This window comes from Rana temporaria, chromosome 9 (genome assembly GCF_905171775.1).
Source record: "Rana temporaria chromosome 9, aRanTem1.1, whole genome shotgun sequence".
NCBI classification, from domain to species: domain Eukaryota; kingdom Metazoa; phylum Chordata; class Amphibia; order Anura; family Ranidae; genus Rana; species Rana temporaria.
The window spans coordinates 107,881,156-108,025,334 of record NC_053497.1 but is presented as its reverse complement, the minus strand read 5'-3'; the positions used below and the strand labels follow the sequence as shown (position 1 = coordinate 108,025,334).

General features: G+C 43.8%; 1 protein-coding gene across 2 annotated transcripts; it reads right to left on the bottom strand.

Annotated features, from left to right (window-relative positions):
• Window positions 1-29,771: 29,771 nt before the first annotated feature.
• On the bottom strand, window positions 29,772-133,628 carry OLFM1 (olfactomedin 1). 2 transcript variants are annotated; one of them, XM_040324094.1, is made up of 6 exons: window positions 132,946-133,628; window positions 84,770-84,919; window positions 81,969-82,124; window positions 65,719-65,938; window positions 42,908-43,014; window positions 29,772-31,612 (listed from the first exon to the last, which is right to left on the bottom strand). In XM_040324094.1, the coding sequence occupies exons 1-6, from the start codon at window positions 133,009-133,011 to the stop codon at window positions 30,938-30,940; spliced, it is 1,374 nt and encodes a 457-aa protein (XP_040180028.1). In that variant the 5' UTR covers window positions 133,012-133,628; the 3' UTR covers window positions 29,772-30,937. The 2 variants fall into 2 exon arrangements, with proteins under 2 accessions (XP_040180028.1, XP_040180027.1); XM_040324093.1 differs by lacking the exon at window positions 132,946-133,628 and adding an exon at window positions 86,956-87,526.
• Between the last annotated feature and the right edge of the window lie 10,551 nt (window positions 133,629-144,179).

The window sequence follows — 144,179 nt, the reverse complement described above, 5'->3', positions numbered from 1 at the left end:
TGAAGCATGCTTCAATTTTATGTGTCGTTTTTCAAAAGTGCACTTTTTACTTCACAGAAATTGACCGTGTGTAGCAAAAAACGTCGTTTTCTAAGACGTTTTTTCATCCACACATGCCCAGAAGCTACTTATGAAGCGAGCTTCAATGGAAAAACGTGGTGGAACGTAACCTCACTTTGCTAGAACATTGTGAGAAAAATGATGGTGTGTAGGCAACTTCGTCTTTGAAAATTGAAGTTTCAAAAACGTCATTTTTTACTTCACAGAAAGTGTCGTTTTTTTTCATCACTTAAAGTGATGGTGTGTACGGGGCATGACTCTGAGTACCTGTGGAAATTCAGTGTGCCTGTCTGTGCAGGGTGGGGGATCCCAATTTCCATATGGCTCCTTAGGAGGTGTGCTACAAATAAAACCAGATTTAAAATGTGTATTGTTTTAACTGCTCTACCAGACTATTTATGACAGCCATTTATGATGTGACTCCATAAAGAGGCTTTCCAGATTCTGTACTAAGTATTATTATTACTGCTAGACATTTTACAACCATTTGCTCCATAGTAAAAATGATATGCTTTCCAGTTAACTTGGGCTGGTTTGTGTCAATGATGCTGTAAACAGATTTTTTTGTCAGTTGGGTCTGTTTTTTTTTTTTTTTTTATTGTCACTTTCTCCATTACAGACTGTTATCATTGTCGACTTGCAATTTCTGGAGAAAAGAATGTGGCTCTGTGTGCAACATGACTTCCCCATTCTCTTCACTTGGGGTTCATCAAACCTCATTATCATCACACCCAGACCAGTCATATACTGTGGGGCAGATCCACAGTGAGAGTACGCCGGCGTATCTACTGATACGCCGGCGTACTTTCAAATTACCCGCGTTGTGTCTTTTGAATCCTCAAACCAAGATACGACAGCATCTGGGTTAGATCCGACAGGCGTACAGCTTCGTACGCCTTTGGATCGTAGATGCAATACTTCGGCGTCCGCTCGGTGGAGTTTGCATCGTTTTCCGCGTCCGGTATGCAAATGAGCTATTTCTGACGATCCACGAACCTACGCGCGGCCGTCGCTTTCTTTTACGTTGTCTCTAGTCGGCTTTTTCCGGCGTATAGTTAAAGCTGGTGTTTTGCGGCGTATAGTTAGATTTGCCATGTTAAGTATGGCCGTCGTTCCCGCGTTTAATTGAAATTATTATTATTTTTTTGCGTAAGTCGTCCGTGAATCGGGATGGACGTAATTCACGTCTATGTTAAAAAAAATGACGTCATAGCGACGTCATTTAGCGCAATGCACGGCAGGAAGTTTCAGGACGGCGCATGCGCAGTTCATTCGGCGCGGTGACGCGCTTCATTTAAATGAAACACGCCCCCTAATCACCAATTTGAATTCCGCTGCCAGAGATACACTACGCTGCCATAACTTACGGCGCAAATTCTTCCAGGATTCGATTTAAAGCCAGGTAAGGTACGGCGGCGTAGCGTATCTCGGATACGATGCGCTGGGGCAGATCTTTGTGGATCTGCCCCTGTATGTTTTGTTAGGTTACTGACAAAGTGTATCAGAGTTTGGCTTTATGGCTTTAAATCTTCTGGGGACCCCTGAAGTTCACAGACACAAACTACTGTAGGAAAATCTGGAAAAACTCACTATTGTGGGAAGAGCAGATGCACAAACTACAGTAGGGTAATCTCACATGTAGAAAAAAGCAGAGACAGAAGAAGAAGAAGAGACACAATCTACAGCGAGAAATCTCTCCAGTGTGAGAGGGGAAGGACTCAATCTACAGAGAGGAAATCTTACCATTGTAGAAGAGACATAAACTACTGCAAGGATATCTCCTTATTGTGGGAGGGGCTGAGACATAACACTCTGGGTAAACCTACAGTACTTTGATTGGGAATCCTTTTCTAATATTTATCAGTCCAGAGGAGTAGTAAAAGCTTACAGCCATACATTTGATGTCTCTGTAGGCTCTTCCTTTCTTATATCATGTCTAAAGGGAGTGTGCTCTTGCCTCGTTCATATTTATAAAGAAATCATGTAAATCCTCTGAAAACGCCTAACTGTGTGTGCATGTAATGTGCAGATTACACTGCACGTGCTATATCCATGTCCAGTCGGGCCTGCAATCCTATAGAGGAGCTTTTACTGGGGAGAGCTTTCTGCAGCTGCATTAATGACTTATTTATTATTTTCCAAAGCTGATGGAAACTATTGTATGTGTTGCACTGTCTACGGGGAACTAACTTATCCTATGGATTAGAAGCCGAGATTTTGCATTAAAGGCGACACTTACTGTGCAATATGAAAACATAATAACATTTCCAACACACAGTTTCCAAACCAGTATTGGTCTTGGGTTTCAGCAACATTCATGCATATTCTGTTCAAAATGGGTGATGCAATGCAGCAAATGTATTCCTTTCTCTCTAGAGGTGTTCATAACACTCATCAGCTACTACCTACCCTGGAGCAGTGCTAAAGAGATCCTGGACAACAGTTTCTAATGCACTTAAAAATGACAGTTTAATTTTTTCATCCAGACATTGCTGTAGTGCAGCAACCTGTCCCACGCCTTTCTGTCTGTAATCTGGTGTTCCTGGAATGGACCTTCTGGTGATGACGGAACACCCTTCTTTCTGCTTTTCACATGCAGATAGTCTAATACTGTATATTTAAAACAAGGGGAAAGGACAGGGAAGGGATGAGTGCAAGATGTCCACTAGTATGTATAGAGAATAATATTGATTCTCTAACCCGATCTAGTACCCAAATGGGTTGTGTTGCTGTAATCAAAAAACGTAATAACAAAATAAATAGAATGAATGTGGGGAAGGGGAATTTAGAAGAAAGGATGAGGGGATGGAGAAAAAGGAGGGAAATCAGCCAGTAAGGCTTAAAGGGATTACTATAGGCAACACTGTAATGATCAATGGAAAAAACAAAGATACATTTAAATAAATTTATTAGTATCAAAAATATGAAAGATGAGCATTAAATATTACAAGTTACATAATGGGTATTTAGGTTGCCATAAGGATATATTGAATGTGGCTACCTTAAAATTTACGAATAAACACTAAGAATTAGAAGACAAGACAGGGACAAACATTTAACAGAAAACGTGATCCGGACACGTGGTGTTCAGACCTATCATATATTGACACTCAAGTAAATATGAATTTTAATGCAATAAACAAGTTAGTGAAATGAGAGGAAAATGCAATGATTATCCACTCTGCAAGATCAAATGGAGTGTCAATAATAGATGGTGGGGCTGAACACTGGCTTGGTGGGGGATGGACGGTGGGAGGGTTAGGTGTGTTTAGGATGGATATGCATGTATCGTGCTTATCTTGTTGGTCGACTTTGCGCTTGATGATTTGTTAGTTCACAAAGAGTTCAGTATTCAGAAGTTTTGACAATAAAGAAATTAAATGGTAGTGGTTGGTAAAAAAATATAATAGTATAGAACAACTGGATATTGATCATTTGTCAATGTGACATTTGGCAGGGCACAAGTGGATTGCCTGGTATTGGTTAGTATATATAGACACACCAGTAGTTAGTTCAGAATCACGAACATGTATTTAAGCAGTTAAATTGATGTGCCAAACAAAGGAGAAACGGGATCATTCATACACAGGAGGAAATCCAACCTGTATTTGTGTACTAAACCGAACACCTGATTCAAGGATAGTTGCTGGAAAAAGTGTAGAGAAATGACATGACTGGCCGTCCCATTGAAGGGAGGCTAATACATTACCAGTCCGCTGCCTGTTAAGGTAATTGGATAAGTCCATCCATGAGATGCAGCTTTTTGTCAGGGCCACTCTGGTGCTCAACTACTTGCTGGCTGGTTAGTCACGATGTGTAGTTGTCACATCAGTGACATGCCGTATCAGGTTCAGTAAGGTGCATTCATCTGTGGATAAAGATCCGCTTGAGATCTCCTTTTGTGCCGTATGGCAGCTCCAGGCATCAGGCGCCACTTACGGATCGAGCAAGGCCATCCATCCGGAGCTAATGCTCGTGAGTTTCCGTCCTCCGTCCAGCCAAACGAACCTCCGGGGTCACGTGATCACGTTGTTTCAGGTGACGTCAACGCGTTTCGCCATGCGCACTGGCGTAGCTTCGTCTTGGACGTGTTAGGCGCTGGCAGCGGTGCTTTGATTTATGCATATCGCTTGTCGGCGCCCATCACCAATCGGGAAAAAGGAAAGTATGACTGTCCTGATTGCGGCCGCGATGGGCAGCTTGTGTTGCTCATCAGAGCCATTTAGTGCGTTTTCTTATATCTTTTCTGTAACTTGTTCCAGAAAGAAAAAAGATCGTCTTCAAAGTGAAGAGATATGTTTCCAGATTAGTCCATTTTAGCTATGTTTCTCATCTATGGATGATTGGAAAAAAGGACAATGGGATATGGGGAAGGGGTGAGGGAACATGCAATGGGATGGACAAAAGGGTTTGGGGGAAAGGGAAAGGGTGAGGGAAGACGCAACGGGGACGAAAAATAATAACAAAGTACAAGAAAAAAGAGGACATCCATACAATGAAAAAAGACATATATGGCCTAATGCAATGATGGTTTTTCATTTTTCAGGAAACCCAAGGTCTGCAATTAAGATAGTATATATAGAAATGCTTGTGGTTGGGTTTACATGAAGAAATGGATGTGAAGGTCAGGAGTAAAAAATAATAATAAATAGACAGATAAACTATATACAATTGGTATAGGAATGGGTGGATGAGTATGTTCAGATAGACATATTTTCCAGTAATTTCTGTAAAAGTCCATTTGCAGCGATTGTATGGAGTCACCATCGATTGGAGATGGTATTCCTTAATCAGGGGTCTAGGAAGACCTGCAAGTTGAGTTCTGTATTTAATCCTACGGGCACCAAGGATTTTAAATGGTATACCCACCATTTTTCTTTTTGTAATAGGACGCGATCAAAATCGCCTCGACGGTTTGGTAGTTTAAGGGCATATATGCCTTTGACCGTCAGGCCATCTGAGCACCTATTGTGGCACTGCGCAAAGTGCCTTGCGAGGGGTTTTTCGGGCTCCTTCACCTTTTCGTTTATTTCCCTTAGGTGTTCGCCCAGACGTACGCGCAGGGATCGTTTAGTTTTTCCCACATAAATTTTGGGACATGGGCAAGTAATGAGATAGATGACACGCGCTGTCGAGCAGTTAATTAAGCTCCTAATTTCATACGATCCTTTACCATGGGCATCAGTGAAAGTTGATGTTCTGTCCACATATGGACAGACCTGGCATCGGTTGCAGGGAAACATACCAAGTGACCTTGGATAATTAGATAACCATGTGGTTTCAGGTTCTTTCGTAAATTCTGACCGAATTAGTATGTCCCCGATACTTTTGGCCCGACGGGCAACTAGTTTTGGAGACTCACCGACAAAGTCTGTCAGGACGGGAGCATTTCGTAAGATCCCCCAATGTTTTTCGAGGATCCTACGGACGTCGAGGATCCTACGGACGTTGTCCCATTGGGACCCATACGTGGTTATGATTCTAATGGGCTCTACCGTCTCATGAGAGACTTTGTCGATGGTTCTCTTTTTGGTAAGGAGGTCCAGGCGGTCACGTATTGCCGCCCTTTTTCGAGCTTTCTTAATTTGTCCATGGGAATATCCACGTTCACGAAAGCGTGAATATAATTCTTGACTTTCGCGCCTGTAGTCCTCTGGATTTGAGCAGTTCCTTTTGATGCGGAGAAACTGACCCACCGGGATCCCATTTTTGAGCCAGTTAGGATGGTGTCATTTCACTAACTTGTTTATTGCATTAAAATTCATATTTACTTGAGTGTCAATATATGATAGGTCTGAACACCACGTGTCCGGATCACGTTTTCTGTTAAATGTTTGTCCCTGTCTTGTCTTCTAATTCTTAGTGTTTATTCGTAAATTTTAAGGTAGCCACATTCAATATATCCTTATGGCAACCTAAATACCCATTATGTAACTTGTAATATTTAATGCTCATCTTTCATATTTTTGATACTAATAAATTTATTTAAATGTATCTTTGTTTTTTCCATTGATCATTACAGTGTTGCCTATAGTAATCCCTTTAAGCCTTACTGGCTGATTTCCCTCCTTTTTCTCCATCCCCTCATCCTTTCTTCTAAATTCCCCTTCCCCGCATTCATTCTATTTATTTTGTTAATACTGTATATACCTGTACTGTAAAGTTCACAGCCTCCTGCATTGAAACTTGAAATAAGATTGGTAATGCAGAAAGTATGGAAAGTGAAATTTAAACTATGTGGTATTTAGTAGGTAAACTCCTGTAATCCTCCTACCAATCTTGTACAGGTACAGAGCTATGCATGCTTATTCTTCAGGGAATTATTAGAACTCAGAACAAAGTACACTGAGTGAAAATTCTGACTTTAGCATAGCTCCTGTGTTGGCTTATTGAACATTTTCTTTTGTTTACTTTTGGAAACAGGCATAAAAAATTATTAAAGTTGCCTGCAGACAATAAAGCCTGGTTCACACTAGTGTAACTTGAGTCGTACAGAATCGCATGACAAGGGAAATCTCATTCTTTTTATTGGTGTTTGTTCTAATCAATGCGCCTCAGAATGGTGAGATTTTGGAAAAGGTTCCTGCATTATTTTGAGGCAATTTGCAGTGCGACTTTGCCCCCATAGGATATGCAGAGTTGCATCAAATAACCAATAACACATCGACAGTTGGAAAACTGTACCTGTTTGTATCTATCATAAGCTACTGTTAACAGTATTATATCTTACTTCTCATGTTACATGTTTTTCTCTTCCTACAGTTTATCCTTGGTCCACCTTTACCTTTTCCTTTTTCTCGTTCAATTGGATTGATCCATTCAGCCAAAAATCCGTGAATAAAGGTAAGAATCATTACTTTAATCATCTACCATGACACCCGTAAACATTCTTTCCCTGAATGTATAGGGAATTAATGTACCGCAAAAACGTACTTAAGCATTCCGTTTCTTTCAAGCACAAAAAGTTCATATAGTTTGCTTAACCACTTAAGGACCCCCTAACGCCAATATACATCGGCAGAAGGGCACGGCTGGACACAGGCACGTACCTGTACGTTGCCTTTTAAGAGTCCAGCTGCGGGGTCACGCTCGCAACCCGGTCTGAAGCTCCGTGACCATGCCCGCAGGACCCGCAAACCCGATCGCCGCCAGTGTCCCGCGTTTGGTCACAGAAGCTGAAGAACGGGGAGAGGTGTGTGTAAACACACCTTCCCCGTTCTTCTGTGTGGCAGTGACACTGATCGTCTGTTCCTTGATATAGGGAACGAAGATCAGTGACATCACACCTACAGCCACGCCCCCTACAGTAAGAATCACTCCCTTAGGGCACACTTAACTCCTTAGCGCCCCCTAGTGGTTAACCTCTTCACTGCCATTGCCATTTTCACAGTAATCAGTGCATTTGTATAGCACTTTTTGCTGTGAAAATTACAATGGTCCCAAAAATGTGTCCCCCATAATGTCGCAGTCACGAAAAAAATCGCTGATCGCCGCCATTACTAGTAAAAAAAAAATATGAATAAAAATGCCATAAAACTATCCCCTATTTTGTAAACGCTATAAATTTTGCGCAAACCAATCCATAAATGCTTATTGTGATTTTTTTTACCAAATATAGGTAGAAGAATACGTATCGGCCTAAACTGAGAAAAACATTTTTTTTATATTTTTTGGGGGGATATTTATTATAGCAAAAAGTTAAAAATATTAAATTTTTTTCAAAACTGTCGCTCTTTTTTTGTTTATAGCGCAAAAAATTAAAACCGCAGAGGTGATCAAATACCACCAAAAGAAAGCTCTATTTGTGGGAAAAAAAAGAAGGCCAATTTTGTTTGGGAGCCACGTCGCACAACCGCGCAATTGTCAGTTAAAGCAACGCAGTGCCGAATCGCAAAAAGGGGCAAGGTCCTTAACCTGCATATTGGTCCGGGTCTTAAGTGGTTAAAGGAAACTCACTTTACAGTAGACTCCACACCCAAATATATGAGCTCCTCTTAACCACAAATTTACACGGCCTCAGCTACCACTAAGAAACATGGAACCCTTATAGCTTTTCACCATTCTTTTCCATTTATCCTCAAATCAGAAATCAAAGATCCCGAAGGGAGATATATTATACCCGGTACTCACGAGACATATTATGGATAAAGCAGTTACAGTTGTATCCTATTACGCCCCAAACAAACAGCCGACATCCTTTCTATCTCACCTTCTACAAATAGTATCCACGCACAAGATGGGTACACTTGTTGTGTGTGGAGACTCAAACCAGGTCCTCCTCCCATTTCTAGATAAATCACCATACTCTCCACCAAGAAGCTTAACCAAGCAATCTTTTTCACAACTTCTCTTGAGATATAACTTAGTCGACTCTTGGAGAGAACATAACCCAGCAAACAGTAAATACTGTATACTCACTACTCGCACCCTCATAAAACCTTCTCTCGAATCGACCACATACTCCTAACTGTTGGTATGTTACCAGAGATTCTCTCATAAAACATTATACCAATGCCTTGATCAGACCATAACGCAGTATATACTACCATAGCATCTACTATACCTCAAACACACGACCCATCATGGTACCTCCCTGATATTTTGCTAAAAAAAACATCTCATCGCCTCATATTTGACAAAGCCTTAAAAGAATATCTGTTACACAATACCTCCCCTGAAATTTCTACACTGACTCTCTGGGAAGCACAGTACTACGTGGAATATTTCAAAGCCAATCTGCAATGTTTAAACGTGAGCGAAAAATTATTGAACGCAAACTGGACTTAGAATATAACACGGATAAAAAGATAGATAAAAGATAATCCTTCTTCGACCACAAAAACTAGATTAGAAAAGGCCCATTTAGAATATGATCTCTTTCTCACAGAAAATGCAGATAAATCCCTGCAACGTTCTAGACACGCCTTCTTTATGAAATCTAACAAACTGGACACTGTTAGCCGGATTCACAAAGACTTACGCCGACTTATCTAATGATACGCCGCGTAAGTAAATGGATGTGCCGTCGTATCTATGCGTTTGATTCTGCAAAGGAGATACGCCTGAATTTCGGCTCCATCCGACCGGCGTAAGTCTCCTACGTCGTCGTATCTTGGACGCATATTTACGCTGGGCGCAAGGGGCGCAAGGGGCGTCGAATATGCAAATGACCAAGATACGCCGATTCACACATGAGTATACGCCGTTTACGTAAGGCGTACGTCCGGCGTAAAGATAAACCACCAAATAGGAGGCGCAGCCAATGCAAAGGTATGGACGACGGAACAGATTTTACATCGTTGCCATTGAGCCGTCGTATCTTAGGGCGTAAATTCTACGTGATTCTGATCATGCGCGCGCATGCGCCGTTCGTACGGCCATTCATTTACATGGGGTCACGATTCATTTTAATACAACACGCCCACTACCTGCCTACTTTGAATTAGGCGGGCTTACGCCGGGCCCATTTACGCTACGCCGCCGTAACTTAGGGAGCAAGTGCTTTGTGAATACTGGCCTTGCCTCTCTATGTTACGTTGGCGTAGCGCATATGAGCTGCGCTACGCCCGCTCAAATATACGCCGCTCTACCTGAATCCGGCTATATGTTGGCACATGCTCTCAATTCTAGGCATAAACAATCTAATCCAATCTGACTCCAATTGTCGAAGAATAATTATACCTGCAATCAGGTTAAAATAGTCCACAAATTTAGATCTCATTTAGCTTCCCTATATTCGGAAACAAAATAATTTAATCCTTCTGAAGCTGATGCCTTTTACTGTCAATTAAAGCTTCCTGAACTAACTCAGACCCCAAATTCTCTTCTTGAAGAACCCATTTCAATGGAAGAGGTAGTGAAAACAATTAAAGAACTAAAGCAAAACAAAAGACCAGGCCCCAATGGTTTTTCAGGCATATACTACCATACATTTGTAGAGATCCTTTCTCCACTCCTAACCAAAGCTTTCAATACAGTATTAGAAGGATACTCATTTAGACAAGAATTGATAATGGTAATTATCTGCATGATCACAAAACCAAATTCCAATAACACATTCTTCTCGTATTTCCGCCCCATTTCACTTTTAACCACTTAGCGCCCGCTCTATAGCCAAATGACAGCTACCGCGCAGACCCTAAATGCCGGAAGGACGTCAATAGTCCTCCCCTTCGCGCGCTCCCCGCACGCCCTGCTGTAATCACTAAGACTCGGGTGATCACAGATCCGGTTCCGGCCCCTTACCACGTAATCAGCTGTCAGCCAATGACTGCTGATCACGTGATGTAGACAAAAGCCGTTAATCTTTTTGTCAGCGTGAAGAGAAAAAAGAGACGATCACCGGCTTATGTGAAAAGGACATCGGTCCCGAAAGAGGAAGAGAAAGGAGGCACATCTGCCTCCTCTGTTCCGCCAGTACCCCCTGCCAGTACCCCCTGCTAGTGCCACCTGCAAGTGCCCACAGTCCCCACCAGTGCCTCCTATCAATGCCCACCAGTGGTGCCAATCAGTGCCTCATCAGTGCCACCTAGCAGTGCTGCCTATCAGTGCCCATTACTGCCACCCATCACTGCCACCCATCAGTGCCCATCACTGCCAGCTATCAGTGCCACCTATCAATGCCACCTTTTAGTGCCACTTCTCAGTGCCTACCAGTGCCACCTATAAATGCCCTTCAGTGCCACCTCTCAGTGTCACCTCTCAGTGCCCACCAGTGCCGCCTATCAGTGCCCACCAGTGTCACCTATCAGTGCCCACAAGTGCTGCCTGTCAGTGCAGTCCATCAGTGCAGCCCATTGGTGCATATCAGTGCAGCCCATTGGTGCCTATCAGTGCAGCCCATCAGTGCAGCCTCATCAGCGTACATCAATGAAGGAGAAAAATTACAAATTGCAAAAATTGTATAACAAAATATATAAAAAAAATATATATTTTTTAAATCTATTTTTTTTTTTTTTTAACAAAAAATAAAAACCACAGAGGTGATCAAATACCACCAAAAGAAAGCTCTATTTGTGGGGAAAAAAATCATTTGGGTACAGTGTTGTATGACTGTGCAATTGTCATTCAAGTGCGTCAGCGCTGAAAGCTGAAAATTGGTCTGGGAAGGGGGGAGCGTTTAAGTGCCCAGTAAGCAAGTGGTTAAACCTTGACATAAAAATTCTAGTGAAAATTTTGGCATCCCACCTCAACAAAATCATAGGTAACCTTATCCATCGTGACCAAGTAGGCTTTATGCCTACTCGCCGAGCTGGTGACAATGGCCCAGATTCAGGTAGCTTTGCCCATTTTTTAAATTTTTTTAAATTTCCTGCGCTACGCTTGATTCACGGAGCAGTAGCTCCGTAAATTGTGTGTGCGCTCCGAAAAACTGCCCGGCGTAAGGGCACGTAATTTAAATGATCCCGTAGGGGGCGTGGATCATTTAAATTAGGCGCGTTCCCGTGCCGAGCATAGTGCGCATGCTCCGTCGGGAAACTTTCCCGACGTGCATTGCGGTAAATGACGTCGCAAGGACGTAATTTGCTTCAAAGTGAACGTGAATGGTGTCCAGCGCCATTCACGATTCACTTACGCAAACAACGTAATTTTTTAAAAACGCAACGCAGGAACGACGGGTATACGTAGCATTGGCTGCCCCTGCCTTGGCTGCCTTACGCAAAAACCGACGTACGCAAACGACGTAAACTGCGTACGCAGGGCTCGCGTAGGGTTGTGAATCGGCGTTAGTATGCAATTTGCATACTATACGCTGACCACTACGGGAACGCCCCCTAGCGGTCATCGTAAGAATGAAGCCTACGATATGACTGGCATAAGAGCCTTATGCTAGTCATATCTTAGGCTGCAGTCGGCGTAACAAGGTTCCTGAATCAGGAGCATTCGAAACGCCGGCGCAAGTAAGCAATTGCGCTGCGTAACTATGGTTACGCAGACGCAATTGCTTTTTGAATCTGGGCCAATGTGCTTCAAGCAGTACTCTTGGCTCACATTGCCAAACATCGCCGCATTCCCTCTTGTTTCCTTTCCCTTGATATCAGTTAAGCTTTTAAATTGGTTTCTTGGCCCTATTTGTATCACGCTCTCCAGAAATTGGGTTTTGGCCCAAACTTCATTAAATGGATAACAGCACTTTATGACATACCTCAAGCATATGTAAAATATGCAGGCTATAAATCTGACTCTTTTAAAATAGAAATAGGCACACGTCAGGGATGTCCACTTTACCCACTTTTATTTGCCCTTTTAATAGAACCCCTAGCACAATACATTCAATTAAATCCAACAATAACCGGGATAGAATTAGGAGGCTTCCATCACAAACTCTGCTTGTTTGTGGACGATATTTTACTATTTTTATCATCTCCCCAAGTCTCTGGTTCCAATCTATTACCTATCCTTAATAGGTTTGTCAATATATCTGGATTAACAATTAACCCCAAAAAATGTTTAGCACTGAACCCTATCCGACAGAGAAAAAGACATGGTAAAATCAGCACTTCCATTTACCTGGGTGCAAAAAAACAATCCCATATCTTGGTATTCATCTAACAGCTTCTATCTCACATCTCTTTTCAGCCAATTACCCATCTACTCTGAGAAAAGTGACTAATTTAATAAAACAATGGTCTCACCTTCCACTATCTTGGCTAGGTAGAATTAATACTATAAAAATGTAAATTTTACATAAATGACTGCCGATCCCGATCCCAGCATACTTTACTCAATTAATTCAGAAAAGGACAATGACATTTGTATGGGGATCTTCCAAACCTTGCATCCCTTACCAAACATTATGGCCCAGATTCTCAAAAGAGATACAACGGCGCATCTCCAGATACGCCGTCGTATCTCTGCCTAGCGCCGTCGTATCTATGTGACTGATTCTTAGAATCAGTTACGCATAGATATCCCTTAAATCCGACAGGCGTAAATCTCTTACGCCGTCGGATCTTAACTGCAATTTTTTTTTTGCCCGCTAGGTGGCGCTTCCGTCGATTTCCCCGTTGAGTATGCAAATTAGCTAGATACGCGAATTCCCGAACGTACGCGCGGCCGACGCAGTAAAGTTACGTCGTTTACGTTAGGCTTTTCCCGGCGTAAAGTTGCCCCTGGATCTATGAGGCGCAGTCAATGTTAAGTATGGCCGTCGTTCCCGCGTCGAAAATTTTAACATTTACGTTGTTTGCGTAAGTCGTCCGTGAATGGTGCTGGACGTAATTTACGTCCACATCAAAACCAATGACGTCCTTGAGACGTCATTTAGAGCAATGCACGCCGGCATATTTTAGGGACGGCGCATGCGCAGTTCGTTCGGCGCGGGGACGCGCTTCATTTAAATGAAACACGCCCCCTACCCGCCAAATTTGAATTCCGCCGGGTGTTTTACGCTAAGCCGCCGCAACTTTACAGGCAAGTGCTTTGTGAATAAAGCACTTTCCTGAAAAACGTGCGGCGGCGTAACATAAATCAGATACGTTACGCCCGCCAAATTTACGCCCATCTACGTGAATCTGCCCCTGTATCTTCCTAAGCCTTCTGGTGGCTTGGGTTTTCCCCACTTTGCGTTATATTACAAAGCTGACCATATCGCAAGCTTACCAAAATATCGTGCAACACAAGAAACCCCCTTGTGGGTATCAATAGAAGCGACTGAATGTGATCCCTTATCAGTGTCAAACCTTCTATGACTTCATCCTAAAGATCGCACTGGTCTACATAACCCTATTACTAAACACTTTATATCCCTTTGGGATAGGCTTAAAACCAAACCCCACTTACTATCCCCACACAATCCTTTCCTATCGTTCCTTAAAAATCCAGCTTTTTACCCAGCATGGGTCTCCCCCAAGTCATTCAAAGTCTGGGTCTCCCTAGATGTTTTGAGATTACATAAATTTGTTACATCCTCCAACATTATTCCTTTTCAAGATTTGCGAGAGACTTTTGGGTTACCCCCCTCGGAAATATTCCGGTACCTTCAAATTAAAAATTTCTTCTAACCTTATATAGACACACCACTTGATCAACTCACAAATTTTGACGCCACATGTTAAAAGGACCCACATGCCAAGAGACTAATCTCTTCTCTTTACCCTCAGTTATTAGTTACACCCAACTCGGACAAACCTTCCTTTACTCATAAATGGGAGGAGGACCTTGGGCAAAAAATAACCGCTACAGAATGGTCAGATATTCGGTTGGATACCAAAACATTCTCCCCTAACATTTTAGCGGTTGAAACCAATTATAAGGTCTTGACCCGGTGGCACCTTGTACCTTCCAGAGTTGCTAAATACTCTCCATTCTGCTCAGCCCTTTGCTTTCGCGGTTGTTCGGACTTGGGCACGCAAATGCACATCTGGTGGGCCTGTCCTCTAGCTCAAACCTTCTGGAAGGAAATATTTTTAATTGCCTATAGACTATTCAAAATGCCAATGCAACCAGACCCACGGCATTACTTAATCTTAAACCTGTATACTTGACGCATATACAGTTCAAGCTTTTTGTCCAGCTCCTTACAGCTGTTAAGAAAACTCTCACAAAAGCATGGAAATCTCCTTCTTTGGTGGTAGCTGAGTCAAAACATAGAATGAATAACTTTATGATCCACTCTAAAATGGCTGCCATATAACGTAATCAAATTCCAAAATTTGAAAATATGTGGCACCCATGGGTTTAATCTTTTGCACCATCATCCTTTGATGATTCAGTCCTCCTACCATGGTAGTTGATTATATATGATGGATTTCAAACCTTACTAAACCCCACAATGGCTCTCGGATCAATCCAGTAAATTTCTTCTCTCCTCATTTCTCCTCTTCTCCCTTTTCTTTCTTTATCCCCTTTCCTCCCTCTCCCATCCCCCTCATTGATTCTTGAAGCTCATTGGGCCAGATCCACAAAAACCTGACGTAACTTAAAAAATCCCATTTAAGTTACACTGCCTTAAAGTTTCTACCTAAGTGCCTGATCCACAAAGCACTTATCTAGAAATTTCAGGCTGTGTAACTAAAATTCCGCCGGCGCAAGGCGTTCCTATTCAAATGGGGCGAGTCCCATTTAAATGAGGCGCGCTCCCGCGCCGGCCGTACTGCGCATGCGCGAAGTTACGTTACGCCGAGTTTTGAGGATCGCGACGGCTTAAAAAAGTTGCGTCGGGAAAAAAAAAAAATGACAGCGGCATGCATTCCTGAGGGAGAACTCCATGCCAATTTTCAAAGAAAAAACCGGCATGGGTTCCCCCCCCAGGAGCATACCAGGCCCTTAGGTCTGGCATGGGTTGTAAGGAGACCCCCCACGCCGAAAAATTGACGTAGGGGGTCCCCCTACAATCCATACCAGACCCGTATCCAAAGCACGCTACCCGGCCGGCCAGGAAAGGAGTGGGGACGAGCGAGCGCCCCCCCCCCCTCCTGAGCCGTGCCAGGCCGCATGCCCTCAACATGGGGGGGTTGGGTGCTCTGGGGCAGGGGGGCGCACTGCGGGCCCCCCCACCCCAGAGCATCCTGTCCCCATGTTGATGAGGACAGGACCTCTTCCCGACAACCCTTGCCATTGGTTGTCGGGGTCTGCGGGCGGAGGCTTATCGGAATCTGGGAGTCCCCTTTAATAAGGGGGCCCCCAGATACCGGCCCCCCACCCTAAGTGAATGGATATGGGGTACATCGTACCCCTATCCATTCACCTGTAGGCAAAAAGTAAAAGTTAATAAACACACAACACAAGGCTTTTTAAAATATTTTATTATTCTGCTCCGGATGCCCCCTCTGTCTTCGTTATTAGCTCAATTACCAGGGGGGGCTTCTTCTTCCGCTCTCCGGGGGTCTTCTTCCACTCTCCGGGGGTCTTCTCCGCTCTCCGGGGGGGGGTTTCTTCTTCCGCTCTCCGGGGGGGCTTCTCCGGACTCCGGGGGGCTTCTTCCATCTTCTCCCCTCTTCCGCTCTTGACTCGGCGAACCCCGGTTCTTCTGCAGCTCTCCGGTGCCTTCTTCTTCAGCGCTGGCTGCCTGCTATGTTTGTGTGTTAGCTCGATTTCAAACAGGCAGCCAGCGCGGTCTTCTGTGACGTCAGGGTCTTGTCTTCTGGTCTTCCGATGTTGCCTCGTCGCCTGTTGTCGCTGTAATGATGGAAGCGCGCCTTGCATCCCATTTATATAGGCATCACCGTCCCATCATGCTCCGGCAGGTACCCACGTGGTGGGTGCCTACCCACGTGCACCCACCACGTGGGTACCTGCCGGAGCATGATGGGACGGTGATGCCTATATAAATGGGATGCAAGGCGCGCTTCCATCATTACAGCGACAACAGGCGACGAGGCAACATCGGAAGAAAGGAAGAGAAGACCCTGACGCCACAGAAGACCGCGCTGGCTGCCTGTTTGAAATTGAGCTAACACACAAACATAGCAGGCAGCCAGCGCTGAAGAAGAAGGCACCGGAGAGCTGCAGAAGAACCGGGGTTCGCCGAGTCAACAGCGGAAGAGGGGAGAAGATGGAAGAAGCCCCCCGGAGTCCGGAGAAGCCCCCCCCCGGAGAGCGGAGAAGACCCCCGGAGAGCGGAAGACCCCCGGAGAGCGGAAGACCCCCGGAGAGCGGAAGAAGAAGCCCCCCCTGCTAATTGAGCTAATAACGAAGACAGGGGGGGGCATCCGGAGCAGAATAATAAAATATTTTAAAAAGCCTTGTGTTGTGTGTTTATTAACTTTTACTTTTTGCCTACAGGTGAATGGATAGGGGTATGATGTACCCCATATCCATTCACTTAGGGTGGGGGGCCGGTATCTGGGGGCCCCCTTATTAAAGGGGACTCCCAGATTCCGATAAGCCTCCGCCCGCAGACCCCGACAACCAATGGCAAGGGTTGTCGGGAAGAGGTCCTGTCCTCATCAACATGGGGACAGGATGCTCTGGGGTGGGGGGGCCCGTAGTGCGCCCCCCTGCCCCAGAGCACCCAACCCCCCCATGTTGAGGGCATGCGGCCTGGCACGGCTCAGGAGGGGGGGGGGGCGCTCGCTCGTCCCCACTCCCTTCCTGACCGGCCGGGTAGCGTGCTTTGGATACGGGTCTGGTATGGATTGTAGGGGGACCCCCTACGTCGATTTTTCGGCGTAGGGGGGTCCCCTTACAACCCATACCAGACCTAAGGGCCTGGTATGCTCCTGGGGGGGAACCCATGCCGGTTTTGTTTTTACAAATTGCCGTGGAGTTCTCCCTCGGGAAAGCATACCAAATGCCGTCGCTGGAATGGGCTTTTACAAGGTGTGACTAGTTTACACTTTGTAGAACCAGCCCTAATTTTACACTTGCAAAATAACACTTACGGCGCAAAAAGGAAGCTGGAAAGCTTTGTGGATCGCCTTAAGTGCTAATTTGCATACTAGCAACGGCATTTCGACTCGAAATGCCCCCAGCGGCGGATGCGGTACTGCATCCTAAGATTCGGCAGTGTAATTCAATTACACATGCCTGATCTTCTGCCTAACTTTGGAAAAAGCCTTTTGAGGATCGTTTCCAAAGTTACACACAGACTGAACAGCAGTTAAGTCGGAGTATCTCTTTTGTGGATCTGGCCCATTGTTACTAATGTTGTATCTCATCCACGTTATATTGGAAACTAATATGGTAGGAATAGATGGATACATTTTAATAAAATGTATCAGTTCTAAAATCTCTATTCCGAATATCCTTACTTATGTATCATATTTCATTATATGTTTTATATTCTTACCTACTTCTGTAATTATTGAACTTCATTCCTTATGTTAACATGTATCCATTAACATGTATGTTATGCTTATTATATATGAACTTAATAAAAATCTTTTGACAAGGAAAACTGTACCTGAACCATTTTTCAGTATGCACCAGTACACATCGCATATACTTATGAAAAAAACTTGTTAAAAAGGATAGGATGCCAAAGTAACATGCATTTTGATGCATCATTTTACAGATGTGTGAACAGGGCCTTAAAGCTTAAAGTAGGGCTAAACCCTCATATTCATTGCAGTCAAGGAAATTGCCATCTTGGCCTCTATTGTCATCTGCAGTTGCCATGAAACTGCACAAGCGATCAGCTATGAAACTAGCCATTGGAGGGTCTGAAAGTTTAGTTGAGAGCTGACATAAGCACACTGGCAACTGCATCAGTTATCACCAGACCCTTGCATTGAATGTAACTGTTTTGGGAAACAGTTAAACCAGTGGGTGTAGCCTGAAGCTCCTGTTCAGGCATTTTCCCAGGTATATTACTGCTACATTACAGGCATGTACAATTGGAAAGAATGGAATTATGCAAAGTCTGGCTTAGTAAGGCGTAGGGAAATAAGCAGAAAAATGCTCAAATGTGAATGGGTTTCTTGGTTCATCTTTAAAGGGGTTGTAAACCCTTGCGTTTTTTCCGCTCAATGCATGCTATGCATTGAGGGAAAAAACCTCTTGTAGTGCACCAGAGCCCCCCTTTTACTTACCTGAGCCAGATCGTTCCTACTCCGGGGATGAGCACACCCACTCCAGCTGGTGTCTTAGGTCCTGATTGGATAGATTTATATCAGCGTAGCCATTGACTCCCACTTCTGAGTCCTGCTGTCTGTGTCAATGGACGCAGCAGCAAGACACCGGAGCACACCTCCATGGGTGCCCCAAGGGATAGTGCTTCTCCGATGGGGCATTCAAGACAAGGAGGAGCCAGGAGAACCACTGCGGAACCCCAAAAGAGGAGGATCAGGGCCACTCTGTGCAAAACCAACTGAGAGGAAGGAAGTATGACATGTTTATTTTTAAAGGAAGAATTACATATCCTTTAAAGACTATTTTGTCCTTATACAAAAACTGGCCTATTTTTTAAAAAATTATGTACATCTGCTTCTAGCCTCATATAACAATGTTGAATGTTTATTGTATCCTATCCCTTCTCTTACACAAACTCTTGATCTTGTAAATTGTTTACTTATCCTCTCTGTAATTTTAAATTGTATTCTTATTCTCTCTATAATTTTGGAAAAGACAACAAACAAACTGAAATATTTAAAATTATATAAAAATTAAAAAAACTACAAAGTTAAAAGATGTCACTAAATGGGATAAAATATTATAAAAACAGGAGTAGGAAACCTCCGAACAATAATTGGTGGCTTTAGACAAAGTCTAATCGATTGTCAAATTGGAGCTTATTGCCGGAAATAGGAGCGTCCTAATCGGTGCAGCGCCAACTTTGCATCACCGCATTGATTTCCAACAGTAGTTCCTGCACTACTTTTGGCAACTTCGGGGGGTGATTTCAATAGACATCTGTGCATTAACCTGAAGTCGGACTGAAATGCGGCTTTGAAATCGTGCGAGTACAGATGAACTCGATTTCAAAGCCGTGTTCAGTGTGAATGAGGGCTAAGGGTCAGAAAGGAATACATTTTCCCTTTTAAAGCAAAATTGCCCACAGCTGCTTTCCAAGTTTTTGTTTTTCCTACAACCAAAGTTGACTAAAGTTTAGGAATTTGCTGGACATTTGTCTTTTCAAGCTAATAAACTAAGTAAGCATCTTTCTATGGAAAAGGCAGCACAATTGTGGTTCAAGAATAGCATTGTTAGACGTTATATGAAGATCACCCTCACTGCAGTGCAATATAATCCCAGAGTGATTTGTAGGTATCAGGAGTAAGGAAATGTCACCTTTGGAAATGTTAATTGCAGACAAGGCGGTACTGCATAGTCTATCTTCAAAATCCATGTGACAGGTCCAGCATGAAGGTCCAGAAGATAATTAGTCAGGAACAATAATTCTCCCTCTGCTGGTATAACAAAGATGATCTGACACTCTGGTTCTTGGTGAAAGTACAGTACATTACCATTTCAACATTAGAAAGTTACTGCATAGGAAAGAAATGGACCCTCTTCTTTGATTTTGTTTGTATAAATACATTTAAAAAGCCTTGGCTTCAGACTGCAACCAATCTTTTTCTATGGATGAGTACAGTTTTTTAGAATGAGGTTTTGCAGGGAGGATGATGTCATTGTATATATAGTGTGATATAACAGTAGCCAGGTGCTTGGCTAAGAATGCAGAGTGAGAGAAACAGTGGCTGTAGCTGCTCTCTGAAAGTGCTGCCATGTGGTGCTGAACTGGTTAATAGCTATATCGTCAAGAGAAGGGAGCTGCTGAGCAGGAAGAGTTCAATAGACTGAGTCAGGCAGCACTGCACTGTGGGAACTGTAGTCCATAGGAAATTAACTCTACTGTAATCAAGAGCTTTTGAATTGCATTTCCCAGAGGGAGATTGTCAGGAGGAGGGGAAAGAGCTGTATTTTCTCAAGCTGTACAGTACACAGCCTCCTCTTGCCATGAGAGAGATCGGAGAGTTCACCATGCTATCCAGTTTGCACCATTAATGCTGCACACTGATCTGAAGAGGTGAGTACCGACAGTGTCACCTGGGTGCAGAGTAGAGAGTAGACTAATCGCTGTGTCTGACCGGATAGTGAGCTGCAGTATTGCTGGGACTGGTGAGCTGCAATATTGCTGGGACTGGTGAGCTTCAGCTAGAGCAATAGACTGAGCCTTTTAGAAACTGACTATACTGCCATTTAATTGACTAGATGACTATTCTCATATGCACCAATGGTACTAAATGATCTTGTGTATATTTCCTGTTGCTAATTCACAGCCGAGTTAAAGGTATCTACTTGTGTTCTTATAAGTGCTAAACTTTCTTCAACCAGGTGTGTCAAAAGGGGTGAGTTGTTCTTGGAGTCGAGGCACAGAACAGGGAACCCAAATTACCAAGGGGGGTAGCGCTCCACAACATTTCAATAACGTGTTTGTTTCCCTCAATAACGGTTAGAAAATCAGTACTAATGCAGTGATAAAAATGTCTGCTTTTAAATCTGATATTTATATGAAATGAAATCTGACTTGGGGCCCGATTAAACTTTCAGTTTAAGGGTCCATACAAAGCCCGTGTTTGGCCATAAATTGTGACATACTGTATTTATTGGCATATAACACTCACTTTTTTATCCTGAAAATAGAGGGTATACTGTGCCTGCGTGTTATACGCAGGGGGCTGTGTAAAGTTTTTTCCCCAGCACTTTCCTCTTAAAGTTAGGGTGCGTGTTATACACCTGTGCGTGTTACGCCGATAAATACGGTATATCTCTACCGGGAGGTCAACTGGTCCTCCGTACAAAGACTCAGGCCTCGTACACACGACTGAGAAACACATCGTTTTCCTCGTCGAGTTCCTTGTTAGGCTTGTCGAGGAACTCGACAAGCTTGCTTTTCGTACACACTGTCAAGCCAAAATCTCCTCGTTCTCAAACGCGGTGACATACAACACATACAAAGGCAGGGGAAGTTTGAATCCACTGGCTAAACTCTTGGGGCTGCTTTTGCTAATTTCATGTGTTTGCGTGTTAAATAAAAGTTTGGTAAGAGACGATTTGCACTTTTCAGTCTGTTACAGCTTTAAAAATGTGTTATCTCCATTACAAATGCTACTTTTACTCCCCTCTCATACTTTAATCTGAGCAAGCGCGGGTTTCTTAGCATACAGACGTTCGAGTTTCTCGTCGAAAACCAGCCCGACCAGAAAATCGACGAGCCAAATCAGACTCCCATCGAGGAAATAGAGAACTTGCTCTCTTTTTGGCTCGTCGAGGTTCTCGACAGTTTCCTCGGCAAAAAAATATCTCCCAGCAAGGTTCTTGCTGGTTTTTGACAAGAAACTTGGTCGTGTGTACGAGGTCTTATAGAAGTCAGTTGCTATATAGCTATATTTGTGTGTATATAGGCATACAACTTTGGACACAGATATCTTTAAGTTCTAATTCAACTAAATACATTTTAGGTGCATCAAAACAAAAGTCTTAGGCCTTGTGAACACTTGAGCATAAAATCACCTTTTTTACAGGCGTTTGACTTATTTTTCTGCCTCTAAACACGCCTTCATGTTAGCCTATACTAGCCTATGCACACATAGGTGTTAACTGGACTTTAGAGCATTCAAGAAAAGAACATTTTGGCTGAAAAAAATCCAAAATGCGCCTATTTTTTTGATGAGTTAAACTGGATGGACTTGTGTCTTTTTTCAACCTGACTAACTATGTAACTATGTAACTAAGCACTAGGCGTAATTAGCGATTCAACATTTATTGATTTGAAATTAGTAAATGGCATGACACTTCTAAACAGGTTTGCAAAAACGCAGCTTAGGAGTGTTTTTGAAGCTGCTTTTCTTCTGCCAGGAGAAAAGCACTTATAAAAGCCCCAGTGTGCATGAGGCTTATAGTTTGTTTTCTTTCTAAAGCAGCCACAGCCTGGGTAGAAAAATCTGTGTCCTGCTAGCATACTGATGAGTGGGACCCTTGCTTGCTATTGATGGATGAGTTGACGGTTCAGCCATCTCCTCTACACCAAGACTGCCATCACAGGTGGAGAACTTTGGGGATTTTGAATCTCAATGATGCCTCCTCTGGAACGCTCTCGTTTGAACGAACGAAAACCTGTAATTAGTGGGACTGTTCCTAACTATCTTATAAACTAATACTACAATTGTCCAGCATTAGGCTGTTTCATTTTTCTTTGTAAGGTTCCTGTTACCACCCTAATTAAGGATTCTTTGAGAGCTTGTACTTAGAGATTGTTGTCTCAAAACCATCTGAGGACAAATCCTTGTGATTTCAGTTGTGCTGCCGACCATATTCTCCGCCTGTTTTCCTCATCTTTCACTTTTTAGAATTACACGCCATAAGCTCCTGAAGAAACGTCCTTTCAATACGCTCAACATGTCGAGCTGAGCTGTACATGACACATACTGTAGCCTCCCATAAATTATATGTCTATATACCTACTTGTAGGAAGTGATCTTGGTGTCCTTTTATCCATTATATTGTACCTTTTCTGGTTTGTAGGTGCTGTGTTATTATTTTTTGTGTTCTCAGGTCGTTCTATGAATGGCCAATATGTTATATATGCTTTGATTTAGTTTGATTGTTCCTCTTTAAATACATTTACATATTTTTTTAATTTTGCGTTATGCCTATAAAGTCCATCATCTGCCAACTAATTTCTATACAGTTTACACCTAAGTTCAGACCAAACTTTGGCTGTTCGGGTGAATGTCTGCCTGTTTGGCCCCCTGTTCAGTGGAAGCCGAAAATCATATATAAAGTATACACTGTATATCTACCGCTTTTAAATATGACGGCTTCCTGATATCACTGGTTCCTAAGGAAATACTAAGGGGATTGTTTGTGTCCACCAGGTCCTTTTATTTATTTTTTTGGGGAGTTGTGGACAGCAGACATTGTACGGTAATTGATGATGCATTTACAACCAGCTCATGTAGGGGAGGGCTGTATCTGGGGGCCCCGTTATTATCAAAGCAGGCTTTTAGATTCCAACAAGCCACCCGCTCGCAGACCCCCACAACCACTGGCCAGAGTTTTGAGAAAGAGGCCCTTGTCCTCATCAACATGGGGGCAAGGTACTTTTCCAGTGGAGTCCCTCCTGGCAAGGTACCTCCCATGTTGAGGACAAGTGAACTGGTATGATTTGGGGGGCATGCATGTGTCTCACCTCTTCTTCGGACCAGCCAGGCTGCATGCTCAGTCTCAGGGTCTGGTGTGGATATTTAGGAGGATCTCACACTTTTGTATTGTTTTTATGTGCTTTCAGTGGCTGCAAGAGGAAAACTGAGGGGATCAGTTCCACTACATGCTGCCTTGCAGCCCCTACTATCCACCTCCTGCTGGGATCAGGCTTCTGTGTACTCCTCCACCCCCCACCCCGCAGCGCTGATGGCTTCCCCCCTCCCCCAGCTCCTTTGGAGGATGCCTTCAGGTTGGAGAGTGGAGAAGAGGCCCCTTCCTTGTCTTAATGAATAGAGTCAGTGATCCAGAGTTTGTGAATGAACATGAAGCCCTCTACAGAGCTATTCCCATCTATTCATTCTGTGCTGCTGAGGCTGCAGACAATAAGATTGAGGGCTTTTTCCCCAATCTCTTTTCTCCTTCACAAAGTAGAAACATCAGATATCTGTTTAGGCCCCTGATAGCTTACCAAATCCCCCCATCAGGGCTCCCAAAAAATTGAAAAAATAAAAAATAAATAAATAAAATAAAAATAATTAATTAATTAATAAAATAGTAAAAAATAATTTAAAAAATAAGATAAAGTACTGACACTGGTGGCATGACTACCAGTTCTAGGTATGTTTTTTGACCAGAACATTAGATAATAACTGGACAAGTGTAATGCATTCTTAATGATAGGAGAACTTCTTCAGTACCCAGATTGTGGCTTAATTATAGAAAAAGTAATTGTGGGCTGTCTTATTATTATGGGGTTATGGAAATGCTTTACTAAACAGCTGGCTCAAAACAATAATGGCAACAGCTGCATGATGAGTTTATACCAAGCTGCAATTTGATTCACACTGCATCTTCATCGTTGAGCATACACCTCAGGAACTTACTATGGTAGTTTCTAGCCCTTGTATTACCAGCACCTGAATAAACCTTCCCCATCAGTTTTTGTTTCACCTCCACTTCCCAGATTCTCATTCACCATCCCAGCTTTTGCTTAACCTTTCTCCTCCAGCTAATGCTTCACCTCCACCACCCAGCTCTGTCCAATTCCCGTGCTGCCTTCTCCTCTATTTTACATACAGGAAAAAGCTACCTTCAAGGGTGGTGAACTTCAAAAATGTAGACACGCATAGCACAGAACAGAAATGGCTGAAACAAAGCGAGCATGGTTTATTATTTAACCTCTGGAAATCAGAGTGAATAAACCTGAGGTTGTCGAGGTCTCCCCCTGAGATCCATTATTCTGGCTGCATTTCCAATCCGATGATTTTTTCCCCTCCTTCTCCTCTTCAGCCTGAAAGGGAAGATCTCCCATGGGATTCGTAGGCCTGAGCTATTAATAGCGAGCCATAGGAAGCCTATGGATAATATATCCACGCTGACATTTTGCCTGTAACCTTTTCATTGTCAGACACTGCTGATGCTTTTTGGAGGGCAAACCTCAAGAAAGTCACAACGTTAAATAGAGGTGTCTTTTCTACTTCCTCTTAGGCATCATTTTTCTTTCAAGGACAGCTGCAGTGAGGATATGTTTTTTTAACGCCCAACATTCTAAGATGAGAAAGAGGGATACATTTTTCAGAGCTAGCTGTCAGGGGCCTACCGTCATCCAGCATACTCGGCACACGCAGGTACTGGGTTTCAATGGTCTACACAAGTTTTTGTGTTTAATTATTGTATCTCCTAATTGCACCATGCTTTTTTGAAATACACAGAAGTGTTACTTCACTCGGGAGGCCAGGGGGTGGTAACAGCAGGCGGCAGTGCTATAGTTTCACTGTCCCCTCCTGACTACAGATCCTAACAGGGCTGTACATATTTCACTGACACAATGTTGTGCTGTGGCATTTTTAACTTTAGCTGCCACCTGTCAATATCATCCATTGTTTAGTTCAATGGGAGCACATGCACCTATGGGAGTACCTATGGGAGCACCTTGAGCCTAATGCTCGCTTGCGGTTGCAGTATGATTTTTTTTGCTACAGCAGATGTTCAGGAGACAAAAGGATGACCTGCCAACCACTGCTATACCACCCTCTGAAAAATTGTCCACTACAGAGGGTGGTAAGTACTGAAACAAATGTGAAAGAAGCCATATTCCACTTTTTGGTGAGGGGAATAAAAGCAACCTTTACAATTATGTTTGCTATCTTTGGGTTGACCAAAAGACTTGTGTTTAGGACTGGTTAACCACCTGCTCTTGATTCAATTAGCTACACACCCAGCCCATCTTTCTTTCTATATAACATATCCCAAAACTTGTGTCTGACTGATCACCACCCACCTGCTGTTCATTCAGTTAGCTCTAAGCCCAGCCGGGCCATCTTCCTCCCTATATATAAGCTCATTCCCTTAAGCATTGCCTGACCAATATCTAATTGTTTACCCCCCACCCCCTTCCCTGGTGGGTTTTCAGAGTCCTTGACTCTTGCTTTCCTGGAGCTTCCTTGTTACTCCTAGTTTCCTTGTACCAAACCCTGCTTGTTCCTAGTGGCAGTTTGCAGCATCTCCCAGTGTCTTTCAGCCTGTCCCTGTGGTTCAGTTTCCCTTGTGTGCCTTTGCTAGCTTTCCTGCACCACTGTGAACTCCTATCAGTTCCTGCCTACTATCAGTACTTGTGTCTGCAGTTTGCTTTAGTTTCTCCCTGTGTATTCCTAGTTTGTTTCCTGCTCAGTGTCCTATGCATTTCTACCTGATCCTAGTGATTCCTGTTGGTCTCATTGCATTATTCCCTGTTCCTGTTCTCCCTGTAAGCCCTGCACCCTAGTGCTGTAAGTGGCACTTACCAGCATTCCATACCGTGCCTGCCTGTAAGTCCAGCACCCCAGTGCTGTACAACAGTCCTATTTTTTGCTTTCCCAGATCCTCAGCTCTAGCGCTCTCCTGGTCAGATGTAGCTGTGTTTGTGGCTGCTATAGTGCAGTGCACCTATAATCCATTGCCTGTACCATACTTTGGCAATAACAATTTTTTACAGGGGGGAAAGAAGTAATATTCTTATATCAAGAATTTAAGGAAAATAAATTAATAAATATTTTGGGTAATTGTGTTACCAACTTTGCAGCTTTTTTTTTTTTTTTAGCAGAGTTTATTAGGAGGGGGGGGGGGGTCTCCCTCCTATGCATGTGTCCCTTTCCTGCTCGTCCTCACTGACCAATGAACCAATAGGTAAGCCACTGTTATAATGATGATGGCATTATCAGTGCGCCAAGTCATCATGAAGTAAATATACCTATTTGTAAAACACTATGGGGCAGATCCACAGACAGAGTACGCCGTCGTATCTACTGATACGCCGGCGTACTTTCAAATTACCCGCGTCGTAGCTTTAGTTTGAATCCTCAAACCAAGATATGACGGCATCTGGGTTAGATCCGACAGGTATACGTCCTCGTACGCCTTTCGGATCTAATATGTAATACTTCGGTGTCCGCTGGGTGGCATTCACGTAGTTTTCCTCGTCGGGTATGCAAATTGGCTATTTCCGACGATCCACGAACATATGCGCGGCCGTCGCATTCTCTTATGTCGTCTCTAGTCGGCTTTTTCCGGCGTATAGTTAAAGGTGTTTTTTTGCGGCGTATAGTTAGATTTGCCATGTTAAGTATGGATGTCGTTCCCGCGTCAAAATTTTAATTTTTTATTTTTTTTGCATAAGTCGTCCGTGAATCGGGATGGACGTAAGTCACATCTAAGTTTAAAAAATGACGTCCTTGCGTCGTCATTTAGCGCAATGCACGGTGGGAAATTTAGGGACGGCGCATGCGCAGTTCATTCGGTGCGGGGACACACTTCATTTAAATGAAACACGCCCCCTACTCGCTGATTTGAATTAGGCGCCCTTACGCCACGAGAGATAGACTACGCCGCCGTAACTTACGGCGCAAATTCTTTGAGGATTCGAAGTTTAAAAACGTAAGTTACAGCGGCGTAGCGTATCTCCCATACGCTGCGCCCGTGCAGATCTCTGTGGATCTGCCCCTATTTATAAGAAAAGCTTTTTACTTTTGTGGCAATACAGTGCACTTATAGGGCTGTGCCTAGTGTCATCAATATAAGATGCACTCACCTTTTAGCTGGATGAGTGAGGTAAACTGTACTTGGTCTTGCCAGCTCATTGGAGAAGCCAATTGCTGTATCTCAATGAAAACCTACTCAAATCTACAATTAAACCCAATGCGGGTGAAACATGTTAGAGGGGAGTGACTGATGGGCTGGGATCTGAGCTGAAGCCAGTCATTCACTTTACTTTGGAGTGGAACACAGTACGTGGCTGTTTCTGTGTGCAATATTTCTCAAATCTGGTGTTGCGCTTTCAATATAATTGTGCGGTGGAATTTGATGATGTAACATAGACAAAGCAAGATAATAACTGTTACATTGTATTTCCTAATCTGTGCTGTTTTTTTTCTCATTGGTTGTAAAGTGCCAAGGTATATGCTAGTGCTGGGAAAAATCAAATAGTTAATAAAACGTAGCACATTTTTGGGGATGTTGAGTGATCTCTAATTATCTTTTACATATCCATTTGCTGTGGACAAATAACGCTCAGTCATTGTTACTGCTGAATCACAACTTTATATTGTGCTTTAAGAGATTGCTTATCGTGTTATGTCTGTGTACACATGCTGCTGGGCTCTATTAGTATAATTAAGGTAAATAGTGGAAAAGTCATACAATAGGCAGGATTCATTTGACAAGCCTGGGGTTGAACTCTGACCACCATGCGGGTTGCCTAGGAAACGCCATAAGCTATGTTGATTATTATGCCATTCTTGGCTGCCTTATGACTGATGAGCGAGAACAGACTGCTGCAACATCTCCCCTTCCTGTGGAGCAGCGACAATGCCGTGTGTTCAGTTTTCCTTCATTAGCAAGTGGGATATATTTCATCTGCAGAGATCTTCCATGATTATCTTTCCTCTCTGCATTTTTATTGTCTATCGTCATCATAAACAAACCATGGCAGAGCTCAATGTTCTTTGAAATCTGCCTATTTGTCATTACCACTTTGATGAACAATGGTCCTCAAAACTGAACAAATGCCATGTCTAGAACGTCACAATTGCTCCAAATAAATAAAATATATTCGCAGTCACAGAGTTGCCATATTTAAGGTAACATGTATTTTTTTCCATCAGTAATAGAAATAGGTTCTCTCATTATTAGCTTATTTACATATTTTCACAAATTCTAGTCATGTTTGGACGAGTAAAATGTTTTCAGTAAAGAGGTGAACTCTGCAGATGGGTGTTGCTTTGGGCGCCAAAAGTTAATGTACCTACCAGATGGGAAGATGGGAGGCTGGCCTTAAATACAGTACTGCATTGCATTGATGTGTAGGTTTTTTTGCTCACAGCAGGAACCCAAAGACATTATTTGTTTTCTTGAATGTGCATTGCAGTGCGTGTGTGTGTTTTTAAATGTAATATCATAAATGTGTTTTCATAAAGTGCACACCAATGCAAGGCATGACCTTATTCAATGGATTTTGGCTTGTTGTTGCATTAAGCCAGCATTAAGTGATATAGCCCAATAATCGTAAATGTGAATGGGCCCCCCTCAATGGGTTTAGTGGAAAAACTTGAATCAAAATTGTTAAACTGGAATCTCTTTGGAATATGAGAGGTGGATAGAGGATAAAGCCCACCAGCAGTCATCCATTTGTAGTATTTAATACTCTGGCACTATCCACCAGTCTCTTTATTAATGAAGGTTGTTTGTTGGTATGGGGAGGTGTTTAATGACCTACATGTGTCGGAAGCTGCAGTATGGCTTTTGTCTTCCTTGTTGCAGGGACCTATAGTCATGCACACCAGCCAACTGCATTCAGAAAACACCCCTATATCAAATGCACATAGAAAGCCAATGACCGAGTATACCAGACTCTACCTATAGCTTAAATCTTTCTTTTGGTGGACTGATGATTTGAATTGTATAAAATTCTATTGACACTTTTACAGTCAGTATTATCCTGAGCTGGTGTTAGAATTATCCAATAAAACATAACTTACCCATTAAAAATATATTGGTGAATAGACAAGGCAAAACATTTTGAAAATGTTGTGCTTTACTGCTGTGACCTCTTCTCTGCTTTGGTATAATTTGAAAAACGAAACATAAAATATGAACATCCTAATATTTTCTTTTATTATTCTTTAGATAGCTGTGGAAAGTACAAATCGCTCTGTATGGTAGGTCTCTTTGTTTTCTGATGACTGAAATCATGATAATAAAAAATTATTTTCTAATATTTTCATACAATTACTCAGAGTGGGTACAAAGAATCTAGAAGCTTTTTCCACAGACATCTACCGATTTCTGCTTTCGATTAATACTAATTATTTAATGTCATAGATTAAATTCTGTGTATAAGACTGGTGCACATTTTTCACCCTACGTCAAGAGACGGCGCACCAGGTCTTTGTGTTCTATAGTTACTATGACGGGTAAACATCTTTCTCTAATCATATATCCATATGTATATATTATATGTAATAAATATTTTCCTTTTTTTTTTAAAGATTTTTACAGAAAAAAAATGAATTGCTCTTAATAAATCCAAACTACTTCAGATTGAACAACATTCATCGCGTGAAACAGACAAATACAATTGAATACTTCAGAGTACAACAGACATTATACATGATCATTTCTGATACATAAGTTTAAACAATATGGACAAACTACCATTATAGCCAGAATACAGACCTTCAATTTTTCTCGATTTAGGAGAGGTTTTTTTTTTGCTTGTTTTTTGTGTTTTTTGGTGTTTTTTTTAGTAATAGCAATACTTGTGGAGTCTCTGAACTGTAGAGATTTTTATTTTTACTCTAGAAAAAGTAATTATAAGGTTTCTCTCTTGAAAATACCCAATCTCACACTAATTCCAGAAAGTTCTTAAAATTCCATGGTCATCATTCTGGGCGTTCTCCGTCTCCAAATAGTAAAAGCTCTCCATCAAGAAAAATCCTGCAACTTTGATGTTGGGCGCTGTCCATTATAGCCAACAGTCACTGCCTTGTTATTACATGATTATAGCTTTATTTTTTAACAACAAAAGTATATTTTCTTGGATCTTAAGTGCAGCGCATTTTGATTCTGTTGTTATGTAAAATGTAAAGTTGTCTAGATCTGCAGGTGTTTTTGTATTATAATGATAATGAGGAAACATGGTAGCCATTAGACCCAGACAGACCTTACAGAAGGACAGCAAAGTTTTGTCAGCCGTTAATGTTCTCTGTTTTGTGCAGCCCTACTGTTTTGGTCAGTTCATGGCAGCTAAAGATAGCTACAATTCGTCAGAGCGGATGACATGGAACAGGGTAACATTGTAGAGGACTTGGTGGCCATTGTTCCAGGCATAAAGAGCCCGGTCCTTGGGATTGTAGTCCAACATGGAGATGTGTGAATACTTGTTTTGAAATGGGATGTCAATGTATTCGTAGTTGGAGGTGTTCGTCTGATAGGCGTAGTGCACTTTGGTGCCACCGGAATAACCGTTGGTGACATATAGAGTCCCACAGATCATGAAGGCTTCCCCGGCACTTCTTTTGGGGTATCCTGTATTCCAGGTTTTTAGGATCTGTAAAGTATTGGGGTCAAGTTTGCTGATGACTATGTTACCAGCATTTTGGTTGGTGGCATAAACCACCCACAGCCCATTCTCGTCTATCATGAGGTCAATGTCTGACTGGCCACCCCATGCATAGTGGTAGACATTTGTGTACCCAGCAGAGTCCAGGCTGCGTGTTTTCAGAATTGTCTCAGATTTTAAGTCAAAACGGATGATGATGTGACTTTGGAATTTGTTGAAATATATAGATCCGTTATATACAACCTGGCCTGTTCCTGACCAAGGATGAGGGAGACGGTGAGAGGTAAAGTTGTCACTGTTCATGAAGTCCTCCATTGACTTGTACTCTCGGACAAAGCGATTATTGTGATAGCCGTCCATATACCACACCTGCAAAACCAATACATAACATTAGCTCTGTAGGTCAACATTTTCATTTACTTACATCAGGGACACTAAAGACGTTGACATTTTGTAATGAAGGTAATAAAAAAAAATTCTCTGTGTCAATGTATTTTCTCCAACTCTTTTCAGATTTCATCCACCCCTGCAGTGATACCTAGGAGGAATGCACACTTCTCTCCATAAACATTAACATATGACATTTAAAACTGAAATGTCAGTGGCAGATTTCCCTGCTGTACCATTATCCTCAGCTCATTCCAGGGTGGCTGTGTGTTTACAGTGCCTGTTAACTCACCCGCAGTGGAATATCTATAGTTTGCTCACAATAAGGGGGTCAAGAATATCAAAACCTTAGGCTAATGTGGTAAAGCCATGTTTCGGACTAACTACCTCCTTCAAAAATAATTCATAATTTAAAGTATATATAACCCCATTGATAAACTATCATATATTAAACATGTTTTGTAATTTAATAAGTCATATCATTTCCTGTTATGGGGTGATATCATGCCATCCTTATTTTTCAATAGTCCTCCCATATAGTAACTCTGAAACATAGGTATCCCATAGAGACTCCTAGTGACATTTAAACACAAATTATGCAGGCATGGTCCACTGATGTCACCATCAGAAAACCTATCCGAGGACTGAATGCATGTAGACAGAAAGTAGCTACAAATAGGTTGCAGGAGAACCACTGAGATGCAACAAACATTAAAGGGAAACAAGTGCTTTAGTAAACTAAATGTTATGCAGCTAAGGTTTATATTTATAATAAGTTCAACCAATCAGACTTTACTTTGTACTAGCTTGTTGGCTCTGCGCTTAAGAATAAGAACTGGGCAAATATAGACTTGCAAGCTATTTCACGGGACTGGAAGTTCAAAGACTGGCAATTTGTATTTTATTTAACAATTAGGTAGAAATGTAAAAGCTTCCCCTTTAAAGCAGAGCTAGCAAGCGGTGTGGTGACTGTATATGTGTCGGGTGTTATAAAGGGTGTCCTTTTATGTCTTTGCTCTATTTTTTTAACAATCCTTGGATCTTGTTATCCTCTAAAACCTTAAAGGGGTTGTAAAGGTTAGTTTTTTATTTTCTAAATAGGTTCCTTTAGTGCATTGTTGGTTCACTTACCTTTTCCTTCAATTTCCCTTCTAAATGTTTTTTTTCTTTGTCTGAATTTCTCACTTCCTGTTCCTCCTCAGTATGCTTGCCCCCATCATAAAAGCCGTTCTGGCTGGGGGCTAGTCAGCGTGCTTGTCCCTCCCTTGGGTGTTCACAGCGTCTCCCCGCAAGGATGTAGTCCCAAGGGAGGGGGCGAGCACGCTGACTAACCCCCAGCCAGAACGGCTCGGATGATGGGCAAGTTTACTGAGGAGGAACAGGAAGTGAGAAATTCAGACAAAGAAAAAAAACAGTTAGAACGGGAATCGAAGAAAAAGGTAAGTGAACCAACAATGCACTAGCTTAAAGGAACCTATTTAGAAAATAAAAATCAAACCTTTACAACCCCTTTAAGTTGATGTGAAAGTATATTATATCCATTGTACGGAGTGGAGATTGCGGTTTTACCCACATTTAGGTATTATGTAGGATTATATGTAATTCTATTATTTGTATGACATGGTGTCTCCACAGATATACTGGATTTGACCAATTCCTGAAGAAGTGAACATTGCTTCAAGAAACACTTTGAGATATATTTCAACATGTATCTACTTGCTTATACCTTCAATGTTGTTTATATCTAAAATATGCATCAATGTTTATATATACTTTTTTTATATCATGACATATGTATTATTCATTGTGTCAACTTCTAACTTGAATATGGAATAAAAGTTGTACATTTTATGTAAAATGGTATTAACTTTTTTGCCGTAACCCTTAAAAGTTCCATGGGCACAGATTTCCTTTTGCTTTTTTGTTGTAACAGGGACTGAGTTCCACAAACATCTTTGCACTGTCGGCCTCTTTTGGTTTCTAACTTTACCCATAACAACTTGATAAAAAATAATGTTCTTGAGCAAGGAACATACATTCCGCATTATTAATTGTGCTACCAAATTTAGCGTGTACTGTAAACTGCCTCCAGCATTGCTCCTGTTTCTTCTTGCTGGAGGCTGTCACTTTGCTGAAGCCCTGAACAGTAATAAATCATAAAGTGGAACTAAACCCATCGATTTCACGAAAACTGTTTCATTCCTGGAATGCAGAGTGCGATTTCTAGCTGTCACATTTGCTTGTGTCCTCAACCAAACTGTCAAACTATCAAATGGCTGGTGTCATAACTGATCATCTGTGCAGCACCATGGCAGTTGCAGATTAAACAGAAGTAGCTTCCATGGCTGTAAAGGATATGGGGGTTTAGTTCTGCTTTACGGCTGTCAGCAGATAGACCTCTACAAATTTGGCCATGCCTAAAAATGAAGAGCAGCTGAGCAGGCGCAGAGTAAGGTAAAACTGTGTATTACTGGATTTTAAACAGTATAGACACTTATTTTTAATGTTTTACATAGCTACAACTGCAAAAAGGTCAGCATGAAGTGGTCTAGCAGGACTTAATTTTCTGACAAAAGTTCCACTTTACATTTTGAAATCTGCTCACTGAGAAAATGCTCAGGGCCAGACTCATTTCAGCTCAGGCACTGGCAGAAGATCAAGTAGGGCTTTTTATGAAAAAGGTGGAGCTTTCCTGCACACAATGTTGTTGCACATGTTGGGAATTTATTTATGCAGACCTGTAAAACTGCCAAAGGGTAAAAGGCTATTGAATATTTTTTGATAGTCATGTCAAAAAGATCTGGTAGCAATCTAGCAGTTTAAAGTGGACATTCATGAACATGAACATTGAACAGCCCTATAAGAAGTGTATTCTGATAAATGCATAGCATCATGTTTGACCTCTGTCCATCAATCAGCATTTGAATCTGCCAGCTTTTTATCAGTGTCACCTTGCAACTCAAATGGCTATTCAGCCCCTCATGTTATTTACATCTTTAGGCTGGGTTCACACCAGTGGCGTCGGAAGGAGAGACTGACCAGGGCTAAAACTAAGAATAAGCCCCCAAAAAGCAGCAGGTCTCATTTTGCCCATTCAGAATTATTAGCCCGGAGTCCCAAGGCCTGGGGTTGGCCAGGAACATGGGTCTACATACCTCAGCAGTGTAAACATCCATCCAGCACATCCATTGATTGGTGGGCAAGCCAGGGGCGTACGACCCCAATGACAATGAGAGTGAGTAGAGCTGTTTTAAATCAAAGCTCTGATGTCAGGGATGGGTGGGGCCAATATGCAGCGCTCGGCCCCCTTTTTCTAAAAAGCTTGTGCATAGAAAATGTGTATACATTTCTGGCCAGATAAGAAGGTGGCAGGGGACAGGACCAATTGTAACTACTGAATGTGCACCCACAGCGGTGTATAGTTCAGGTTTATTATAATTCAAAATAGCAAGAAATGCCAGCAACAGCTTCTTTGCTTCTTCTTACAAATCTTTATTTGGCACTAACAGCAGTGCTACATCTATAGTGCTAACATGTTTTGGCCAGAGCCTTCCTCATAACAAAATGCTATGAGGAAGGCTCCATAGACTTCCTCATAGTCTGGTATTTTTCCCACCTAGCAACACCCCTGGTTCACACTTAATTTGGATGCGACTCACAGCAGGGGTCCCACGCGTTCCTGTTCTCTATTTCAGGGATATATCAGGCTCAAAATTTTGCCTGTATTCGGACCTGAAATGGAGCCAAAGACACACAGGACCCCTGTGCAATCTGCTCCACAGTCGCCTGGAGATTTTTGAACCGGCTCCATTGAGAGTCGGTCACAGTCTCCTGTAATGCAAATTGGATGTGGGAAAATGCGATTCCGATTCGCATAAGTGTGAACCCAGCCCTAATATAACTGTCTGATTTTCAATTTGTGTGTACCCCGCTTTAATGGAAAAATAACACTTACTGGCAGGATCACCAGATGAAAAAAAAAACTGTGATAAAAAAGCCTAAGGAAAGCAAATGCAGTCATCAAATATATGAATTAGCTAGCTGCAATTTTAATAAATGTTCGGGTTTAATAGCTCTTTAACTCCAGAAAAAGATGGAAAGAAGAGTTCTTAGTGGTAGATAGGGATGAGCTCCGCGTTCGATTCGAACGTATGTTCGAATCGAACATCGGTCGTTCGATCGTTCGTCGAAAATCGTACAAAACGGGTCGTTCGCGCCAAATTCGAATGACACTAAACGTCCCATAATTCACTGGGGCGTTGAGCGCTGATGATTGGCCAAGCATGCTGTATGTCCCGCATGCTTGCCCAATCACAGCGCTCAAAAAACGAAGAGCCATAATTGGCCAAAGCCAGGGTGGCTTTGGCCAATTATGGCTCAGGGGGATTAGTACACGCCCCCCACTATAAAAGGCAGCCTGCACGGCTGCCTAGTGTAGTGTGTTGGCGGTTCTAGAGAAGATCAGTCAGTCAGACAGAGAGAGATAGAGAGATAGAGACACAGTGTCTTAACTAGATAGATAGATAGATAGAAAGATAGATAGAGTAGGAAGTGTAGTCAGTATAGTTAAAAGTACAGTTTGTAGAGAATATATTCACATCCTTAGGCATTGTCAATATATTTATAAACTGTACAGCTCAGCTAGTTTATCTATCAGGCAGGAGATTGTTCTACATGCAGCGCTCTAACGTGTTGTATTGCCTGCATTAGGGATTTACTTTAAATATAATTATTCTGTGTTATTTAACGTGTGCTAGTTAATTGCACACACAGACGCATTACCTGTTACTGCACGTGTGCAATTTATTTGCACAGAAGCGCAGTCGCTGTTAATGCAACTGGGCTATTGAATTGCACAGAAACGCAGTCGCTATTACTGCGTGCGTGCTGTTTAATAGCAACTAAAGGCAGTTGGTGTCACTGCGTGCGTGCTGTTAAATCGCATTTGACCGCAGTCGCTATTACTGCGTGCGTGCTGTTTAATAGCAACTAAAGGCAGTTGGTGTCACTGCGTGCGTGCTGTTAAATCGCATTTGACCGCAGTCGCTATTACTGCGTGCGTGCTGTTTAATAGCAACTAAAGGCAGTTGGTGTCACTGCGTGCGTGCTGTTAAATCGCATTTGACCGCAGTCGCTATTACTGCGTGCGTGCTGTTTAATAGCAACTAAAGGCAGTTGGTGTCACTGCGGCTATTTTGTTACTTTACACTTGAGCCAAGTCGCTCTTACTGTGTGGTTGCTGTTTAATACCATCTGAAAGCAGTTGGTGTGACAGCGACTATTTTGTTACTTTACACTTGAACCAAGTCGCTCTTACTGTGTGATTGCTGTTTAATACCATCTGAACGCAGTCGGTGTGACAGCGACTATTTTGTTACTTTACACTTGAGCCAAGTCGCTCTTACTGTGTGGTTGCTGTTTAATACCATCTGAACGCAGTCGGTGTGACAGCGACTATTTTGTTACTTTACACTTGAGCCAAGTCGCTCTTACTGTGTGGTTGCTGTTTAATACCATCTGAACGCAGTTGGTGTGACAGCGACTATTTTGTTACTTTACACTTGAACCAAGTCGCTCTTACTGTGTGATTGCTGTTTAATACCATCTGAACGCAGTCGGTGTGACAGCGACTATTTTGTTACTTTACACTTGAGCCAAGTCGCTCTTACTGTGTGGTTGCTGTTTAATACCATCTGAACGCAGTTGGTGTGAAAGCGACTATTTTGTTACTTTACACTTGAACCAAGTCGCTCTTACTGTGTGGTTGCTGTTTAATACCATCTGAACGCAGTTGGTGTGACAGCGACTATTTTGTTACATAACACCTGAACGCATAACTATGGCTGGAAGGACAAAGAGAGGCAGAGAGTCACGAGGGCAAGCAGGCTCTGCATCTAGAGGTAACGCTGGTGATGGATGTGGTGCATCCTCTTCAGCACGTGGCCGTGGCCGCTCGTCCTTCTTTTCGGGAGCTGGCCGTGTTGAGCCTCAACATGCTGAGAAATTAGTTGAGTGGATGACCAAGCCGTCCTCATCCTCCTCATCCTCTCTCACACAGACTGATTATAGTTTGTCTGGCAAAGCAGCTGCCAAGGCGTCCTCTACCCTCTGCACAATGGGATCACACAATCCTTCCCTAGTCCCACCGTGTCCTCCTGAGGAGTCCCCCGAACTGTTTCAACACAGTGTTGGGTACATGCTAGCTGAAGATGCACAGCGTTTTGAAGACTCCGATGACGGAACACTGATAGAGGAAGGCATTGATGTGAGCCCAGGGAGAGGGGGTGGCCGAGAGGGACAACAATCTGGGAGTGATGTTCCCCCAGCTGGAGCATACTGCCAGGTTGTCGCCAGTGATGATGAGGAGGGAGGGGATGATGAGGTCATTGACTCTACCTGGGTGCCTGGTAGGAGGGAGGAGGAAGAGGACGAGGCACAGGCACATCTTCAAAGAGGCAGGAAGCCCTCCAGGGGTCAGCTTAAGGGCAGTACACCAACTGCATTACGTGGCGCTGCTGTGTCTCAACGGTACAGCAAAAGTTCTTTGGTGTGGGCCTTTTTTGAAACCTGTCCATCAGATGCTACCTTTGCTGTTTGCAACATATGTCTCAAGCGTATCTCGCGTGGCCAAAACATCACCCGCTTGGGCACCACATGCTTGTCCAGACATATGTCGACCTGCCATGCAGCTCGTTGGCAGGCATACCAGAAAGACCCACACCAAAGACCAAAGCGGTCCTCCCCTTGCCCTTCTGTGACCTCAAACCCCACTAGACCCCTAGTCCTCTCTGCAGCCTGCACCGAAGGTGTAGAAATAGGTGTGTCACAACGTAGTAGTGGTAGTACATCCGGCCAATCTACTGATATTACCAGACAAATTTCCCTGCCCCAGCTGCTGCAGCGCCGAAAGAAGTACGCTCCCAGCCATCCACATGCCCAGCGGTTGAATGCTAGCTTAGCAAAATTGCTAGCACTTCAACTGCTACCTTTTCAGTTGGTAGATTCTGCCCCCTTCCGTGAGTTTGTGGAATGTGCAGTACCTCAGTGGCAAGTACCCAAACGCCACTTTTTTTCACGGAAGGCGATTCCGGCTCTCTACCGGCATGTGGAAGGCAATGTCCATACCTCGCTGGACAGGGCGGTCAGTGGTAAGGTGCATCTTACCGCTGACTCATGGTCCAGCAGGCATGGACAGGGACGTTACCTGTCTTTTACGGCCCATTGGGTGACTCTGCTGGCAGCTGGGAAGGACGCAGGTCAAGGCACAGTAGTTTTGGAGGTTGTTCCACCACCACGCCTCCAAAACACTACAACTGCTTGTGACACACCTCTCTCCTCCACCCCCTCCTCTTCTTCTTCCTCTGTGGCCTCTTCCTGTGGTGATGTTGGCTCAGAACCAGTCGTGCTCCGTAGGCGTACGACGGGCTACGCAGGAATGCAGGCCAAGAGATGCCATGCGGTCCTAGAGCTGGTGTGCTTGGGAGACAGGAGCCACACTGGGGAAGAGGTTCTTTCAGCTCTGCAGGGGCAGGCTCAGAGGTGGTTGACGCCACGCCAGCTGAAGCCTGGAATGGTGGTCAGCGATAATGGCACCAACCTCCTCTCTGCCCTGCGACGTGGAAAACTCACCCATGTGCCCTGTTTTGCGCATGTTCTCAATTTGGTGGTGCAGCAGTTCTTGGGCAGGTACCCTGGCTTACAGGATGTCCTGAGGCAGGCCAGGAAAGTCTGTGTGCATTTCCGGAGGTCATATAATGCCACTGCTCGGCTGACAGACCTCCAGAGGGAATACAACCTGCCCAAGTACCGCCTAATCTGTGACATGCCCACCAGATGGAACTCTACGTTGGCCATGCTGCAGCGGCTGCACACGCAGCAGAGGGCCATCAATGAGTACCTGTGCCAATATGGCAGCAGAACTGGCTCAGGGGAGCTTGGGTTTTTTTCACCACGCCAGTGGGCCTTGATCAGGGATGCATGCACTGTCCTGTCACCATTTGAGGAGGCCACGAGGATGGTGAGCAGTGACAGTGCATGCATCAGTGAGACTGTCCCGCTTATTCACATGTTGGAGCACACCCTACGTGGAATAATGGACAGGGCCCTTGAGGCAGAACAGAGGGAGGAAGAGGAGGACTTCCTTACCTCTCAAGGCCCCCTTTATCCAGACACTGTTCCTGCTTGCCCACCTGGAACACAGGAAGAGGAGGAGGAGGATGAGGAAGAGGAGGAGGAGGAGGATTGTATCAGCAGCATGGAGGTGGAGCCTAGCACTCAGCATCAACAGCAGCAGTCTTCAAGGGATCATTTACAGTCCCAAGGAACACGTGGACTTTTACGTGGCTGGGATGAGGTGGCTGAGGATCCTGTCGTCCTCAGTGACCCAGAGGACTGTGCCCCGAATGCCTCAGCAAACCTACGCTGCATGGCCTCCCTGATTCTGCAAAGCCTGCGTAAGGATCCTCGTGTACGTGCTATCAAGGAGAGGGATCATTACTGGCTGGCAACTCTCCTTGATCCACGTTACAAGAGTAAGGTAACGGATCTTATGTTGCCATCGCAGAGGGAGCAGAAGATGAAACTACTGCGGGAGGCCTTGCAGAAGGGTCTGTGCAATGCGTTCCCAGAACCGGGGGGATTACCAAAACCTGGCCCTGGACAACGTCTTGCTGAGGCTTCGGTGAGTCAGAGAAGGAGCGGTGGAGAAGGTGGCCGTCTGACCGATGCGTTCAGACAATTTTTTAGTCCGCAGCCCCAAGGTCTGACCGGTTCCAGCAACCATCGCCAGCGTCTGCTTTACATGGTCCGAGAATACCTAGCGGCAAGATCCGACTTGGACACCTTCCCCACGGAAAATCCTCTGGCTTACTGGGTCTTGAGGATGGATCACTGGCCAGAGCTTGCACAGTACGCAATTGAGCTACTGGCTTGCCCTGCATCCAGTGTTCTTTCAGAACGTACATTCAGTGCTGCTGGAGGCTTTGTGACCGATCACAGGGTACGCCTCTCCACCGACTCTGTTGATCGACTGACCTTCATCAAAATGAATCAGGCTTGGATCAACACCGGCTACCAAGCACCTGATGCTGATGTTACTGAATAAGAATTTTGTGTTGAAATATCAGATCCCTTTGAGACTGCTGTTGCTGAGTGACTGTCCTGTTGTGCTGCTGATGGAATATCCTTCTCCTCCTCACTTTTCATGCTGTTAGCTAGTAAGAAATTTAGTTTTTCTGTGCTCCGCCACCAGTGCCTAAGGCCTAATTTTTCTGCCCCTGTTTAACAGGGGCGCCTAATAACAATTTTTGATGCAATACTTTGCACATGGCCTAAGGCCTAATTTTTGTGCCCCTGTGTAACAGGGGCGTCTAATAACAATTTTTGATGCAATACTTTGCACGTGGCTCCTTGTTGCGCTCCAATTACAGATATTGGGAGGGGTTGCAGTGTTATGTTGCGCCTAATAACAATTTTGGATGCAATACTTTGCACGTGGCCTAAGGCCTAAGGCCTAATTTTTCTGCCCCTGTGTAACAGGGGTGTCTAATAACAATTTTTGATGCAATACTTTGCATGTGGCCTAAGGCCTAAGGCACAATTTTTGTGCCCCTGTGTAACAGGGGCGTCTAATAACAATTTTTGATGCAATACTTTGCACGTGGCATAAGGCACAATTTTTGTGCCCCTGTGTAACAGGGGCGCCTAATAACAATTTTTGATGCAATACTTTGCACGTGGCTCCTTGTTGCGCTCCAATTACAGATATTGGGAGGGGTTGCAGTGTTATGTTGCGCCTACGGACACATTTTTATGCCCCTGTGTAACAGGGGCACCTAATAACAATTTTTGATGCAATACTTTGCACGTGGCTCCTTGTTGCGCTCCAATTACAGATATTGGGAGGGGTTGCAGTGTTATGTTGCGCCTATGGACACATTTTTATGCCCCTGTGTAACAGGGGCACCTAATAACAATTTTTGATGCAATACTTTGCACGTGGCTCCTTGTTGCGCTCCAATTACAGATATTGGGAGATTAGCAGTGTTATGTTGCGCCTACGGACACATTTTTATGCCCCTGTGTAACAAGGGCGCCTAATAACAATTTTTGATGCAATACTTTGCACGTGGCTCCTTGTTGCGCTCCAATTACAGATATTGGGAGGGGTTGCAGTGTTATGTTGCGCCTACGGACACATTTTTATGCCCCTGTGTAACAAGGGCGCCTAATAACAATTTTTGATGCAATACTTTGCACGTGGCTCCTTGTTGCGCTCCAATTACAGATATTGGGAGGGGTTGCAGTGTTATGTTGCACCTACGGACACATTTTATGCCCCTGTGTAACAAGGGCGCCTAATAACAATTTTTGATGCAATACTTTGCACGTGGCTCTTTGTTGCGCTACAATTACAGATATTGGGAGGGGTTGCAGTGTTATGTTGCGCCTACGGACACATTTTTATGCCCCTGTGTAACAGGGGCACCTAATAACAATTTTTGATGCAATACTTTGCACGTGGCTCCTTGTTGCGCTCCAATTACAGATATTGGGAGGGGTTGCAGTGTTATGTTGCGCCTACGGACACATTTTTATGCCCCTGTGTAACAAGGGCGCCTAATAACAATTTTTGATGCAATACTTTGCACGTGGCTCTTTGTTGCGCTACAATTACAGTATGTTTGAGGGGTGCCCTTTTTTCTACAATTTTGCTTTCCCAAAAAGATAATGCCACCCCCCCACCACCCCTAAAATAATCGAGATATTGTTCCCACACAGCACGTGCGCAACCAGTATTAAATTACTTTGTTCTTATAATAATTTAATGTTGTGCAGGGACATTTCTAAACATGTGCCACTACTAGAGACACACAGCAGGTGTGATATTTGAAGGAATTTTTCATTTTTTTTTTTCACTTTAAACATCATTAAAATCGCTGCTCCGCAAAAACGTCAGTTTTTAAAATATTTTTTTCGATTGATACATGTTCCCTGGGGCAAGACCCGGGTTCTGAAAGACGTTTACCAACATTAAATTGAATATTGGTCTTTAAAATGATCGTTTTTGAATTCGAACGTTCGAGTCCCATAGACTTCAATGGGGTTCTAAATGTTCGCGCGAACCCGCGGTCTGTTCGAACGTTCTGATGCGAACCGAACCCGGGTATGTTCGGCTCATCCCTAGTGGTAGACATGTACTTTTCCTTATTGACAAATTGATAGTTCAGGTGTTTGGGAAGACTAGTGAGATTGAGTCAGGAAACATGCATTGCTTACCCTGTTATCTCCTTCTGGTGCCAGTGGGTCAGTCATCCACGAGCCAAACCTGGACCCAGATGTCTTCATTGTGACTGGTTCACTGATTCCGGTCAACTTACCACAGGCTGCAAAATACAAAGTTACAAATTAGTTCTGTCCTGGTGCCGTTATCACTGATGTACATAACATTTACAAATCTTAATTATTAAACTACATTTTCTGCATTTTTTGCATTGTTGTGTATTGCTCTTTTTCATAGTATATGGCCACTAATAAGTTTTCCTTTAAGTTTTGAGAGTGAAAGAGTGGAAGGGATAGAACCCCTACTGGATTTTATTGATATCCAGGACTCCTTTGGAGAAATTTCCCCTCACTTTTTGTTTACTAGAAAGTGAGGGTAAATCTCCAACGACAACAAGTGCCAAGAGACAAATTCAAAGGTTTAATGTATGTCTTTAAGTGTAGGTATAGCCATTTTTTGTTTTGGATAGTGTGGAGACATGTACAAACCCTGCATGCAAGATGGGGGGCAATTTCCATCTTAGATGTCACCAGAAAAGGTGTCCCCATTAGAGGATCTACATTCCCTGTGTTTTTCTGGTGACAACACAACATTTTCTAGGATTTCAATTTCCTTTAGGACTCAATGACAATCATCACCAGGATGAAAAAAAAAAAAAAACACTCCAGCGCTCAATCATAGTGCTGCATAAGATAATTAGGTACGCAATGCTTCTTCAGGTGCAGCCCTCCACAGATTGGGAAATCGCTAGTCACCTGTAAAATACACACACGGGAGGGCGCAACTCCTCGTGCATTACCACCACATAATTTATTGAATTCCAAACAACAAATGGATACTCACAAAATCAACAGGCTTGTAACTCATATGTTTCAGCCTTGGGCGGTGAGTCCCATCATGAAAACATCAAATTAAAAAACTAACAAGTTTCGGGAGTCAAGCCCCCTTCCTCGGAGCCCTGAAACACTTTTCAGTAGTAGTAGCTTATTTGTTTGTGAGTATCAATTTGTTATTTGGAATTCAATAAATTGTGTGGTGGTAATGCACGAGGCGTTGTGCCCTCTTGTGTGTGTTTTTTGGCAGTTAACAGAGAAACAGACAGCAATAAAAACTTGACAGAAGCTTTCCTTCCTACTCTATCCAAAATGTGAAATACAAAAAACGCTCTTTCTACACATACACTTCAAAACACAGGAAAATGCACCTGAAAAACATGACAGCCTGAAGACTGTTTAAAAAGTAGAAACATATAGAAGCAGGGGAAGAAGGTAGTCACCCTGATGTAGATGATGTTATGTTTATTTTGTTTTTGTTTGTTTTTTACAATAGATTTTTAGTAAAAGCTGCAACATTTATTTCCCTGTTTATGTCTTGAAAGATGTATTAATGGCTCATATCTTTGTAAGTACATCATCACTGAGATTTCATTAAGGCTCCAAAGTAGCATTAATTATTGAAAACCAGCAGTGATTGAGACGTGAGGAATAATCTCTACAGGGTGGGGTGGGGGATAGCATCTGGGAATAATCCACAATGCAAATCTTTGTTGGTCTCAGCAGCTGGATATAAAAAACGCAGGAGCAGAGCCAGAGAGGTGACCTGCATGATATTAAGTGTCACATCTGCGTCTTCCATTGGCGTCTCTCATCTCTTCTGTCACCAGATCTTTCTAGACTTAACTTAATTTTGTTGTACGTGAAGCTACTGCAGAGACAGACAGAACATTTTGAGGTTCTACAGATACCTGGAATATTGGGTTATGGGTAGGCCAGCAACTAATGAGGACAGACAGGATGCTGCAGATAAAGGTTGGCTGCATGTGGGAAGGAGCCATCCACAATTTGATTAGGATTTCTGCTGGCGTGGGGTTAATACTAGAGCGGTAAATCAGTAAATAAAAGTGACTCCATTGCCTATGGAGGACAGTTCTGGATTGAAGGCCAGACCCTCCCAAGAAGATTTTAGGTTTGTGTGGTCACTGCTGCCCGGCAGGGCATTACAAAGGCAGCTGCTGGCATCACCCTACTCTAATAAGACTGACACCTTTATTAAATAAGACACATAGAGCTAGATTCAGAGACATTTGCATATCTTTAGGCGGGCGTAGCGCATCTCATATGCGCTACGCCGACGTAACTTAGAGAGGCAAGTACTGTATTCACAAAGGACTTGCTCCCTAAGTTACGGCGGCGTAGTGTAAATGGGCCGGCATACGCCCACGTAATTCTAATTTGGAAGGAGGTGGGCGTGTTGTATTACAATGAGCCGTAACCCCATGCAAATCGTGGACGTATCCCAGTGCGCATGCTCAGAATCAAGTCGGATAGAATGCCTAAGATACGTCAAACACTGCCTACGACGTGAACGTAACTTACGCATAGTCCTATTCACGTACGACTTACGTAAACAACGTAAAATTCGACGGCTGTTCCGACGTCCATACCTTAACATTGGCTGCGCCTCATATAGCAGGGGTAACTTTACGCCGGTTGTACGCCTTACGTAAACAGCTAATATTGATGCGCCGGCCGCACGTACGTTTGTGAATCGGCGTATTTAGCTCATTTACATATTCTACGCGTAAATCTACGGAAGCACCCCTAGCGGCCAGCGTAAATATGCACCCTAGATACGACGGCGTACTAACACTTACGTCGGTCGGATAAGGCAGAAAATCAGGCGTATCTTGTTCCCTGAATACCACGCATAGATACGACAGTGCATCCTTTAACTTACGCGGCGTATCAATAGATACGCCGGCGTAAAATGTCTCTGAGTCTAACTCATAGTTTACAGGGGAAAGGCCATCACAGGAGAGAGAGATTACATGAAGTGTGATCCAACCCATTAGTGTCCACTCAAAAATATATTTTTTTGTGGGGTTTGGCTTGGGAACAAATCATAATAAACATATAATATAAATGTCTGAATGTTAGTTTTAAATGTACAAGTTTCTAAAAGATATATATTTGCTCATTTAAAGAACACACCAGCCCTCTTGTGGCAGTGCAATGTGTTTTTACAAAGCAATGCACTTCTTTTTCTTTTTAAACTAATTGTCACAAAATTACATTTCATCCAACTTTATGCTGCTGTGAGGTGAGGTGTAAAAATGCACCACAACACACATAAATGTGGTGGTATGGTATGACCCGGGCACATTATTTTCTATGTGCCCTTGAGAAAAGTGAGCCCAAAGAGCTAAAAGTCCTATCCACGGCCTGACCTAATGCTGGCAAATGGGAATGGGCTCAAGCATATTTGGGATCCCACCTGTCCAATCCCACCAGGATGCACTGCACACGCTTATCACAGGCAGTGAGACATTTGGTGTGCAGCGTTGGTTTCCTGGCGGGGTCGGGCAGGTGGGTTTCCAAACATACCCAAGCCCACCTCTACTGGCAAACATGCCATTAGTTTCTGTGTGTCAATAACAATATCAAATAAAGCCCCATTGATAGTAGGAGTTCCTTAACGGTCTTGTAGAATTATAAAAATGGCATGTGCAGTAGAGCCCCAACATTTTCAAGAGAACCTGAAAATATATAGCTATATAATAAAGCAACTGTCCTCCCCATCCTTTCTTCACTGACTCCAAACTAGTATGCAGCTCAGGAGTTCCAGTTTCAATCAGTCAGGGTCATTTTACAAATCCTGGAGCATGCACCTTAAAAAACAAGTTGGCAATGGCAGCTCCCATATTTATATTTGACCAGGTTCTCTTTATTGTCCTATCAGTTCTTCAGCAGGGTATTATTCCTTTACACTTGCTTCAACTTTAACACACATTAAATCGCCTACAGCTTCAACATGCTTTTTTGAAGCTTTAACCACTTGCCAACTGGCTCACGCCGATATACATTAGTATCAGGGGTCAAGTCCTGGGGAAAAAAGTGTGGGAACTCCCACCCAAGATTCACTCCCCCACCAAAAAAAAATAAAAAATGATACGCTCATATGCATAATTACTAAACCGCATGTTTTTTTTTTTTTTTTGATCCACTGTACCTTAGTAATCCTTTATGTTACTGGCCGCTTCCTGTATATGGATTCATCAGGTAGTGTGCGGGAATTCCGTCACTTCCTCGATGTCGCAGTGTTGCTTCTTTCTAAATCCCGCGATAACTCGTGGCAGACCTCTGCAATGTCTCCTGGGAACAATGACAAAAGCTCCCAGGAGACATTGCGGCATCGAGGAAGTGGCGGAATACCCGCACACTACTCGATGAATCCATATACAGGAAGCAGCCAGTAACATAAAGCATTACTAAGGTTCGCCTGCCCCTGACAGTGACTCGAGCTGGGCATCGCCGCTTAGTGAAGGATTGGCTCGGGCGGCTTGGCTGCTCTCAGCTGCTCTAGTCCTGCAAAGGGAACGGAGTTCCTGCTGTGAAAAAAGTGCAGGAACTCCGTTCCCACAGAATTTGAGCCCTGATTAGCATAGTGACACTGCTGCGCAAATCGCCGTACCCAATATGATGGCTCCTTTAAGAGCTGTAGCAGGCACCCGCTGCACAAAGGGGAACCTGATGCGCATGGCTGGCAGGCGCGATTGCCGTGGGCATGAGAGCCAGAGCGGGGATTTGTGTGTGTAAACACACAAATCCCTGTTCTGACAGAGAAGGAGAGACAGATCGTCTTGTCCTACTAAGTAGGAACAACGATCTGGCTCCTCCTCTGGTCAGTCCCATACCCTCACAGTTAGAAACACATGAGGGAGCACATTTAACCCCTTGATCGCCCCCTAATGTTAACCTCTTCCCTGCCAGTGACATTTGCACAGTAATCAGTGCATTTTTATAGCACTGATCGCTGTATAATTGTTGTACCAAAAAAGTGTCAAAGTCCTGATTAAAAATCGCTGATCGATGCCATTACTAGTAAAAAAAAAAAATAATAATAATAAAAACGCCGTTAATCTATTCCCTTTTTGTAGATGCTATAAATTTTGCGTAGACCAATCAATATATGCTTATTGCGATTTTTTTTACCAAGAATATTTTTTTTGGGGGGGATATTTATTATAGCAAAAAGTTAAAAATATTGTTTTTTTTTAAAAATGTACGTATTTTTTTGTTTATAGTGCAAAAAATAAAAAACACAGAGGGGATCAAATACCACCAAAAGAAAGCTCTATTTGTAGGGAAAAAAAGACGTCAATTTTATTTGGGTACAACTTCGCCCAACCGCGCAATTATCAGTTAAAACGACGCACTGCCGTATAGCAAAAAATGGCCCAGTCAGGAAGTGGGTAAATCCATCCAGGGCTGAATTGGTTAATGAAGCTTGGCAAATGCCCGGTATGTATGTTTTGGTTTTCTATTTATTTAAAAGGGGAAGGGATAATAATGTAATCAATTAAAAGTGAAACAAAGCTAACCCTGAATTAAAGCTCTTCTTCTGCTGCAGGTGCGGTAAGGCCTGATTCACACCTATGCATTTTTGCGCTTTTTGCATTTTGCAGATTTGCACTACAGAACGTGTTCCATAGGAAACCATGGTAAATGGACTGTAGTGCAAATCTGCAAAAAGCACTACAAATACATAGTTGTGAATCAGACCTTACCGCACCTGCAGCAGAAGAAGAGCTTTAATCACTTGAGACCCGCGATATAGACGAAAGACGTCCACAGCGCGGCTCTCAAGTGCCGGGTGGACGTCCTGCTATTTACATTCCCTGCGAGCGCCGCTGGGGGCGCGCAGCGGGGAAACACTGTGCCCGGCGCATCGATGGGAAGCTGATGCGCGTGCCTGGTGGCCGGGATGTCCGCCTGGTTTCCGTGATCGGCGGTGACAGCAGGGACGTGGAGCTCTGTGTGTAAACACAGAGCTCCACGTACTGTCAGGGAGAGAGGAGACCGATGCTGTGTCCCATGTACATAGGGACACAGCATCGGTCACCTCCATCAGTCAGTCCCCCTCCACACACAGTTAGAACACACCCAGGGAATACATTTAACCCCTTCCTCACCCCCTAGGGTTAACCCCTTCCCTGCCAGTCACATTTATACAGTAATTAGTGCATTTTTATAGCACTGATCGCTGTATAAATGTGAATGGTCCCAAAATTGTGTGAAAAGTGTCCGATATGTCCGCGGCAAAATCGCAGGCCTGACAAAAAAAAATTGCAGATCGTCGCCATTACTAGTAAAAAATAAAAAAAAAATCATAAATCTATCCCCTATTTTGTAGGCGCTATAACTTTTGCGCAAACCAATCAATATACGCTTATTGCGTATTTTAACAAAAATATGTAGAAGAATGCGTTTTGGCCTAAACCGAGGAACATTTTTATTTTTTTATTTTTTAAATTGGGATATTATTATAACAAAAAGTAAAAAATTTTGTTTTTTTTTTTCAAAATTTTCTGTCTTTTTTTGTATATAGCGCAAAAAAATAAAAACCGCAGAGGTGATCAAATACCACCAAAAGAAAGCTCTATTTGTGGGAAAAAAACGATAAAAATATAATTTGGGTACAGTGTTGTATGACCACGCAATTGTCATTCAAAATGCGTCAGCGCTGAAAGCTGAAACTTGGTCTGGGCAGCAAGGGGGTTTAAGTGCCCAGTAATGAAGTGGTTAAATCAGGGTTAGCTTTGCTTCACTTTTAATTGATTACATTATTATTCCTTCCCCTTTGAAAGAAATAGAAAACCAAAACATACATACAGGGCATTTGCCAAGCTTCATTAAGCACTTCAGCCCTGCATGGATTTACCCACTTCCTGACTAGGCCATTTTCACACCTATGCAGGTTGCAGCTTGCATATTCCAGGTGCATTTTGCATTTTTCAGTACACATTTTTGATCCATTGAAGCCTATGGAACCAAAAACCAGAAATCAATTCCTGGCCCTTTCCATAAAATGCACAGATGTGAACTACATCCATAGGAAACCATGTTAAAAGTACTGTAGTGTGTGTCTTCAAAACTGAAAACGCACTAAAAAATGCATAGGTGTGAACCAGGCCTGAAGGACTTGTATGGGGGCTTTGGAGAAGCGTTGAAGCAAGATAAAAGCCACAGAGGGTAACATTTTTGAAGTAAAGCAAACACAACAGTGTGAACAGGACTGTAAGGTAATCATTTTATTTAGCCCCCTTTCATTCTGGGGCGTTAGTGGTGCTTTTTCTGCTGTTATAGCGGCGCTTTTTGGCCGCTATCGAAGTGCTTTTAACTGGAAGCGGCCTGCAGAAAAAGAGTTAATAGCGCCCGTGTTGCGGAGCTGCCGAAGCACTTTGCAGGTGCTTCAGCAGGGCTGCCCATTCATTTTAATGGGCAGGGGCAGTGGAGGAGAAGTGTATACACCGCTCCCCCACACCCACCGTCCCAAAGATGCTGCTTGCATTTTTTTTTTCTGTCCTGCAAGCGCCCTGCCCCAGTGTGAAAGCACTGGGGCTTTCACACTGGGGTGGCTTAAGAGGATATTTTTTACTATTTTTAGCGATAAAATACCTGAAAAGCGTGTGAAAGGGGTCCTAGTGACAGCTGCTTTGTTTGGCATTTAGAGTGCTTTAAACACAAGTGTGTCAAACATGATGTCTTGAGGCAAGTGTAAACAAACCTTTACAGTAAAGCAAAGAAAAAGTATAGGCAAAATTTGTAGTTTTATTTTCTGCCCCTGTTTGTGTATTTCATATGTTTTGTGTGGCCATGTATGAAGACTACACTGCCTTCCAGACTCAAGCTGCAATTAGGCAGCTATCTGCATCTCCACATGTGGACATTACACAGGTTCTGGGCTGATGAGGCCAGGTGAGTCAGGGACTTCAGCTAATCATCTCACAGGTTCAGTCAGGGAGATGTGTGTGAGACCACAAACTGAGCCGTGTCCTTCACATGTACAGAATGTATGTGCCATATAGGCAAACAACTAGGGTGACACTTCCTTTGTGCCATACAGCTTCCGACCTGGATATCGCCACTGTGTCTCTAAAGGTAATTTATGAATTATCACATTTGTAAGCATTGTGTTTCCTTGCTGTTGTTTTGGTCCTACCTATGTATCAATATTTTTTCTCTGAGTTTGTATTGTTGTTACTCAGTAACTGGAGTTTCTCTGAGTTTTGCATTCTGTGGGTATGTTGTCACCTCATTGTGGGTTCTGTGCCTTCACTCTGGTGATTGGTGTGTAGCTCCCTCTTCAATATAGCATCCCATTCATTTCAATGGGCTTCCCTACCTGCAGAAACATGGGGAACCTATTTTTAAAATTACCTCACATGTGAAAATGTGGGTGTTTTGCTGTTATGTGGGGTGCCATTAAGAATTAATGGCACCCCCTCATGTCTCTTGCATAACAGGAATGTATGCAATTATGTGTCCATCCCGACCTGCCATAATGTGAGCATAGCCTAATTCCACAATTGTCCCTTGTTTAATCTAATATATAGCCCTCTGAAATCATTATTTCACTGCAAAAGGCATTATATTTCACCAAACCAGTGTTTCTCAGTCCTCAAGGCGCCCCAACAGGTCATGTTTTCAGGATTTTCCTCAGATGAAATGGCTGTGATAATTACTAAGGCTGGGTTCACACTACTACACTACTTTCATCCTACTTTGCTCGGTGTTCAATGTTTCCCTATGAGAGCGTCTTGTAGTGTCCTACATAAGTCGGTCTGACTTTGAAAATGCTCCCTGTACTACTTTTGATCCTACTTCAGGCCCATTGAATATCATTGAAGTCGGACCAAAGTAGTATCCTGTTCATGAAAGTAGGATGGATGTAGGACCAATGTAGGACCAATGTAGCAGAGCAAAGTAGGATGAAAGTAGTGTAGTAGTGTGAACCCAGCCTTCGGCAGTGAAACTGATCAAATCACCTGTGCAAAATAATGGAAATCCTGAAAACATGACCTGTTGGGGCGCCTTGAGGACTGGAGTTGAGAAACACTGCACTAAACTGTTACAATTGTTCCTATCACACTGTTGGATATTTGAGAACGCCAATAAAAAAAACGTTTTCTTTCCTTCTAGTTTTAACTAGAATAAAGAAGGGTGAGGATTTCTGCAGGTTTTTGTTTCTGTGTCCTGAGTTTGCCTCTCACAGGGGCAGATCCACAAAGCGAGTACGCCGGCGTATCTACTGATACGCCGGTTTACTTTCAAATTTCCCGCGTCGTATCTTTGTTTTGAATCCTCAAAACAAGATACAACGGCATCTGGGTTAGATCCGACAGGCGTACCTCTTCGTACGCCTTCGGATCTAAGATGCAATTTTTCGGCGTCCGCTGGGTGGCGTTCACGTCGTTTTCCGCGTTGAGTATGCAAATTAGCTATTTCCGACTATCCACGAACGTACGAGCGGCCGTTGCATTCTTTTACGTCGTCTCTAGTTGGCTTTTTCCGGCGTAAAGTTAAAGCTGCTGTTTCGTGGCGTATTTTTTTTCGTTTGCGTAAGTCGTCCGTGAATCGCGGGATGGACGTTATTTACGTCCAAGTCAAAACAATGACGTCCTTGCGACGTCATTTCGCGCAATGCACGGCGGGAAATTTAGGGACGGCGCATGCGCAGTTCGTTCGGCGCGGGGACGCGCTTCATTTAAATAAAACACGCCCCCTACCTGCCCAATTTGAAATCTGCGCCCTTACGCCGCGAGAGATACACTACGCCGCCGTAACTTATGGCGCAAATTCTTTGTGGATTCAAAGCTACAAAAAGTAAGTTACAGCGGCGTAGCGTATGTCACATACGCTGCGCCCATGCAATTCTTTCTGGATCTGCCCCACAGTCTGTTGTGTCACGGGCAGGAAGTGAGCTGAATCTCTCTTACATTGACACAGGCAGCAAAACTGTACTCTGTCAATGGGTCTGAGAAGATTTCAGATTTCCTGTAATATCCCTGCGCCATCACATAGGCAGCGGTGACCAATCAGAACCCGCATAGCCTGTCCTCTTAGTGGGGAAGAAGACGCTTGAATGCTGAGGAGATTTATACGCTGTGAAGCGGCTATAGCAGGGCTCAGAACGGGAGATCATCACGCTGCAAGTCAGTGGGACTAGGGGTGAGGAGGGGGTCCTGTGTAAGTTCACCTTACAAATTTTTCTGTAAAGGTGAGCTTACACTTTAAGGACTGCCCCACGCAGATATACTGCAGCAGGGTTGCCCCCCTGCGTGACATCACGTACAGATACGTGATTTTGTGCAGTGGGACTAGGGAGCATGCCGCCGGGGACCCCCTCCCGCAGTGATTGGACACAGCCGATCGCTCACAGGAGAGGCAGAACAGGGGTCTGCCTATGTAAACAGGGCAGACCGCCGTTCTGTGAGGGAGAAGACAGTGGGAAGAGACGGCGGGAAGGAAAAGACAACTGGAAGTGATGGCGGGAAGGAGAAGACGACTGGAAGTGATGGCGGGAAGGAGAAGATGACTGGAAGTGAGGACGGGAAGAAGAAGACGTCTGGAAGTGACAGCGGGAAGGGGAAGACGACTGGAAGTGACGGCGGGAAGGAGATGACATCTGGAAGAGACGGCGGGAAGGAGAAGACGACTGGAAGAGACGGCGGGAAGGAGAAGATGGCGGGAAGGAGAAGATGACGGGAAGAGACGGCTAGAGAAGACAGAACTGCTATTAAAGGAATTTTGGTGAGTGGGTAGGGGTACGGTGTACCCGATACCCATTCATGTGGGGGGAGGACAGGATATGGGGGCCCCCGCAGACCCCAGCAACCACTGGCTAGGTTTGTCAGAAAGTGAATTTAAAGGGCAGTGCGTTTAACCACTTCCATACAGGGCACTTATACACCTTCCCGCCCAGACCAATTTTTAGCTTTCAGTGCTGTTGCACTTTGAATGACAATTGCGCGGTCATGATGAGGTGGCATTGATGGGCACTAATATGAGGCACTGATGGGCGGCACGGATAGGCGGCACGGATAGGCGGCATGGATGGGCACTGATAGACGTGATTGGATACGGCTGATCACGTGGTAAAGAGTCTCCGTGAGAGACTCTTTACCTAAATCGGTGTTGCGGGGTGTCAGACTGACACCCTGCAACAACGATCGCCGCGATGCGCGCCGCCGGGGGCGCGCAGCGGCTCAATATCCTGAGGACGTCATATGACGTCTACTCAGGATATTGAAACCACTTTGCCGACGTCAATCTGTCATCGGGCGGCAAGTGGTTAAAGAGAAAAGAAACGTAAAACACAAAATGTATGAAATACGCTTGTTTAAAAATGCAAAATGTACTGAAAAAGTGCCTGAATAACGCATCAAGCGCAGCCGCATAGATGTGAACCTAGACTTAAAAAAAACATTCATCTCCAGTTTGTAAATGTTGAACAGGAATCCTAATGGGAGTGTTGGTTGGCCACTTTAACCACTTCCCGCGTGGTCAATAGTAAATTGACTTCCGGGAAGTGGTTGTGTTATCCTGACTGGACGTCTATTGACGTCCAGCAGGATAACATGCCAGCGCTTTCCCGTGGGGGCGCGCAGCGCTGTAATGCGGGTGTCAGTCTGACACCCTGCATCTCCAATCTCGGTAAAGAGCCTTTTTTTGGTCTTTTTTTAGTTGTTGCGCAAAAAAAAATAATCACAGAGGTAATCAAATACCACCAAAAGAAAGCTCTATTTGTGGGAACAAAATTAAAAAAAAATTTTTGGGTACAGTTTAGCACGACCGCGCAATTGTCATTTAAAGTGCGGCAGCACTGAAAGCTGAAACTTGGCTTGGGCAGGAAGGTGCATAAGTGTCTGGTATGGAAGTGGTTAAACAAGCTGCTAACAAGCTTTACAACCTTTTTGAAGCATGTTCAAAGTCTGATAGCAGCTTGTTTAAAAAGGAAATTCACATTCCCATTAGGATCTGTATTCAGCATTTACAAACTGGAGCTGAATAGTAAGAGGCGCTGTTCACACTGAAGCTCAAGGCTGCATTCACACCTGAGCAATTTGTCGCCTGAAGCACGACGCTCAAATACGCTAGAGAATACATTATACCCTATGGAGATGGCTCAAACAAGTTCCGGACTATTTTTTGTCGCGCGTATCGGGCAGTTTGGGCGTATTTGAGCGTTTCCACTTCCCAAAGAAAGTAATGGAAATGCTCGATTCAAGCGACTTGCGCGACAACGAGCGTTTGCTATGGGGGTTCTCTTCGCTTTAATCAATAGAACTTTTCACCCAGGCAGAAGATTAAAAAAATCTACCAACATAGCAACAAGTGATGAAAAGATGATAATTTTTCCTATTGGCTAAAATAAAAAACGTCGAAGTACAAAAAAGTCGCACGACGCTGTATGCAAACGCGCAAATTAGCATGAATACGCCCGACCCTCAGGTGTGAATGCAGCCTCAGTGAAATAGGCCTTATTCACACAGAGCTTCTATTATGTACTTTTTTATTTTATTTTTAATAAAATGCTAACAAGATTATACAATTCCTGTAAAAGTATGTCCGTTCAGGACTGATTGTTGGGCATTGCAATGGATTTCCAGTTTTGCTGACATTATCATGTGGTGTTGGCTGAATGAAATGTCATTATAAATAATTCATAGTTCTCTGTGCTTTGTGCCAACCGGAGGGATCTAATCTCTGCCCGCCAGGGTGCCATATTACTATTCTGCAATGCTGCTTGAAAGGCAGCCTCACCATGGTGTGCCCATCCACCCACCTCAAGCTTACATCCATGTGTGTGTGTGTGCACACATGTAATCTATACATTATGTCAATATTTACACATGGACCAATCTGTCCAGCAAAAATGGGTTGGAAAAAACTTCAACACTACCAGGGAGATCAACAGCAAGATTTGATGCTCCGGCTTAATGCCGCTGACATTAATCAATGTATTCGGACAGTGCCAGGCCCCACTGTCGGGATACAATGTCCTTGTGGGGTTTGTGGTAGAGAGAAATACTTTTTTTTTTTTTTTTTAAACCCCCTGGTGTCTGAATGGAAAAATACTGCTCTACTGCCAGCTCTAAAAACCCGGCCCAGTACTTTTGGTCTATGGATGACAACATTGCCTTTTTATGCTCAGGATTCAGGCAGCATTGTCACCCTTAAGGCTGGATTCACACCTTTGCGTTTTTTCTTTTAAATCAATGAAAACAAATCAGAACAAATATTCTGTTAGGACTTACAATGCTGCATGTAAAACCATCAGGATGCATATCAACATAAGTTAAACTGTTATGATGTGCATTGACATTCAGTACAAATTGCATAACAAAGGATGTTAAATGCTTCTTAAAGCGGATGTCCGCTCAAAAAAAATATTAAAAGCCAGCAGCTACAAATACTGCAGCTGCTGACTTTTAATATTAGGACACTTACCTGTCCTGGAGTCCAGCAGCGTCCGCAGCAGAGGACGAGCGATCGCTCGTCACCCTGCTGCTCCCCCCTCCATCCACGGTGAGGGAACCAGGAAGTGAAGTGATCCGGCTTCACTGCCCGGTTCCCTACGGCGCATGCGCGAATCGTGTTGCGCCCGTTGATTGGCTCCCGCTGTGTGCTGGGCGCCGAGTGTTTCCAGCACACAACGGGGGACGGACGGGATGTCAGAAAAAACCCGTCTTTTGCCCGTGACGTGTGGCCGGAAGTGGGTGCAAATACCTGTCTGCACCCCCCTCCCCCATGAAAGGTGTCAAATGTGACACCGGAGGGTACCGATCAGCGCAACTTCACTTTAGGGTGGAGATCCGCTTTAAGGCTGGTTTCACATCTATGCGAATTGGATGTGGCTGTCTCTGCATCCAATTCGCATGACAGGAGAATGTGACCGGCTCTCTATGGAGCCGGTACACATCTTTTATTTCCTCTGCGGAGCGGCCTGCACAGAAACGGTGTGTCTTTGGCTCAGTTTCAGGGTGGAATTCAGGCAAAAATTTGCCCCTGAATCATCCCTGAAACAGAGAACAGGGACACTAAAAACAATAAGAAAAACTGTCAGCGCAAAAGACTAGTGCATAACAAATGTAAATGGATATGGACAGAGGATAGATCTAAAAAACAGTCACAGTTCTTTAGTCCATATTCTAATATGTGGTAATAACCAGTCCTTTAAAGGAGAAGAGGAGAGGGATAGGAGGATGGTAGGCGGCAGCTGTCCTCAGAGAAAGTCGGCTCTGTAAGGGGAAGACAGGGGAACAAAACAGGAAGCGCCACCTAAGCCCAGAGGGCTTTCACACTGGAGTGGTGCGCTAGCAGGATGGTAAAAAAAAGTCCTGCTAGCAGCATCTTTGGAGCAGCGAAGGAGCGGTCTGTTTACCGCTCCTGCCCATTGAAATCAATGGGAAGCGCGGCCATACCACTGGCAAAGCGCCTCTGCAGGGGCACTTTGCGGGTGGTTTTAACCTGTTTTCGGCCGGTAGTGGGGGTTAAAAGCACCTTGCTAGTGGCCGAATACCCCTGCAAATACGACGGTTAAGTGACGCTAAAAATAGCGGCGCTTTACCGACACCCCCAGTGTGAAAGGGCCTAAGTGTTGCCGCTGGATTTGTTTACTATAATGACAAGTCACTGCCCGCACAGCCAGTGAATACCTGCGGTAATCGCTGCTGGACACACAAGTGAAGCCGTTGGCAACCTGTGGCTATAGTGAACCTGCAGCCACACTAACACAGCAGGATTCTTTGGCTTCTGCTACTACAGTTCGCACTGGCCTACCTTGCTGCTGTGAATGTAGCCTTATACTAGGCTTTATCTGCCTCCATGATGATGGGACACAACATATAGCCTCACCTGTCTCATTACCAATTTCCTGAAATTTTTCAGCTGGCAGATGACCCACCAAAAATAACCAGACTTAAATCAAACGGGTTTGAAAGAAGAGGCCCCTGATTTTTCTCTATGGCCTTGTGGCTTTTTCCTGTGTTGTGTCTGCTCGGCGATACGCTTCCAGCATCTGCTAATTTACTCTCCTTAGTCGGCTGCGCCAGTGAATTATCTCTCCTCTCATAATTCATCATCGCAGAACAAGATGCTTTATTTAGCACACAATGAGGACGGCACATTTATTTTTCCTTTTTGCCCATGTTGCTGTACCCTGAGATAGGAAGAAACCTGCTCATTTGCTTCTGTCCCCTAATACAATTCCGATAACGTGCTCTGAAACTGATTAAATCCTTCAGCATGGAAGGTAAATTATTCACTGGCTGAGCAGAATTTCAATGAATCGTAACAGAAGGAGAGGTATTTTCCAAACATGAGAGGAACGGCTCGGCCGCCTTGTTCTGTTACAAAGCGTTGTGAGATGGCTTAATCAGAGATGTGATTCATACTTTATAAAAGGGATAAACGCCTCAGATGGTCCACTGGGCACACAAAGCCTGAGCACTTTGGTCCTGAAGAATAGTAGCTACTCCAGTGTCATCTTAAGAGCATTATAGGCCCCAGGGCAATACAGTGCACTGGGGCCCTGTCTACACAATCACGCACGAGAATTTACTGACAAAAATCATAAAATTTACTGGCAGAACCACATTTTTTACTGCCACTGCAAAAAAAGTACCTAAAATTACAGTTTTCAGTGCCGAACAATGCAAATGTCAGTATTTAAACGATAAACATATAACTGGTGCTATTAGCAATGTGTTTAAGTTAAACAAAAGTAAAAAAAAATTGTCTTCATTGACATGAAGGTCAGGTTACTATAACCCAGCCAGCACAGAGTTTCCTCTTACATCAGAGTCTGCAGGATTCCCCCTTACAGTGAAAGGGAACTCTTATGTAAAGGGGAATGCTGCAGATCATGATCTAGGGGGGGAACTCTGATGTGGAGGGGGGCTCTGGTGACCAGAGACCACCTTATATCAGAGTCCACTGCTTTTTCTTTCCCACTTACATCAGGGTCCGCAGACTGAGTTCCCCCTTGCATTGTAAGGGGGAATCCTGCAGACTCTGATGTAAAGGGGAACTCTGATGTGGGGGGCACTCTGGTGACAAGAGACCACCTTCCGTAGAGTAAATGCACTAAGGTAAGGGGGGTCACTAATATAGGAGGGGGAACCTTTATATCAGTGCCCCCTTACATTTTTGCATTCACTCCCCCCTTATATCAGCAACCCCCCCGCACTCTTGGAGGACCGGATCTTCTCTGTGATTTCCGCAAACTGGGCATGGTCAGTTCTAACCCGTCACTCTCCACAATTTTTTACTGGGGTTGCTGGGCAGCCGGTGGGGCCCCCCAGGCAAGCGGGGCCCCCGGGCAACTGCCCAGCGTGCCCAATGGAAAAGATGGCCCTGAGCTACTCCTATATGGAAAGGTTTGCATTGCTTGTGATAACCTAGTTTATATTTTTCCTTCACTAGCAATACGACCATCCAAAGCCAATTGGCTGCAGGAATTATGCTGACTTTTTCTCAAATTTCTCAAATGGTGTGAGAAGCCTCAGTTGGAAGCTGCTGTTTTTTGAGTAGAATTGAAAGCTTTTCTGAATTTAAATTGCTATCCATATTTTTAACACCCATTATTTTGTGCTCCCTGGATAGGTTTACTTTAAGGCTACTATCACACTGGGGCGGGGGTGCGTTAGTGGTAAAGCTCCAATAGTTTTAGCAGCACTTTTCCGCCGCTAGCAGTGTGCTTTTATCCCCGGCTAGTGGCCGAAGAAAGGGTTAAAAGCGCCCGTGTTGCAGGCAGTGCTGCTGAAGCGTTTTGCAGGCACTTCGGCAGAGCTGCCCATTAATTTCAATGTGAAGGGTGTTTTGAGATCAGTGTATACTCCGCTCCCAAACATGCTGCTTACAGGACTTTTTTTCCTGTCCCCAAGCGCACTCAGGCTTTTACACTGGGGAGGGGTGAGAGGCGATTTTCAGGCCCGATCTAAAACGCCTGAAAAACGCCTCGGTGTGAAAGGGATCTTAAGGCTAAGTCCAACTTTTTATTAAAAATAAAAGCATATATATATATATATATATATATATATATATATATATATATACACACACACACAGAAAGGGAAAAAAAGTGCATTTATTATTATTTTACAAATCGTCCTGCAAAGCATTGCTACTACGATCAGTGAATTGCGGGTGCAATGCCAGGCTCCTGCAGATTCTTCCTTTAGCTCTATGTCCATACTGAGGTAGTTACAGAGCTAGAGGAAGTGTCAATGAACTAATAGTGCGGTTTTCACCACACTTATGTTTAATTGAAAGCTAAATGTCTGTCTGCTGTAGTGGCAGATGGGACTTACAATTTATTAATTGACAGGTATCTAATTTCAAAAGGTGACAGCAGCTGCAGGGGAAAAGATCTTCTGGCTCATCCAGTGATCTCAGGGGTCCTTCCATTTCTCTGTTCAGTGCTGTCATACTCCTGGGACCAGACTAGCTTGATGATGCACCCCAGGGGATGTGTGTGTGTGTCTATGATATCCTGGGTTTAGAGGAGAGAAAAGTGTGTGTGTGTGTGTGTTTTTTTTATATATATTTTTGGAGTTCTGCTTTTGGGTGTCCATTAGAGTAGTATTTTCCTCTTGGGGAAGAACGTATAGTTTGTGAATTTAATTTTTAATGTAGCTGTAACATCAAGGCCTTCTTTGCTAATGATGTCTTTCTAGAGGCTCACCTGGTCAGCCACACAGCTTTGCCTTCCCTGGAGAACTGGAATGGAAAATCTTACCTTCCTGATTTTAGAACACTCCACACCACAGCCTGCACTTTGCGAATGGGTAGCATAATGCAGGTAGCCATGTAGGGCAGCCTTGTGGAGTATAGGGAAGAGGCCAAGTGATACTTGCTTGTTATTGGTAATGGGCCCCATACTGCAGCCTAAGAGGAAGCATGTACAGCATAGGAGATGAAAGGGCAAAATTAAACCTTTCCCAAAATTGTGACTGGTGATATTTGTCTGATACTCTGATCAGATCCTAACATACCTGATTCCCTATGGCTTTGGTTACCAATTGATTTTTAGTCCTTTCTCTGGCTGACCATGCTGTGACTGGAGAGGGAAGGAGGAAACGTCAAAATGGGCACTATAGGTCCATACACATGATCAGACTTTTTGACAACAAATGTCTGACGGACATGTTTTAGCAGACAATCCAACCGTGTGTACGCTCCATCAGACAAACTTTTTTGCTTTTTCATCGTACAAATGTTCACTGTGAGAACAGACAAACTTTCCAGCAACAAATATCCTACGTCGGCTAATCCGATCGTGTGTACACAAGTCCATTGGACTAAAGTCCAAAGTACAAAACACGCATGCTCAGAACCAATGCTAAAGATCAGACAACAATAGCAGAAGTTGAGGAAAGGGTGGTGGTGGTAAAGAGCAGAAAAACCATGTAGTACGTCTATTACGTCACTATGTTCCTGTTTGTTGGCTGAAAAAGTCCTGCTGTGTGTATGCATACCAAGTTCACGGCCAACGCCCATTGGGAGAAAAATCCACGTAAAAGTCAGTTGGAAGTCTGAGCGCGTGTATGAGGCTTAACCCTGTTTCCTTCTCTTCCAGCAATGTACTGTTGCTGTCTCTGCATTGATGTTACTGCTGTTATTCAACTAAATTCAGGAGATGAAGAACATCCCAGGAGATATGATACAATTGTTGGAAAACTAGAAGAGAACCCTGAAATATCAGGTGTCTTCTGGAGTTTCCCAGGTGTTTTGACAGCTCTGCTCAGGGTGGAATGAGATCACTCTCCATGGAGAGCTTACAAATGGAGCTGGCATTGCTGCTGCTCTAACAGGGAGCATTTATAATAAAAACAACACAATCCCTGAGAGGAGGTTGCAATATTATAGATTCAGATTTTCACAAGTGCCCATTATGGTTCTCTTGAATGTTTTTAAGTGCTCGGCGTAACCAAGCTGAATTCTGACTGTGTACCTAAATATAACACACAAAATAGCTGGCATCCCCTCTTGGTACAGAGAATTTTATGCCTTCTAGGCAATGTCCTTAGAGGACAACTGCAGCTACATTTACTCTGTAAAGCCCCAAAATCTTGCATTCTCTGCTCCTGTAATGTATAATGTCTGCTGAATTGGTGCCTATTTCTCCTTTTTCCCATTCCTAACTTGGCAAACAGAGACATTTTCAGTAAAGGTGACCTGCATGAATGGTCGCAATGGTGTCAGTAAGAATTGCCACTAAATCATTTTTATATGCCATTTTTGGACAACATTGCAAAACCACAGTCTTGTACAAAGGTCACACACCGTTTTTAAACAGAGCTCATTGTTGTCCATCTTGGCACCACAGATTTAACCTTTTGCCTCCAGCACATCACATGTGTAGTGGCAAAAAAAGTGGGCTTCAACACTCACGATGCACATGTGCGTCACTGGACGGCCAATGTTTCTGTGCTGAGATTGCACTCACAGCATGCTCCCAGCACAGAGATCAAGCTGTGAAAGACAGTTCTAGGTCCTCGCTAGTTATAGGTAGTTGCCAGGACTGGCTCTCATTCATGTAACCACTGTGACAGCCAATCACAGTGGTTACGTGATCACTGTGAGGCATTGAGAATTTTTTAATGGTATGCAGAGTGGGTTAAAGGATTCTTGTTACCTGTACATTGCAAAATTGCCATTTTATAGACAATGATACCTTTTTTTTTGGTTGAAGCCTAAGTGTAGCCAAAGTCACAAACATAAAAAGCAGCACAAGGAACATAACTCATGATATGACTGCACTTTAAGAATGAGCTGACATCTCTAATTACACATCCAAAATAGTTTGTCTCTTTCCATCCTGCTTTAAAGTGCACCTGCCATTAGAATTATGCAGGCTATCATTTCTAACCTTTCCATTCCGTTCTATGGCTGTTCTACTGAATCTTGACTTCAATGCTCTAACCCAGGGGTCCTCAAACTACGGCCCGCGGAGGACTTTTAACTGGCCCACCCGAGTCGACCCTGACAGGCAACGCTGGTTACACGGCAGGTTGTAACACAGCGATCACGCTGTGTCACGGAGATCACAGTGTTAACAGTTTGGGCGCGCTGTGATAAATATCCCGCCCTCCTCCTCCTAGACTAGCTTGTGTGAAAGAGCCAGTGTTCTGTCTATCACACAAGCTGGTCTAAGAGGAGGAGGGCGGGACATTTATCACAGCGCGCCAGAACTGTTACCAACACTGTGAGCTTTGTGACACAGCGGGACCGTGACACAGCGGGACTGTGACAGCAGTTTGGCACAATAAGGAGAAAGGCTGTGAGGGGCTTACGATGGTGGGGGGGGGGGCTTGCGATGGTGAGGGGGGCTGATGATGATGTAATGATGATGGTGGGGGGCTGATGATGGTATGGGGGCTGATGATGATGATGTAATGATGATGGTGGGGGGGGCTGATGATGAAATGATGATGGTGGGGTTGCTGATGATGGTGGGGGGGGGGGGGCTTGCAATGAGGGGCAGATGATGTAATGATGAAGGGGGGGGGGGGCTTGCAATGAGGGGCTTGCGATGGTGAGGGGGGTTGCAATGAGGGGCTGATGATGGTGAGGGGGGGTTGCAATAAGGGGATGATGATGATTGGGGGGACTTGCAATGATCTTGATCAGCTTGCAATTAATGATTCCTCCCACTAATAGCAGTGATGGGGCAGAATTCTTTCCATTAACATCAACAATGGGGCACTATTCCTCCACTGACACTAAAGATGGGGCACTATTTTATCCCGCTGGACACCAGGCCTTTTTCCAATCCTTTTGGCCACTGTCCGGCCCCCCTAAAGTCTGAAGGACAGTAAACTGTCCATTTGTTTAAAAGGTTTAAAGCCAGGGCTGGATTCCAGACAAGGCCCCGGTCTTGGGGCGGCAAAGGGAGTAAATCCGGGCCTGTTTATAGACCCCTGGTCTAAAGCATAGCAAAGTAAATGGAAAAGGGTGCCACACTACAAGCTCTAGGCTGTAAAGAGACACCCATTTTATTAGCTACACAGACATTTTTCACCTTAATTCCATTAAGGCTCCATGTACACGGGACACTTTTACAACTGCTCCTAAATGATTAAACTTGACAGATAGTGACCCACGTTTAAAACGTCTGTTTTGCCATGTTTAGAAGCGTTTGATTACATTTTTTTAAATGGGCAAAAACGAAAAACGCCTATAAACGAAACGCTGCTAAACGCGGGTTACCAAGTTTAGTCGCGTTTGGCGTCTGAAACTTGGAAATCTTCTGCGTCTGAACCCATTTTTTTTTGCTGTTAAATGTAACTGCCTAAAAAACGGTAAAAAACTAGACTGTGTACATGGTCATGTAAGATAACATTGAATGAGTTCAGGGGCAGTTAAAAAAAGCATCCACCTGCCTCTGAACATACGTTTAGCAGCATCCCGTGTACATGGGGTCTAAAGTGACCGTCATAATCTTTTTTAAATGTTGGCAACTATGGAACATTGTGCGAGAGGCTTCACCTGCTCTCTAGGGCATCATACATTGAGACCTGTGCTAAATTTGTTGGCAAGTCTATTAGCCTGCATGATCTCCTCCATCTTGGTGGACATGTTATAAACATTGCACTTTTATTTTCCATGATTGGAGTGGTGAAGGTTAGGTGTACCTCACTGTTATTTTTTTAAAGGATAAAGTAAACATATAGCATTAAAAAAAAATGTTACAGTATGTTGCTCTTTGTAACTGATGACTCAATGCCTGGGGCTAAGCAATGCCTTATATAATGTGTATAAAAACCTACAGTGAAAACATGAAGGATGTAAGCAGCATAAGTAGGCATTTCTGAATTCCTGTTACTTGGCAGAAAATGCATGTAATGTATGTACAAGTTTCCAGAATAAGCCACATCAAAAGGAATCTTGATGTTCCTTGTTTGTTAGGATACTGTGTCAGAGACCAGATCCTGCTTATTTAGAATATGGCCTCTTATTTGCAATATGGCTTCAAGTAAACACAATAGGGGGGGGGGGGGTTATTTACTAAAAGCAAATCCACTTTGCACTACAAGTGCAAAGTGCACTTGAAATTGTACTTGGAAGTGCAGTCGCTGTAGATCCGAGGGGGACTAGCAAGGAAAATAAAAAATTGCGGTGTGTTTTTACCTCAATTTCCATTCATTTCAATGGGAGGCTGCATTTTTGGTGTGGTTTTCAAAACCGCACAAAAGATGCAGCATGCAGGACTTTTCAAACCGCACCCACAGGGCAGTGATGTAAAAAGTTCAATAGAAATTAAAGGGAAATCTTTTGCTTGCATTTTTCTTGCAAGGTAAAAACACAGCATCAGTGTGAAAGGAGCCTAAGCTTTAACAAAAACCTGGAAGTTGATTGGTTTCTATGTAGAGCTGCATCAGACTTTGCACTCTCCAGTTTTATTAAATCAACCCCAGTGTGCTTGTAGCCTGGTCCACCCACAACAGAATTTCTATATATAATTTGTTTTTCTTGTGGCAAGCCAAGATGACCTTGTCCTTGTCATGTACTATATATGCACATTGCTTTCTTATAAAAATCAAATCTAAGGCTTGTGTATATGAGTAAATGCAGCATGCTATCAGGTGCATTTGGCTACATTTACAAAATGCTCTCCTGATTGTTCACATGTGTTTGACCTACTTCTAAATAGCATCAAGCTGCTTTTACATTCCAATTGAAGTGTATGGGAATAAAAGCAGTTGGTATAAACAAATGCCCATGTACTCAAGCCCTTGGAAAGATGCAAAAAAGATAGTAGAATGTAGAAGTAAAACAGAATCAGTTATCACATGTAACCCACAAATCTTTCAGTCTGTCTAGCTAATCTAATGACTAGACCACAGCACAGAAAGAATTGCTTGCTGCCCAACTGCAGTTGAGGTGTCTCTAAATGCTAGCTACAGTCTTGTGTGAATAGGCATAGCAGGGTTTGCCATTGTGACAATGTCTGGGCCTACCTAATTTTTGCATGCATGCACGGAGCCTTTCTTCAAGATTGGACACTCTGCTCTGCAGTTCTTCGTAGTCATAGGCGCCAATCTCCTCCTGAAGCTCGTTAAGAACTGACGTCAGATTCTGGACCTCCTCCTTAAACTGCAATACCAATTTGGCATCGGCTTTGTACTCTTCCAACACTGGTATCAGAGGCCTAAGTTCCTCCATTTTCGCTTTTATTGCCTGCAAGGTTAAAATAAGCTGGTTCAGTGCCATGCATGCAAAACTTGGCAACACCCTGACCTGCCTGTCTACTCTACCCTGTCTACTTGTCTGACTCCCAACCACAGTGACATTGTGACCTCCCAAAAAGGGCAGTGTGAGCAGTGCACTGTAAAATACCATATTAAAAAAATGGTCAGTACAACTTATTTGGGAAAGGCCTTTATTAATCATTTTTTTTTCAAATGCAACAACTTATGGTTACATGCTTCTTTTTTTTTTTTTAAAACACATACACAAAGTTTTCTTTTTCTTTCTTTAAATAAAAAATAGAATGCATTGACAAGGGTTAAAAATTCTTCATGAAATGCAGCTACATTTGCATGCAAAGGAAGATTGGATTTCAAGGTGTTGAAGGTTCCTTAGTGAGAAAGCTTTAATCGGGAGAATAAAGAGTAAAAAAGTAATAAAAAATAAATAAAAAGAAAGCGAAAAAAAATAGGGGGAACAAAAATTCTGATTGGTGCCCAAACTGCTGTGTGTCTTTCATGGAAACATAGGAGTTAACTGCCTCTTCAGTCACTGCAATTTAAGTTAGCCCTGTAAGCAAGAAAATGAAATACCATTGAAGTCTTTGTGCACTAAACTGCTTGAAAACAAGATTTTTTAGAAATAGATGCTCATTTATTAAGGCAGTGAAAGAGCATTGATGGTTTCTAGAAATCTATCAGATTTCAGACATCTTTATGTATCTGCAGCCAAAACATATTGTTCACTTTTGGATAGAGTGGGGAAGGATTGGTGCCTCTGTCAGGTAATACTGGTGTCTGCCTGAAAAGGCTCAGTTTTCAGGCATATGGTGTGTGTGTGTGTGTGTGTGTGTGTGTGTGTGTGTGTGTATATGTGTGTATGTGTGTGTGTATATGTGTGTGTGTATATATATATATATATATATATATATATATATATATATATATATATATATATATATATACACACACACACACATATACATATGTATACACATATATAAATAAAATAATATATATGTTTTTTCTGATCTAAAATGCAACCCATTGTTTTAATTGTGCATGTGCACACAGGTGCATAAACAAGCCCAGTATGTATACATCCAACATAAAAACCTGAAATTATGTCCAGAAATGCTGATGTTCACAAATCGGTAAAACGCTCAAGAGTCCTTGGCCTAGGTCAGTGATGGCGCACCTTAGCACCCCAGATGTTTTGGAGAGTGCATGAGCATCATGGGAAATGTAGTTTCAAAACATCTAGGGTGCCAAGGTTTGCCATCACTGACCTAGGTTCACATCTATGCAGCTCTGCAAGATGCCTTTTGTGTGTACATGGCATCCCATTCATTTGAATGGGCTGCTGTGCTTGCATGTCCTGCAGGAAAAAGATTCCTGCACCCCTCTCCCCCCCCCCTTTTTTTTTTCAGTAATCGTTTTTTCCGTGTGTGGGAAAGCACATTATGTTTTTCAGTGTGTAGGGGTGCCACTTAAGAGTGTGGGAATGAGTGCAATTACACACATTTTTGCACAGATGTGAACCTAGCCTTAGAGATTTCCTCTCACTTACTGACCTGGGGACAACTTTTCTCACCAGACAGGAAGGGAAGGAAACGTCCAACAGCAACATATACAAAGGTAAAAATGTTTTTTTAGGTTAAAGGATCGTTTGTTATCTAAAAAATGTTAATAAAAACATGTCATACTTACCTCCACTGTGCAGCTCATTTTGCACAGAGTGGCCCCAAACACAGACTTTTGGGGTCCCTCTGCAGCTCTCGCGGCTCCTTCCTGCACCCCTAGGAGAAGAGCTCTCCCGGGGGGGGTTACCTTGCGGGCACGACCCGAGTCATTAATTTGGTGTCCATAGACGCCGAATGTATGACTTGGCCCTGCGTCATTGAATTTGATTGACAGCAGTGGGAGCCAATGGCTGTGCTGCTATAAATCTATTCAATCAAGAGTCGGGACCCCGTGGAGAGAGACAGAGCGCATCACCGCTGAGCGAATTCCACGGCTCAGGTGAGTAAAACAGGTGGGCTGGGGGCCGGGGACTGCCAGAAGTTTTTTCATCTTAATGCATAGGATGCATTAAGATGAAAAAAAACAAGGGTTTACAACCCCTTTTAAGTAGGGGAATAAAACACCCGTCTGCTTTTTATTTTGTTTCATGTCTGCTAAAATGTGCTCTCCAGAAAATTCAGGAAAGTCTCTGGTGTCCGTTTATGAAGCAGTGAAATCTATTCACTGCTTCTTTCTCCGGCATTCACTGTGAAGATTTTTCTCCTCTGTGTGCCTGTTTATGAAGCGGAGAAGATCGCTTCACCCTTGGAGGAGTGAAGTGATCTTCCAACGCTTCAAACAGTGGAGAACGGACCAGAAATTCACAGAAATACGGAGATGTCAGTTTATTGAGCAGTGATAAATTATCACCGCTCAGTTCACTGAAAGACATGTGGTTAATGTAATTAAAATAACGAGTCCCCCTGCATAATATATATATATATGTATACACACACACACACATTGTATATACATGTATATACACACACATTATATATATATATATATATATATATATATATATATATATATATATATATATATATATATATATATATATATATATATATATATATATATATATATATATGTGTACATGTATACAATATATATATATATGTATGTATATATATATATATATATGTATGTATACACATAGAAATTACAGCGGGACATAGTTACAGTGTTGGGGGGTCTGAACGAGGTAGAAGGAAGTTAAAAATCTTCCTCCTTCCTCCTCAGAACCCCCGGGATTCCCTCTTCACTCCCCGCTTCACCAGCTCTGAGATGGTGAATCGGGGAGTGTGAATTCTGACTCAGATCACCAGTGAAGAGCTCAGATCACAGCTTCATAAACTGGCCATTTCTGTGTCAGTCTATGAGACTTCACTGTGTGTAGAGATAATCTGCGGGAGAACAAGTTCAAAAACTTCTCCCCCGATTATCACTGTTTCATAAACTGTTTATGGGCTGTGATCACTGGTGATCCCTGGGATCACCGCTCTTCACTGCTTCATAAACGGACACCTCTGTAATGGAACCCTAGATATCAGTACAACCTGACAGGGGTGCTAACCTATTCCCACGTTACCCAAAACTAAAAGAATAAAAAGTTTTGGCTATAAATGCACTTCAGCCAGTTGCAACAATGTAATACAATTGCTGTTTGGTTATTGTAAGTTACCATTATTTAGGGAGTGCTTAAATTAAATTAGAACTATAGGAAAAACTTTTTTTTTTTCCATTTTGGATAGAGATCACCCCTGTTCTATATATCTATTTTTTTATTTTTCGTCATGTGTCCCACTTTTGAGATTTCCCTTCACGTCCTGTCCCATAGCCAAGACAAGTGATAGGAAATTCCTGTAAATTTAGGAAATTTTTTGGGGACCCACAAGTCACCAGAACTAGTGTCTCCATTGGAAGATTTCCCCTCTTAAAATTCTGGGGAAAACCCCAAATTTCACCTTTTTGGAGCATGTTACATGTTCCACTGGTATTTATCCCTAACATGTTCCAACTCCTGCTATCTCTCCTCCCCTAATTTCACCCCCCCCCTCAGTATGACAACAGGCAGGGATCTTCTCCCCACACCCGCTGTCACAATTTAAAAACAGCATGTCTGTACGGGCTCCGCCCACATGGCTGTGTCAATAATTCACAGATTTAGCAGTAGGTGGCTTGTAGTTCTGAATGAACTGTAAGGGTGCTGATCAGCTCCCTTGTAATTCATTCACAACCCTTACAGATTTCAAACTGCAGCCCATATGGAGGTATGGGCGGAAGGCTGCAGGGCTTGTCTGCAGTAGACAATGTGCACTGCTGAAAAATGTGTTTGTTTTAGTTTCATTCGTGTTGTTTTTTGTTTTTTTTTCTGGGTCATTTACTATGATTGAAATAGAATGATGGCATAAAATTTAAATTTGGAAATAACTAACAAATAACTATTAAAGTATAGGTATTGGAATTTCCTTTGGAATTTAGCTGTTGGTGAACGTAAGGAATATAAATTTATCTGAAGTTTCGAATTATGAATGCCACATCTAAACGAATGGAACGTAATAAATTAATAATGAAACGTTTTTATTAATAATAATATTATTTGTTACGTTCCATTCGTTTAGATGCAGCATTTGTTATTTTGGACAATTCGTAACTTTGGATAAATTTATATTCGTTACATTCACTAACAGACAAATTTGAAAGGAGATGCCAATACCTATAATTTAATAGTTAGCTATAGTTCTTATTAGTTTGGGTTTTTGTTCTTATTTTTGAATTTCCAATCTTTCAAATTTTTAGTTTTCAAATATTTCCGAATTAATGGATTTGTCTAATTTAATTGAAAAACAAATTCATAACTAAATGAATTGCCAATGTCTAGCCTGCATAAGCCTACCTACCTGGCCCACTGATCATGAGTGCAATGGTTTTCAGGCTCCTGCAGGAAAAAATAATCAATGCACAATTTTTTTTTCTGAAAAAAATAGATGCATTTATTATTTTTATTCTTAAAAGATGAACATATTTTAAATGTGTATGTGGATGACATGCCTTCCATATGAGAAGTGCTTGTTGTTGGAAAACTTCTACCCATCAGGTAAAACCCTCAATCCTCGTCGAGGAGAGGGAAGGGAGTAGACAGTGTGTTTTAATTGTTTCCTTTTTTTTTTTTTTTGTCCAAGCATCTGAACAATTAAAATGTGGGCAGAAATTGATTGAAAATGTTTTGAACTGACAATACAATAGTTTCCATCCTTTATTTTATTTGTATTAATTTTTTTAGAGCAATTTTGTTCTTTTGATTATTTGTTTTGTTCAAAACTGGAAAACATTTGAATGTGTGGGTGACATATTGTGTAGGCCATCCAGTTCCCTTGTGTTCGTTTTCTGACAGTAATCTTCCAGATTACTACATCCAGTATATGGCCAGCATTACACCTTGCTCTTTGCCTTAGTAAATACAGCATACTTTCCTATTCTTACTAAGTAAATAAAAGCACAGTGCAAACTTATTTTAAAAAGCTCTACCTATTTCAGTTCATAAAGATTTTTCAATAACCGCACATATAATCTGCTGCATGCAAAATAAATTGTTAATTTCTTTTCATAAAGCTTCTCAGGCTAATACAATGTCAACAAGAAAGTATGGATTTTAAAAACACAGCTGTTCTGGAAAACACACATTTGCTAAAGGTTCATATATATATTGCAACATAATTTTCTAAGTGAGGAGAATATTGTCTAGTCACCCTACTTTTAACTTGTATTTAACTAAATTTCCACTTTGCTGGTGTTCTCAGGTGTGGCGGCCCTGTCATAAGCAATGGTGTCAGTCTTTGCTGTCAGCACCGTGTTCTGGACTTTAGTCTCATCAGGAGAACTGCATAGAGTTGGCATATCCTCTCTGCAATTTGAGCGAGTTTCCTGACATCTGACTAAATGTAGTGTGTGCTTGTATGAGTTGACTATTAGGATTGGAGAAGGGACGGCTGGGAATGTACTCACTAGAAATACAATAACCTGCTGACAATCTATTAACTTGGAAGGATGGGACAAAAATGTTATCACATTTTGGGGAGCCAGATTTAGGAACCCTAAAAAAAATGTATGCTTGTAAGCAATTTTAATAAACTCTGGGATGATGAATCACAATGCAGGCCTCGACTTTGAAATCTTCATTAGAATCTTGTGAAAAGATCCAATTGTCTCTAAATATCAGTGCTGCACATTTTATTAACTATATAATTTCGAGTCAATGTATTGGTTTTTCTCTCCTTGGAAATGGATCATGTGATAGAGGGAACATTTTAATATACATTTAGAAATGTGTACAGAATCCTTTTATGGAATGTAATAATAAATATATAATATTTAAATAATAGGCTTTAGTCAGTAGTATACTTCTAGAACCATGTACAATTCTTATGCCCCGTACACATGACCGTTTTTTCATGACGTGAAAAATGAATTTTTTAAAAATGGTCATTAAAAACGATCGTGTGTAGGCTCCATAGCATTTTTCGCGACGTGAAAAATTTAGAACATGCTATAATGTTTCTCGTTGATTTTTCATGTTGTCGTGTGTAAGCTTTAACGACTGGGAAATAAAACGCGCATGCTCAGAAGCAAGTTATGAGATGGGAGCACTCGTTCTGGTAAAACTAGCGTTTGTAATGGAGATAGCACATTCGTCACGCTGTAACGGACTGAAAAGCATGAAGACTGAAAAGCGCAAATCGTCTCTTACCAAACTTTTACTAACACAAAATCAGCAATAGCAGCCCACAGGGTGGCGCCATCTGAATGGAACTTCCCCTTTTATAGTGCCGTCGTATGTGCTGTACGTCACCACGCTTTGCGCAAGCATTTTTTTTTTCACTATCGTGTGTATGCAAGGCAGGCTTGACAAGAATCACGTAAAAAAAACATTGTTTTTTCTAGGACATTCAAAATGGTCGTATGTACGCTGCTTTACAGTTGGAGGTCAGTTAAAGTGAGTCTAAAGTCTTGGTTGTTTTTGTTTAAAAATAACAACCATGTCATGCTTGCCTACTCTGTGTAGTAGTTTTGCACAGAGTAGCCCAGATAATGCTGTTCTCGGTCCCTCACTGGATTCTCCCTCCTGTCAAGTGCCGCTACAGCAAGCAGCTTGCTATGGGGACACCCAAGCTCAGCCGCTGCTCTGGGTGTTCATTCAGACACAGAGCCATGGCTCAACTGCACCACCTCTCTCGCCTCATTGGCTTACTGACTTTGACAGCAGCGGGAGCCAATGGCGGGAGGCTGACTTCCCCCTGACTTCCACCATTCAATCATGTGCAAGTAATTGCCCATTGGCTCCTGCTGCCGAGTCTAAGCCTATGAGAAGAGAGAGAGCCAAGAGAGCCTCTGCTCTCGTGCACTTTGCTGGATTGAAATTGGGCTCAGGTAAGTATAAGGGGAGGCTGGAGGCGGGAGCTGCTTGCTAACCTTAATGCATAGAATGCATGAAAGTAAAAAAACTTCTGGCTTTGGAACCACTTTAAGGTGGTGGCCTCACGTTTTATAATTTTGCTTTACATATTCTGTCTTAGGGTCACCATACATGTTACAATCTCACTGTGCAATCAACTTAACTTTAGATTTTTAAACCTATATAATATAAGCACCTACCTAATCTAACTAGCCAATCTGTATCCAATCAAGTAGACCATCCCATACATTCGTGGTTCTCAACTCCTGTCCTCAGGACCCACATCACAGGCGAATTCACTTGCTGCTCAGTGATTGCAGTATTCTAGTGTGCATCTCCCCAAGGTAATACTTTAAATCTGGCCTGTTAGTGGGTCCTGAGGACAGGAGTTGAGAACCACTGCCCTACATGGTTATTGGTAGATCTAAAGGAGAGTATAATTTGTGTAGTAAACTTTAAAAAGACACTGTTGACTTGCCAATTTAGGGCAAAGTGACAATGTCTTGGTAGTATTAGCCACGCTCTTCTCCAAACCCCAATACGCTTCTTGCCAGTGCTCCCTCACCACATCTTCCTCCATTGCAGCTGCCACTAAAATATCTAGTGTTTTCCGCCATGGGGAACAGTGATGGCACATCCTCCATCATATAACAGGGCTCAGGCTGCTAGACCCGAATGCTGGGAAGGAGGCCACAGAGGTTCTGTCACTAACTGTGAGTGAGCACTGGGAAGGTTAATATAAGGGTTTGAGAGGGTGGGTTGTGGATGGGCACTTTATAAAGATGCTCTCACTGATGTGCCTCTTAAAAGTATTCACACGTTGCAGCCTGATTGCACAATCAGTCATTACATTTCCCAACAACTATATAATTCTATCTCCAATCATGTAGTCCTTCACAATGACTCAGTCAGACTGTGTGTGTGAGGCCACTTTTAGTAGATCTTGGGTAGCACGATGGCTGTATAGTTATTAGTGCCCTTGAAGCTTTGGACTTCTGGTCTCGGCTTGCATTGGAGTTCTATCTTTGCCAAGTTTGTTTTCTTCTATTTGTGTGGATTTCATCTGTGCAATATTTCCCCCTCACAATCCAAAATGTGTTGACCAGTAATTAGCTGCTATCCAAACTTGCTCTATAGTGCACTTGTAATATAATAAGGACTGACTATATGTGCTCTGTTATGCTCTGCATAAAACTAGCCATAAACTTCACAATCTGATTATACAGAGAATGTAAAACTAAACAATATAAGCACACATCTAAACAATGCATTCCAGTGATATCAAATCCTTTTGTACTACATAAGTAACGGTAGGTCTGAGGATATTTGTACAATTTGATTGTATAGTATATGGTCAGTGTAATATGTGCAAAAAAAAAGGAGCAATAATAAATATATTATTAGTCTTGTGTTTCTAAAAAGGGTTGGAGTTGTGTGCAAAGGGGATGTTTTTTTTTATGTTTTTTTTAAACAGCAGATAGGACCATATTTTACAAGGCTGATGACTGTCAGTCTCTTAAAACTTGCGCTCTGTGTGTGTGTGTGTTTTTTTTACCATGTATTATTTGCATTCTGCAACAAAGTCAGGCAGTCAGCAAAATAGACATCTGTTTTTTTTTTTTCCCTAGGCGTAAAAGAAACATGTATCGCGCTGTGCCTTCATATTAAAATAATACATCAGCTAGAAGAACATCAGGAGCTGGTATGTAATCTTAACACTTTGTGGAAAATAATAAAACAATGTAATTATAAGATATGTTCTATTTTAGTGTGAGCCTGTTGACCCAGTTCAGACCTGAAATCCACTTTTATTGGCGAGCAGAGGGTGGAAATGACAGCTCAGTGCTGCAGCTGATGGGCTATGGCCCTGAGAAGGCTTGAATTTTCCTTTCAATACCGCCTTTCTCCCAGCGGGAGCAATTAAACAGGAGCAAGTGACAGCGGAGCCAAAGATGTCCTCCATGACAGTCTCATGGTTGACCTTGGCTGGTGGAACTTTCTGGAGTTTTCTGTAATGTACAATGAGACACTTAGAAAGAGCAGCTGCTCCCAGCTCCTCCATAACCCAACACAAGGGAATATCTATAGTGATGGGGCCAGATGAGCCTAGATCCATTAATAATGCATAAGACAATACTGGGGCACTTCACATGTCCTTCTCTTCTGCACAGACACTCTGTGGGGTTGTAATTTTAGAAGCTCTGAGGTTATTAAAAGATGGTTTAGTATTAATGAAGAGTCTCTCAAACTATCATTACAACAAATTCTTTCCAATGACCCTTATATTTCTGTTTTTTATTCTATTTTAAGGTACGAAAAAAGAGCGTTCATGCCTCCTGTTGCCTACTGCACTATAAGCTGTAATATGAGCAGAACCCACACACCTCCTGTTCACTATTTAGAATGTATGTTGTAATAAGCAATGCTCTCATGCCTCCTGTTCCATATTAGACTGTAAGCTGTAGTGAGCAGGACACTCATGCCTCTTCACTATTGGACTGTAAGATGTAATGATCGCAGGCCCCTTGTACGTCATGTTTCCTATTGGGCTGTAAGCCGTAGTGAGCAGGACCGTATGTTAACTATATTGTTCCATACGTACATTGTTAACAATGCAAAGCTGTAGTGTAAAATGCTATAGAATATGATGGTGCTATAAAACTAAGACTGTTATTTTAATGATAGTATCATGAAATAACTATATACCTTTTATAATAATTAAACATATACAGCCAATGTTAGAGGGGTGTCTAATGTGGCATTCTTGCTGTACTGATGTTCTATGTGCTTCATGGCATAATGGGTGTAATTCTGCATGATGTGGTTTATGTACTGACAAACGGGAGCACTATATGACTTGACATTTTCATCATTTATAACTATCTTGAGGGAGCTTAATTGTCATTCTACTCTATAGCCTGTGCAGCAGTGCTAGAGAATTTGGGGTTTGCTGTAACATGTTTTTAAAGCATCTATAAGGCCTCATTTATACGTGCAATTGGGAGGAGGTAAAAATGCATGGCTGAGCTGTGTTTTTAGAACACCCTCCCCAGCTGAAAATGGCCGCGGATGGGGGTGTTTACATGCTGCAGTTGTGATGCTTCTCACCCCCAACGTGTTACAATGTCCACACATAACCCATCAAGTGTACGGTAAAGCGCTGCATCCAATGCCACACAGTTGCACGTGCATTTGTCAGCAAAAATAGAGCTAAATCCTGCCTGTTAATCACCTCTCAAAAAATTATCGGAATGGTGATTGCTCTCTAGAGGAGCATTAGATTTAGAAACCAGTCTAAATTTATCTTTTACTTTCACAAATCTGAACAATTTTGAGTTGCACAAACATCAGTGTTAATCACTTGCTCTCCATCCACAGTATGTTCACTGTGGGCAGGCGGTAGCTACAGACAGGCTGTGTCCAGATTGATGTGATCGCTATGACCAATCGAAGCAATCCTATAATATGTAAGCAAACTGTCAGCTTTCATTCATGAACAGCTTTCTTACTGTTGTGATGCTGTGATTAGCCCACAGGTATCACATGGTACCTGGGCCAATCATACGGCACTGCGTTGCTTTAACTGACAATTGCACGGTCATGCTGCTCTGTACCCAAATAAAATAGAATTGTTTCCCATAAATAGAGCTTTCTTATGGTGGTATTTGATCACACCTGCAGGTTTTTTTTTTTGCGCTATAAACAAAAAAAAAAGTCTGCCAATTTGGAAAAAAAACAACAATATTTTTTACTCAAAAGTCAATTGACGTCCGGGAAGTGGTTGTGAAATCTTGACTGGATGTCTATTGACGTCCTGCAGGATTTAATCGGTGATGCGGGGTGGAGGCTCTTTACTACGTGATCAGCCGTGTCCAACCACGGCTGATCACGATGTAAACAGGAAGAGACGTTGATCGGCTCTTCCTCACTCGCGTCTGACAGGTTCATGCAGATTGTTTATCAGTGCAGCCCCCCCTCGGATGCCAACACTGGACCACCAGGTAGTGCCCCCCGGTGCTCAATAGAGCAAAAAACAAAAACAAAAAAACACCAATAAAAAAAATATATATAACACAATCTATGCCAATCAGTACCCACAAATGGGCACTGGCTGAAATGATGCCCAGCAATGCCATCAGTGCCACCCAGTGTCCAGTGCAACCCAGTGTCCATTAGTGCCACCTCTTAGTGCCCATCTATGCCCAGTGCCCACCCATCAGTGCCCATCAGTGCCACCCATAATTGCCACCCATGAGTGCCACCCATAATTGCCACCCATGAGTGCCCATCAGTGCCACCCATCAGTGCCGCCTATGAGTGCCCATCAGTGCCGCCTATGAGTGCCCATCAGTGCCGCCTATGAGTGCCCATCAGTGCCGCCTATGAGTGCCCATCAGTGCCGCCTATGAGTGCCCATCAGTGCCGCCTATGAGTGCCCATCAGTGCCCCCTATGAGTGCCCATCAGTGCCGAATACCAGTGCCGCCTATCGGTGCCCATCAGTGCCGCCTATCGGTGCCCATCAGTGCCGCCTATCGGTGCCCATCAGTGCCGCCTATCGGTGCCCATCAGTGCCGCCTATCGGTGCCCATCAGTGCCACCTCATTGGTGCCCATCAGTGCCACCTCATCGGTGCCCATAATTGAAGAAGAAAACTTACTTATTTACAAAAAAATTTACAGAAAAAACTAAAAACTTATTTAAAAAAAAAAAAAAAAAAAAAAAAAAATCGGTATTTTTTTTAGTTGTTGCGCAAAAAATAAAAATCGCAGAGGTGATCAAATACCACCAAAAGAAAGCTCTATTTGTGGGAACAAAATGATAAAAATTTCATTTGGGTACAGTGTTGTATGACCAGGCAATTGTCATTCAAATTGCGACCGTGCTGAAAGCTGAAAATTGACTTGGGCAGGAAGGTGCATAAGTGCCTGGTATGGAAGTGATTAAAAAATCTAATTTATTCATAAATTTAGGCCAATATGTATTCTGATACATTTATTTTGCTAAAATTTATACTGGAATTTTCATGCATTATTTCTTTTTTTTTATACTAGTAATGGCAGCGATTTGTATTAGGACTGCGATTACGTAGAACTGGACACTAACTGACACTTTTAACACTTTGTGGGAACCAGTGACACTAATACAGTGATCAGTGCTAAAGATATGCCTAACTAGTGTTTTTTTTGTAAACTGTGTGCTGCTTTTACTAAGAGACACAAGATCCATCACTTTCCCCCTATCAGAACAGAGCTCTGCCTTGTTTTCATAGACAGATCTCCATCTTGTGCCTCTGCCCGCCGATCATCGGGTACTGGCAGACATCCATTGCCCAGCACCTGCTCTGAGAAATCGGAGCACAAGTGGCACATTGGCGGTGTGCACGCGCCCCCTAGACAACAGTGCAGAATTGCCTATATAAACTTGATTCTGCACAGAGCGGCCACCGTGTAGCAGTATATCTGCTATAGGGCGGTCGGAAAGTGGTTAAAGGGGACCCTGTGGCATATTTTATTTCAATGTACACCTTTTTTAAAGGGTTTATTTTTTAACTAATCCTGGATGTAACCATGTTAGTTGTGTTAAGTGATACTCCTAGTGATCTGTTAAAATATTAAGTACTGTGCTCACTGCTGCTATTACTGCACAAGCTTGGAGCAAATAAAGTTTTCACTATATCTTTTATGTAGTAAATGTTTCAGCTTGTTTAGGTCTATTTGGTAAGGGAAAAAAATTGTATATATTTAATTAATATGTGTGTGTGTGTGTGTGTGTGTGAGAGATATATATATATATAATATAATCTCTATCTTTGTATATACTGCAGTCTTTATACTTTTATAATAGTGTAAGTATACGGTGTGGGTCTATATTATCTTGAATGTCTTTTGTTTGTAATGTGACTAATGTATGTAATGGGTTATCTAATGCTGTAATAGGGTGCTACACTTATATCAAGGAAAGATCACGCTATTTGTGGGGTCTGTTTTTTTACCCTATTAATTCCAGAAACCTAAAGGAATTACATTTTCATGGGCAATGCAAACACTTTAGTGGTTTGACTCTTACCTAAAAAGAGTCCCTCATATTGGAAAGCAGTGTGCTTTACTTTATTTTTTACCCTCAGAATAATTGGATTAATTAAAAAAAAAAATAACAAAATCTGATAGTCGCTGTGTGACCTGGAATAACTTCCCTGGCCTTTTAATGATGTAAATTATTCTCAGTTGTAGCTGCAAAAGCTTGATCGTCTCTGACCTATTAGTAGAGGGAGATGGCACCAGGAAAGGTTATTTGTTAAATCACGCAAGGCATGCTAACATCTATTTGTCACTAATTACATGTCATGCATTGCCATGCTGCATCTCTGCTGGAAAATCAGCCTCTCCAATCTCATTAAGTGACAGGAACTGCCAGGAAGCTGTCGGGATAAGCTTACCTCCCATTCACTGAGGAAACCAATTTGATTTAAAAAGAGTCTGCTGAGCTTATCAATAAAGTGGCATACCTTTTATAGGGTCTGTCCACCCTATAAGGTATTCAGTGGCTGCTGAGGAGTTATTTACCTAGTTATTGCTTATATTTTTCGAGGTGACCAGTAAGGAGATGTCTGTAGTTGACTTTCCAGATCTCCACACTTGTTTTGGCTGCAGTGAGGTAGATTCACACCTGGTGCTGGTTAATGCAATGGCAGGAGTAGGAACACCCCAAACTGAGTTGGAACAAAGCAAAGAACTAAAAAAAAATAAAGCCCTGGGATACATCAAACAAAGGACTCAACTTATCAACCCCCACCTACATACCATATCACTGTTAGGGCCCTTTCACACGGAGCGGATCAGTAATGATCCGCTCCGTGTGTCCGCTTTGCTCAGCGGGGATCCTCTGTAAAATCTCCGCTGAGCTGGCAGCTGACAGGGCGGTCCCCGCACACTGTGCAGGGACCGCCCTGTGTTTCCTCCGCTCTCCCCTATGGGGGATCGGACGAACACGGACCGTATGTCCGTGTTCATCAGATCCGGCAGACGGAAGAAAAATAGGATTTCTTCCGTCTGCAAATGCGGATCTTTGCGGAGGCGGACAAATTACGGGTGTCAGCGGATGTTCATCCGCTGACACCCGTAATCACATAGGGACCCATGTATATCCCGTTTTCATCCGCAAACGAACGGATGAAAATGCGGATATACGGTCCGCTAGTGTGAAAGGGCCCTAAGGTGGACAGACACTTAACGGTTTGGTCTTTCCTACTTTATTGTTCTCTTTTCTGATGCATTTGCTCTTGAAAAAAGGTTAAAGGTATTTCTTGGGGATACGATCTAAGGTACAGGGGACGGTTTTACAACCAATATTATTGTGAAGTCACTAGCTGTCTTTGTTACCTGCTATATGAGTGAGTTTTCTTGGCAGGACTAGGGAAACTATTATTTAGGCAGTTTCAGGAGACCACTGATAGGAGAAGCACACCAAAGATAATAAAATTGTAACCTGTCTTCTACTTGTAAAGATTTTAGTGCTTTGTGAAATCTCACTTTTAAGACCTACTCTGGTCCTTGGTGTTTCTTATTATGTTTTGAGTGTATTGTTACATTTATTCTGCATCTCAGAACATCACCAAAGGTGATAAACTGCTTACTAGTTAGCTTTTTTACAGCAACCATATGCAAATGAATGGAGTAAAGCAAAAACGGCACAGCTTATGTAATATGAGTGGGCAGGGCTTAACCAGTAGAAGAGGCAGAACATGGCATAACATTTTCAAAAATCATTAATTTGAAAAATTAGGAACAGGTTGCAGAGAGACCTTGTGTGATTTTTGTTTATCCTAACAGGACTCCATGTTCTTTACTCCTGAATTGGTTTGCTACTAAGACTGCCCATTGGTTATGATTACCTACTGATTGTATCCAGACATGTACTGGTCATCGGGATTACCAGGAGTTTCCTGGTGGGCCTATGACTCAGTGGGCCGGTCAGACACAGTCTTGGATCTGCTCCTTACTGATAGGAATGATCACAATTTTATTCCTGTCACCGAAGAACAGCTGCCAACACTTGCTGGAGTGAGGATGAGGCGTTCTGCTCCCTCCAGCCTGCAGGGGGAGATAGACAGCTGGCAGACTTTCCTTCCTCTCTCCCCTTATCACTTGTAACTTATCACATGGCTGGAGAGAGGAAGAGAAGCTGCCTTCATTCTGGAGAGCTGTGAGTACATGGGGAGGAAAGGGGTGACACTTGATGTAAGAGGACGCTGATAGGGACCACTCTGATGTGAAGATGGGTGCTGAAGGGGCCACTTAGATGTAAGGGAGTGCTGATGAGGACCACTCTTATGTAAGGGGGTGCTGATAGGGACACTCAAAATTAAAGTGGGCTGGTCTGGATGGGGTCCAGGGCCAAATTTTTGTTCCAGTCCAGCCCTGATTGTATCTCTTGGTTTATTAATTGATTTAGTTTGGTAAAGTATATTCAAAGATTAGCTACATTTGCTTTAGCAAGTAAAACAAACAAGTGTAAATTTTAAAACGATAATGTAAAAGGATTCTCAGCTTGCCTATTTCAAGATTTAGCATGCCATCGTCAACTACCGACACATCTATACACCTACAGAATTTTGTAAAAAAACAGGGGTAAAAAAACAGGGGAAGAGCTCAGGAGATGGATATTAGCCCAAGCTAAAATACTGTAAAAAAGGACAGAAAATTGTCTCAGATTACTTATCACCTTCTGACATTATATTCTACTTTTCTATAGTCAGTTTACTAGATGAAAACCCTCTTTATTCTAGTTACTGTCTTGTTTCTAGTAAAACCTCAGAGAGAATGAGCATAGCAAACTTTACTAAATCATAATATATAATGCAAAGTAGGGTAGTTGAAGTGAAGGTAGGCAATCTGTGTGGCACAGGTTTTTGTATAACTAAGATTCCCCTCGTGGACTTATAGTTCTACAGGAGCCATGTTAACACAGTTTACCTAGCCCCACCTACGAGGAACAGTACTCACCTTGAACTGCCTGGCCTGGTGCTGCCTATGAGTCTCCTCCACTTGTTTAAATTTGGATTCCAGGCCTTTCATTTGATTCTCCATTCTCTCTACATATTGCAGGTCCCTTTGGGTCCGCCTGTCAAGAACTTCTATTGACTGAGACATATTTTGCACCTGAAATTAGAATAAAACAAAAACGGATGTACAGTGCAACCGGCTTTATTATTTGATTATTATGTTGAGTTTATCATGGTGTTTTTCCATCTATAGCCAAAACAAAACTCCATATAAAAACCTGGGCTATACTTGCACTATATGTTCCTTTTATGATATACGATTTGCTTGCCTGAAGCATTAAATGTATATCTGTTCCCAGGCTAACAAAACAGCATCCACAACCATCAGGGTAATATTCTTCAAGCCTTTATTTTCCTTCTCGTAAAGCCATATTTAGGCCAGTAATTTGGAATTTAGAAGGACTGACAGCGACCCAGGCTAAAAGCCACATTTTTCTGATCATGGTATGGTCCAATCCACCACCACCTCGGATTTAAAGTGACTGTAAATGTGTTGTTTTTTTTACTTCATAAGAAATGGGTTTATACTTGCCTGCTTTTGTGCCATGAAATGGCAGAAAGTGGTCCTGAACTTCCTGTTCCCGGGTCCACTGCAACCACTTCTGGCCCCTCCTCTTTGGTGAGTGCCCCCAAAGAAAGCCGCTTTCTATGAGGCACTCATGGGGGCTTGCTCCCAAGCCCTAGCTGTCCTAGACACAGACAGCTGAACTCTGTCTCGCCTCCCACTCCCTTGCCATTAGCTTTTATTGACAGCAGGAGGAACCAATGGCTCCCACTGCCTCAACAAAGCCTATGAAAGCAGGAGGTGGGGAAGAGAAGAGCTGCAGATAGCACAGCACTGGATTGAATGAGGGCTCAGGTAAGTAAAATGGGGAGAAGGGGGAGCTGATGGAACAATACTGATGCCTAAACAAGGAATGCATTAAGGTAAAAATATTTAGGCTTTATAACCACCTTTATTTTAAAATAACAAAGGCCTGTATCGGCATCTTTAATAAATGTTGTCGCAACTTTATTTTGTAGTAGCTATATTTTTTGTCTAACGCTTTTTATTTTGTTGCTTTTATTTTTAAGCGACTGCACAGCTTACGTGCTTTAAAGTCCAAATGGACTTTCAGTTCAAACTGCCGTAGCTAATTACATCCCTGATGTATCAAAACAAAAAGTGTGCTTAGTCATAGTTTTTCTTTAAAAATCAGTCACAGTCTGAACAGAAATGGTATGTTTCTCTCTTTAGGCAAGCCCTGATCTCTTTGCAGAGGTTAAACACCCCCCCCCCCCTGCTGAGTCAGAGCCAGAGATCTCCAATCAGCAGAGATCTCTAGCTTTGGTGATTACAGAGCTAAAGCTCTAACTCAGCCTGAGGCTGTTGGACGTCTGCAATGAGACCACTGCATCCTCACAGAAAGTACTGTAAGGGTCCTTATCTATTGCATGCTGGCAGGGCACAGTCTTTAATACTACAGGCTGTGACTGGTTTAAAAAGTAAATGAACTTAGATATTGAACACTTTTTGTTTTGGTGGACATGGAACATACCTAGCTGATGTAAAGGTTCAGTTGTGCTTTTGGTCTTCTTTGTTAAAGATCTACTAAATAGCACACTTGTATAACTTCAACCTCATTACTTTGGAAAGCTACTAAAGCATACAGTATGAGTTGGTGTCATACCTTCATAAAATGCCTTTGCAGAATATGTCGCACAAGGCCTGGACAGGCTTTGTCTCCAGCTAGTGAGCTGCTACAAACCCCATTACATTCTTTGAAGCCAGCTGATGGTACATGCTGGACTTCATAGTTTTTACAGTTGGAGGTCACATGTTAGTAATGGCTTGCCTTAAGCCCTGTAACATCTCTGTGCTAAGTAGGACTGCTTGTCTGCACACTGACATATTTCAAGTTTACAGATGATGCCAATCTGTACACCCTTCCAGTAGGCAACTATATGTTGTGATTATGATCTAATTGACATTGCATACCAAGCAGAAATCTAGCAGGTAAGAAGTTGCCATGGATAGTTGCACAGCTATGTGCCCAAATTTCTACAGAGTATAAAAGGAGAAAAGCCTTTACAGCCTATAATGGGTAATTCATGAGTCTGATCCTGACTTTGAGGCTGACACATGCTCACAATACAAATTCTGTAATTGATCCACTATAGGTTTTATACACCTCTGTTGTGAACCCATATCAGTCAGATTTGGATATCCTTTCAAAGGTCAACTGTGATTCCAATTGAGTAACCTTCAGCAGTATCTAGCAACGCAATCTTGTGTAAGGACTAATTTGTTTCGCTGATGTAACTGAGCTCTATGATTTGTTTAAAAGGCACAGTGCAGTTAAGGCAGGACAGAAAGCTATGACAACCAAATACACCTGATGACCGATTTCCCAAAGTAGCTGGAGACAGCACATTGAAACATTTTCATTACATAATAATGGCAGAATCTGGAAAAATCTAGGAAAATGCATCTTTGCTTTTGGCAGGAGTTGCACTAAACACTTATGGCTTACATACTTACCGTACATTGCATCTGAAAATAAACCTTCTTTGGATGGATATTGAGGCTTTCAGGTCCCTCCACACTCTAAGTTTGCAGATAATAACAAAGGCCCAGATGCTGATTTTATTAGGTGTTTACTTAATCTGAAATGTAAACTTAATAAAATCGCCTCCTATGCATTTCTTCTCCAACAACACCCCAGCAAGTAAGCAAAGATGCCACATTTATGTTCATCTCACCTTTTCTAAGAGCTGCCTGAGCTGCTTTGTCCTGGCATCCCGAGAGCACATTGTCTGCTGCGGTGCTACCACTGTACATATACATCGGCCCTCACTGTCCTGGGCAGAGCTATACACCTGCCAACTTTCTTCTGGGTTGGTTGGCAAGACCTGTAAAACGAGGAGAGGACAGAAACTCCTTAAACCTGAACAGCCTAAGAATGTAAAATACATCTCTGAAGACAGAAGGGAGTAAAAAATAAAGCAAACATAACAGTAAACAGAGAGAAGAAAATGATGGAAAGGAAAGAAAATACTTCCACATTGGATTTGTGACCGTGTAGAAAATTAGAGCATGAGAGACTTTCTTCACAGTTCTGAGTGTTGCAAGGATCAGTATCTCTTCTTTCCAATGCATAATGCCGTAACATGACTCAGTTTCTTAAATGCAAAACAAAACATTTTAAAGGCTGTTGCTTTTATGTGAATGCATGGCAAGGAACAATAATATAGCCGTGGAAATGTGGCAAGTAATGGTATATGGATAAATGCGGAAATGTGTCTTTTAATATATCTTTTACACCTGTTATCTATGGATATCAGATTGGTATCCATTTCTTACAAAAATAGGCATTGATCATTTTTGCCTAATACTTTCTACCACAGAATAAAAGCTCCTTGCTTTACTGCTTCCTAAGTCGAGCTGTGATCTTGTTACACAGCACTCATCCACATAGTCGGCTCATATTGTAATTACACAGAGGACACAGAAAAAACGAGAACTCTGCTACCTAATCTCACTGGCTGAGAGCCAAATTGCTGGCTGTCCTGGCATGCATCAAAACGACAAGAGCATCGGAAATTGAACAGACTGTAAGGCGCTTTTACACTTTCAAGATATTACTTGGGTACAGTGTAGGGATGCTGCAGTTATTTCTGAACAGAGATGAGATTTCTGCTGGGCTTAGGTGAAGATGGCTGTGAAGGACACATTGCTGATATAGGTATACCAGTGCGATCGGTGTATATCTGTAAGGCCTGCCAGCTTTGTGGAGAGTTGTGTGATTTGTAGCTCGGGAGTGCCACTTACACACTGGCAAAGTGATGTGGAATAAGACCTTAACTTCTGCAATAATTGTTCATATAGATGCATATAATTAAACTATGCACATTTCGGAAACCAGATTTATATCCACTGCACAAAACAGGAGTGGCCGAAATACTAAGGATTACTTGAATTCTGGGCATTAGAAGGATTTTATGGGAAAATGTAACTCCAAATTGTAGATATGACCTCAATTCCAGGGGTGATCCCTACATCCAAGATATTCTCTATTCTAAAAATTCTAGGAATTATTACAATCTTAGGCAAGGATTTTAAAAGTGGCAAGAATTTTAGGTATGACCTTGATTCTGCGAGTCATAAGATAACCTTGATTCTAGTTTTAGAAATGTAGATTTGCTCTTCATTATTTGAATGACCTGAATACTAGTGATGACCTCCATTCTGAGGGAAATTTGAATTCTATAGATAACTTTTCATTGTAGGATGTTATCCAAATTTGACGGATAACAAAGTACAAAGTAAACAGATCTATGTTTCCTTTTCTTTGTTCCTCACAGGAATACACACAGGGGTATAACAATCCAGTTTTTTTTTTTTTTTGCATTTAATACACTAAACAAACTCTTCTATATGACAAGGCAGTGTGTTAAAAGCAAAGATGGCCAAAAAGGATGAATTTGGAGGCTGGGATTTTTATTTTCAGATGCCTTTTACCCAGAATCTCTCCCCTTTCTCCTGCTGCCACTTGTCCCTCCGTTACAATAATGAGGATTGTAGAAAGGCTTCTAATGTCTTTCCTGTGGCCAAAGAACCATTAACAGAGGATCCTACCAGCTTTGCATCCACAGAGGGTGGCAAGCAGTGACTGCATCTCTGATCGCAGTACACTGGGAGGAGAAAGCCAACTGCTCCAGTAATTGCCACAAAGATATTATTCATATATCCTCCCTTTTAATTGTTCTGTAACAGACTAAGATACTGTTTTAACCTTTCATTTTAACTTGTTAAGAGTTGAAGGCAGCAAGATGCGCTCATACTTTGCACTCATGGGTTAACATAATCTCGCATATCAACCCTCCCCCCAAACATTCTGGCATAAAATGCCAACTGGTGCCAGGCATTTCATTCTCTCCTAACTCACCCCAATGCTTCTGTCCAAGGTGCCTGGATTGGCCGCTGTTAGCTTGGTGGTGTTTAAGCCAACCAAGGATGGCAGGGTCTGCGACATCCAGTTGGTAATCATCGCCATGGTGCTCAGGACAACCCCAATCTTGAGTAAAGGCACAGACATCTCTGCTCCGGTCTCCTTTGCCAACAAACCTTCATTCTGTAGCAGCCGGGGAAGTTGACTTTGACTTCAGAGAGCATGCAGGCATTATTGGAGCCTCCCAATCCTCCAGCATGGCAAGTCGCCTCCGAGACATCTTTGCCTACGGATCAAGCTCTGCCTCGATGTATCTCACACAAAATAAATTCTTGCAGGATAGGGAAGAAAAATGTGAGCAAACCAGTGAGTGTGAGATGAGTAGAATTTTTCTCTCTCTCGCGGTGGTGCTGAGCCTTGGCCAGAATCCTTTTTACGAAACGCTGGTCCTCCTCCGGAAGAGAGAGGTTATTTTAAGAGCGTATCCCTGCTGCTGCTGGCTGCCAGACTCCAGATCCCTACCAAGCTGTGCAATTGACATGCAACTAACTGATCAGAGGAAGGATGGGGATGGATTAGTGCTAGGAGGAGGGGCTGCAGGTTCAGTGTAAGAAAACGCAAGCTGATGTCACGTTAGATTTTTTTTTCCCACTCTCATCCCTTTGTCCCCCTCCCTGATCCAGCCCCCCCCCCACACTTGTTATCTCGCCAGGCTAGGACAAGAGCATTTTAGGAAAGAGGTATAGCCAGGTGAAAATGCTGCCTAGTGCAAAAATCACACTCATTAAAGGCACCCAGCATTTAATTACATCGTATAGCTTCCTCCTGCTCAGATTTCACCTAAATCCTGAGAGGAGATCCTCTTCCCTCCTCCACCACTGTCACTCTGTCCTTTGCCTACAATGCCACTGCAGAATAAAGAGGTGACCTATTAAGAAATTACAGTCTACGCTTGCTGCTCTCTCAACACACGATCTTGCTGCTCCATATATTTACAACTGCTTTTTTTTACAATAGCAGAGTTCGTTTACTAGCTTTCCCAGTCGGCAAATAAATAGACAGCAGGTGCTGAGATCAGTGTGTAAATATAGAAATAGTATATTGCATGCTGTGACATGCTCTATAGATTATCTTGCTCACATAGGATTTTATTTACATCGCTCCCTCCCTCTCTAAACCCCCCCACCACACACACCATCCTCGTCCCTCCTCTCCTTTGTCTTTTCTCCGTCTCTTCTCCTCACCATCCTTTACCCCTGTCTCACTTCTCCTCTACATCGCTCCCCTTTTTTTCCCCTCTTCTAACTCGCCCTTCTCGCGCTCTCTCTTTCACCTTCTACTCTTTTTTTTTTTTTTTACTATCTCATTCCTTCCCTCACCCCTTTATCTTTATTCTTGTCTTGCTTCTCCTCGTCATTCCCGCTTTTTGTTTCTGTCTCTACCCCCTTCTTTTCCTTTCTCCTGATATTTTTCTGACCCTTTTATGTTCGCTCCTTTTTTTTTTTTTTTTTTTTTTTTTATTGTCTTTTCCTGCTAGTTTTTCTTTCTCTCCTCTCTCTCCTTACTTCTCTTTTCTTTTTACCTCATCATATTTTGTTGGATCTCCTTTCACTCTCTATTGTATCTCCTCCTCTTCTTTTTGCCATTTGTTCGTTTTCTCTTCCCCCTCTCCGTCCCCCAATATATTTTATTATATTTCAATACATATTTGAATCCAGTAAAAAGATGCATGGTAAATGAGTGCCTGTAATGTAATCACTATTGCTCAGGGAAGTAAACAGAGGAAAGCACATTTTTCTCTATGATTGATAAACCGTGGAAAACAGAGTTGATCGGCTTTTATCTGCCATTCAGCAGCCAGAAAACGTCTCACTTAGTGGTTTCAGCAATGATGGAGTTAATCACTGACAGTGATCGATGTAAAGTGCAGCCAGTAAGTGGCCCCAGGGGAACACATGAGGAATCAAGGAGGATGCTGCACTTCCTGGCAGAATAGGCCATCACAGGGCAGGTATGAGCACCATTAACATAATGTATGTAAATGATTCTGCCTTGTGAAACTGCTGACACAGGTGGCACAAGCGGAGAGAGCTGCCAATGATTGGAAAATTGACTATGATATATTATGTAATTGATAAACTCTTGTTTAGTTCTTCTTTTTTTTCTAAATTAATGAACACAATCTTGCCAGTACACAACAGGAATGCAAAGTGTGGTGTGGTGGCGCCATCTGCTGAAGCTTTCTCTAACTGCACCTCCATTGTTAGTTCAAGAGGTCAGTTTTCTCCACAATTAAAAGATGTACATCACGCCTTTAATTAAAGGATGCAGGATGTGGGAGATTATACACACTTAGATCCCAGGCTACTTCCATTTCGGTGGCATTAGTTTAATACTCTTAGGGCCAATTACAATTATTTTGAGAGACATGGGCAACTGCCCAATTATAGCTATATCAGGAAACGTGGAGAAGTATGAAGCCACAGTAAAGTTTCATTGAATCTGACTGTAGGTTTCCCTTCCTTTTTTACTTATTAGAACATAGAACAGGAATAATAGAATAATTACTTTTTTTCTGCAATAACTAGCAAAGCAAATTTTGTTTTTTTTCCCATGGACATTCAATAGCAGAAAGCAGAAATGGACAGGTCTATCTGATTCACTACAATTCTCAGTAAGGTATGCCTCTTGTTATTTTGCTATAAAATAGTCCTATCGCACTATAAAGGCAGAAATAAAGGAACAGCCTCCATACAGTAAATAAGCTGGTCTTTATAGCTGCCTAAATCCCACCAAATCCTGTAGCTCCTTAACCGTTTCCTTTCTGCCTACAGTACAGACTCGCCTTTCCATTCTAATTTGTTCCATTATATCCATGCTGAGTTAATGCAGTTCAGTGGGACAGCAAACATGCTGTTTTTTTTTTTTACTAAGAAAATCACAGTATTTTAAAAGAGCAATGTGACATTTGGCCGTGCCCTCCTGTGACCCAGAATCGGCTGACAATGGACTAAAGTCAAAGCTCGCTGTTGGCTGACATCCGAGCCACTTGACTCTCGAGGGATCTCAACAATTATGCCAGGATCCCCTTACAGGCAGCTGGGCCAGCTTTTCGGCATGCTACTGAGCGCCTGAGCCAGTCGCTCTTACCCAGCGCTCCAGTGATCATTGGAGGGACAGAGCATTGACTGGCAGTCACCGATCTCTGCTCAGAGCATATCCAAGAATTGAGCGATCAGTGGTCATGTGATCGCTCAGTTCTCGGGCTTACATCTGACTGATGCTCCAGCAAGTAGGTAGGTATGTATGTTTGTTTATATTTTCCCATACTTATCCTTTTTAAATTAGGGCAACCTTTGTAGAGCTTAAAAGGAATTTCTAAAAATATGGGCCTAAACCAGAACATTTTGAATCTGGGGCTCTCCTTGCATAAAAGTAAAAAAATAAATAAAATGTGTTGCTTCTGATACATTGCAAGGCTACAGTGATGTAACATTTTAATAATTCTACATTTGTCGTTAACATTTGAATTTATTGTAAGTGAACAAATGACAGTTACGGATATTTAGCAGTGTGTTGTTCGACTACAATTCCCTGTCATTGACTGTTTTCAATAGGTTGTGCATACATCAGCAGGTGCTGTTATTGTTACTTCACTGTGTTCAATGATCACTTGCATTGGTAAGATTTCTCTAAAAAGTGTATTTTGCAGCAAATGAGCTTTCAGCATAAAGGTTGTCTTTTTTACACTCCCGTTTTTGTGAGTTTAGGTGTTTTTTTCCTCTGCCCTTAAACTATGTTATCCTATGTGCCCATGCACACACAGATGATTTTAGCAGTTTAGTGGATGTTTTCTGAACGCCCTAAAATCGTGTTCAGGAGAGGCACATTTCTTTCTTGTATCAAATCAGCAAAGGTTTGTTGTTTTCTGCCTTTATAATCAATGTGTTTCCTGTTTTGTGCCTGGCCAGGATATCATCAGGAGCCAGCTGAAATTCACTACATGTTTGGCCAGTTTAAGATTATTGGAACAGTTTTAAAAAATAAAAAATTTCTATGCCTAGAAGCATCCTCTCTAAATTCTCTGTCACTATCATCACACATAAGGGGTTATTTACTAAAGGCAAATCCACTTTGCGCTACAAGTGCAAAGTGCACTTGAAATTGCACTGAAAGTGCACTTGGAAGTGCAGTCACTGTAGATCCGAGGGGGACATGCAAGGGGGAAAACAAAAAAACAGTATTTTAGCTTGCACATTATGGGATAATAAAATAAGCAGAGCTTCCCCTCATTTGAGATCTACCCCTCAGATTAACAGCGACTGAACTTCCAAGTGCACTTTCAGTGCAATTTCAAGTGCACTTTGCACTTGTAGCTTGCACTTATAGTGCAAAGTGGATTTGCCTTTCGTAAATAACCCTCATAGTGAGCGAAAAATATTTTTGGTAGGAAAAACAAGCTAATAGAAAGGCTGTTCATATAAAAGATTCTTCCTAAATTTTATAAGCATTGTCAAAGGGCCCATTTTCACTTGTGCTGCACATTTTCATGCATTGAGGCAGGCTGTGTTAAGATGCCTCATTCGTTCATGAATGGTAATATGCAGTGCACATAGTACCACATGTTAATGCTTGTTGCAGTAAAACGTGCATTTTACTGCATTACACAAGTATGTGGCCAGCATAGTCTTATAGTCTGATTCTACAATCTCTTTTGGATATTCCAACTCCTACATAGTTTAAGGGATTCTCCAAACCAGCCTTTTCAATCAGGGTACCCAAGCAAATTGCCCAACAACTATATACAAGTCAGCAAATGGAAGACGCCTGCCTTTTAGTACACAAAGCCACAGGTTTTCATTGTGCACTATTACAACCTTTCAGCCACCGGACTCCTACAAGCCAATGACATCATCAGTTGATAAAGAGGATGTTGGGCGCCTGCACGGCATCCTTTTTGGCCCTCCCCTGCCCCTTCTGTCAGCACTGGGGTCACATTAGCTGAGTGAGGAAGAGAAACTGAGTGAGAAGAGAGTTATTGGAATACTAGTCAACACCAGTGTGCAAAAGATGTATTTTCTTTGGAAGAATAAATACGTTAGGTTTTTTATATGTGTGGATGTTGCTGCGTTATGTAAAACTGTTAGATTTTTTTTTTTTTTTTTTTTCGAATGGGGTGTCTTGTGCATATTTTTAAAGGGTGCCTTGACTGAAAAAAGGTTGAGAAATACTGCTCTAAATTAACCATTTGATTTAAATCCAAGCACACCGGTCTTTAGTGCTATATGCTTGTTTACTTTTTTGGGGGGGAAAATACCTTTTTAAAATCAGATTGTAATCAGTGTGGCCTTCCTTTTTTTAAAATTTCATGTTTACTTGTTGGTAAAAGAAATTATAAAATCACATTGTAATGATGTGGCCAGTGTGATTTTACATAGCTTAATTTTTATAAGGCTGATTTGTCCATCTAATTTCCATGCAACAGATTAGTTTTGGCTGTCACATCATGGTCTGGATTACCGCTGCAGCTTGATTTACTAAGAAGAGAGACTGCCCGGGTCACCACATAGCTACAATTGTGAAAGAGCAGCAAACTACTTTTTTGTATTTCCTTTCCCAGTAAAACAAATTAAATAATATATAAATGGTAAAATTACAGAATTACATGGCCAAATGATAGAAATGCACACAGTAAATGCCTCTTTTAGGGCTTGTGTCCATGGGCATTATACCATGAAGCACAATATGTTTTTCAGAGATTTTACTTTTAGTTGATCACCGAGTTGCTGTTGTATTTAATTTACATTGACTTGTACATGGAAGAAAAACATTTTAAATGTTCAAAAATTGTACCTACTCTAAAAGCCATGCTTCCTGCATTGGATTTTATGTAAATGTAGTAGAACAGTGGGGAAGATTTACTAAAATTGGAGCACTAACTTCAGCTTGTTCAGTTAAGCTTTGACAATAAAGCCTGCAAGCTGATTGGTGCAGCTCTGCATAGAAACCAGATTTTGTGTGCTCCATTTTTTTGGTAACCCCCCATCCCCCAAGTGTATTTCTGCATTGACCCTGTGATCAGTAATGCCTTGTACACACGATCGGAATTTCCGTCGGGAAAAACTCTGACTGATTTTTCCGACGGAATTCCGTTCAAGCTGTCTTGCATACACACTGTCGCACCAAATTCCGACCGTCAAGAACGCGGTGACGTACAACACTACGACGAGCCGTGAAAAATTAAGTTCAATGCTTCCGAGTATGTGTCGACTTGAATCTGAGCATGCGTGTTTTTTTCTCCGTCAAAGTTCTATACAGACAAACTAAATTTCCGATTGAAAAAAAATTCTATCGGGGGAAAAAAAGAGAACATGTTCTCTTTCTAAGTCTGTCGGAAATTCCGATAGGGCACACACACGGTCGGAATATCCGATGAAAAAATTTTGTCCTGACTTTTTTCATAGGAAATCCGATCGTGTTTACGCGGCATAAGGCAATGCAGAGAACAGATATCATTCACAAATTGGAATATTATTATTCAGAATTTTTATAGTGGAGGAGTTTTACAAAATATACAGAGTCAGAGTTACAATACATTTCAGGATAAAGGGGTTAGGGCCCTGCTCCTCGAGAGCTTACAACAGCTCTCAAGGTCTTCAACCTTTTAAAGAGCGAGGGCCACTTAAGTGATTTCGTAACCGATCGTGGGCCACAATAATGTGAAATGGTTCAGAATTTATTTTTTACATTTTGAACAGCATAATTAATATTTTCCTCCTACAACCACTGACTGCCAGTGGGAGGGAGAGAATGATAAGCCTGCTTTGAGCAGTTGCAGGAGGGAAATGGAGAGGATTGATTCCTGTACAGGCATAACCCGCTTTAAGTACACTCACTTTACATACACTCACAGGTATGTCCTTACACGGGAGTGTATGTAAAGGGCCTCACAAGTACTGTACAGACATTTTGCAGCCACAATAGAAGGAGCTGAAGCTCAGAGAGCATAGCCTGCCTTGTTCCAGTGTGCCCCTGACACCCCCACTACAGCCCCTGAGACCTCAACTACAGCCCCCTGATCCCCCACTACACCCTAGAAGTGAAAAAAGGTATTGTTTCACTTTAAGTACATTTTTGTTTTACATACATGCTCTGGTCCCATTGTGTACTTAAAAGTGGGGTATGCCTGTATATGTCGCCCTTACTGCCCAAGTGTAAAGCAGAATGTGACAGGAAAGCCGCATGGGCCCCCTGGAGCATGGTTTGGGATTGCTATTGCCAACCCTGACATTACACCGGTGGTTGGGGAGTGTGGTAAAAACACATCCCAACTATGTGTTTTTACCACCCCCCAAATCACAAATGTAAATGAGTCGTTACTGTCTTGAGCCCCATATAAGACTGCTTTCACACTGATGCATTGCAGTTTACCTGGGTTTGGTGCACTTTTCTGAAAGTGCACCAAACCCGCAAGATATAATTGAAGTCTATAGCAAAGCATAGTTAACCCGCAAGAAAGCCGCAGGTACACTGCACTGCACCCACGGATCAGTGTGAAAACAGCCTAACAGTTGTTAATCCTTTTTATACATGCTAATTTACCCATAACAAAAGTGATGTGTATGTGTTTAATACACTGAACTTGTTTTCCTCTTCCAGCTTCTGCTGGCATTACTCTTCAGGCTGTTACAAATGACCCAGGTGAAGTGCACTTGGTATCACTCCACCTGGGACAGGAGCTGGCACTACAGAGGAGGCTCGATGCACTCTGATGCTCTGTGATGGCTGGTTGGTAAGCTTTGATCACGATCAACAGGTTGTCGACCCTGGGCAATCGCTTTTATGGTTTGATGTTGACGGCCACACCCGAGGGCTCAGGTTGAGCACCCCTAGCTTGCAATCTAAATCATCAGATTTAAGTTTTATATTATATAAATCAGTAATATGCGGCTTCTGATTGGCTGGGCATGCCACGGTTTTCCCTTAACTCCAAGCAAAGCAGAAAGCTTTGTGTCTGTCCACAAATAAACATAGACACCATATTGTCAAAGGTATTGGGACACCTGCCTTTAATGGCATCCCAGTCTTAGTCTGTAGGGGTTCAATATTGAGTTGGGCCATCCTTTGCAGCTAAAACAGCTTCAGCTCTTCTGGGAAGGCTGTCGACAAGGTTTAGGAGTGTGTCTATGGGAATGTTTGACCATTCTTTCAGAAGCGCATTTGTGGGGTCAGGCACTGATATTGGACGAGAAGGCCTGGCTTGCAGTCTCCACTCTAATTCATCCCAAAGGTATTCTATCGAGTTGAGGTCAGGACTCTGTGCACGCCAATAAAGTTCCTCCACCCAAAACTAACTCATCCATGCCTTTATGGACCTTGCTTTGGGCACACCCTTTGCATTCATACATTCTGACCGTATGTTTAGTCTGATCATGTAAATGCAGCTTGAAGGGCTGCCAACCCAAAATATAATTTTTGAAGACTGCCTGAAAAAATTACTGATGTTGAAGGTTTAGAACAGATGTACCTCCTTAGCACCTGCTTATTTGGCAATCGCACCAGCACATTTTCTTGTTTTATATTTATATGTGATAGAAAACTGCATGCTATAATCAATGATATGACATTTAATTTTCTGCATTGTAGCTGGCTTTCTGTGAATCTATGTGGTGCTTGACATCCCTTTTTCCACAGCTATTCATTGGCACCAGGTTGAGGAACATTACACACTAACTTGTATACAGTAGTTTATAAAATGAAGCCACACCCAATAAAGAGAACTGACTTTGTTAAGCTTGCATAAAAATTCATAATCCCTAAGTCAATGAAAGATATTGCTGATAATGTATATTCACTTACCTGCTACTATCTACAATGCTCTATAAATACACATTGAAATAAGTCTAGAGCCCTCCTTTACATGCACAGCGCAGTGAGCCGCGCCTGCCATGAATGGAGTCCTATCATCCATATTTATCCTGCAGAGGGCAGCACAGTAAAGCCAATGTGATATTTGTGATGAGGCTCTGGCAGCTCAGTACTAGCTGATGTTTTTCTGCTCCACTCTTGTTGCCATCATATCTGCATCTTTCTTGCACTATCTGAACCTGAATACCTCGTCAGACACAGCCAGACTCACATTTATTTTTGTTTAAAAGAAACCTATAATGAGTAAAGGCTGCCTTTGCTGACCTCCTCTAGAAGTCACCTGGTTATCCCTGGCTGCATACCTCCCAACTTTATGAGATGGAAACAAGGGACACCTATTAGTAGGCATTAGACACCCCCTGCCATGTCCTCTTCAATGAGAATTATCTAAAAAAAAAAATGTAGTTAAACCTACAAGTGCTTTTTTTTTTTTTTTTTTTTTTAGTTACCACTACTATTCCTTTATACAGACTCTTGAAATTTACAAATGCAGCGATTTAGAAATTGGATGAAGGGTTTACCACTGTAAAACAGTTTTTGATAGATAAATGGTGCATCAGACCAAAATGAGGGACAAATGAGGAGGAAAGAGACAGAGACGCTGTTCCAAATCAGGGCCATCCCTCAAAATCAGAGATTATTGGGAGCTATGCTAACTGCGCCAATTTCTGAATAACTGACCCAGAGCAAATATGCTGCCAGTGAAGTTGAATACGTTTAGAGTCGCTGCACTGTGACTAGAAACCTAAAAAATGACTGCTTCCATGGGTGTCTGGTTTAAAACATAACCCTTTTTCAATAAATCAGTCTCAAAGTTTCAATGAAAGTAGCCGTTTACCATGTAATGTGATGTAACTAGTGGTGGTGTAATGGCACCCCTGAACCAGAATGTAGTCAATGAATTGTGAATGTTTGCCTAATCATGTGGATGCTTCTAATCTATATAGTTTAAAGTGTATCTCCGCCGAAAAAAATATATATTAATAGCCAGCAGCTACAAATACTGCAGCTGCTGACTTTTAATATTAGGACACTTGCCTGTCCCAGAGTCCAGCGCTGTCGGCAGTAGAGGACGAGCGATTGCTCATCACTCTGCTGCCCCCACTGCCATCCTCTGTGAGGGAACCAGGAAGTGAAGCATTGCTGCTTCACTGCCCAGTTCCCTACGGCGCATGCGCAAATTGCGCAGCGCCATCCTCACTGGTTCCCGCTGTGTTCTGGGAGCCAAATGTTTCCCAGAACACATTGGACGGGGGCGGGAAGTGAGGCACTACCCGCAGAATCCCTGCAGTGAGGACTCCCGGAAATGGGTGCAAATACCTGTCTTTGGCAGGTATCTGCACCCACCTCCCCCTGAAAGGTGTCAAATGTGACACCGGAGGGGGGAGGGTTCTGATGAGCGGAAGTTCCACTTTAGGGTGGAGCTCCGCTTTAAAATGCTTGAAATCATATTTCAGTCTGGAGTTTACACATGCACAAACCTGTGCCTGGGCAGACCCTAATCAACCCATGCACATTAGCATTATTGCTTTGTGTGCCAGTGGGAAGATAGAAAAGATCTCCCTCTTACTGGCTCTGTCATAAGAGAAGTGCTTATGCACTTCTTTTAGAGTACTGTGCTGGCAGTGAGATCCATGTGCCAGGGCCATATATATGTAGACAATTGGCTGCACACGCCTATGTACATGTACCAGCTGAAAGCTCATAGCATGCTTTAAAGTGGGGGTATATTTTGTGTAATAAGCTGGGGGTGGGAGGCAGAGGCACTTAGATGGGGTTACAGCAATGTTTTTCAATTCCAGTCCCCAAGGCTCACCAACAGGTCATCTTTTCAGAATTTCCTTCAGATGAAACGGCTGTGGTAATTACTAAGGCAGTAAAACTATTCAAATCACCTGTGCAAAATAATGGAAGATTCCTGAAAACATGACCTGTTGGTGCGCCTTGAAGACTGGAATTGAGAAACACTGGGTTACAGTATGAAGAGTGCTCTAAGTGGATGATGTTAAAAGACCAATGAAGAGGTGGGACGGTGGCACAGAGTTTGCATACTTTGACTAGTTGGAATCCTTTTTGTGCTTTGATGTTTATAGGACTGCTGGGTTGGGGCATTAGAGAAAAATAAATGGTAGTTAAATCTTTATGGCATATAAAAAGGGTGTATGCACTGTGTGGCTGGAATTGGCCTTTAAAATTTGTAACACGCTGACCTGATGCCAGGTATGATCAGTTCCTCAGTGACCTTGTTTCCAGATTCCAGACAGTGCCATGTGATGGGTTATTCCTCCTGGAGTGACTGATCTCTTATGTGTTCTAGTAAGGTCCTGTTCACATATCGCTTAGCAAGAATACGGGTTCCCGCCAGTAATTTGAAAAACATGATTCACATGTGTTTAGCTTGACACGCATAGGCAGCCCATTCACATGAATGGGCTACCCTATGGATATTTGTCACGACAAAGAAGCTCATGGACCAAATCCTGGCCCTCAGCCAGGAGCAGTTTTACCATGATTTGGAATCGCCTGTAAATTTGCCTGTGATTCCTTTCTCGCCCAAGTGTGCATGGGCGAGAAACAGGTGTTTATATAGCACTTGAAAATTCATGTAGCATTTTACAAATCATACATTCATATCAGTCCCTGTCTTCAAGTAGCTTACAATCCTAAAGTCCATATTGCAAATGCATACACATACATGCTGGGACCAGTTCAGGCAGGCGCCACTTAAGCTACCAGCCTGTCTGTGGAGTCTTGTAGAAAACCAGAGTAACCTGGGGAAACCCATGCAAGCGCAGGGAGAACATGCAACTCCATGCAGATAGTGTCCTGTTTGGAATTTAAACCAAGGATCCTTTTGCTGCACATTTACAAGCACATTTTTTTTAGAATGCAGCTAATGTATAAACCTGTTTTTGTATAGTTTATTTAAACTCAGTACCAGACATAGAGTTGCCACCTCATCCCTTTAAACCTGAACACGCCTGTGTAATTATGTGTTTGGTTTTAAAAGGATGAGGTGGCAACCCCAACCCTAACCCAACTCTCTTGTGTACTTTGTGTCTGCGCACACCCATTCACATGTCATGCCTGTGTCCGCTTATGAGTTGGAAGGGCGACAATTGCATTGGGGTAACCCTGAGATTTAGAACATGCTGATGTGTAGAGCTAGGAATGGAGCTAAAATTCTAATTTCTCCAAGACTTGAATTTTTTTTTTTTGTTTTTACTTTATGCCTTTCTCTGGGGAAAATTTGCTGCTTATTGCTTCACCTCCTTCTCTGTATGTCATAGCTGAACAAGACTGCCCCAGCAAATATAAATCTGATGTGATAGTGGCTTCCTCTGTTTTGCTGTGTACAAGCTCTTCTGCCATTCAAGACAGCAGAACAGGTAGACGCGGACAGTTGTTGAGGGCATCAGGGCGTGTGTATATGTTTTAGTTGCTGCTCCTACTGCTAAGAAAGGCAGTACAACTTTTGTTTGCATTTAGTGCTTTCGGAAAATCTTTCTTTAACATTCTGCTCTTCCAATAGAGCAGAGTTGTACTTTTCGGTGATGAAAGGCATCGTGTGAGGCAGCAGAGCCTCCGAGCATAGAGAAAGCGATCCGCCGCAGCTGTCAGTCTGATCTCCAGCCAAGAGCATTAAGCTGCTATTATCTCCTCATATTCCTAATCTAACACCAATCAGCCTAATTCTATTATGCAGAATCTACAACATGCCGAGAGCGGCCGTGCGATTTAGCCATGGTCACACCCGGTCTCGGAGGATGGACGATGTGTACGGGTAGAAGTTCCAGCTCCCTGCGATCTCCATAAAATTGTCTGACTGGAACCAGCGATGAATATTTCAGCATGGTGCACTTATCATTAAATATTTGTAGGGTCTAGCTCTCTGCAGCCACTAAAACCTAAATGGATTCAATAAAGCCAGCAGAGCTGTTGGTGATGCAAGTAACAAGCTGCTGACCCCAAGCCCAGCAAGCCCCCATCGGCTCTGCCATCAACCCAAGCTGGTGTGTTATACTGCACATTATTTTCCTTCTCCAGTCATTGTACTTCTAGCTGACCATATATGCCACAAAAGCTTGTATTGAAGGCAAGGACCAAGCAAAGCTACAGAGACCACAAACCTGAACTGATGACCGCATCCCTGACTCCTCACTATCTGTCATCTGTCACTTATCCCTTCTCCCAACACTTTTACGTACACAAGTCCTTTCTTCACTCTAATTCTTTTTGTCAGACTCCATCCTGCTGCTTATTCTTGCACCATTAGGAAAAGTATTGACCAGAGGAAAAGGGTTACCCCAGCCTACTTTGCCTCCATTTTGACCAACATTTCATAATTTTTTTTTTTGAAACCAGTAAACTTTTCACACTGGTGGCCACGTGTCTACAACAATGACAAACCTCCAGTCGCTATTCCTTTTACTTTCAGTAATTAGAATTTGGGGTTTCTAAAGTTTCCTCTGAATATTGTTAGCGCAATAAAGCCGCTAATGCTTTTTATGAACAATGCCGCTGATAGAGATTTTTAACAGTGAAGACCACTACAAGGTTCTGTCTTTAAAACATGGTGGGATTTGATTGCTTTGGGCTAAACGGCTTCAAACACTGGTGTTTTTTTTTATTGTGTTTTGGTAGTTAAAGTGACACTGAAGGATAGCCTTCTTTTCTAAAAAAAAAGAATCCATACACTTTGACTACCTAATGCAGTGCAAGACCCAGGCTGGCACTTTGGGGGGGGAGCAAAAAAAGCCATCCTCTGGAGTCCCAGCTTCCGTACCACGGCTGCCTCCTGCACACATATAGTTGTCAGCGACCATCAGCCTGCTGTAGTGCCGCACTTCTTTTTATGGGCAGTATGAGGGGCATACATGGCGGGGGGGGGGGCTTGCGTCCCCATAGAGCAGCCAGTGACTGGTCAGACAGGCTGCCCTAAATTCAACTGGCGGTTCCTCCTCGATTATACTCCTCCACGTGACATCCTTACATTGCTTCTTCTCCCCGGGGTGGGGTCTGTCTGTGTCGATAGGAGAGAGGAGGACGAGGGGAACCCCCAGGCCAGGAGAGCAGGTACAAATCATGATTTAATAAGTCACTTTTACTCCAATCAAATATAAAGTGCTCAATATGCATTACATTAATATACAGATCATAATTGTAATAGTGTTCCGTGCTACAAAACTGCATTAAACGGTCCACAATCAGTAAAAGTTCATGTACTGAGGTACATGAATTTTCACTGAATGTGGACTGTTTAATGAGTTTGCATTGATTTCAGCATGTGCAATACAGTAGGTGTTTGTGATATTGTGTTTTTAGCACGACAGCATCGCGCTGATTCTCGGCGACATGGTGCCGAGATCTCGCCGAGATCTCGCACTCACTGGAATAGTGACAGCACAGCCCAGCAAGCGCGTCATAGAAGCGACGGGAGATCCGACTTGGATTCCCGCCAATTCTACACGTGTGCGGCGTTTGTTATGAATCCTGAGGGGGAAGTCCCCGCCGGATTTTAAATAAAAATCCGGCATGGGTTCCCCCCTCAGGAGCATACTGGGCCCTTAGGTCTGTTATGGGTTGTAAGGAGAGCCCCCCTACGCCGAAAAAAAACGGCGTAGGGGGTCCCCCTACAATCCATACCAGACTCGTATCCAAAGCACGCTACCCGGCCAGCCAGGAAGGGAGTGGGGACGAGCGAGCGCCCCCCCCCCCCTCCTGAGCCGTACCAGGCTGCATGCCCTCAACATGGGGGGGTTGGGTGCTCTGAGGCAGGGGGGCGCACTGCGGCCCCCCCACCTCAGAGCACCCTGTCCCCATGTTGATGAGGACAGGGCCCCTTCCCGACAACCCTGGCCGTTGGTTGTCGGGGTATGCGGGCGGGAGGCTTATCGGAATCTGGGAGCCCCCTTTAATAAGGGGGCCCCCAGATACCGGCCCCCCACCCTAAGTGAATGAGTATGGGGTACATCGTACCCCTACCCATTCACCTGCAAGAAAAGTGGTAAAAACACAAATAAACCACACAGGGTATTAAAATATTTTATTAGTCTGCTCCGGAGGCCTCCCCCTGTCTTCTTTATTAGCTCTTTTACCAGGGGGAGCTTCTTCTTTGACGTCTTCGGGTGGGTGGGGCCGCCGTCTGGTTCTCTTCCACCGCCGGGGGGGTCGCTTTTAAAAAAGCCCGCACCCCCCGGCGGGTTTCCTCCGGCGTCTTCGGCGGGGGGGCTTCTTCTTCCGCTATCCCGACGGGTCTTCTCCGCTATCCGGGGGGTCTTCTCAACTCTCCGGGGGTCTCCTTCTATGTTCGCCGCTCTCCGCTGTTGACTCGGCACACCCCGGTTCTTCCTCTCGCTGTCCGGTGCCTTCTTCCGTGCTGTACGTCTTCTTCTCCTTCCGTGCTGTGAGTTCTTCTTCCGCGCTGTGACGTCATGTTCTTCACTTCTCTTCTTCTCCCGATGTTGACACGCCGGTTCTTCTCGCTGAAATGACGGATGCGCGCCTTGCATCGGACCTATATAGGCCTCACAGTCCCATCATGCTCTGTACCTACCCATGTGATACCTACCACGTGGGTAGGTATCACATGGGTAGGTACAGAGCATGATGGGACTGTGAGGCCTATATAGGTCCGATGCAAGGCGCGCATCCGTCATTTCAGCGAGAAGAGCCGGCGTGTCAACATCGGGAGAAGAAGAGAAGTGAAGAACATGACGTCACAGCACGGAAGGAGAAGAAGACGCACAGCACGGAAGAGGGCACCGGACAGCGAGAGGAAGAACCGGGGTGCGCCGAGTCAACAGCGGAGAGCGGCGAACATAGAAGGAGACCCCCGGAGAGTTGAGAAGACCCCCCGGATAGCGGAGAAGACCCGTCGGGATAGCGGAAGAAGAAGCCCTGCCGCCGAAGACGCCGGAGGAAACCCGCCGGGGGGTGGGGGCTTTTTTAAAAGCGACCCCCCCGGCGGTGGAAGAGAACCAGACGGCGGCCCCCACCCACCCGAAGACGTCAAAGAAGAAGCTCCCTCTGGTAAAAGAGCTAATAAAGAAGACAGGGGGAGGCCTCCGGAGCAGACTAATAAAATATTTTAATACCCTGTGTGGTTTATTTGTGTTTTTACCACTTTTCTTGCAGGTGAATGGGTAGGGGTACGATGTACCCCATACTCATTCACTTAGGGTGGGGGGCCGGTATCTGGGGGCCCCCTTATTAAAGGGGGCTCCCAGATTCCGATAAGCCTCCCGCCCGCATACCCCGACAACCAACGGCCAGGGTTGTCGGGAAGGGGCCCTGTCCTCATCAACATGGGGACAGGGTGCTCTGAGGTGGGGGGCCGCAGTGCGCCCCCCTGCCCCAGAGCACCCAACCCCCCCATGTTGAGGGCATGCAGCCTGGTACGGCTCAGGAGGGGGGGGGGGGGCGCTCGCTCGTCCCCCCTCCCTTCCTGGCTGGCCGGGGAGCGTGCTTTGGATACGGGTCTGGTATGGATTGTAGGGGGACCCCCTACGCCGTTTTTTTTTCGGCGTAGGGGGGCTCTCCTTACAACCCATAACAGACCTAAGGGCCCGGTATGCTCCTGAGGGGGGAACCCATGCCGGATTTTTATTTAAAATCCGGCGGGGACTTCCCCCTCAGGATTCATAACAAACGCCGCACACGTGTAGAATTGGCGGGAATCCAAGTCGGATCTCCCGTCGCTTCTATGACGGCTCTGTCTCCATCGCGGCAAGCCAGCTCGGCGCTGGCTCCCGCGATGGGGCTCGTAGGTGCTCAATCTCGCCGAGAAAGAGAGCGAGATTGACACAAAATCGGGTTCACCTACTGTATGCTCCATGCTGAAATTGATGCATACACATTAAACAGTCCACATTTAGTGATAATCCATGTACTGTAAAGTGCTCCATGCTATCATCAATACATAATTAATATAAATGAATAAGCTGTGATATTATGAAACTGAAGAGGCTGCACTGATTGCCACTTATGAGGTGGCACGCTTAAGCTGCATGAACATGGCTGCACTGATATGCTACACTGATGGGCACTGATGAGGCCACACTGATGGGCACTGATGAGGTTGCACTGATATCGACACTGATGAGGCTGATTTGATAAGTCTGCACTGATGTGCACTAATGAGGCGGCACTGATGCCCACTAATGAGGAGGCACCCTTAAGCTGCACTAATGAGGCCGCACGGGTGGCCCCCAGTGAGGCCGCACGGGTGGCCCCCTGATGAGGCAGCACTCTTAAGCTGCACTGATGGCCACTGATGAGGCCGCACTGATAGGCTGCCACGATGGGCACTGATGAGGCGGCACTGTTAAAGCAGAGTTCCACTCAAAAGTGGAACTTCCGCTCATCCATCTCCTCCCCCCTCCCCCCAGTGCCACATTTGGCACCTTTCAGGGGGGAGGGTAGAATGGGTACCCCCCCCCTTCCTCCGCTGCCACACCAATTAAGGTAGCGCGCTTCGCACATGCACAGTAGGGAATCTGCTTTGAAGCCCAAAGACTTCACTGACGGGTTCCCTAACCAGGCATCATGGTTGCTGCACCAGACAGCTGATACAATTATTGGCTGGGGTGCAAACATCCCAGGCTCCCTGGACAGGTAAGTGTCCATATATGAAGTCAGCAGCTGCAGTATTTGTAGCTGCCGATTTTAAAAAAAAATCTTGGGGTGGGGGGGGGGTGGACCTCAGCGGCACTGATGGCCTCTGATGAGGTTGAACTGAAAGGCACTGATAAGGCTGCATTTATGGATACTGATATGCTTTATGTTAATATTGTTAAAGTTGTTGTTTAATATATATATTTTTTGGAACTTAATTCTGCATACAACATTTAACAGTGTCATTTCATGAGATAATTTACAAGGGCGTGTTTAGGGACAGAGTAGGGTTTGGGTGGGGCGCGTGCCAATTTAGACAGGATCCAATTTGCCTACCAGCATGTCTTTGGGGAGTGGAGAAAACCGGAGAACCCAGAGGAAACCCACGCAGGCACAGGGAGAGCAACCTCCAGGCAGATAGTGTTGTGGTTGAGATTGGAACCAGCGACCCTTTGCTGCTAGGCAAAAGTGCTAACCAGTCACTAAACCACTGTGTAGGGAAGGGGTAAATATCAGGGGCAATCAAAGGGTTAAATGTGTCTCTAAAATGTGTTTACTCGCTGTGTGTAATGTGCTTGCACTATGGGAAGGCAGAGATCTGTGTTCCTGCTTTGCAGAAACACAGAATCACTACCTTCCCTACTGACAGAACGGCAACAATATATACAAGTAGGCACTTGATACCCAATTTTAATGTACAGAGAGGAGGAGGTGAAGCTCTGAGGAATGGGGTGTGGTTTATAGATGACAGGATGGGTCTTAAAAAGTAAGGGGTGGGTCATATGTAAATTAGGGGGTGAACAAGTTTTAGTCAGGCCTAGGGCAGCACAAAACCTAAATACACCACTGACATAATGGTCCTATAATCTTATTTTTTATGAAATAATTTCTTATTGTGTTTTTCTACATCCTTGCAACATTCTGTGAGCTACAGTACCTTTTTATTCCTCCCCTCAGTTATGTGTGTCTGGATAGAGCAGTGCATGTTAGTTGCAATCATGTGCTGCCCTATGCATAAATCTCTCCTTTTTCCCTATGCATACTAAATACCCCATAGTCCACAGTCCATCTCTGGAGCGAGCAAGAAGAGGTGAGCAAGAGAATAAATGTAGCCACCCTCTAACAGGAAGTCGGTTTACAGCAGACCAATCGGAAGCCGTCTAGCCCATCCTGTTAGCACTAAAGGAGAGGAGAGAAACCCATGAAGATTTCAAATCCCTGGAGTGGTGAAGCGGTGTCCCAGTGCCTGACAGCGGAGGATCGCGGGACTGCAGTACAGCGGGATGGGGAGGGGGTCCAGTGTAAGTTCACCTTACAGATTATCTGGAAATGGTGAACTTGCCCTTTAAAGTTGTTGTAAAGACTGAAGGTTTTTCACCTTAATGCATTCCATGCATTAAGGTGAAAAACCTTCTGTGCTGCTGCTCCCCCTCTGATCCAATCCAGTGATGTGCACAAGCACAGCAGCTCCACCCGCTGTCTCTCTCCTCATTGGACAGATTGATATAAGCAGGAGCCCTTGGCTCTCATTTCTGTCAATCAAATCCTGTGACACAGGAGCGGGGGCCAGGGCTGTGTCCCGCTGTCTGTCTCAATAGACGCACAAGCGGGTTTCCGTGGGGGGACCCGATGAAGAAAAGTTTCCCTTTTTTCAAAAATTGGGAGGTTTTGCTGATTATATTTTATATATATATATATATATATATATATATATATATATATATATATATATATATATATATATATATATATATATATATATATATATATATATATATATATAGTGAAAAAGTCGCAGAAATAGCGGTAATGTACTGCAGCAAAGTCGCAGGTCTTAAGCAATAAATACGGCTTTATTGAACTCAAAAAGAAATAATACAAAACAAAATGGCCTACTCCAATTTAGGAGGCTAACTAACAGTAGTGTCCCTCACTACACTGTACTGGAGGGGCTATTCCAGCCTCCAGTAAAAACAAACAGAATAACAATCCAAATAAACGATTATCTGAGACAGACCTTGGGCCAGATCCACGTACAGCGGGCGCAACTTAAATATTCTGATTTAAGTTGCACCGCCGCAACATTTCTACCTAAGTGCCCGATCCACAAAGCACTTACCTAGAAATTTGCAGCGGTGTAACTTAAATCCGTCCGGCGCAAGGCGGGCCCAATCTAATGGGGCGAGTCCCATTTAAATTAGGCGCGCTCCCGCGCCGGACGTACTGCGCATGCTCCTGACGTGCTTTGCGCGAAGTTACGTTGCGCTGAGTTTTGAGAATCGCGACGGGTGTAAAAGAAAAAAAGAGTTGCGGCGGGAAAAAAAAAAAAATTAAGAAAATTGACAGCGACGCGGGAAAGAAGGGTATACTTTTACATGGTGTACTAAGTTTACCCTTTGTAAAAGCAGCCCTAATTTTGCGTCAGCAAACTAACACTTACGGAAAAAAAACGAAGGGAAAAAGCTTTGTGGATCTCCGTAAGTGCTAATTTGCATACCCGACACGGAATTTCAACAAGAAATGCCCCCAGCGGCGGCCGCGGTACTGCATCCTAAGATCCGACAGTGTAAAACTATTACACCTGCCGGATCTTAGGAATATCTATGCGTAACTGATTCTATGAATCAGCCGCATAGATAGAAACAGGGATACGACGGCGTATCCCTTTTGTGGATCTGGCCCCTTGTTCCTCCAATGCAGACAGTCTTCAACCTGTCCGTCCAGCTCAGCATACCTCTCACACTGAGCTCTCCCTTCTTGCTTCCCTACCAGGTGACTGTTAATAGGGGGAAGAGAGGAGGTTTACCTGTTGGCCAGGTTTAACCCCTTCCAGGGCAGGGAAAGCTGACCTTTCCAGTCTCTCACTGGCGTACATAAAATCGTGTACCCTGTCACACATCCTCCCCCCCAGCTTAACACTTGGGCGGGAAGCGCCCACCTCTGCAAACCCATGTACTCGGGACAGCGCATCTGCATTACTGTGGAGGAGACCTGCCCTATGTCGTACGACAAAAGTAAAGGGCTGTAGGGACAGAAACCACCTCGTGACCCGGGCGTTCTTGTCTCTGGTCTGTTGGTGTGCATCCACTTTAACGGAGCATGGTCTGTGTTGAGGGTAAACCGCCTGCCCAAAAAATAGTAGCGGACAGTTTCTACTGCCCACTTGATCGCCAAACACTCTTTTTTTTCCACTGTGGCATAGCGCTGTTCTCGAGGTAACAACTTCCGACTCAAATATAGGACAGGGTGTTCCTCACCATCCACATATAGGGACAAAACTGCACCCAGACCCACCTCTGAGGCATCGGTCTGGAGAAAGAACTCCTTTCTAAAGTCAGGAGCCACAAGCACAGGTTGGGCACAAAGCGATGCCCGAAGACCAGCAAAGGCTTCCTCAGCCTCGCTGTTCCACTTTACCGTGTCTGGCTTTAATAAGGTCAGTGAGCGGAGCAGCCCTTGTAGAAAAGTGAGGAATAAACCTCCGATAGTAGCCTACAATCCCCAAGAAAGCTTGTTTTTTCCTCAACGGTCTGGGCCAGCTCTGTATAGATCCTATCTTGTTCATTTGTGGTTTAACAAGTCCTCTGCCAACCATATAACCCAAGTGTCTAGCCTCTGCTAGACCCAATGCACATTTAGAGGGATTAGCTGTCAGACCCGCTCTTCTAAAAGTGTCCAACACTGCCTGTACTTTGTCCAGATGGCTTTCCCAGTCCGGGCTATGAATGATCACATCATCCAAGTATGCGGCTGCATATTCGGTGTGGGGTCTGAGCAACTTATCCATTAGCCTTTGGAAAGTGGCTGGAGCTCCATGGAGGGCAAAAGGCATGATCCTGTACTGGAACAGGCCATCAGGAGTGGCAAAGGCTGTCTTCTCTCGGGCGCGCTTTGTCAATGGGCTCTGCCAATAACCCTTTGTCAGATCCAACGTGGTGAAGAACCTATCTTTGGCTAATCGCTCTACTAGTTCATCCACCCTAGGCATAGGGTAGGCGTCAAACTTAGACACCTCATTTAACTTCCTGAAGTCATTACAAAACCTGATGGACCCATCAGGTTTGGGCACTAGAACAATGGGGCTGGACCACTGGCTGTGAGACTCCTATCACTCCAAGCTCAAGCATTTTCTTGACTTCAGCCCTTACAGCTTCCCTCTTGGCCTCCGGAATGCAGTAAGACTTCACTCTTACGACAACCTCGGGTTCTGTAATAATATCATGGGTAATCTCTCGGGTTTGTCCAGGGTTGGGGGAGAAGACATCATTATTCCTCTCAACCAAGCCTCTAGCTTCTTTTATTTGCTCAGGTGTCAGCTCTGGAGAGATTGTCACCGAAGGACTAGGTGCCTGTGGACCAGGTGTGGTGTCCCCCACTGCGGCCATGCAGTCCTCTCTAGTCCTCCATGGCTTAAGAAGATTTATGTGGAACACGGCATCCTTCTTCCGGCGTCCCGGCTGACTAACTTTATAATTTACTGGGCTCACTTTTTCCAAGACCTCATAGGGTCCCTGCCACTGTGCTAGAAGTTTGCTTTCTGTGGTGGGTACTAGAACCATTACTCTGTCCCCCCTTTCAAACTGTCTCACTAGGGCCCTCTGGTCATAGTAGGACTTCTGCCTACTCTGCGCCTGCTCCATATGCTGGCGAACAAGAGGGCCAATCTGGGCCATACGCACCCGCATATCTTCAACATACTGGAGGACATTGGTCCCAGTTACCCCCTGTTCTTCCCAGGTTTCCTTTAGGATATCCAGTATACCCCTGGGATGCCTACCATATAAAAGCTCAAATGGGGAGAAGCCCGTAGAACTTTGGGGAATTTCTCGAACTGCAAACAACAGGTAAGGAAGTAACGAGTCCCAATCCTTCCCATCCCTGCTAACGACTTTTCTCAACATCCCCTTTAGGGTCCGGTTAAACCTTTCTACCAACCCATCTGTCTGGGGGTGATACACTGACGTTCTCAGAGTCTGTACATTAAATAGCTGACATAGCTCTTTCATAATACGGGAGACAAACGGTGTCCCCTGATCCATGAGCAACGTCCTGGGTATCCCCACCCGTGTAAACATCTGAACCAACTCGTTTGCAATACTTTTAGAATTAGCCTTGCGTAGTGGAATGGCTTCCGGGTATCTGGTGGCATAATCGAGGATGACAAGGATGTACTGGTGCCCTCGAGCTGTTTTCTAAGGGACCCACTAGGTCCATGCCAATCCTCTCAAACGGAACGTCAACTATGGGAAGAGGTATGAGTGGGGCTCTCAACTTCGGTCTGGGAGATGCCAGCTGGCATTCCGGGCAAGAAGCACAATATCTTTTAATCCCCTCATATACCCCAGGCCAAAAGAACCTCCTGAGCACCCGTTCTTGGGTTTTCTCCACCCCTAAGTGTCCCCCCAGAAGATGAGAGTGAGAGTAATCCAGGATTTTCCGGGTGTATGATGAAGGCACAACCAGTTGTTCAAGCTCTTGTCCCTCATCTGAGGTTACTCTGTAAAGGAGATTTTTTTTAAGGATAAAATAGGGATAGGCCTTTCCCGTTACCCCTTCCACTGGTACCCCATTAACCTCCACAACATTACTCCTGGCTTCCTGCAACAGGGGATCATCTGCCTGATCCCGGTCCAAGCCACTACCCGAAATATCCAGAATATCTATATCCCCCTCATCGCCTTCACTGGTAGCCTCTGGGGCGGGTTCCGGTTGACCAACCTCTGCCTCATCTTCTGTCTGTCGTGGGGCCCCGCCTCCCCTGGACTGCTCCCCACGCTGATTCAACAGGACTTCCTTGACAGCCCTATTAAATCTTAGCTTGCTCTCCCTGCGTTCCTGTCTTGTTTTACCTCTTTTTGGATTATAGATATACAAGTCAGGATGAGCAAAGGGAAATACTTCATGGACCCCTGTATTTCTCTGCTCCACTTCAGGTTCCCCTTGTTCTCCTATCACAGGGGGCTGTAACAGAGCGTGGAAATTAGGGAAATTCCTTCCTATTATCAAAGGATATGGTAGACGAGGAACTACCACTGCTACGATCCTTACCAAACTGCCCTGTACTAACACTTCTACGTTGGCAGTAGGATACCGCACAGTACACCCATGAATACACAATACCCCCATGGTTCTATGCTTCTGAATCCAACAAGGTTTTACCAATTTACTGGCTACCAAAGTCAGGGCACTGCCAGAGTCCACCAGGGCCACTGTCTCTTGTTTGTCCAGCAGGACAGGTACTCGGAAGGTATGTCCCCCTTCTACCAGGCCCGCTAAACAAATGAGTCCGCAAAAGTCAGAGGAATCTTCCCCTAGTCCACACTGCATGGGCTCAGAAAGATTGGGGCATCTCGCCCTGACATGTCCTTTGGCGCCACACTCAAAACAAGTTATGGAGTTTCTCCTAGGGTGGTCCTCTTTCCAGGGTTTTGACCTCTAAAGTCTATTTTGGAAAAACGGGCTCCCAATCCGAAGTCTGCTTCCACTCCACTCCTCCGGTCTCCTGGTATCTGTTTTTTCCTGGTCGTCCTAGAGAGAGATCGGTCCAAATTTTTGGTAGACAGGTAACGCTCCACTTGTGCGACCATACTATCACAGTCCAGGGGATTTCCCTGAGTGACCCACTCCCGGAGTCCATTTGGAAGCTCTCTCACGTAACGGTCCAGGACAAGCGCTTCTATAATCTGTGCAGGGGTTTGAGTCTCTGGTTTGAGCCACTTCCGAGCCAGATGAATTAAGTCAAACATCTGGGACATTGGCGCTTTTCCTTCTTTGAACCTCCAGTTGTAGAAACGCTGGGCCCTCACTGTGGAAGTCACCCCTAAGCGAGCCAGGATCTCTCCTTTCAGTTTGGGATAGTCTGCAGCAGCCACCTCATCCAGATCAAAATAGGCTTTCTGTGCTTCTCCCAGGAGGAAGGGTGCAATGATTCCAGCCCACTGTTCTGGGGGCCAGCCTTCTCGGGTGGCGGTCCGTTCGAACGCCAGTAGATAAGTCTCCACATCATCATCCGGGGTCATTTTCTGCATACAGCTGCTTGCACGTATTTGGCTTACCCCCTTGCTGGTGGGTTAGTAGACCCTTGGGAAGTCATCTGATCCAGGGTTGCTTTGAGAACAGCATGGTCTGACTTTTGTGCTTCAGTCAAAGCTTCAATGTGCAAAGTCAGGAGCCTGTTGGTCTCCTGTTGTACTGCAGCTGCCTGTCTATTAGTCTCTTGTTGCGCTGCAGCTGAGGCTGCTACCTGTCTATTAGTCTCTTGCTGCACAGAGGCAGCTTGTAACAGGGCTTTCAAAATATCTTCCATTTTCTGTGTCCTGTACCTTTAAGGCCACTGTACCTATAAATTGACCGGTACAACAGCGAACATCCCACTTCTGACACCACTTGTGACAAAGTCGCAGAAATAGCGGTAATGTACTGCAGCAAAGTCGCAGGTCTTAAGCAATAAATACGGCTTTATTGCTTTTAAAAAGAAATAATACAAAACAAAATGGCCTACTCCAATTTAGGAGGCTAACTAACAGTAGTGTCCCTCACTACACTGTACTGGAGGGGCTATTCCAGCCTCCAGTAAAAACAAACAGAATAACAATCCAAATTAACAATTATCTGAGACAGACCTTGTTCCTCCAATGCAGACAGTCTACAACCTGTCCGTCCAGCTCAGCATACCTCTCACACTGAGCTCTCCCTTCTCACTTCCCTACCAGGTGACTGTTAATTAATAGGGGGAAGAGAGGAGGTTTACCTGTTGGCCAGGGTTAACCCCTTCCAGGGCAGGGAAAGCTGACCTTTCCAGTCTCTCACTGGCGTACATAAAATCGCGTACCCTGTCACTATATATATATATATATATAATCTCATAAAACTCTGCTGTATGCCTAATCTGCTGATGAAGAAATGATTCAATACAGTGTATTACTACATCAGCTTGCATGCAAAACGGCCCACATTAATCAGCTTTTGGAACTATAAGGCCCAGTACTGAAACATTTTGCACTGCAGCTTGTGGTTGGACAGCAACTGCAAACTGCCCAGTCCCGCTGTATAACCTTTTATTATCGCAGCCTAATGGCGAGTAAAATGTTTTATTACATTTAAGCCGAGAAAGCAATTTCGGCTAAACAAGCCATGGCATTCCTAAGCGGTGCCATTTGAAGCAAAATTATATTGTATTGGTGCAGGGGTCACTTGTCACAGCCCATATTGTCCTTCCAGACATTGCACCTTCATACAGCTGAATCTCTCCCTCGACATCCGGCTTCGCCCCAGCTGTTTGGGAGCTTTCCACTTCCCACGCCTTTCACTGGTACAGAGAGCAATTATCACAGTTATATTTAGGGTGAAAGTGCTAGTTATTGTCAGCAGAGCTGAGATTTGTACCTTTACAGGAGGTGCGACTTCCCCAGAAATTAGACTGGAACAGATTTATGGCAGAACGGAGGGATTGGGCTACAAACTAAACTCTGACCTAATCAGAATGGCTTCAGTGTTGATGGTGAGCCTGAGGGCTAAATAATCTGGCCTTTTTTAAAAAAAAAAATACAATCATCTCGGATTAGTGGGTGAAGGGTTTGACCTGCTTCTGAAATTGAATTATAGGAACATAGTGACAACAGAACAAAAAAAGATCCATAGAGTCTACTCTCTATTCTTGTTTTGTTTTTTTCTCTGAATGTGGATCTAGGTTTGTCCCAAGCATATTTCAATCCACTTACTGTCGACTGACTCGCTACCTCTGCCAGTAGTCTATTCCAAGCATCAACTACCCTTTTGGAAAAAGATTTTAGTTTTGAACTTTCCTCCTGTTAGTTTGGGATCAGGTCCTGGTATTCTTGATCTTGGCTTCATATTGGAAATACTGCAATCAGTGTCATCTTAAGAGCATTATAGGCCCCCGGGCAATACAGTGCACTGGGGCCCTGTCTACACAATCATGCACGAGAATTTACTGACAAAAATCATAAAATTTACTGGCAGAACCACATTTTTTACTGCCACTGCAAAAAAAGTACCTAAAATTTCAGTTTTCAGTGCCGAACAATGCAAATGTCAGTATTTAAACTATAAACATATAGCTAGTGCTATTAGCAATGTGTTTAAGTTAAACAAAAGTAAAAAAAAAAATGTCTTCATTGACATGAAGGTCAGGTTACTATAACCCAGCCAGCACAGAGTTTCCTCTTACATCAGAGTCTGCAGGATTCCCCCTTACCATGAAAGGGAACTCTTATGTAAAGGGGAATGCTGCAGATCATGAGCTAAGGGGGGAACTCTGATGTGGAGGGGGGCTCTGGTGACCAGAGACCACCTTATATCAGAGTCCACTGCTTTCTCTTTCCCACTTACAACAGGGTCCGCAGACTGAGTTCCCCCTTGCATTGTAAGGGGGAATCCTGCAGACTCTGATATAAAGGGGAACTCTGATGTGGGGGGCACTCTGGTGACCAGAGACCACCTTCCGTAGAGTAAATACACTAAGGTAATGGGGGTCACTAATATAGGAGGGGGAACCTTTATATCAGTGCCCCCTTACATTTTTGCATTCACTCCCCCCTTACATCAGCACTCATGGAGCACCGGATCTTCTCTGTGATTTCCGCAAACTGGGCATGGGCAGTTCTAACCCGTCACTCTCCACAATTTTTTACTGGGGTTGCTGGGCAGCCGGTGGGGCCCCCCAGGCAAGCGGGGCCCCCGGGCAACTGCCCAGCGTGCCCAATGGAAAAGATGGCCCTGACTGCAATGCTTAACTTCATTTATATCAGAATGTATTTTCTATTTAAAGGTATCAATTCAATTGCGTGTCCTCTTAAAGTGGTTGTAAAGGCTAAAGTTTTTTTTTCACCTTTGTGCATGAAGGTAAAAAACCTGTGTGCAGCAGCCCCCTAATACTTACCTGAGCCCCATCTCGATCCAGTGATGTGCACAAGAGTAGCGGCTTTTCTGGGTCTTTTCCTCCTCATTGGCTGAGACGGCTATTGTCAATCACAGCCAGTAAGTCAAGGGGAGGAGAGACTGAGAGTGAAGCTGAGCCACACTCTTTGTGTGAATCGTGGAAGCAAGCCTGCTAAGGTGCCCCCATAGCAAGCTGCTTGTCATGGGGGCACGCGACAGAAGGGAGGGGCCAGGAGTGCCAGCGAGGGGACCCAAGAAAAGGAGGATCTGGGCTAAGTATGACATGTTTGTTATTTATTTTTAAAAAAAACTTTCCTTTTTTTAATATCGCACTTATTTCCTCCAGACCGTAAGGTCGGATCGCTCAGGTTCACCTGTCATATTTGTCGGCGGACCTGAACGGCCGCTCCATACGTCTCTATGTAGCGTCTGATGTCAGTGGAAGACATGTCCGCAGACATCCGACCCGATCCGCTAAAATCAGACGGGTGGCGATACGTCGCCATCCGTCCATGCCGCATCGGATCTGGTGAGATCTGATCAAACCGGACACGCTGTCCGTTTTCATCAGATCTCGCCATAGGAGACAGCGGCGCTGCACAAGCCCTTCCCCGCTCAGTGAGCATAGAGAAGGACTTGTCATCCGTCGGCTCAGCGGAGATCCAGGGGGGGCCTAGTGTGAAAGGGGCCTTATATTACACATTTTACATTTCTGAAGTCTCACCTGATATATTTTATCCCTCAGACCTTTCACCATTTTTGTTGCCTGTCTATGGACTTGTTCCATCTTATCTTTGTGAAAGTGGATTCTCAGTGTTTGAGTAACTGTCAATACTCAACAATGCTCTGCAGGTAATCGGATGTTTTAGTTCTTCTTAGTGAAAATGTATGGTCTGCCATGGATATTCCAGGCCAAAAGATGGAAAGTGAGCTTGTTCATGTGCAATGTTGATACATGTGTACAGTTTTTGCTCTGTCTGTTGAGTAGTTGTTAAGCCACTCTAACCTGTATGCACCATACGCACGTTCTCCTAATGCAGTGTCCACCTCTGTGTGTTTTATAAAAATAAATGCTGCAAAATACCGTATTTCAGAGCAGAGATCGCGATCACATGACTGGCCAGCTTTCTCTTTTCCTCTGCTGATAGATGCAGTGGGAGGGGCCGAGATTCCCCAACTGACCTCAGTCGGGTCATGTGATTGCAATCTCTGCTCTGAAATATATTTGCAGCATTTATTTTTATAAATCACGCACCGAGAGCAACACTGCAATAGGAGACAGTGTTGATAGTGTGAACAGGTTACAGTTATTTCAGCAGCAGAAGGGGGGGGGGCGGCACTGTCGCAAGCTGACAGGCAGGGAGGGGGGCGCAGTAGCAGAGCGGAGACAGCAGGTCTGCGGATGACTGAGGCACATAAACTGACCATGGTGTCAGGGCTCAGCAGCCATGATACATTGTGGTCAGTTTACATAGGGGAGGGAAGAAACTGTCGGAATCAGCCAGGTTTTTTAGACGATACAGGGGGCCAAATGACACGGAACAAGTACTGTGTCATAGAACATGCTTTAAAGGAGAAGGATCAATTTGAACTGTCTCTGCACTGCTCCCTTATACAGCTCAGACATAACAGATTTGTTCAGTGCTGTGAATTGGTTTCTGGCCACAGCCAAAAAAAAGAAGTCTTTACAGCTCAATCTGTCCATCTATGGCTAGGATTGGAAGACTTCCTGTGACTCTTTTTTCCAGCAGGAATGCAGTGGTATGCAGTTCCAGCACATCTATTCTATGTACTGACAAGAAGTTCTTGGGCGTGCAGACAAGCACCTCAAAATATTTCTTATTTCCCACTCCCTCCCTCCCATCCCTAGCTGGCACTAGGTTGTGTCAGCATTGGCAAATGCAAGGCAGTGAGACTACTTAAAGTGTTACCAAACCCAGAACCCTGCATTCACTATATCTGGCCTCACACACAACATGGAAATGCAATTATTTTAGTAAATATAAACTGTTAAATATAATTTCTCCTCAGCAGTTGGAGCAATCTTGTGACTTCTATCTGTGTCCGGCTGAGCACTGATTAGAGCTTGTAGGAGGAGTTTTCTGCCTGGCCTATGAGACTGCAAGCCTGCTGACCCTCTGTCTGGACAGTACTGATTGGCCCTGTGCTGATCACATGCACCCTCCCAAGAAAAACAAATACTTCTCTACAGGGGAGGGCTGGCAGCCTTAGGCCTGGAGGGCAAGTCTAGTCAAGTGGCCCATTGAACCACCAAATCAGCTCACCATTCATGTTCACCTGTTTTTCAATGCAGCCTCACCAGTGCCCATCCAATGCAGCCTCACCAGTGCTCATCCAATGCAGCCTCACCAGTTCCCATCCAATGCAGCCTCACCAGTTCCCATCCAATGCAGCCTCACCAGTGCACATCCAATGCAGCCTCACCAGTGCCCATAAATGCAGCTTCACCATTTCCTATAAATGCAGCTTCGCCAGTGGCCATAAATGCAGCCTCATCAGTGCCCGTCTTATCAGCTCAGCCTTACCTGTGCCCATCAATGCAGCCTGATTAGACAGCAGTGCCCATTAGCGCAGCCTTTCCAGTGCATGGGGAGAGAGGAGAGCCGCCGGTTTACACAGTGCGGGTATCTCCCGCTTACCCGGCCATTGTCACATTAAGTCCCGCTTGCTGGACCGGCTCCTAAGATGGACATTACATGTCCCGGCATTGGACCAGTATGACGTCCATCACAGGAGTTGGTCCAAAAGGCAGGCCTTCATATGTCCCTAGGCCGTGTTGGGTAAGTGGGAGATGGAGATCCCCGGTCCATGTAAACCGGCAGCGCTTGCCCCCCCCCCCCCCCCCTCTGGGGCAGCCTGGTGTGTACCGGCTCGAAAGCTGTCCCAGGGTAGGTGGCTAATAGTCCTCAGTTTGCGGCTGACACCACGCCTTGGGACTCAGGGCTAATATTGGTTATTGGTAATACCGAGACTGGGGCTTTTTGGCGGCACGCATGCCACTGCCCACAGGCCATGGCCAGCACAGGACCCACAGGCCATTGCCAGCACAGGACATGACAGCCAGCCAGCCAGTGTTAAGGGCTGTTTCCTATTTTGCGGTTACTGGGTGGTGGGCAGGGCGCTGGAGCAGGGTAAATGGGGTGAATGGGGGGGAGAGAATGGGATGTGGGGGATGTCAGGGTTTGGGTCTCTCTCTTACCTCAGCGATGGCAGTTCAGCATGTCATTGCACAGTCTCTTGGGGGGGGGGGGTGATAACAACTTCCAAATTGCAGCCAGCACCCAGCCCTAGCCAATAACGTGCATCCCCTGGTGTGCCCTGGCCCCTTGTTTCCTCTGCCTGCCTCCAGTCCAAAGACTCCGGGAGTGTAGTGGAGGGTAAGCTGCTCGTCCCACTGAAAGTAAGCTGGCTGCTCTTAGACTCTCAGTCAGTTCTTCTCTCTGTGTGCTCGAAACTAGTTGCAACTTGCACTGTGTCATTCTTGCAGCCACTCCAGCCAGCCCCCAGCCTGAGATAGTCACAGGATGCGTCCCCTGGCACGCCCTGCCTCTGCCTGCCTCCGAGACTCCTGTGAGTTGTAGTTTGCTGCGCTGCCCAGTTTCACCCACCGCCACCAGGAACTTTAACGCGGTGCAGACTACAACTCCCAGAATGCAGTGCAGCAGCCAGCCATGCAATCGGCGGCTGACTTTTTTTACCATCTACAGAAAAAAAAATAGCAGACAGGCAGCGCGGCCGTTTTGAATATAAGGTAGGCAGCCTGGGGGGACATTTCTACCCTGCCCCCCGGCACAGCCTGCTCCTGCCTCTCTAATACACACCAAACTAAGCATGTGCAGCCCGACTCCATAGACCCTGTGTTATCAGGAAATTATTAGGAGTCAGTGGAAGGAGGGGAGGATCTGTGTTTACAGGATCAAACAGGCTTTTTACACAATGTGGAGGATTACTCCTTAGGTTCCAGAGCGAGTATAACAAGCATGCTTTACCGCATACGCAGACTGATTTTGTCGTGGGCTTAGTAACACTTTGGGGGTTATTTACGAAAGGCAAATCTACTTTGCACTTCAAGTGCAAACTATAAGTGCAAAGTGCACTTGGAAGTGCAGTCACTGTAAATCTGATGGGTAGATCTAAAATGAGGGGAAGCTCTGCTGATTTTATCATCCAATCATGTGCAAGCTAAAATGCGGTTTTTAATTTTCCTTGCATGCCCCCCTCGGATCTACAGCGACTGCACTACCAAGTGAAATTTCAAGTGCACTTTGCACTTGTAGTGCAAAGTGGATTTTCCTTTAGTAAATAACCCCCCTTAAGTGCAGTTGGTCCACATATTTATCTTGGCCGCATTTGCTGACACTTTTTTTTATAGTTCCCGGACAGTTTAGTTCCCAGAGGAGCGATTTGCCCTCACCTGCAAAGAAGAAAGCCACAGGGTCATCATCGTTGCTGCCTGTGTCCCTCTCTATAGCCCGCTGCAGTAATAAAATTGCTGTTGTAAGGTCTGTTAATGCTGGATGCTGGGGATCTATTGTTCCTTTGGTGGGGAGTTTTTCTTTTTTATTGCTGCCCAGGTGAATCTATTGCTGTCTACAGAGTATTTTTTTTTTTACTACCCTTCTTGACATCATTAACAAATTCCATACAAACTACTTGGCACCAAGAAATGATGCTTGAGTCTGTATTCTCTAAATAGGACTGTACTGGGATGTGGCTAAGGCAAAGATGACTTGGGGTGAGGGTATAGTACCTGCACCTATTCTATGAGGGGGAAAAAAAAGTGCTGGTTACAACACTAACAGCTTTTTGGGCAGTACAACAACCCAATACAATAATGCCACGTACACACGGTCGTTTTTTGTGATGGAAAAAAACTACATTTTTAAAAACGTCATTTAAAATGACCGTGTGTGGGGAAAACGTCGTTTTATGTCTTCTGAAAAACTACAAAAAAAAAAATTCCAACATGCTTCAATTTTTTATGTCGTTTTTCAAAACGTTGTTTTTTGTGTCATAAAAAATGATCATGTATGGGCTAAAACGACGTTTAAAACAACGTTTTTAAACCCGCGCATGCTCAGAAGCAAGTTATGACGCGAGCTTGAATGGAACAGAGTGCCGCCGTACGTTCTGAACGTAACCGCGTTTTGCTAGAGCATTTTGAAAAAACGATGGTGTGTAGGCAACGTCGTTTTTTAAAATGAAGTTTGAAAAACTTTGTTTTTTTTTCATGAGAAAAAACTACGTTTTTTTACAAGACAAAAAACGACCGTGTGTACGCGGCATAAGACTCAAATTCAACACAGACTGTATTTATCTGAAATATTCATAAGTTCATGACAGATTGGGGACAAAGACACCCCACAAAGATTCTGTATAGAGGCACTGTGCACATCTCTGTGAACTCAGAATCTCAACAATGTATTAAAGTGATTGTAATCCCTTACATATACCCATTGAAGTTACTGGCCTCAGAGATGAAACACATCTTACTGCATAAGATACAACATACAGTCTCTTCTTCTCTACATCTATTAAGAGTACATCATTTATAAAGCTTGTTTGAGCTTTCAGAAAATGGGGTGGGGAGCTGAAATTACAGACTGCAGAGCTAAGTGAGAAAAGCCCTGAGAGCTGATTGGAGGGAAGTGATACACCCCTCTCAACACAGGAACAGAGCTACTGTGCATCCCTCCCCTGTAACCTTTTTTCTCTTGGTGTCAGGAAAACTTGCTAGGAGCTATTCATGCTAATTAGAAGAGCAACCCAGGCAGCAGGCATAAATTACACTAAAGTCAATTTCAGCCGGTTTAGCCAGTGACCGGCCGAGATCTGATCCTTGTATAGATAGGCTGATTGTACAAAGTCAATCCATCAATTGAGCTAGCCTGTCAGATTTTTCACACACAATTACTGCCAGTGGATTTATCCGTTAGCAGTAATCATTGCATTCTGCTGACCGGGAAGGCTACCCCCCCCCCCCCCCCCTCCACTGGCAGAACACAATAGCACTTCAGGAGGCATTCAATGTTGATTCGGGGGAGGGGGAATCGAGCATACAGAATCTGTGGTCGAAGGAAACACAACTAAATCATCTATGGGCTGCTTTAGTGCTCCTAGTTGAGGCAAGTAGACACACAAAGGGATATGCTTTGTTCACATTTTCTGTTTGACATTTACAACCACTCAAACTATGTAGAGCAAAATTAGCAGAATTCAGGAGCAGTATGTAGATCCAATATTTAGATACCGCAGTGACCATGTATACTTCTCTATATCGGATATATACATGTCATTACTAACACAAGACACCGCAGTGCAAAATCCCTACATATAAAATATACTGGGTATTACACCCAGCATACAGTACAAGATATAGAGTCAATACATACAGGTTAAAGCGGGGGTTCACCCTAAAAACAATTTTCTAACATTACATTGACATGACCCTCGACAATGACAGTATGCCGTTTTTTTTGGTGTACATACCTTTGTACATCTATTTCCTTCCCTGGCTTCTGGGTAGGGCCTCCTGCGGGAGTTGGCGTTCCTATCCAGCAGGTGATTGACGTGATGACAAAAACTACCTCCCCCCGTCGCATAAGAAGCGTCACAAGTTGCCGAAAAAAGCCGAACGGCGGTGCGCAGGCACCGTATAGTGCCGACTCGCCGTTCGGCTTCTTTCGGCAACTCGTGACGCTCCTTATGCGACGGGGGCAGCTAGTTTTTGTCATCACGTCAATCACCTGCTGGATAGGAACGCCCACTCCCGTGGGATGCCCTACCCGGAAGCCAGGGAAGGAAATAGCGAAAACAAAACAAAAAAAACGGCATACTGTCATTGTCGAGGATCATGTCAATGTAATGTTAGAATTTTTTTTTAGGGTGAACCCCCGCTTTAAGAACAAATACAGTGAATTACACCCAGACTACAGAACTAGGAAGGTAGTACTGTGCAACATCCATCCATACATCCATCCATACATCCATCCATCCATACATCCATCCATACATACATACATAATAGAAACTGATACTAAGAATTACACACATCCATGCAGAACTAGAGAAGTAGTAATGTGCAGCATCTATGCGGACATAATACAAATCAATCCATAAGAATACACAGCATACAGGACTCAAGGTGTGCTTCCATACATACAAACCAAGAACAGACACTGAAAATTTCATCAGGCATATACTGTGCAACATCCATAAATACAGAATAAGAACATATTTCAGGTTTAATTGCTTTGTATTTCTTCCTTTGTGTGAAATCCCTGGTGTTCCTGTCAGTCCCTCTAATTTCCTAATTAAAACTGACCACACTAAGCAGGAGAACATGACACAGTCCGTTGTCTAGATGTGCTGGGAACTCAGGCTGCTCTCCTCCAATGATCAGAGTTGTCCTGACATGTCTCCCCCTACACACAGCCTTTCACTAAGAAGATTAGTATGCTGCTGTATCTCCTCCCCCAGCTCTAATGCAGTTGAGAACAAAGGGAATGCGATCACTTGTATATCTCTTTACATAACTTTTTTGCCTTCTATTTTTGACAGAATGGGTTGTGTTATACACTGATCGTTTACAATCACTTTAAGTACAAGAGAAGGGCTACTGTGCAGCATCCATACATATAGAATAAGAACAGATGCTGAGAACGACTCCCAGCAACAAACCAAGAGAAGTTATAAGCAGCATCCAACACATACATGGTATTAACAGATACTGAGAATTTCACCCAGCATACAGAACAAGAGAAATTGTACTGCGCAGAATTCAAACGTACAGAATCGGGAGAGAATAGTGAGAATAACCCACTACATATTGGGGAAGAGAAATGTTACTTTGTCAACATTTATACATACAGTATAAGATCACAAGCTCAGAGTTACTCGGCATACAGTACAAAAGAGGTATTGTATGGGGAATTCTGTACAGAACATGGAAAGGGACACTATGCAGTGTCCATACATACAGAATATAAACAGATTACAAGACCTACGCCCAGCACACAGAACAAGAGCTGTTACTGTGCAGTGTCCAGAAACGCAGAATTGAAGCAGATATGGAGGGTTAAGTGGGGTACACACTATAAGAAAAACGAGTTAACATTTGTCTGTTTTTTTCTCAATGTTTAACAGCAAATGGAACCAATGAATGAAAATTATCACGTAAATTCTCGTACAGTGGAACCTCGGATTGCGAGTAACGCGGTTAACGAGTGCTTTGCAATACGAGCACTGTATTTTAAAATATCCTAACTCGGTGTGCAGTACCACGTTTGGCCTGAGGTGGGGGGGCGCCAGAGTCGAACGGCGCAGATTACAGCCGATCACGCCGTTCGAAAATGCACGGAAAGGCCCGAGGACAGCTCGGTTGATCTCGGGAAACGGTTTGCCGAGGTCAGCCGAACTGTCCTTGGGCCTTTCCGAGGTAATCCACCCTCTCTATGTGTCCTGTTTACCATTCTCATTGAAAGTAAAAGACAATCCCAGATTTTGGGTTGTCCCCAGAAAAGTAAAAGAAGGGGAAATCTTCCAATGAGGACACTAGTTCTGGTATCCTGGGGGTCCCCAAGGAATTCCTTGATTCCCTCTTGATTCCTGTTTATCTATGGGACAGAAAGAGAAGGGAAATCTCCCCAATGGCACACAGATGGCAAAATAATAAACTGAAAGGGGTTATTAACCCTCCCTTACGCTATCCAAAATGGCAAAACGTTTTTTTTTTTTTTTATCAATAGGTCAGTACTTTCATCAATTATATAGAGGAATTAGTCTTCAACTACCAAGAGATGACCATTTCAGTTTGTAGTGTAGGACTATGGATTTTGTATTCACCCCTCTCTTAGCAAATTAGATCTCTGTATGGCATGCATTTACAACCCAGAGAAGGTTAAGTGAAATATTGGGTGTTGTATATGTCACTGCGCAGGTAGAATGAACATTGGCTGCTACACAAATTCTGACTGCCTAAAAGCTGTGTCTATCTCTGTTCAACCATCCTGACCTAGAAACCTGTACATCCTACAACAGACGCAGCACATGTGTCTGTCCACAATTAATGTTTTTATTGTACATAAAAAATGAGAAGCCAGCTTAGAAATTACATAATCATGTAATTATTTTGCCTATGCAGTTCTTGGCTGTTTGACACAGATCAGCCCCTGCTGTAGCCTCTCGCATTGTGAATTTGTACAATAAGACATTGGTGTATAGTATGATGTATCAGGACTGTATTCATACAGACTTGTAAAGATCGTGACAGGTCCACTTTAAAATGGGTTGTCTTTTATGCGTTTATTCAAATCTAAGATCAGTGTAACATATCCTGGTATGGTAACGTAGCCTTCTCTGTGTTGGTGGGGCTTTTGTGTTTAGTTAGACATGACATTTAACACAGAGGTCACCTGAAGGTGGGGTCTGCAGCATCCTTGCCCTGCCTTCAGAGTAAATCTGGCCATACACCATACAATTTCCTTTAGATTTCCCTTCAACTGTGTAGTAAAAGGGCATGCCTGATTACACACACATTGAAAGTGTTTAGATTTGACCTCATATTATATGGTTTTGGTAAATCTAGAAAACTGTATAATGTATGGCCAGCCTAAGTTTGAGGATCTTATCAGGAAATCCCCACATGTGTGGATTTGATTGGAAAGTGCATGTCCCATTAAAGTTTACAAAAGCTTCCATTCTTTCCTAAATCTTGGAACATTTATTGTGCAGAAAAGAGTAATACTGATTATTGACTGGTTAGCTTACACTTTATCCTTCATGACATGAAAGGCAGCAGCAAAATCCCATCCTGCCCTAGAGGAATTTACAGCTCTGAGAATGTGCAGCAAATGATTGTCAGTAAAATGCCTTCAGTGGTCGCTGTCAAAAAACAAGCATAGAAATTGCAGCCAACGGGCTCATTGTGAAAATGAGTTACACAGCTGAAAGAAGGAAAGGACATTGTGGTGTAACGAGGGACAGTACTCTGAGGGTGTTTGTGTCCTACATTGATATAAATATTTATTTTAAAAACTTAAAGTGGATGTAAACCCCAATTTTTTTTTTTTTTTTTTTTGATGTCACAATGTAGAGTATAAGATTTCCTATCATCTGTGCCCAGTCTTGCCACACAGAGTTAATCCAGCTCTGAGAAATCCTCTTTTATTGTTCAGTGAAAAATAACAGACTTCCAGATAAAACCCTGTCTAAATACAAAGTCCTTCTCTCTCTCCTTGCTTTGAGTGGCAGGTTATTTACATATCTAGCTTGGACATGTTTATCATATGTTATGTTTATCATAATATGAGGTGATCCACAGTATAAAAAGTGAGAAATCCACCCCTCCCCCACATAACACATTCTGGTAATATACAATGAACTGTGGATCACCTCATATTATGATAAACATAACATAACATATGATAAACTTTAAGTTCTAATAGCATTACGGGATCTACCATTGCTGACTTGTTTTCAAATATCACCAGATACCTCCAAGACGTGAACGTATCAGTCAGCGTTTTGTGTTTGATAGAATTGTAAAGCATTTCAATAAAGCTCCCAGGTGACAGCAGGAGAAAGAAAATTATGAAAATTTGTACTTCCAATTTGGATGGTTTGCTTGGATAGTAAAAAGGAGCCAAGTTGAGAAGACAATTTCTTTAAAGCGGAGTTCCAACCATAATTAGCATTTTTTAAATGTATGTCCTTTCATCCTGCGTTTTTATAATATAAATCCGGTCACTTACTATTTTACAATCCGCCGCCGATCCGGATAGATATTCAAAAAAGATGGTTTATAAAACTATATCTACACCGTTGTCATTTTGCTTGTGGGCAATGTGAAGCCTACAAGCACTTACTTCCTGGAAGTCTTGGATGGGGAGTGATAATTGGACAGCGCACTGCATCCTGGGAAATGATGACACACATTTCCCAGGAGCATTAGAGGGAGATGATGTCAGAATCCTAGGTGGATTCAAAGGCAGATTTCGTGGGACTGCATAGCAACAGGCATTTCCAGATGAGTAAAAAAAAAACAAAAAACTTTTTTTTTTCTTTTTTAGTCGTAAGCTACAGTTTAAAGCAAAATTGTTTTTTGATGGAACCTCCACTTTAAAGGTTCAGAAAAATGTGACTGGGTTGAACAGAAGGCAGATGCATTGCTCACCCAGCTACATCCTTGCCACAATATATTTGTTTTAGAGATTTTGTTTGTTACGTACAATTTCGTAAACAATATTATTATATATTGTTTGCAAAATATTATACTGTTGAGTACCCAAGATCAAAGCATTGCTGGAGCCATATTAGTATGTGACTGGTGAGAAATTGAAGAATAAGATTCTCCGGTGGGACAAAGGAAGACTGGAGAAGACTGATCTGAATGTTATGATGTTCTTTGTACAGCACTGTGGAATATGACAGCGCTATTGTATATAGAAATAGCCTGATCTTGTTAATATCCATTCTGCCTAAAGACAAGCAAAGTTTTTTTTTTTGTTTGTTTGTTTGTTTCTAGTGTGTGAGATCATATATAAATGTGTAATGTAGTGTAAATGAGATGGAGCCAACAAATCACTTTCTAAAAGTTACTGCATCTGAAGATATTTTTTTTAGCCAATTAAACATTTTTTTTCCCAGAATTGATATAAAGATTTAGACTTGAATATATTGTTGTACTAAAATACAACTAAACCTAAACATTGGGGTTGATTTTATTAAAGTGGTGGTAGTAAACTCATTTCGCCTATTTTTACCTACAGATAAGCTTATAATAGATTTACCTGTAGGTAAAATGAATATATTCCAAACGTGAACCGTGTGCGACGTCATTGCAGCTTGGCCAATCAGAAGGCCAAAGGCCACGAAAAAACGGAAGGAAAATCAGATGAAGATATAAGCCCTATCAGCAGTGATGGCACACTGTTTGGTTTTATAAGTTAAGTATTTCATAATGTGCTAGTATGCTATCCATACTAGCACATTAGGAAATTACTTACAGGATATAATGTTTTTATTTTTTTTTCAAAAAGCATTGCTACCGCTTTAAAGCGGTAGTAAAGTCCACATAAATATGCTCTAAAATTGTCCCCCTGCAGATTTAAGTTAAAATGTACTACAGTAGTAAACACTGCATACTAGTACTTTATGACAGACTTGTTTCTAAACCGAGCCCTCCATCGCTGTGCTGTCATGGCTTCCATCTTTGCTTCCTTCCAGGTTTCGTAAGCTCAGTCACCTGAATGGCCCGGCCGTGGTGACATGAATCACATGGGAGTCACATCGCAGTGGCACACAGAGCGGGCAGTAAATGTGGTCTAAGCTGCGCATGTGCAAGCTCAGATTACATTACCGCTGATAGTAAAGGGGGAGGTCTATGACAGAAGAGACCCTGCCTGTCTGCAAATTTTACAATTTTGACTTTACTATTATTTTAAAGACATGTACATGCATCCTTGTACATGAATTGTGTGCTTTACAAAATTAAGCTTTACCACATTCATTAAACTCTGAGGAAAATTAGTGCAACTGCTCGACTTTGCAAAGTGCACACTCTATTTGCCTTTACTAAATCAACTCAACATTCTTCCTACCAAAGTAGATAGTGCGAGTAAAGTTTAAAATCCCTCTCAGATTTTTTTCACTTTTTCTGTTGCAGACACAACTGGAAGTGAGAGGAAATCTCTTTAAATTGAAGGAAAGACTCTCTAGTAGGGATGAGCACGATGTTCGAGTTGAACGTAAGTTCGACTCGAACATCGGGTGTTCGCCGAATAGCGAACAATTTGGGCTGTTCCCGGCAAATTCGAAAGCCGCGGAACACCCTTTAAAAGTCTATGGAAGAAATCAAAAGTGCTAATTTTAAAGGTTAATATGCAAGTTATTGTCATAAAAAGTGTTTGGAAACCTGGGTCCTGCCCCAGGGGACATGTATCAATGTATCAATGCATTTTATAAAAACTGAATTTTTTGCAGGAGTAGCGATTTTAATAATGCTTAAAGTGAAATAATAAAAGTGAAATATTCCTTTAAATTTCGTACCTGGGGGGTGTCTATATTATGCCTGTAAAGTGACGATTTTTTTTCCCCATGTTTAGAACAGTCCCTGCAAAAAAATGTTAAAGGAAAAAAAGTCATTTAAAACTACTCGCGGCTATAATGAATTGTCAGGTCCCGGCAATACAGATCAAAATCATAAAAAAAAAACAGCATGGGTTCCCCCCCGTCCCCCTCGGAACCGCACGGGGTTACCCAGTGACATTTACAGGTGACCTCTCCCCCCTGACGCAACGGGAAATCCCTGTTGCATCAGAGGGGGGCGGGGTCACCCGTACATGTCACTGGTTAACCCCGCAGCATTTCCCTGTTGCATAAGAGGGGGCTCAGCTATTTAAGAGCTTTCACGGCGGGCCTCGCGTCATTTGGCTGGTGTCTCCCATGGAGGTGGAATCGATCGCGGCGGCGTGTATCGTCGGGTCGTGGAAGGATTACATCGCTGGAATTTTTTTCTTTTTTATTAAAAGGACTTGTCCCAAGCTGTGTGTGTGTTTTTCTTACCATTTTTGTCACTTTTTTGGGTGAAATGGTAGGGGGTACAATGTACCCCGTTACCAGTTCACATGGGGGGGGGCGGGATCTGGGGGTCCCCTTTGTTAAAGGGGGCTTCCAGATTCTGATAAGCCCCCGCCCACAGACCCCCACAACCACTGGGCAAGGGTTGTGGGGATGAGGCCCTTGTCCTCATTAACATGGAGGAGGAATGAGGGACATTGCTCCAAATCAGGGACAGTACCTCGAAATCAGGGACAGTTGGGATCTATGACTATGTTTCCTGTGTGGTCAGTGAGGTTGGGATTGCGCATTAGTTTATAGCAGATTTTTCTGTATTTGAAATATAAGAAACCAATTTTATTTGCACTTCATAGCATTGGTTTTATGCTTGGCACTGCTATAGCATCTAGTACAGCATTGTAAAGTATATCACCTATCCAAAAGCACTGCATATAGGAGACTATATAAATGCATATTTATTGGCAGAATAATTGGTCTTATGGAAAGGTGTAGCTGTAGCATAAACCACTCCCAAAGTGTGCCCAGTGTCCCAAAATCCCACAGACTGAGCTTCTAAACTGTCACAGTATGTAGGAAAATCTCTGACTCCATATAACAGGTTTAATGGCGCGTGTAGCCCAGAGGGGACCCTAGTTTGTCAAATTACATTCATCATAACAGTTTAAAGTTGTAGCAAGTGATAAAATCATATTAAAAGCAGAGATGATGAAGTCACATAACATGACACACACCAGGAGTTATCTGGTAATCACTCTCTTACGGGGGATACTCTAGTAAAGTTGAGAAAAATCTGGTCACCTCATGCTGGCTCGGTGCAGGAAGAATAAGTTAGAGATAAATAACTGCAACATCAAAGTGCCTTTTTGGGGTGGGGGGGGCTCCAGTATCATTGGGGGGAAGATATGATGAATGGCTGCTGGCATGAAACATTGTTGTGCGTGTTTTGGTTATCCTCCACCCTCCCCTTATGGAAAGTTATAAAATAAAACCTAAAAAAAATACATGGAGTAAACTCAATCCCTCAATTTTATAGATGGGCCAAGACATCGCACATCACAGCCTCATACCTCCAATTGTACCAGGATCCCACACATAGACAGCTGAGTCTTAGCAGAATGGTTTGGCCCAATTTTGTTAGCATGTACAAAGCATAATTGTCCTCACTAGTGACACACAATGCGGTTGATTTGCAAATCCACTGTGCACTACAAGTGCAGTTGCTGTAGATCTGAGGAGGAAGATCTGACATGAGGAGAAGCTCTGCTGATTTGATCACCCAAACACGTAAAGCAAAAAATGCTGTTTTTTATTTTCCTTGCATGTCCCCCTCAGATCTACAGCAACTTCACTTCCAAGTGGACTTCTAGTGCACAGTGGATTTGCCTTTCGTAAATAATCCTCATTTGGTTTCTGTACAAGTTGGCTGCCAACAAGTGTATTCTGTGTTTTATGTACCAACAACAGATGGATTTAGCATCTACCAGAGCTGCCAGAAATGCATTGGTGTTTGGGACCAATTTTTTGGTCCAGAGAGATTTCCCAAGAACTGCTCAGCTCCTAACAGTCCTATTTTTTGGGTTGCAGGATTTACTGTTTCTTCGTTTGTAAACCAAAACTCTGTTAAATCAGCACACCATTTACTGTTCTAATGAGTTTAGAAAACTCAGTGATATAGTGGACTGATACTGTGTATATTCCAGGGTTGTTCTGTTTTGCCATTCTGCTACCATGTTAGATTATCCCAGTACATCAGCTTGGTGATTAACACTAATCATTGACATGCTGGGCTCCTTGGCCATTAATATCAAGCAGATACATGTTCCATGTTGGTGTAACTATCCTACCCCAACACAAATATATTCTCCGACTTGAAGACCACTGTGAATGCCACAATGTTCTCTGTATAGCATTTAAAAAGATTTCAGGGCTATATACATGTAAAATAAAGTGTGTGACTGTGGTGGGAACATTAGAGTGTAAGCTCTTCTGGTGCAGAGACTGATGCAATGTACTGCAGAAAATCCTCAAGCTAATTAAATTGTTACATAGTTGGTTAAGTTATAAAAAGACACAAATCTATCAAGTTTCAAACAATCAAATACATTAAAAACTCGCTCATAAAGAACCCCAAATCCACAGTTGATCCAGGGGAAGGTAATGTATAGTAATGGTGTGTAACTGTGGTCAGTGTAAGCTCCTCTGGAGTGGTTGTGTTCCCTGTACAGCGCTGCAGAATATCAGATCTACAGTATATAAATGATAACAGTATGTGACGGGTGGCACATTAAGTGTAAGCTCATTTGGTTCAGTGTTCTCTGTACAGCTCTGCACAGATAGATATATAATAATGTGACTGATGAGAGATTAGAGTGTAAACTTGACTGGTGTTCACTGTACAGAATATGACAGAGCTATATAAATAGAGCCTGGACACTGGTCTTGTTTAGGATCTGTCCTGCCTAATGACAAGAGAAGTGGTGGCTGGTGGTTTGTTTCTAGCAGCGTGTGAGATCATATATGAATGTGTAATGTAATGGAAATAGGACAGAGATTGATGTAGCCCTGCTGCTCATGTCCAATTACCTCTGCAGCTCTGTTCTGTGTGTGCAATAAAGGCCAGTATCCTCCTGCATCTGAAAGTCACTTTGGAAGATCTGTTCTGTGTTGTTCTCTCCCCACCAGCCTGAAAAATCCCCGCTCAACGCTCAGGTAGCAATTTATCTGCCTCTCCGTCTCTCCACTCATCATCAGCGCTTCTGTACTGCGGCGAAGCGGAGGTGCATGTCCGGCTGTGACACTGATTGTTAGACGGTGCAGCGTACGATTGTGCATTACAGGGGAGCTTGTACTGTACCGCCTGTCCCTGGCAGAATAATATGCTCAACTTCTTGGGGTTCCTGTTTTTATATCTGTGTTTAGAATTGAGCAAGCTGTTCGCTGACGGTACATAAACTCAGGATATCCATCGCTGGCACATTTTATCTCAAGTGTTTACATCGATCAGACCCTCTCAGTATCTTGGTTAAGCGAGCAAAGCTGAATACATTAATTCGGCCTATTCTGCAGCCACCTCACTCAAATTCTAGGCATCTTTTCATTAACTGAGTGCTACTTTACATATTGCATGGAATGCTCTGCAGACAGTTTTTATTATACACTATTTACAGGTAACACAAACAAGATGTCAATCATCTGGTGCAGTCACAAAACGCTGACATCTCCATCTGTGGTAGAACTCTTCAAAGCAAAGCCACTCCAAGTGACAATGTGCACGTGAGGAGCACCGCATCCCATAGCAACCACCTACAGTCATCTCTAATCTCACAGCCCTAAATGGTGCTGAAATTGTTGCTCTAGGTTATTGCATTTTGCAACATCACAGCAATGAAGCGGTAAACATTTTTTAACTTTGTGTAGCTTTTATTGGCAACTACTCACCCCCCCCCCCCCCAACATTCCCCAGATTTAGAGTTAGATGTGATCCACCAGCTTATGGTTCTGAAATCCAGATCTAATTGGGATCAGTTTCCTGGCTTCTCTGCTCACTTTCTATTCATAATCTCATTAGACAGGTGCAAATCCTCCCTACTTGACTTCTATTTGGCTAATCAAACAAATCTGTGCAGTTGGTGGTTGGGTTAGCTAGCAATGGATAAAGTTCACGTGTAACCAGCCAGCTAATTGCCCCCCTAGATCTCTCCACCACACGCACAGAAAGGACATTTAAATGTCACCGTCACTCAATGGCAAATGGGAAGATACTGAATGGCAAGGGCTGTAGAAGTAAAACTGGACAGCCACATGATATCTGACACTTTTATTAATCTAGACTTCAGAATTTTTATTCCAGGTTCTTCTGTCATTATCCCATTCAGCCTGGGAGATGCATAATATCCTGAGGAGGCAATCGGGAAGCAATATCTAAGACTTTCCCATCTGTAGTACGCTATCTACACACATGCTGAGATTTGTATGCTGTGCAATCATCTTGATCATCTCCTGAGATGGGGCCAAAGTGTGAGATTTTCCAGAAACCTTACCAAATTACAATTTTGATAGTATGGAAAGATTGTGATGGTACTACATAGTAGACCACTTGGTTCTACCATTAAAACAAACGCTCAGCTGGAAGCAATTAAGGCCCGACACACACGCTTTGAGATCTGATAACAAGATTTTTAAATTATTCAACCCTTTGCTTTATTTTGTATTACCTTTTATACATATGACATCCTGCCACAGTGCACATAAGCTATGGCTATCTTTTAAAGGATTGGGAGTGCAAGCATAGCTGCCAACATTTCCAAATACATTTCTCTTCTAAGCTGGTGTGTTTAAACTCAAGAAGTGTGGTAAGGCACAAGTGGGCCTTCAGAAAAAATATATACCCAAATGTTGCTTTTTTGCTTAACTAGAATTTTTTTTTTTTGCTTTTTAAATATGGGGCAGTAAACCTTTACATAAAAAGTCCCAAGAATGCTAAGACATGTTTACAATTGATGGCAATGTGTACAGTGAGGGACTTCAAAGGCACAGTTGGTCTTGAAAACCAGGGACATTTTTAAGGGATACGTTTTCCAGAATAGGTATTGACCAAGGAAATAGAGGTTGGTTATCATCTGTGGTAAAGATGGGGATCTAACCATTTCTGCCACAACCTACACACGGCAAATGGTCTTTGCCAGCCTCATCCTTCACTATAGCCATCCAGCACATCCAGCAGTGGCCTCCTACGACCTCTGAACTACTCAAAAAGGGGGAGGAAACCATGCCACCATATGCCCAGAATAAAATTCCAGAATTGCCCCAGAGGTTCGGGCAGGTGTGATTGTAATTGCAACGTGCACGCGTGGACAGAAGAGCCGGCTGAATGGAATGCAGCGAACAACATAGCGCTCTGCTGCGATTCTTCAGAGGAAAATGAAAGGATTGGCAATGACCTACTTGGGTGAGTTCGGTGCCCATCAAGATGAGGAGGAACAGGCTCAAAAGCTTGCTTGTGGATTGCATCGCCGGGTGCCAGGTTCAGCCGTGATAGCAATTCCTCCTTCTCACGCTCTCTTCTGTCTTTGCCTTCTCCTCAGTGTGCTTTTGTTCCACAGCCGCCCGTCTCTTCCGTCCTTCCGCTGCGTCTCAGCTGCCCTAGGAGACGAGGCGAGGAGTCTGCTGTGGAAAGTGTCCACTTTGCATATTTGTTCTCTATCTTGATCCGTTGCTATCTCCTTGTGCCTCTGTGCGTGTGTGTAGCTTATTTAATGGCTTCCTTGACTGAACGGCATTAGCAGGGAGGAACTCAACGGAGCACAAAACAATGGTGTTGCTTTTGCCAAAAGTTTGCCGTGAAAGGAAGGTTAGCGGTTGAGGGAGGAAGGAAAAACAAAATTAGAAAAGCGATGGTTAGCAGTGATGCAGCTAGTGAAAAGGTACCACAATTTTCCCTCAGAGGGCTGGTTTTTCTGCCAGCAGAACGCAGCCTGTAAGCCTCAGCCTGATTGGCTATTGTGCAACGCTTGCAGATTGGCCTTTTAATATTTGCCTGCCCGCTGGACCTGTCAGTGTGTCTGTGAAGCCTTGTCTGTGATTGGAGGCTGTACAATGCCTCTGCCTCTTGTCTTTTGTTCCTTTCTCCTCCAGCAAGAAGACACAGATTGCAGGAGTGAATGGCTGGGATCACACCAGGCTGTCCTGCACATTAGTGTGTCATTACACCGTCCTACTCAGCGCTGAACAAAGAGCCTTCGACACAGACGAGGGGGGAGGGCATTGTTCTTATGAACAGATCTATCTAAGGTTTCAGCATCAGGATTTAGCTGGTAATACAATCACTGACAGCTGCCTGAGTGCAACCCTCTACTACACACTGTATATCAAGAATTAAAGGGTCACTCCATCCAGCGCTGATATTTTGGTTACAGATTACCAGGGGCTGGTAGACCAAAGTACCTGAGGTGTTCTCATGTATTATGTGGATGGTTGTGGTCCAGTCTCCCTGCAGTAAAGCAGCTAGAGTAATCTTGCCCTCCTTCCACGCTGCGATATCCTTAATGTCAAAACTAAAAATGAAGCCTCGAGACACACACCCCGTACAAAGAATGGTGACTGGTTCTCCTAAAAACAGCGAAACATAATGAGCAAATGTTTGAAACAGAGCTTGCAATGAAATCCAGACAAAATGGTTAAATACACCATCGAGTTACATAAAAGGGAGCTGTTTTACCTGCAAAGGGACATATATTTCTGAATGTCCAGTCCTGAGACGAGCAGAGCCTTACCAGAGCGCAGTTAAAGCTGAATTCTAGGCAGAAAGAAAACACATTAATGCAGCTCCGTATTCATTAATGCACCCTTAAATATACATTTTAAAACAGCAGGCGTAATTAGTACCTGAAGTTGTCAACAAAGCTTAGAGAGGGAGAGAAGCAGTGTCACTGAAGTGTGTGGCAGTGCAAATAGCACATTGATAGGAGGAGAGTTCAGAGCGCCAGAGACTAGCTCATTAGTGTGCTGCTTCTCCTTTCTCTACAGTCACAGGGTTAGGATAGGGAAGGGACCTTGAAAGTGACAATAATAAATATCCCTATTATCCAAAAATTATCCATACACATTCACTAATTATTGGCCCTGTAGTGTGTTTTTTTTTTTTCTTTTATAATTAAATTGTTTCATACTGTGTATTTCTGCCTCCCTGTAAGCTTCCAAACCTCTCCTGTTCCCCCACATTTCCATTTGGCATTAGCATTGAACTTTAGTTGCCAGTCATGTGCATTACTCTATGCACACTACATATCCTATAGTCTCTAGTCTGTCTTGGGAGTGAGCAAGAAAGGGTGGCTACGTGCCTATGTACAGTGGGACCATGAAGAACGAACGTAGCCACCTTCAAACAGATGGATCACAGCAGCAATAAAAAAGAAATATGAAGGAGACAGAGAGCAATATAAGGTATTTTTTTGGGGAAATCACTGCATACAGGCATGCCCCACTTTTAAGTACACAATGGGACCAGAGCATGTATGTAAAACGAAAATGCACTTAAAGTGGAACAATAACTTTTTTCACTTCTAGGGTGTTGTCATGGACGACCTTCCGTTGTCGGGAGAATCCGTTCCCGGCGCGTGCGCATTGGTGCGTTGGAGCGCGCGTTGGAACGCACTTGCGCGCGCGTCAGTGGCGCTCACGGCGCGCGTACGGGTGCGCGCGCACGTTGACAGTGTTTGGCGCCAAGGATTCCCTATATAAACAACCTGATCCCTCACCAACTTGCTGTCCTGTCTACAGCGTTTCCCTGGATAATCTGCACCTGTGTATTTGCTGTTCCTGATTACCTGACCCGGCTACGTCTGACCTCCGCACCTGCTTAACCCCTGGCTCTGTCTTTGCCCGCCTGTTATACCGACCCGGCCTGAACCTTGACTACCCCTTTTGGACTTTGCTTTGGCTCTGATCTGCTCATCTGTGTTGACCCGGCTTGCCTGACCTGTTGCTTCCTGCTCCACAAGTGCCTCCGTTGCTTCCAGCCTGCTGCCAGCTTCCTGCCAGGACCTCAGTGCTTCATCCTGCTTCTGCTCCCAGCAAACTACCCAGCCTACTACCAGGCACTTGTGCCCCTCTGTACACTTGATCCCCTGTCCACTCTATCAGGGGCTCCTGAGTCGGAGGCTTACGAGAGGCCGCTCCCTGCACATCGGGCTCCCATCACCAGGTACGTGACAGGTGTAAAGAGCTGTAGTTGAGGTCTCAGGAGCTGTAGTGGGGGTGTCAGGAGCTGTAGTGGGGGTGTCAGGAGCTGTAGTGGGGGTGTCAGGGGCACACTGGAACAGGGCGGGCTATGCTCTCTGAGCTTCAGCTCATTCTATTGCAGCTGCAAAATGTCTGCACAGTACTGGTAAGGTACTTTAAATACACTCGCGGGTATGTCCTTACTCGTGAGTGTATGTAAAATAAGTGTACTTAAAGTGGGGTATGCCTGTATACTTTCATTTTATATCATCGTCATTATGATAACAATATGTAGCGCTACCCTCGTAGGAGCTGCTGGTTTAAATTTGGGCCTTGCCCTTTACCTCGCTCTTCGTTGTCTAGGGGATGAGATGAGAGTCTAAGAAACTTCAATGTCCACACAAGTTGTAAATCCCTTTTCTGTCAGGTTTTTTATTTTCACACAAACTTGTATAGGTGGAGGGACGGAGGGTTAGGGGAAAGTTCAGGCACACAAGCCTCACTGGGGAACTTCTATGGTTTCAAAAGTCAACTTGCCACTTTCCTCAGAGTGGGTATTGCTCACCTGGATAGGCCTCTCTCACTGGCCTAGCAGCTGTGATGATGCACAGACAAAAATAATACAGTCTCTGCCACAGACCTTTCTTTGAATGTAGAAATAAAGTGTTCCAGAATCCTCTGCCACAGGATTTAGTAACCGGATCTCCAGCCGTACAGTTTAGAGCCTTTAAGCTGACCCGGCAACACTGTAAGGCATCATAGAATACGGTGCATCCTCATTTGAAGTTACCAGGCCTCTCCCGAGATACCAGACTTCTGCTTGGTCCTCTCCGGGACAGGTCCTCCCCTGGTTTCCTCCATTGAGTGGCTTTCTCCCGCAGGACAGACAGCACAGGATCACCTTCAAAGTGCAGGCCCCAGTCATGACGACTGGGCCTACCTGGCAGAATTGCAGCCTCGGGCCAACATGGTCCCGGGGCTGAAAATGGACTATCACATACCTCGAGCCAGGAGGGCCATGAGGCAAAAGGACCCAAGAAAATGTCCTCTGCTCCTTAAGTATCCTTTCCCAGCATGCCCAGCGGGGAGACCACTCCCACTGGGCTGTTCCCGGGGAAAGATGCCCAATAAATTCTGGCTTGCCTGTGTTCCAACATTGGCCTGTGGTGGTAACGCCACCTACAGGCAAACAATGAGAAAACCCTCCAAGCACAGCCATAGCCGGAATAGAGGCTGATTTAGCCTTAATCATCAGAGTCTGAGCTAACTATCAGCTCAGACACCCACTAAGGCTGGGTTCACACTTGTCCTACAAACGGTCCTACATTGGGAGCCTCATGTAGCATGATGTGTGAAAATCAATGTTTCCCTATGAGAGCTGTCTTAACTGGTCCTACACAAGTCGGTCGACTTTGAAAATGCTCCCTGTACTACTTTTGGTCCTACATTGATCCTACTTCAGGCCCATTGAATATCATTGAAGTCGGACCAAAGTAGTATCCTGTTCATGAAAGTAGGATAAATGTAGGACCAATGTAGGATAAATGTAGGACCAATGTAGCAGAGCAAAGTAGGATGAAAGTAGTGTAGTAGTGTGAACCCAGCCTAAATTTAAACATAGCACCTGGTCATCAGGAGCAAGGCGCTACAAATACAAGCAGAAGTTTCTTTTCCATTATTTTCCAAAAAAAGAAGGAGGGGACACTGTGGTACATGGGAGAAAGGAAGGAGGGAACACTGTGGTACATGGAAGAAAGGAAGGAGGGAACACTGTGGTACATGGAAGAAAGGAAGGAGGGGACACTGTGGTACATGGAAGAAAGGAAGGAGGGGACACTGTGGTACATGGAAGAAAGGAAGGAGGGGACACTGTGGTACATGGAAGAAAGGAAGGAGGGAACACTGTGGTACATGGAAGAAAGGAAGGAGGGAACACTGTGGTACATGGAAGAAAGGAAGGAGGGGACACTGTGGTACATGGAAGAAAGGAAGGAGGGAACACTGTGGTACATGGAAGAAAGGAAGGAGGGAACACTGTGGTACATGGAAGAAAGGAAGGAGGGAACACTGTGGTACATGGAAGAAAGGAAGGAGGGAACACTGTGGTACATGGAAGAAAGGAAGGAGGGGACACTGTGGTACATGGAAGAAAGGAAGGAGGGGACACTGTGGTACATGGAAGAAAGGAAGGAGGGGACACTGTGGTACATGGAAGAAAGGAAGGAGGGAACACTGTGGTACATGGAAGAAAGGAAGGAGGGAACACTGTGGTACATGGAAGAAAGGAAGGAGGGAACACTGTGGTACATGGAAGAAAGGAAGGAGGGAACACTGTGGTACATGGAAGAAAGGAAGGAGGGGACACTGTGGTACATGGAAGAAAGGAAGGAGGGAACACTGTGGTACATGGAAGAAAGGAAGGAGGGAACACTGTGGTACATGGAAGAAAGGAAGGAGGGAACACTGTGGTACATGGAAGAAAGGAAGGAGGGGACACTGTGGTACATGGAAGAAAGGAAGGAGGGGACACTGTGGTACATGGAAGAAAGGAAGGAGGGGACACTGTGGTACATGGAAGAAAGGAAGGAGGGGACACTGTGGTACATGGAAGGAAGGAGGGGACACTGTGGTACATGGAAGAAAGGAAGGAGGGGACACTGTGGTACATGGAAGAAAGGAAGGAGGGAACACTGTGGTACATGGAAGAAAGGAAGGAGGGGACACTGTGGTACATGGAAGAAAGGAAGGAGGGAACACTGTGGTACATGGAAGAAAGGAAGGAGGGAACACTGTGGTACATGGAAAGAGGGGTCACTATGGTACATGGAAGGCAGGAAGGAAGAACCACTATGGCACATGGAGGGCAGGAAGGAAGAACCACTATGGTACACATAAGGCTGGAAGACTATGGCACATGGAAGACTATGGCACATGGAAGACTATGGCACATGGAAGACTATGGCACATGGAAGGCTGCAAGACTATGGCACATGGAAGGCTGCAAGACTATGGCACATGGAAGGCTGCAAGACTATGGCACATGGAAGGCTATGGGACATGGAAGCCTGGAAGTCTATGGGACATGGAAGGATGGAAGTCTATGGGACATGGAAGGCTGGAAGGCTATGGGACATGGAAGGCTATTGGACATGGAAGGCTATGGGACATGGAAGACTGGAAGGCTATGGAACATGGAAGGCTGGAAGACTTGACATGGAAGACTATGGCACATGGAAGGCTATAGCACATGGAAGCCTGGAAGACTATGGCACATGGAAGGCTATAGCACATGGAAGCCTGGGAGACTATGGCACATGGAAGACTACGGCACATGGAAGCAAAACTATGGCACATGGAAGGCTGAAAGACTATGGCACATGAAAGGCTGAAAGACTACGGCACATGAAAGGCTGGAAGGCTACGGCACATGAAAGGCTGGAAGGCTACAGCACATGGAAGGCTATGGCTCATAGGAGGCTGAGAGGCTATGGCGCATGGAAGGCTGGAAGACTTTGGAACATGGAAGACTATGGAACATGGAAGACTATGAAACATGGAAGGCTATGGAACATGGAAGGCTGGAAGACTATGAAACATGGAAGGCTATGGAACATGGAAGGCTGGAAGACTATGAAACATGGAAGGCTATGGAACATGGAAGGCTGGAAGACTATGGAACATGGAAGGCTATGGAACATGGAAGGCTGGAAGACTATGGAACATGGAAGACTATGGAACATGGAAGGCTATGGCACATGGAAAGCTGTGGCACATGGAAGGTTGGAAGGCTTGTGGCACATTTAGAGAGGGGAGAGATCACTCACCCAATCTGCATCATCTTCAGAGGCACAGGCACTCAGGCAGCGACATGGCAGGATCACTAGCTTGCTTGTTTGAAATCTCCCGCCCACACCCCTTCCTAGGCACAGATTGGCTGCCTGAAGGGGTTGTGGGCGTGCACAGGCGGGACATGGGGAGGAGGTGGGGCAGACCTAGCCTACCTCCTCCTACGGAATATCCAGGGACAGGCTGCAGTGTGCATTTTCCCCGCTCCCGTCACTGTGTACATATTGGCCGCCCGCTCGCCTGCTGCATATGATGATTCATCCGATCCGCCCGCTATTCCGTACGGGAGGTAGGCTAGGTCTCCTCCACCCCCTCCCCATGCCCCGCATGTGCCCGCCCACAACCCCTTTCTGCAGCCAACCTGTGCCTAGGAAGGGGGTAATACAGCGGGCGGTGGCGCCGGGGGATGATCTGTCATGTCTGTGCAGAACTGCAGGCAGCGACAACAGGCATGACAGGCAAGATCACTAGCTGGCTGGTTCGAAATCTCCCGCCCACACCCCCTTCATAGACACAGATTGGCTGCATTAAGGGGTTGTGGGCGGGCACAGGCGGGACATGGGGAGGAGGTGGGGGAGACCTAGCCTACCTCCTCGTACGGAACATCGGGCGGTGAATAAATCATTATATGCAGCAGGCGAGCGGGCGGCTAATATGCACATTGCCGTGGGGAATAGCTGTATTAATTTTTAGGCACACTGACCGCAGGAGCGCCAAGCTACAATGCGGCTAATATACTTGTGACGGGGGCGGGGAAATGCACACTGCCGGCGGGCGCGAGGCAGCACACCGGACATCAGGATACCCTGGCTCTTTGACGCCTCCTGCTCTGCAGCGCCTGGGTGCAGTGCACCCCGTGCACCCGCCCAGGATCGGCCCTGCTTCTTATCGTTCACTCCTTCGAAAACTAAAAAGAAAAACATTAACAAAAGCTTAGCTTTAGGCCTGATTCACACCTATGCAGATTCATTTTGCGTTTTTCAATACACGTTTTTTTGTTCCATTGAGGTCTATGGAACCAGAAAAAAGTCCCTGGCCTTTTCCATAAAATGTATAGATGTGAACCTGGAAACCATGTTAAATGGACTGTAGTGTGTTTCTGCAAAAAACTGAAAATGCACTAAAAAATCCATAGGTGTGCACCAGCCCTTAAAATTATTGTAAAGGTAATTTTTTCCCCCCTAAATAGCTTCCTTTACCTTAGTGCAGTCCTCCTTCCCTTACCTCATCCTTCCATTTTGCTTTTAAATGTCCTTATTTCTTCTGAGAAATCCTCACTTCCTGTTCTTCTGTCTGTAACTCCACACAGTAATGCAAGGCTTTCTCCCTGGTGTGGAGGAAGCCTCTTGAGGGGGGGAGGGGGCAAGCAGGAGGGTCAAAACGCTCTCTACTTTGCAGATAGAGAAAGGAGCTGTGTGTTAGTGGGCGTCCTGGCACCTCTGCTCGCCCCCTCCCCCCTTAGAGGCTTTCTGGGGGCGAGCCTCGCATTACTGTGTGTAGTTACAGACAGAAGAACAGGAAGTGAGGATTTCTCAGAAGAAATATGGACATTTAAAAGCAAAATCGAAGGATGAGGTAAGAGAAGGAGGACTGCACTAAGGTAAAGAAAGCTATTTAGGGAAAAAAAACATTTACCTTTACAACCCCTTTAAAGGAGTTGTAAACGAACATTTTTTTTTTCCTGAAATGACTGTTTACAGGGTATAGAGACCTAATAGTTAACTGATTCCTTTTAAAAACGATTAAAAATAGATAAAAATCAATCATATAACCACTTCCCGCCCGGCCTATGGCCGATTTACGTCCGGGAAGTGGTTATGAAATCCTGACAGGACGTTCTAGAACGTCCTGCAGGATTTCATGCCGCGCGCGCCCGTGGGGGCGCGCATCGCGGCGATCGGTGATGCGGGGTGTCAGTCTGACACCCTGCATCTCCGATCTCGGTAAAGAGCCTCCGGCGGAGACTCTTTACCACGTGATCAGCCGTGTCCAACCACGGCTGATCACGATGTAAACAGGAAGAGCCGCCGATGGCTCTTCCTCACTCGCGTCTGACAGACGCGAGTAGAGGATAGCCGATCTGCGGCTCTCCTGACAGGGGGGGTTAGCGCTGATTGTTTATCAGCGCAGCCCCCCCTCGGATCGCCACACTGGACCACCAGGGATGCCCACCCTGGAGCACCAGGGTGGGCAAAAAAAAAAAAAAAAGCAAAAAAAAAAAAAAAAAAGTTTAAAAAAAAAAAAAAAAAAAAAAACCATAAAGAAAAAAGATGCCAGTCAGTGCCCACAAATGGGCACTGACTGGCAACAATCAGTGCTGCCACCCCAGTGTCCATCAGCGCCACCCCAGTGTCCATCAGCGCCACCCCAGTGTCCATCAGCGCCACCCCAGTGTCCATCAGCGCCACCCCAGTGTCCATCAGTGCCACCCCACAGTGCCCATCCATGCCCAGTGCCCACCTAGCAGTGCCCATCTGTGCCACCCATAAGTGCCCATCTGTGCCGCCCATGAGTGCCCATCTGTGCCGCCTATGAGTGCCCAGTGCCGCCCATGAGTGCCCATCAGTGCCGCCTATGTGTGCCCATCAGTGCCGCCTACGTGTGCCCATCAGTGCCGCCTATGTGTGCCCATCAGTGCCGCCTATGTGTGCCCATCAGTGCCGCCTATGTGTGCCCATCAGTGTCGCATACCAGCGCCGCCAATCAGTGCCACCTCATCTGTGCCCGTCAGTACTACCTCATCGATGTCCATCAGTGCCATCTCATCGGTGCCCATTAGTGCCGCCATATCAGTGCCCGTAATTGAAAGAGAAAACTTATTTACAAAAAAATTAACAGAAAAAAATAAAAACGTAATTTTTTTTCCAAATTTTCAGCCTTTTTTTAGTTGTTGCGCAAAAATAAAAAATCGCAGAGGTGATCAAATACCACCAAAAGAAAGCTCTATTTGTGGGGAAAAAAGGACGCCAATTTTGTTTGGGTACAGTGTAGCATGACCGCGCAATTGCCATTCAAAGTGCGACAGTGCTGAAAGCTGAAAATTGGCTTGGGCGGGAAGCTGCGTAAGTACCTGGTATGGAAGTGGTTAATGTACCTCCTAGTTTCAGTTTCGTTTTTGAACCTAGCTTAGTTTTTGCATGTTATTTGATGCCTCTGTGCTGGACAGACCCATAGAGCAGTATTGGTTTGGTAAACGAACCTAGAATCTCCCAGTACTGTGGTCATCAGGAAACAGACAACCAGGAAGTGTCTAGAACAGAGCAGAATTACAGCAACATCATAGCAAAAATAAACAATGAGAACATGAAACAAGGACTGCAGTAAGGTAAAGGAAACTATTTAGCTGAAAAAAAAATTCCTTTAGTGATCTTTTAATCCTAATAACATACAGATTTGACAGCTGAGCACTAGACAATTATTTGAAAAAAAAACCAAACAATAAACCTAAACACCAGGCAAACAGGGTAAATGTACACTAATCGCATGACAGGAGAGTGTGAATGGCTCTCAATGGAGTTGGTTCACACAGCTCCGGGGTGGCCACGGTCTGAATTGTAGAAGGGTCCTGTGTGTCTTCTGGTCGAATCCGGTCCGAAATTTTGGCTAGATTCACACCTGATTCGCACCTGAAAGGGTGAACAGACGCACATCAGACACCCCTGCTCTGAGCCACAACCACAGCTAGTGCAAAGTAAACCCAGCTTTAGTCTAGGTTTAGTCTAGGTTCACCACTTTGCATGGGCACAGTAGACTATGCTATACCTACATTCCCTGCAGAAAAAGGGTCATTGAATCTTTTGGTACAATACAGTCGCACAGAAACTGCATGGTACTATGTGTTTCCAAGTGTGGGAAACCGCACTGTGTTCTTCGGTGCACGAGGGTGCTTTTAAGAGATAATGGCACCCCCATGTGGTTTCATAAAAGCAGCGCGTATATAGTGCAGCTGCATGCGATTTGAACATGCACATATGTGAACCTAGCTTTACAATCAACTTCACACCCTGTGACTGGACAGTAAACAGTAAAAAGAGAAGCAGCACACTGGTGAATCTCTTTGCTAATCTGCTTTCTCCTGCTATGAACAATTGAACATGGCTCCTTGCACTGCGGCACATGCGATTGGATCATCTTCCTCCTCTCTAAGCTATGCTGTGTAGACTGTTAATACCAAATCAAGTGTGGGAACGTTTGCTACTTGCATTTAAAGAATACATCTAATTGGTGGTGGCCCGTAATGCGGGGAGCAGGGGAGCTGCCCCCCCATTATCCATGTGTCCGGCCCCTAATCTCCATGCAGGGCGCCAGATGCATAGATTTGCCATGTTTTTTGTTTTTGTTTTTTAGAAGCACGTGATTGGAGCCAGAGGCTCTAATGGGCTTAACAAAATACCACCAGCCACCATTGCATCTACTGTCTTAGGCTGGGTTCACACCTATGCAAATTGGATGCGGTTGGTTCAAATATCTGCGGTGCATTTGCACTCTGCATTGCCCAAAAAACGTGTGCATTTTCTAGGCAGTGCGGTTCGGCTCGGGTACGAATTCAGGCCTATTATCTATATGGGAACACATTTGATTTGCAGATGCGTTCCTTTGTAAACAGGATAAAA

What these genes read in the sequence shown, in the direction of transcription:
- OLFM1 (XM_040324093.1), bottom strand. Translation starts at nt 87,105, where the DNA reads ATGTCTGTGCCTTTACTCAAGATTGGGGTTGTCCTGAGCACCATGGCG. An exon ending in TGCATGCATGCAAAAATTAG is followed by an intron (nt 43,015 to 65,718) that starts GTAGGCCCAGAC and finishes TGTATTTTGCAG; the next exon opens with CCTGTGGTAAGTTGACCGGA. An exon ending in CACCAGAAGGAGATAACAGG is followed by an intron (nt 31,613 to 42,907) that starts GTAAGCAATGCA and finishes TTGGTTTTGCAG; the next exon opens with GTGTGGTATATGGACGGCTA.